Here is a 144,179-nt window from a genome sequence, read left to right as displayed (position 1 = left end):
TTGACAGGGAGTGCAAAATGGCTAAGAGGGGATGGCTACATGACAAATGTAAGGATTGGAGGCCTATATCACTAGGGGTAAGGTAGATACTGCCTACAGGAAAATTAAAGACACATTTGGAGAAAAGAGAACCACCTCTATGAATACCAAGAGCTCAGATGGAAAACCAGTTCTAAGTAAAGAAGGGAAGGCAGAAAGGTTGAAGTAGTATATAGAGGGTCTACATAAAGGTGATGTACTTCAGGGCAAATTTATTGAAATGAAAGAGGACATAGATGAAGGTGAGATGAGAGATACAATACTGCAAGAAGAATTAGTAGAGCACTGAAAGTATTAACTCAAAACAAGACCCTGGGAATAGACAACATTCCATTAGAGATATTGGTAGCCTTGGGAGAGCCAGCCCTGACAAAACTCTACTATCTGGTGAGCAAGATGTATGAAACAGCCAAAATACCCTCAGACTTCAAGAAGAATATAATAATTCCAATACCAAAGAAAGCAAGTGCTGACAGGTGTGAACTATCAGTTTAATCAGTCACAGTTGCAAAATACTAACATTAATTTTTTACAGACGAATGGAAAAACTCGTAGAAAATTACCTCGGGGTAGATAAGTTTGGATACCGTAGAAATGTTGAAACATGTAAGGCAATACTGACCCTACGACTTATCTTAGATGATAGAGTAAGGAAAGGCAAACCTACATTTCTAGCATTTGTAGACTTAGAGAAAGCTTATGACAGTTTGATTGGAATACTCTCTTTCAAATTCTGAAGGTGGCAGGGGTCAAATACAGGGAAAAATTGCTGTTTACAATTTGTGCAGAAACCAAATGCCAGCTATAAGAGTCAAGCGGCATGAAAGGGAAGCAGTGGTTGGGAAGGTAGTGACAAGGGATTGTAGCTTATCCCTGATGTTATTCAATCCGTACATTGAGCAGGCAGTAAAGGAAACAAAAGAAAGATTTTGAGTAGGAATTAAAATCCATAGAGAAGAAATAAAATTTTTGAGGTTTGCTGATGACTTTGTAATTCCGTCAGAGACAGCAAAGGATGTGGATGACCAGTTTAATGGACTGGACAGTGTCTTGAAACGAGAATATAAAATGAACATCAACAAAAGCAAAATGATGATAGTGGAATGTAGTCAAATTAAATCAAGTGATACAGAGGGAATCAGATTAGGAAATGAGAGACTAGGAACTGAGACATGTGAAGTAGTAAATGTGTTTTGCTATTTGGGGAGCAAAACAACAGGTGATGGTCAAAGTGGAGGGCATATAACATGTAGACTGGCAATGGCAAGGAAAGCATTTCTGATGAAGAGAAATTTGTTAACATTGAGTATAGATTTAAGTGTGAGGACATCTTTTCTGAAAGTATTTGTATGGAAGTGTAACATGGATGATAAACAGTTTAGACAAGAAGAGAATAGAAGCTTTCAAACTGGGGTGCTGCAGAAGAATTCTGAAGATTAGATGGGTATCATGTAACTAATGAGGAGGTACTGAAGAGAATTGGAGAGAAGATGAATTTGTGGCACAACTTGACTAGAAGAAGGGGTCGATTGGTAGGACACGTTCTGAGGCATCAAGGAATATTCAGTTTAGTATAGGAGGGAGATATGGACTCTGACCACAATTTATGGGTTATGAACTGTAGATTAAAGCTGAAGAAATTGCAAAAAGGTGGGAATTTAAGGAGATGGGATCTCGATAAACTGAAAGAAACTGAGGTTCTATGGAGTTTCCGGGAGAGCATAAGGGAACAATTGATAGGAATGGAGGAAAGAAATACAGTAGAAGAAGAATGGGTAGCTTTGAGGAATGAAATAGTGGAGGCAGCAGAGGACCAAATAGGTAAAAAGATGAGGGCTAGTAGGAACCCTTGGGTAACAGAAGAAATATTGAATTTAATTGATGAAAGGAGAAAATATAAAAATTCAGTAAATGAAGCAGGCAAAAAGGAATACAAACTTCTCAAAAATGAGATCGACAGGAAGTGCAAAATGGCTAAGCAGGGATGGCTAGAGGACAAATGTAAAGATGTCGAGGCTTATCTCACTAGGGGTAAGATAGATACTGCCTACAGGAAAATTAAAGAGACCTTTGGAGAAAGGAGAACCACTTGCATGAATATCAAGAGCTTTGATGGAAACCCAGTTCTAAGCAAAAAAGGGAAAGCAGAAAGGTGGAAGGAATATATAGAGGGTCTATACAAGGGCGATGTACTTGAGGACAATATTATGGAAATGGAAGAGGATGTAGATGAAAATGAAATGGGAGATATGATACTGCGTAAAGAGTTTGACAGAGCACTGAAAGACCTGAGTCGAAATTAGAATTACTGACAGCCTTGGGAGAGATAGGCCTCACAAAACTCTACCATCTGGTAAGCAAGATGTATGAGACAGGCAAAATACCCTCAAACTTCAAGAAGAATATAACAATTCCAATCCCAAAGATAGCAGGTGTTGGCAGATGTGAAAATTACCGAACTATCAGTTTAATAAGTCACAGCTGCAAAATACTAACGCGAATTCTTTACTGATGAATGGAAAAACTGGTAGAAGCCGACCTCGGGGAAGATCAGTTTGGATTCTGTGGAAATTTTGGAACACCTGAGACAACACTGACAATATGACTTATCTTAGAAGAAAGATTAAGGAAAGGCAAACATACGTTTCTAGCATTTGTAGACTTAGAGAAAGCTTTTGACAATGTTGACTGGAATACTCTCTTTCAAATTCTGAAGGTGGCAAGGGTAAAATAGAGGGAGCGAAAGGCTATTTACAATTTGTACAGAAACCAGATGGCAGTTATAAGAGTTGAGGGGTATGAAAGGGAAGCAGTGGTTGGGAAGGGAGTGAGACACGGTTGTAGCCTATCCCCAATGTCATTCAATCTGTATATTGAACAAGCAATAAAGGAAAAAAAAGAAAAGTTTGGAGTAGGTATTAAAATCCATGGAGAAGAAATAAAAACTTTGAGGTTTACCGATGACATTGTAATTCTGTCAGAGACAGCAAAGGACTTGGAAGAGCAGCTGAACGGAATGGACAGTGTCTTGAAAGGAGGATGTAAGATGAACATCAACAAAAGCAAAACAAGAATAATGGAATGTAGTCGAATTAAGCCTGGTGATGCTGGGGAAATTAGATTAGGAAATGAGACACTTAAAGTAGTAAAGGAGTTTTGCTATTTGGGGAGCAAAGTAACTGACGAAGGTTCAAGTAGAGAGGATATAAAATGTAGACTGGCAATGGCAAGGAAAGCGTTTATGAAGAAGAAAAATTTGTTAACATCGAGTATAGATTTAAATGTCAGGAAGTCGTTTCTGAAAGTATTGTATGGAGTGTAGCCATGTATGGAAGTGAAACATGGACAGTAAATAGTTTAGACAAGAAGAGAATAGAAGCTTTCGAAATGTGGTGCTACAGAAGAATGCTGAAGATTAGATGGGTAGATCACATAATTAATGAGGAGGTATTGAATAGAATTGGGGAGAAGAGAAGTTTGTGGCACAGCTTGACCAAAAGAAGGGATCGGTTGGTAGGACATGTTCTGAGGCATCAAGGGATCACATATTTAGTATTGGAGGGCAGTGTGGAGGGTAAAAATCGTAGAGGGAGACCAAGAGATGAATACACTAAGCAGATTCAGAAGGATGTAGGTTGCAGTAAGTACCGAGCGAGGTGGCGCAGTGTTTAGACTCTGGACTCGCATTCGGGAGGACGACGGTTCAATCCCACGTCCGGCCATCCCGATTTAGGTTTTCCGTGATTTCCCTAAATCGCTCCAGGCAAATGCCAGGATGGTTCCTTTCAAAGGGCACGGCCGACTTCCTTCCCCATCCTTCCCTCATCCGATGAGACCGATGACCTCTCTGTCTGGTCTCCTTCCCCCAAAAACCACCACCACCACCACCACCACCACCACCGCTGCAGTAAGTACTGGGAGATGAAGATGCTTGCACAGGATAGAGCAGCATGGAGAGCTGCATCAAACCAGTCTCTAGACTGAAGACCACAACAACAAGACTTCAATTCTGAAGATGTTTGAAGTTATTGTTGTCAAGTTAGTTTAACATCTCCAAAAACATTCCAAGTGACTTTTAGAAATTGATTAAGCACTCACTTCATCTTGCAAGGTTAAATAATGTCAGCCAGTCTTATGTATGAAGTGTGGGAGTATTTAACCTTACCTGCATAAACCCATGAAGTGCAAGGCTATATTGACTGAAGATGTGGGGAACACTCTTCTGCAGCTGTGGATTCTCCTCCTTGCTAGTATAAGATCAGTTGTATGTAAACTGCCAGTGACAGGGTCTGCTGCAAGTGCTCATCTGATTCTGGTCACAGTAAGTTTTGAAACAAAACACTGAGCAGCAATACTGCACCAAGTTTTGCTGAAACCTCAGCAACATACAAATACAAAGCAATCTGAAGCACTAATATGGTTCTGATGACAATGCCATGAGCAACTTTTGAAAAAGGTGTGGTACAACTGCTTCAAAGATGGCCAAAAATCACAGGACCAAACAACAGTATGTCAGACATTCGAGCTGAAATTAATGACACTGAGAAAGTGTGAGCTATGGTCATGGAAGACCATTGTATCGTTGTACTACATCTTGTCATCAAGATTGGAGTAAGCACTGGATTTGTACATTCAGTTCCTACTAACAGCAAAATCTTTATCTTGACAATAATGTGAGGAAATGATAAAGCTACATGTTTCCTATACATGTTTATTTCCTCAAGTTACACAACAGCGCAATTTTTTGCTTTAATCTATTTACGTGGTATTTCTCTCTCAGATGTGATAGGGATGAATTTTTCATTATGGTCAGGTAGGTCAAAAGGTAATCTGAAGTACTCAGTAAAGTTACTGGGAGCTTAAAATTAAAGGGTAGCTACTCACACAGGTCCAGTCTGGGCTTTATCACAGGGGCAACAAAACTTGGTAGATATGCAATTGTGTTAATGTGGAACCTATTTTCATTTGAAAAAGTTCCAATTTTGACCATCAGGTGTGGCACTACAGCATCTTGGCATTGCTGGCGCTCTTACAGAACAAACTGTGCAAGTGATAGTCCTCATTTGTTTGACTTTCTGCTTACATTGCATCCCTAATCCATTAAATATGTAAATCTATTACTGCTTGCTCAATGCACGGATTGAATAACATCAGGGATAAGCTACAATCCCGTGTCACTCCCTTCCCAACCACTGCTTCCCTTTCATGCCACTTGACTCTTATAGCTGGCATTTGGTTTCTGCACAAATTGTAAACAGCAATTTTTCCCTGTATTTGACCCCTGCCACCTTCAGAATTTGAAAGAGAGTATTCCAATCAAACTGTCATAAGCTTTCTCTAAGTCTACAAATGCTAGAAATGTAGGTTTGCCTTTACTTACTCTATCATCTAAGATAAGTCGTAGGGTCAGTATTGCCTTACATGTTTCAACATTTCTACGGTATCCAAACTTATCTTCCCCGAGGTAATTTTCTACGAGTTTTTCCATTCGTCTGTAAAAAATTAATGTTAGTATTTTGCAACTGTGACTGATTAAACTGATAGTTCACACCTGTCAGCACTTGCTTTCTTTGGTATTGGAATTATTATATTCTTCTTGAAGTCTGAGGGTATTTTGGCTGTTTCATACATCAAGGATTGTAGAATTTGGAAAGCAATGAATAAAGTATGACTATTTCCAATCTTATCAAAACATGTTCCAACACTTTATATGGGACAAACCTCATTTTGGCTGAAGATTTCATGAGCATGCTGACATATCAACTCTGTATCTTAATTTAATCATATAATTAGTCTTCTGCATTGGTTAATAACTCACATGTTTCAACTTACAAATATGTAACTCATTTGATGTTCATCTACTTATGAAAGCATCATTTTAGGAGTATTAAATGTGTTTCCATTAAGTGAAATTAGTGGCATATTTGACCTTTTTACTTTTCAGCATACACTGCTCTAAGGATGCCATATACTTCTATTTTATACTAATCTTTTCATAGATGTTGTAAAATTAAACCTGGTACACTGTTGTAGAAACATTTGTAATCACAACTACCTAACAAAGGCCTAAATGGACGAAAGCTTTAATTGTGTGAATCTTTTTGTTGTGCCTATCATGACTCAGCATCTCTGCTGTATGGTGAGTAGCAACTTGCCTTCCCTGGTATTGTTACATTCCATCCTGGATTTTCCATTGTTTGAGTTTTACCTTCTTTATATGTATTTGTACCAATTCAGAAAGACACACCATAAAGAAAACCCACAGGCGGGCCAGGGATTGTGAGTAAGAATTTCAATATTTTAAGCAGTTTCTGCGATGCCCAATTTAATTGCGAGTAAACACTGTTTGGCACTTTAGTGTAAGTTTACCAATTATGTTATCTTAGGGCATGCAGAATAAACTATCATTTTTGTCTTCAGTACAGAAATGAGAAGTGAATAGAAATAATTTTGAAGAGACTAAGCTGACCAAGACCAAGTTATTACTATCACCATTCTCACAGCATTACAAGATCCACAAAATTGGATAAGAATGACAAGGCTCATACTGAAGGCAATTCAGGGGCTTTTCACACATGTCACAAATCTGAAAGCATTAGATAACTTCCAGTTCATGTCATTCACATAAAATTGTGACAAGCTGCAGTACTAAATTCAATTATTGTTGCTACTGAAGTTTAGACTGCATGAAAATATTAAATTTTAAAATATGTGAATATAATAGAGGGAAACATTCCACGTGGGAAAAATATATCTAAAAACAAAGATGATGTGACTTACCAAATGAAAGTGCTGGCATGTTGATAGACACACAGACAAACACAAACATACACACAAAATTCAAGCTTTTGCAACCAACAGTTGCTTCGTCAGGAAAGAGGGAAAGAGAGGGAAAGATGAATGGATGTGGGTTTTAAGGGAGAGGGTAAGGAGTCATTCCAATCCCGGGAGCAGAAAGACTTACCTTAGGGGGAAAAAAGGACAGGTATACACTCACACACACACACGCACATATCCATCCGCACATACACTGACACAAGCAGACATTTGTAAAGGCTAAGAGTTTGGGCAGAGATGTCAGTTGAGGTGGAAGTACAGAGGCAAAGATGTTGTTGAATGACAGGTGAGGTATGAGCGGCGGCAACTTGAAATTAGCGGAGGTTGAGGGCTGGTGGTTAACAAGAAGAGAGGATATACTGAAGGGCAAGTTCCCATCTCCCGAGTTCTGACAGGTTGGTGTTAGTGGGAAGTATCCAGATAACCCGGACGGTGTAACACTGTGCCAAGATGTGCTGGCCGTGCACCAAGGCATGCTTAGCCACAGGGTGATCCCCATTACCAACAAACACTGTCTGCCTGTGTCCATTCATGCAAATGGACGGTTTGTTGCTGGTCATTCCCACATAGAAAGCTTCACAGTGTAGGCAGGTCAGTTGGTAAATCACGTGGGTGCTTTCACACGTGGCTCTGCCTTTGATCGTGTACACCTTCCGGGTTACAGAACTGGAGTAGGTGGTGGTGGGAGAGTGCATGGGACAGGTTTTACACTGGGGGCAGTTACAAGGGTAGGAGCCAGAGGGTAGGGAAGGTGGTTTGGGGATTTCATAGGGATGAACCAAGAGGTTATGAAGGTTAGGTGGATAGTGGAAAGACACTCTTGGTGGAGTGGGGAGGATTTCATGAAGGATGGATCTCATTTCAGGGCAGGATTTGAGGAAGTCGTATCCCTGCTGGAGAGCCACATTCAGAGTCTGATCCAGTCCCGGAAAGAATCCTGTCAAAAGTGGGGCACTTTTGGGGTTCTTCTGTGGGAGGTTCTGGGTTTGAGGGGATGAGGAAGTGGCTCTGGTTATTTGCTTCTGTACCAGGTCGGGAGGGTAGTTGCAGGATTTGAAAGCTGTTTTCAGGTTGTTGGTGTAATGGTTCAGGGATTCCGGACTGGAGCAGATTCGTTTGCCACGAAGACCTAGGCTGTAGGGAAGGGACCGTTTGATGTGGAATGGGTGGTAGCTGTCATAATGGAGGTACTGTTGCTTGTTGGTGGGTTTGATGCGGACGAACGTGTTAAGCTGGCCATTGGACAGATGGAGGTCAACGTCAAGGAAAGTGCCATGGGGTTTGGAGTAGGACCAGGTGAATCTGATGGAACCAAAGGAGTTGAGGTTGGAGAGGAAATTCTAGAGTCCTTCTTCACTGTGAGTCCAGATCATGAAGATGTCATCAATAAATCTGTACCAAACTTTGGGTTGGCAGGCCTGGGTAACCAAGAAGGCTTCCTCTAAGCGACCCATAAATAGGTTGGCATACGAGGGGGACATCCTGGTACCCATGGCTGTTCCCTTTAATTGTTGATATGTCTGGCCTTCGAAAGCGAAGAAGTTGTGAGTCAGGATGAAGTTGGCTAAGGTAATGAGGAAAGAGGTTTTAGGTAGGGTGGCAGGTGATCGGCGTGAAAGGATGTGCTCCATCACAGCGAGGCCCTGGATGTGCGGAATATTTGTGTATAAGGAATTGGCATCAATGGTTATAAGGATGGTTTCCGGGGGTAACAGATTGGGTAAGGATTCCAGGCATTCGAGAAGGTGGTTGGTTTCTTTGATGAAGGATGGGAGACTGCATGTAACAGGTTGAAGGGGTTGATCTATGTAGGCAGAGAAACCTTCTGTGCGGGCTTGGTAAACAGCTACAATGGGGCAGCCTGGATGATTGGGTTTGTGAGTTTTAGGAAGAAGGTAGAAGGTAGGGGTGCGGGGTGTCGGTGGGGTCAGGAGGTTGATGGAGTCAGGTGAAAGGTTTTGTAGGGGGCCTAAGGTTCTGAGGATTCCTTGAAGCTCTGCCTGGACATCAGGAATGGAATTACCTTGGCAAACTTTGTATGAAGTGTTGTCTGAAAGCTGACGCAGTCCCTCAGCCACATACTCCCGACGATCAAGTACCACGGTCGTGGAACCCTTGTCTGCTGGAGGAATGACGATGGATCGGTCAGCCTTCAGATCACGGATAGCCTGGGCTTCAGCAGTGGTGATGTTGGGAGTAGGATTAAGGTCTTTTAAGAAGGATTGAGAGGCAAGGCTGGAAGTGAGAAATTCCTGGAAGGTTTGGAGAGGGTGATTTTGAGGAAGAGGAGGTGGGTCCCACTGTGACAGAGGACAGAACTGTTCCAGGCAGGGTTCAATTTGGATAGTGTCTTGGGGAGTTGGATCATTAGGAGTAGGATTAGGATCACTTTTCTTCGTGGCAAAGTGATATTTCCAGCAGAGAGTACGAGTGTAGGACAGTAAATCTTTAATGAGGGCTGTTTGGTTGAATCTGGGAGTAGGGCTGAAGGTGAGGCCTTTGGATAGGACAGAGGTTTCGGATTGGGAGAGAGGTTTGGAGGAAAGGTTAACTACTGAATTAGGGTGTTGTGGTTCCAGATTGTGTTGATTAGAATTTTGAGGTTTTGGGTGGAATGGAGCTGGAAGTGGGAGATTGAGTAGATGGGAGAGACTGGGACTTGGGCAATTCCAGCAGGGCAGTGCGACACCCCACACATCCAGAATTGCTACAGAATGGCTCCAGAAACACTCTTCCGGGTTTAAACACTACCACTGGCCTCCAAACTCACCAGACATTAACATTACTGAGCATACCTGGGATGCCGTGCAACGTGCTATTCAGAAGAGATGTCCACTGCCTCTTACTGTTATAGATTTATGTAGAGCCCTGCAGGATTTAAGGTGTCATTTCCCTCCGACACTACTTTACACATTAGTCAAGTCCTTCTGCATACTCGCGGGGGCCCCTCACGATATTACTCAGGTGTGCCAGTTTCTTCGGCTCCTCGTTGTATATCTACTGTGAACACAAAGTTGCAGGCATACATCCTGTCACGTTCGGACTTTAGTGTGAGCATCCAAAGTGGCCGCATTCCTCTTTTAAGGATTTACCATTCCACAGTCAGTTGCTGCTGTTCCCGGATATGACGCAGCCGTCAGGTGCTGCTGTTGTAAACAACTTGCCGAGAAACAATTTTCTTTGCCAGCTGTTAACAGTTTGCTTGTATAAGAAATTATTCTTAACTGAAATTGTTATGTACAGGTCATCTCTGATGACCCAGTAATAGAAGGCTGTCAGATTTTTTTGCTGGCATGGTTGTATTTAAATTGTCAGATGTTGTAGAGTTCAGAAAAATGTGGGCGGGCTTAATTAAAGTTATATATGCCATTGGCCGTGCAGTGTTCTCTTGAAAATTGCATAGAGCGGCGTACCAACCCTCGCTCAATTAATGTCAAGTAATTCAGTAATACGTGACGATTACTTTTCTTACCAGTCAATTTTCGTGGGTCTTTTGCCCAATTCAAATTCCTTAATTAAACGAACTGCCTTTCCCTGTAACCATTTGTGGCCACCAGCCTTGCTAAAGTTGTTTAAGCAACTAGTGTTCCCTTCTCTTTTGAGTAAATGAGGTTTTAAGAGCCTCTCGCTGCTGCTCAAAATCCTCTTTTCTTAACCCCTCAACGTGTAAAAGCTGTCAGTCGTTGTTTAAAATGTGCCTTTATAGCTGGGATTTTGTTGGTGGTAAAATTTTAAAGGCCATCTCTATTCATCACCTATTACCCGCTATCCCTCTCCGCTTCCCCAATCTCACTGTTCAACTCTTTCACATTCCACTCTTTCTTTATCTCCTCGTCACGTCAGGTCAAATGTCAAAGCCATGCTGACAGCTTTGTTTGACTTTGAAGGATTAGTTCATCAGGAATTCGTACCACAGGGAAAAACTGCTAGTCGGGGTGTGTTGCGAAGCCTGAGAAAAATGTGGGAAGGAAATGAGCTGAAATGTCGTGAGACAATTCGTTCGCGATAACGACCCGCACGTCCATCCCTCTTGACGCGTGACTTCCGCACAAAGGCGAAATCGCTTTGCTGCATCATGCTCCGTCCAGTCCTGGACCCTGCGAACATTTTTTATTTCCAAATTTGAAAACCCCGTCGAAAGGAAGAAGAGTTGCAACGGTAGACGGGATAAAACAAAATTCGCGTACCGAGACTGCTCCCGGGAGTGGGAACGGCGTCGAGAGTGGTGTACTAGTTCTGGAGGAGAGTACTTCGAAGGAGACCATGCAGGGTAAGTAGAAGGTAAACTTAGGGAAATGTTGTAGAAAAAATTCCGGAATTTTTGGAACAGACTTCGTGAATGTAATGGATCGCTCCGAATAACATTCCGAAAGTTGATGAAATTAATCCCTAATGAAATGGTATCAAAATAATCTCCCCCACCTCCACGTTTAGAGATCGCCGAGGCAAGCCTAATGAGTGCACTGTTGTCTCCTGGGGAGGGAGGAATTCTCCGAGCCTCGGTTTAATTATCCGTAATAGTTCCCAACATGGCGACTAGACACAAAAGCTGGTCGAGCCGTCGTTCTGAACTGCTCGCCGCGGCTTCGTGGCGCCAGCCTCGTCCTCTGGCAGGACTGCCGCCCGTGCAGCAACGCCAGCCCCTGCAGAGTGCGGCTGGGCCGCGCTGCACACAGCAGACCCCGGCTGCAGCCCTGCCCACGTCGGCCACGGGAGCTCCACGGCGCCCCTCTGTGCTCAGTCGCCTGCAGCTCTTCACTGCAGTCGGTCCCTCATCTTGAGCGGCGCGGGTGCTGCCGCTGTTTGTTAAGTCCTCGGCCGTACTTACTGTTGTCAGCAGCAGCCACGGACCTCACAGTTCGGGTTAGTGCTGTTCCGCATTCATCATAACGCAGCGGCGATTATTTCTGTAGTGAAATCGAAGAAATGCAACAGTTTGCATCTAAACCACCGCGCGAGCTGACGCTAGCCTGAGCTACAATCCGCTCTAGGCTATTAACGGTTTTGACGAATCTCTCGGTGTGTTATTTCCTGATAGGAGACTGGATGAGCTATCAGAAAGCTCCTGTTGAAAGTACTAGTTTCTTTTGTCTCATCCAGCAGCAAGGCCTGCTCGACTAGGTCGATCAGCTCTGTATAGCCAAGTCGTAATTAAGTGGTAATACGCTATCTCGATTTTTCATTTTTTTTTTTTTTGGAGGAAATACTCAAGTCTCTTTATCAAATTTGTCGGATTCCGGTCTGTAGAATTCCCCTGTAGCCTCCTCGAACTATTTGCTTCAGCAACCACTAACCTCTCGCAGACGAGATGGTGGACGATGCTGTCCGCATTTGAGACATCGGTAAATTAGCAGGTAAGGCTACATGTACCTGTTAATTGGGAATCGGACTTCAGACTACCAGAGTGAGATTTTATCTCTGATGCGGAGTGTGCACCGATATAAAACTTCCTGGCAGATTAAAGCTGTATGCCGGACCGAGAGTCGAACTCTGGACCTTTGGCTTTCCCGGGCAAGTGCTCTCCTCGGAAGGTAGGAGGCGAGATACTGGCAGGACTGAAGCTTTGAGGACGAGTCGTGAATCGTACTCGGGTAGCTCAGTCGCTAGAGCACTTCCCCGCGAAAGGCAAAGATCCCGAGTTCGAGTCTCGTTGCAGCAGACATTTTTAATCTGCCAGGAAGTTTCAGAGGTCAGGCTGTTTTCATCAATCCTAGAATCAGTATCGCGACGTCCGTTCATCAGAACGCAGCAGCAGCTGCAACTATTTCGTGAAACGCTGTCCCTTCATGGATGAAGGAAGTAGTTTGTAACATAGCGACGATGCAGTTCTCAGCGTGAGGTCTGTGGTGGTGATCTTACCTGAGCACCGCACGCCACGTGCCAGAAACTGCCGTCACCCTGAGCTGTCCAGGGACGGTGGGTGGGTCTGGAGAGCCCGGCGTCAGTGGCAGTCTGAGAGGCTGTCCTGCAGCGCCGCGCTTCACGTCTTGCCAAGGCTTGCTTACTGGAGGCAGGAGTACCTAGGACTGTCTTCAACAATTCACAGCAACGTATGTAGCCCGATCGCTACTCACTGAATCTACACCTAGGTCCAAAACCCTGCAAGCGACTGCGAAGTGCACTGTGCGGATACGTTCCACTGTAGCAGTCGTTAGATGTCCTTCCCGTGCCGCTCATGTACTGAGTCTGTTTGGGGGCTGCTACGAGGGCTCCGTTTAGTCTGATACCGTCTTCACAGTCTGTATGGGGGTGGCAGGTAGCGCTTTGTAGTGTACTCCCAGAGTCATCACTTAACAGCTGCTCCTCGCACCTTTGTAGACAGATTACGTCTATATTCGGCCGTCTGTCGTCAGCATCTCTGTGATACCTGAGCCGTAGTGAAGTCAGCTTTGAAAAGCTCGCCGCAGCGCGTAGCGTGATGCAGTCGCCCTCCGTTTTCTGGCGGTGGCGCCGTTGTCGCAATTGAAGGCTTCGGTGTCGCCCTACAGCGGGAAAGGGCAAAAGTGGGCTGTTCGCGTGGGTTTGAGAAGTGGCTGTACGGGCTCTAGTGGAGAGTTGGCAGTGGGGGCATGAAGAAGAGACTTCTGTGCCGGTGCTAGAGGGACAGCACGCAGACCGCGGCATCAGCGAAAGCTTAAGCTCCGTGGTGCGGGGCGTTAACTGCTCGCCGCGAAAGGAATCTTCCTGAGTGTGCGTCCGTGAGGCGAATACTCTGCAGTTCGGCCGTATGCTGTCGACCGGCGAGGAGGTTCTGAAAATCGGCGCGGCTTCCTGCGTCCGTTGAAACGTCTGGCAGCGGGTGGCTCGGCAGAGCATTTGGAGGTGCTGCGTTGTTTAGTCCTGGGAGTCGAAACGCACCACAAGTTGACTATTGATTGTTAACAGATTTTATGAAGTTTAACTGAATTCAATTTACTTATTCTTGTTAATTATACCAGACGTATATTTTGGGGGTTTCCGACCATTCGTTCTCGTCTGCCCAGCCGCAGGAAGGTCAGTCAGAGTAAATTTGTGGTTCGGATTGCTTCTTTCCCCTCCCAGCTTACCTACGGGTTTACTCGACTGTTAGCCTCTGCCATGTCTGTGAAAGTCTAAGGCACCAACTGCTGTACTGTTTAAAATGCAAGGCTCTAAGACCTGATCCATTCTCTCGCCTGCCATAACTAGTATTACTAGACTCACGTGTAAAAGGTACTCTAAGAAAGAAGAAAAATTCCTTTTGCCTCATGGTAAGAACTAGTCAATTGCATAACGAATTCCTGCTCATCTGGATGCTCTAACTTACGTAAATTTGTATTTATGTATATTTGGCTGTAATCAAGCAAGGTTGTTAATGTACGCAGTAGTGTATTTTTTATATTTTTTCTAGTCAGCAAAAACTGTTGTGTGTTTTTTTTTCCAATTGAATACCTTTTAAAGTTTTTACTCAACGTGCTTATGTGTTTTATACAGGTAGTTGGTTGTTAGTGTGTTTCCTTCCCATGCAAAAGTTTTCCATTTCATTACAGGTAGCAATTGTTGCCTTGAATGTTGTAAAAGTTCGCAAGTCCTACCTTGCGAGCGTGTGTGTTTGCCATAAGTTCACTGGCAGAGATTTGTTAACTTTTAACTTTTTTTTATGTATTTTGGAAATGTTAATGTTATTAACTGTGATTGTCGTCCCCCCCCCCCCCCCCCCCGTCCCCCGTCGCCACCGGTGTTCATGACTCATGCGTTTTGGTTTTTCTATTTTGAGAACTTTTGTAAACAGGATTGCCTTTATATGATGCAGACAAGTTAGATTCTGCTTCTGCGCCATTTAATGAGACTGAGTGAGGAAGTTGTGGGCGGCCGTACCTACGGCTGTTGTAACCAAATGGGAAATTTGTCTGTCCAAAAGTGAAGTCATATACTCAAATTGTATTCATTTATTAATGGAGTGAAATTCAGCTGTAATTTAGCCGAGCTTAAAATGTTATACAGCGTCACTTTGTATACATTAAATTGCTTGCCTGACTTGCCTTTTACTGGCGTGAAATTTTTTTATAATAATTTAATAATTTAAATGTCCTTTCTTTCCTATCGTAAATTGTGAGTTATTCGTTAAATGATTGTTAGTATTTTTTAAAATATCGTAAAGTCTTGCAACAAATTTGAATAAAGAGTATTACTGAAAATTGTGTGTAATTTCACCAGTTATTCCTTGGCACCTACTTCCACTTTACATTTTGTGAATTAATTGTGATTAATAACCTTTACTGAACCATTAGTAATTTTACGGTTCAATACCCCGTTACGGGTCAGATAAACTTGTCATCATCGGTGCTGCCCTTCTCTGTATACGTTCCATATCCTCTATGGCTCCTACTTGGTACGGGTCCCACACATCACACAGTCGGCCAGTATTCTCCGATGCGCTGCACCAGTCTTACGTAAGCAGTGACTGCATTTTCCCAATACCCTACCTACAGTGCAAAGTCTACTTTGTCTACGACTGAGGGTACGGCATATCCCTACGAAGAGTTACAGCGAGGTATTTCTGTGAGCTGACTGATTCCTACTACTTACTAATATTTTTGTCACTGTATACTAAGATTTTCTCCCATCCTGGATTGTACACATTATGTACATTTAAACAAAGGAATCAATCGCTGCAAGTCACTGACATCTTCTGAAACAACAGGGAATAGAAAGCGAACAAGTGAAAGACAGAAGCGCTGAGCTTGTGAAGGCACTGCCGTAATCATTCCGCCTACTATTCAACTTGCATGTGAAAGTGTCAATTGAGTAAATACAAGGAAATATTTAGAAGCGGGAAATCACAGTGAAAATATGTCAGTGATAAGGATCTCTAATGGCACATTTTTTTTTTTTTTTTTTAATCTTACGGGACTTAACTGCTAAGGTCATCAGTCCCTAAGCTTACACACTACTTAACCTAAATTATCCTAAGGACATACACACACACCCATGCCCGAGGGAGGACTCGAACCTCCGCCGGGACCAGCCGTACAGTCCACGACTGCAGCGCCTGAGACCGCACGGCTAATCCCGTGCGGCTCTAATGGCACTGCGAAGAAGAATTTCGGGACGAAAATCGACGAGCAAAATTCCCATCCTTAGATCATCTACATACATAGGCCATAGTGCCGTTACACGCAATGCACCGCTATTTAGTCGTGGACACATCTGGGAATGACTCGCTGAAGAAAAGGCCCCAGTGAGATGGCACAGCGGTCACCCATGGACAAAGCATGGATCCCATGATCTTATAATTCAAGTTTCCTCATGAAATTTGAGTCTCATCTTTATCTTCAATAATAATCGAAGCAGAAGAAATGAATTAAAATCTACGCCACAGCCAGGACTTGAACTAAGGGCTCCTTGTTTACTAGACATTAATGGTAGCCATTAGACGACACTTAGCAGTAGTGCAATGGTGGTGTAATTGCTAGCATTCTTATCTAGTAAGGAAGGAGATCTGTGTTGAAGTCCTGGCTGTAGCATGAATTTTAATTCATTTTTTCAGCTTCCATCATCATCATAGATAAAGATGAGACTGAAATGTCTGGACGAAAATTTAATTACAAGATATGCAGATCACGTAACATCCAGTGCTGGGGTGCTATTCCAGTGCCAGAGAACCTTGGGGATAGTGATGACCTAAGAAGGGGAAAAACGAGCTGAGGACGTGAACTGAAGTTTGTGTTGGGGAGGGCAGACATTCGACTTGGGCAGTCCATGCAGCATGCGATAGCGAGCGCTCCTGCTTAGTAAGCACGGAGACTCTGGTTCATATCCTGACCATGGCATAAACTGTCATTCATTTCCTCAGTTTCCATTGTTATTGTAAATATCCTATGAGCCAAATATATTTGATCAGACACTTTTGCGCGTATCAGACTCTTTTCTGGGTAATATTCAATGAGTTATTCCCAATTGTGTCCATCACCAAATGACAGGGCTCTACAGAGAGTGGAACAATAGTCGATGTACTCGTATGTAGGTGATCTCAAGATGGCAATTTAATTTGCCGAAACTAGTTGTCTGCACACTGACATTAACCGTATCCGCCGGCCCGTTTACATTTTCGCACGCGACGACCTGAATGGCTAACTTCAATGCTAATTAACTCGGCAATGACGCAACGTACCGAATTTTTTACCAGTAATTATTTCTCTGCAACGCCCTAGAACGATTTTCAAACCGTTTTTGACCACGCCGCAGACATTTATTTCGATCTGAACAAATAAACATCTCCAGCAGGAAGGTTAAATGGTTCAAAAGGCTCTGAGCACTATGAGACTTAACATCTGAGATCATCAGTCCCATAAGAACTACTTAAACCTAACTAACCTAAGGACATCTCACACATCCAAGCCCGAGGCAGGATTCGAAACCTGCGAACGTAGCAGCAGCGCGGTTCCAAAGTGAAACGCCTAGAACCGCTCGGCCACAAAGGCCGGCTCAGGAAGATTATATTATTCATATTCAGAGATTGCTCTTCTGCTGACAGGGCAGGGAACCGTGAGATGATATGGATTGAGAGTAACTACGGAAACGGCTACGACAAGTAAGATTAGGACAAACCTGACATCAAACTTGGGGACGATGCAGAGGACAAAACGTGGGAATTCTACTACTTGGGAACAAAATAATCCATGACGGACGAAGCACGGAGGACAGAAAAAGTGCAGACAAAGAGGGCACTGGAAAGCAAAGGAAGCCTTCCAGTATGAAACATCGGCCTTAATATCAGGAAGAAATTTCAGCGTTGTTTGGTGTTGCACCATGGACCGCAGGAAAACCGGAAAAGATGAGAATCGAAGTGTTGGAGTTGGGGTGCTACTGAAGAATATTGAAAATTAGATGGAACGATAAGGTAGGGAATGAGACGAAGAGAGGAACATATGGAAAAACTGACAATGTGAAGGGACAGGCTGATGAGATGCATGGAAAGACATCAGGGAATACCTTTCTTGGTGGTAGAGGGAGCTGTGGAGGGTAAAACCTGTAGAGGAAGACAGAGACTGGATGGAATACATCCAACAAATAACTGAGGATGTACGGTGCTACTCCGAGATGGCGAGATGAAGAGTTTGGCACAAGAGAGAAATTCGTGGCGAACTAAGGAAAAAAGGGGGATATAGAAGGATGGTGATACATACGTCTGTGAATCGGATGGAAGATGGGAGGATAGATTCTGTGACTTATAAATGAAATTGTATGAAGCGTCGATAATGGAGAATGTTCATTGAGACGCTTAGGTGTGTTTTCGCAAGTCTCGAATGTTATCGGATATTATAATAGCGTAGGCTTCTGCGGCCACAGTCATCAACATAAAAGTTTTCTGGCTATGGTACTGCGTCATAGTGTATAAGACAACTTCTGCTGGAGAAAAGCAACGTTTCGGCCAAGACCCAGAAGAAGATCGCTGCGTCCGTGGCCGAAACGTTGGCTTTTCTCCAGGAGCAGTAGTTTTATACATTATGACCCCGTACCATACCCAGAAAACTTTTATGATGCTATCGGATATTGTTAGGAAACTGTTGTATCTACCTCTTTAGGGATTTCATTTAAATTGTCTGAATCGCTGCGTGGTTACTGCTCAGTGCAGTTTCAAGTATTCCTCGCACCTCTCGTGCATGCAATAGAATAAAGTGCCAACAGAAAAGCCGCTGTTGGTATGCTACCGGCCAGACTCGTCAGCTCGGCGGGTCTGCTGCATTTTCAGGCGTATGCCGCAGACAGGCAGCACGCTAAAAGCCATCCTAATGGGGAGGGCTGAGTACGAAAGCGACAATGGTAAACGAACAATATACGATTTAAATATTCCTTCAGATTGGTGGTTGGTATCGGTTTCACTATCTGTCTTAAGATTCAACCGTCTTTATCTATTGATAAAAGAATACGGACTGTTTCTGTTTAGTGGACGGGCAAAAGAAATCCTTTTTGCTTCTTTCTCACCTTTCTCATATTTTGTTCACTCTTCATCCATACTTATAAATGGGAAAGTGACTCCTTCTGTCACCGTTCCACATTCATCCCATGAACGAATTACGATGAAATTTGGTATGGAGGTAGCCTTAGCCACGAACAAGAACACAGCCAACTTTCAAAGCCGTTTACTGCGACGTATTTTTTCATTTGAAGAATATTACGTGAATTAGGCAAAATATTTACTCTCTGACAAAACTATTTACTCTTTGACTTTTGAACTATCGCATTTGTGGCAATGCATTTATTGGTTGGTATGTTCTATTTCATACGATTCAGTGTAATGAATGTAATGCTTATGTGGGTCTGCTGCATAAGCTCACAGTGCTTTCCATAAGTTAAATAAACAAACCAGATATGCATGAGAGATACTTCAGTGCTCGATTATATATTCCTCTTCAGTGTTTATAATTCTGCTAACTCTGGGGTAACTTTCATAACCCTCGACTAGGAGTTCCGTCGTTTAGAGTCGATGAACTCATCGAGCCATGGTCGGAGTGCATTTTCATCTGGAAGGCTCTACCTTAGAGAGCGGAAGAGGTGAAAGCTTGAGGGCGCAAGATCAAGTGAATATGGTGGGTCCAGAATGACTTCCCAACCCAACTCCTCTATAGTCTTCTTTTTTCAGTCGAGCACAATGTGGGCGGGCGTTATCCTGAAGTGGCATCACTTCATACTGTCTTCCTGGTAATTGTTTCTGGATTGCGTCTGCAAGACGTCTCAGTTGTTGACAATAAATTTCAACACTGATGGATACAGCTCGCCGAAGCAATTCGTAGTACACCACACTGTCGTTGTCCCACCAGATGTATGACATCATCTTTTGTCTTTGTACGGAGAGTTCCGAATTTTGCTTGGGTTCAACCATTCCTTTTTTTTTTTCTTCTGTTAGCATAAAGACTGGCAATGTAGACTGGGAATGGCAAGGGAAGCCTTTTTGAAACAGAGAAATTTTTTAACATTGATTATAGATTTAAGTGTCAGGAAGTCTTCTCTCAAAGTATTTGTCATGGAGTGTAGCCGTGTATGGATCTGAAATATGGACGATAGCTAGTGTAGGCAAGAAGAGGATAGAAGCTTTCCAAGATGTGATGCTACAGAAGAATGCTGAGTATTAGATGGGTAGATCTCGTAACTAATGAGGTGGCACTGAATAGAATTGGGGAGAAGAGGAAATTTGTGGCACAACTTGCCTAGAAGAAGGGATCGGTTGGTAGTACAAGTTCTGAGGCATCAAGGGATCACCAATTTAGCACTAGAGGTCAGAGTGGAGGGTAAAAATCGTAGAGGGAGAATAAGAGATGATAGACTAAGCAGATTCAGAAGGATGTAGGTTGCAATAGTTAGTTGGAGATGAAGGAGCTTGCTCAGGATAGAGTAGCATGGAGGACTGCGTCAAACCAGTCTCTGGACTGAAGACCACAACAACAACAGCATAAAGACACCATTACCCGTCACCAGTAACGTTACGGGATAGGAATGGTCGGTGTTGTTCACGAGCCAATTGATGACGAGCAAGCACAGATGCACATACGGTCATGTGCTGATTTTTGAGATTTTGGCTTAGAGTATGCCGTACGCATATATCCGATTTTTGTACCTTCCCTATTGCATGCAAATGTCGCACGATGGTGGAATCATCACAGTTCATCACACGTGCCAGTTCTGGAGTACAATGAAGCGAATCATGGTGAACTAATGCGTTTTAACGATTTTCATCAGACGCGAAAGTCTTCCTGCTCGTGGGGAGTCACTAATGACAAAACGGCCTTCCTTAAAACGATAAAACCATTTTCTTGCCGAGGTCTGCCCAGCTGCATTATCCTCACATACGATGCAAATGTTTCTGGCAGCCGCTGCTGGTGCCACCCCTCTACTGAACTCAAGCGGAAGATATCTCGGAAAGTTGGGATTTCTTCACTCGGTACACCATGGTTAACCCACCGTGTCTGCTCTGCACTGCTTCCTGGCGGGTACACCACCCTCCGCCCCGCGCCACGGAGTGGTTCCAGAGTAGCACGTGCCGATCCTGGAGAAGGGGCCGGAGCAGCTGGACAGTGGTCAGCGGGCTGGCGCGCTCCAGACCGGGTTACGCCGACTGGAATACGTCTCCAGTGACAACTGCCCCGTCTGGAGTGTGCCACAGACCGGACACTGCTCCCATTGGCTCTCCCCTGACTGGACGCTGGACGCTCCGAACTGGACAGTGGACGGCGTCCCGCCACGTTCCAGGCTGCACGCTCCAGACTGGACACTGGACAGTGCGGACGTAGTGGTTACGCCGCCACTCGCCAGAACTGACAGTGTGACATGTTTCTAGACGACCACTGCTGCCTGCACAGAACACGTTCCAGCTCTCACTGCTTAGGTCGAGGTCTGCGTCACCGCGACACACACGGGGGGCAGTGGCCTCTCGGCACTCAACCTGCTCTCACGGTAATTAAAATATTGCGGCCCTTTACGCCGTGGTCGAGTGAATACCAGGGAGCAATACTGTGTGTCGAAGCTTCACAGAAGTAACTACCATCTTTGAAGATGTACTCCACAGGTGGAGACCAAGTTCAATACACAACACAAGCTGGAGTTCTTGACTGTTGCGTACATGCTTCTACCGCCTGTATCCAACCGTTGGTTGGTGTTCTATGGGCATTAACCCTAAGTCTGATACATGTTTCTGAGTACTGAACGAAAAGAAATTACAGGAATCCTTACAGCCGCTGCAACGTTTTAAGAGTTGAAATATTAGACACAGTGTGAAGTCTATACGATTGGAATATTTAGAGAAGTGTGTCGTCTTGCGGCTGTAATAATTTACATTACTCTGACCCTTCATAAACGAAACAGTTTAGTTACAGTCCCAAACAATCGGATAATAACAACTCCGTGCAAATTTCCATCAGAATAAACTGAAGAGCCAAACGACGTGGCATGGACTCGACTAACGCCTGGAGTAGTGCTGGAGGGAACTCACACCACAAGTCCTGCACGGCTGTCCATAAATCCAAGAGAGTGTAAGACTACGAGGGGGTGGCATCCCAGGTATGCTCAATAATGTTCAAATCTGGGGAGTTTGGTGGACAGCGGAAGTGTTAACCTCAGAAGAGTGTTCCTGGAGCCACTCTGTAGCAGTTCTGGAAGTGTGGGGTGTCGCATTGTCCTGCCTGAATTGCCCGAGTTCGTCGCAATGCACAGTGGACACGAATGAGTGCGGGTGGTCAGACAGGATGCTTACGTACGCGTCTCCTGTCACAGTCGTACCTAGACGTATCAGGGGCCCCACATCGCTCCAGCTGCACACGCATCGCACCGTTGCAGTAGCTCCACCAGGTTGAACAGTCCCCTGCTGACAGGCAGGATCCATGGATTCACGAGGTTCTCTCCATACTCGTACACGTCCATCCGCTCCATGTAATTTGAAACGAGACTCATACGATCAGGAGTTTTGACGAATTAGGATGTAACAGTAGTTACGGTAAAAGGGAAATTATTAACGGAGTGTTGTGGTGCTCCACTGATTAGTATTTCGACTGCTTTGTGTTTTACCTTACACTGTTCGTTTCTTGGCGACTCCCCTACTACATCCAACATGCGAATAACTTGGTTCAAACATTGCAGATTTATTCTACACACACAACATTTGACTTTCTAGTGTCACTTTGAGCCCCAGAATTATTATTCGGAGGTAACATTGACATAGAGATATAGTCTCGTCTCTTCCGTGTAATACCTCTTCACATTACGTACAATAATGACTTGATACTTAATGTGTTTGTCCCGCGCGATTCTTCAAAACTTTTGATCTTGTTTTTACTTCAGTGTGCCTTACTCACACCTTACACCCATACTTCATTTACCGAGCGAGGTGGGGCAGTGGTTAGCACACTGGACTCGCATTCGGGATGACGATGGTTCAATCCTGTGGCCGGCCATCCTGATATGGGTTTTCCGTGATTTCCCTAAACCGGTTCAGGCAAATGCCGGGGTGGTACCCTTGAAAGGGCACGGCCGACTTCCTTCCCCATCCTTCCCTAATCCAATGAGACCGATGACCTCGCTGTCTGGTCTCTTCCCCAAACAACCCAACCCATACGTCATTTGAACACTTCCACTCTCTCTCAGACTCTACATCTGTTCTCGAAAATCTGCCTTACGGTGTTCGGTGAAGGGTATTTTATATATCATTACGACGCCATTTGGCAGCGTCTGCGAATGATACGGAGAAGACTTACGCCGCCGAAAGTAAGTACGAGCCTAGTCTCTCTGATTCTGTCGTCGCGGTGAATTCGTGAGACGTAAGTGTGAGTAAATAGCGAGTCGTCTGAATGTTCTTGCGACATAAGCTCTCCGAATTTCGCTATTGGTTTGAAGAACAATCTAGACAGTTTAGCAGACTCCTCGAAATGAGTCCGATCGAGCATTTAACGGACACAATCGGCGGGTCAGTTGGCGCACAAAACCCTGCATCGGGACCACTTCCACAACTATGCGCGGCTACAGAGGCGTCGCGGCCCAATATTTGTGCAGGTGGCTCGAGACGGCGCGCTGAGTCCGTGCCACGTCGAGGCGCCGCACTTGCTGCCAGCAGGGGAGCTCCGGCAGGACACCGCGAGGCGTCCCGAGCACAGGAAGCCGCCACGGACACTCTGACGTGCTCTGGAGGGCGGCTGGCAACAGAACGGCTGTCGTTGTGTTCTCACAAACTCTGGCGAATTTCAGCGCGAGGTGTGCCGTTAGCTGTTAAGTGTACGCACTTGAATGACATCTAGTCTTACAGCACATGCCATTCGCTAAACATTAGTTGTATAACACTTTTAGATCCATCAGTTGTGACGCTTCGTGAAAGTTGTTAACGTGAAATGTGCTCGTGGTTGGGGAATGGGACGGGACAGAGCGGTACAGTGTCCCGTCATGGCCAGTCAGTTTTTGATGCAGTTTCATTTCGGGCTATGTATTTTTTCCTATTGTTTCCCAGATGGTCTCACTTAATGAGTAAGACTGATACATATTGTACAAAGAAACTACCTGGGCAGGACTGGATTAAGGGATTTGTTACTCGGTGTAAGGTGGCACGGTTTTGCACCTTACATGAGTCCATTTAACGAGTGTTAGGAGTAACGGTAAATAGTTGGATCACGTGCAATTGCTGTTTCCACAGACAATTCACGGTATGTTGCGGTGTAGTGGTTCTTCGTATTTTACGTTTTGTGTCGATGTCAGTCGGTCAGCCAAGTTATAAGAGATCGCGTTTTGGACCGATTTCAACACAGTTCACTGCCAATGCCAGTTAGCAGGATAATTTGTAAATTGCTCATTGTGTTTTATTCAGCATTGATCTCAAGGTTACAACAAAATTATTGTCATTCAGTATAGCCTTTACTATCACTAGTTGATCCTGAATTCACCCTTTTGCTTTATTTTCTTTTGTGTATGTGTTTGATGTCATTGAACGCCCTAAGTGTTCGTGATCGTTCATGTTTGGAAGTAAGAATACGTGTGATTTATCGTCAACACTAGCACCGGAGATTAATTAGGGGTGACAGGGCGACATTTAAATCTAGCGTTATCCATTTCTGCTTACAGTTCCACTTCAAATTTCTCTGTAACTTGTTTGTCAGGGGCGAACACACGCAAAAATCGGACAATCAACGGTTGGGGTGTTACATCGGCATCTTTCGTTGTCTATTGGGCAAGTCAGAAAATACATCTGCTGCACGACTTCTCGGATTCAATAAAGTTGACAGTAATAGTAACTAAATATCAAGCATTAAAAATAAGTGTATGTTTTTCAAAATGATAGTAAAATGTTTTGTGATTATTAAGCATTTTTTCGAATAATACATTTTCTATATTCTAAATTGTGCATTAAACAACATCATGTGCTACCTTTAAGATGATATTCCTAATCAATTCAACGTTTTGCAACTGATTTCACAAAAAGTTACCTTACTGCATTCTGCTCAGTGCGAGGGCCAGAATGGCAGACATACAATCATTTCTTTGGAAAAACAAACAAAAAAACGTAACATACAGTATCAGTTAGGTTAAGCTACAAGGTAAGTTTTTATTCTCTTCAAAAATGCAAAAAAATACCTAACGCAATAGTTTCAAGTGGTTTTCAATGTGCCACCACTGCCCAGGTTGTCTTCGGCCCAGAATCTCGTCGGCTGGAGTGGAATTGTCTGGAGTGATGAGTCCCGCTTCGAACTGAGACCGGCAAAGGCGTGTCTGGAGACAGCCCGGACGGCGGCGGGGGACCAGCCTTACGGTCGCCCCCCGTATGACCCGACACCCAGCAGTCTGGGGGGCCACTGCGTGTGGCAGCAGGACCGCTTCGGTTCTCATCCGCAGCACCCTCACAGCACGGCGGTACCTCGGCGACATTCTGCGCCTCGTCTTGTCTCCCCTCGTGGCAGGCCATTCTGGGCTCACACTCCAGCAAGATAGCGCTCGTCCGCAGCCGGCGACAGTGCCTGCTGCTCGTCTCCGTGTTTGCCGAGCCCTACCCTGCCAGCAAGGTCGCCGGTCCTGTTCAGAATTGTGAATGTATGGAGCACTGTGGGCAGTCTCGAGATTTTGACAACCTGATGGACACAATTGGGAACGACATCCGTCAGTGAGACATTCAACAACTCTATCACCCAATGCCAAGCGGAATAACTGCTTGAATAAGGGTCAGAAGTGGGCCAAAGCGCCATCAGATATGTATATTGTGAATATTTAAATACGAAACAACTAATTATATATATATATATATATATATATATATATATATATATATGTGTGTGTGTGTGTGTGTGTGTGTGTGTGTGTGTGTATTAACAGAATTATTTATATCCAATTGGTATCGAAAGTTTCTTATTGCGTTATTGACTTGAATCGTAAGAAATCAATCATCAGCTGGTAAAATAAATATTGGAAAACATGGAGAGATAATCTCAGGGTACACTGAGGAGTAATGAAGGGATAGTAAGGAAGAAAGGAAAAAGAAGAAGACGACTTGATTGCATTAGCAAGTGCGCAAGAGGCAGCTGCAGGGGCTACGATGCAACCTGCAGAGCAAAGGTGTTCGGCGGGAAATCCAACCAGACAGTCTGGTCCGTGCACGCAGGCAAGCGACGTACCAAGTTGACGGGAAATTCACCAACTGGAATGAGATTCCGCATTGTACAGCCTAATGTACCATCCACAGGGAAGAATGAGATGAAGAATACCGAAGATTACCTTGTTAGAGGGGGGAAAAAAGTCATGAGAGAAACAGAAACTGAAGAAGACGAGACAGGAAGGGAAGGAAGGAAGGTTACGGCTTAACATCCTATCGACATCGAGGTCATTAGGAATGGAGCACAAGCTCGGAATTTTTCACGTATGCAGAAGGAAATCGGTTGCACCCTTTCAAAGAAAACATTTGCGTGGAGCGATTTAGGGAAAACAAAGAAACCTGAATATGGATGGCTCGACGGGGATTCGACCTGTCATCCTCTCGAATGCGAGTCCAGTGCACTGACCACTCCGCGCCTCGCTCCGTTCGAGAAATCCTGGGAAGACAGAAACCGATGGCAGCAGATTTGTGGGGTACGGTGACAGCGGTAGGAGCACCATAGGAGAGGGTGTGGAACACAAATATAGAGGCCCCTACAAGCCGAATTAGATTCGTTATAATTAAATTAAAGAAGAGCATGGCTGATAAGTTAATCAATGTAGAATGACATGGACGGAGAACGTAAAAGCTGCCACTTGTGATGAATGTACGTGAGATTAAATATCTTGAGCGATCTCAAAATTTGTTAACGCCACCACTCAAACCCGCAACTCCTGCTTGTCGATGGAAGCTGCCAAACCGTTGCGCCTTTACATACTCTACGAATATGTAATAAAAATGAGGGTTCCTGTTTAAATAAAGGCAGTTGATATCCATTTGCCCTATGGCAGCATCATCTAGCGGGCGAACCATAGCGCCTTCTGGTTTCCCCTTCCAAGCTAGACAAGTTTGGTTCTTTGTAGTTTTTGCGTTTGACGCTTATTTCGTGAGATACTTGGCCCGGTCACGATCCATGGACCCCCCCTGTATAGGCGTTGCGGACCGCAGCGCCGTGTTCTGCCTGTTTACATATCCTTGTATTTGAATACGTACGCCTGTACCAGTTTCTTTGGCGCTTCAGCGTATACAGAATAATAGCCATCCTGTCACACTTCCTTGGAACACACTTGTCGATTCTCTTGTCTCTGTTGAACTGGGGTCTGTCACTTAAGAAGTCTTGGAGCCAGTCACGTGTCTCGGTGAACAACCTGCAGAGGAGCCCCGTGGCAAACGCTTTCCGGAAATCTAAATATACAGAATCAGCCCGTCGTACCTCGTCCGTGGTTCGCCACATCTCGTGTCAGAAAAGGGCAGGCCGAGTCTGGCACGGGGGATGCTTTCTAGAACCGTGCTCATTTGTGGACAGAAGCTTTACTACTTCAAGGAATTTTTGTATTCTAATTGGGAAAAATGTTCGAAAATTCTGCAGCAAACCAATGTTAAATGTATTGAGGAGTAATTTTGCGACTCCTTTCGTTTGTCGTTATACGCAGGAGTCACCTGCTCTTTATTCTTTTTTGAATTCGCTCGGGACAATGCGCTGGGCGAAAGATTAATCAAAGTTTTAATATCTTCAAAGGATACGCTCAGATCCTCTGCAATTCCATGGTGTATGAAGCACCAAATGTCGTTTGTGGGCGAAACATCTACTTCATTGAAGAAAGGAACCTAAATGTCGGTGAACCATGTTCCTAAATTTTATTGATACTAAATTTTATTGTTCAGGACAGCCGATTCTGCACTTGCAGCAACTGCGTTAGAAGTTGCCATTTAAGAGAATATTTTTTTATAAATTTGTAAATATTATTAAAATTTTCAACTTCTTTTTTATGCATGGAGAAGTACACATGGATAAATTTGGTGTGATAGCGCCATTTCACCGCTATCGAAATTGTCGTAAGTCTGTAGGCGACTTTAAATTGTGTCAAAATTCCACTCCTGGGAATTTTCCACTGCTGGCTTTCCATACAAAAATGCTAGAATGTCGCTCGTGGTGAGAACATTCTTCTCTTCAAACAGAGACACCCGGCGCCAGCTGAAGCAGGCTTTGACTGCGTCATATGTCATTAAACCATGTTCCCAAGTCCAAACCATACTTCTTCTGTCGAATGAATTCCAAACTGCAGACAGGAAATCTTTCCAACCTGGACGTAGTCCAAGACTGCTTTAGCTGTCGCTGGTTCATTGATAAAAATAGCCGACTTTTCATTACCTCTTAAGGGTAACGCTTTGCTACCCTTAAGGAGGACTGGCGATCCCCCTTTAAATTTTCGTATACTTTTTTCCAAATATAACTGTACCGAACAGTACGAATGAGGAAACTGGCGTCATCGTGCTTCCTATCTGTATGTTATCCTGATGATGATGAAGATATAATCTTCGCATTCATAAATGAATCGGACATCGACTTTCGTCAAGATATAGCTATATGTGGAGGGGACATACCTTTGACCCCTGGAATTCCATAACGAATAAAACGTGAAACTCTTAATTTTGCAGGGTCTGGGAGCGCAGGCTCTGAATAAAGCACGAAATTCTTTTTAATTTTGTTAGGTGTACGAACATACAACCTGAAATTTCATAATGAATAAAGTGCGAAATGTCTTCTCAATTTTCCAGAGTCCATGAGCGCGGACTCTGAAATTCCATGGTGAATGAAGCATAAAATGTCGTTCAAGCAAAACACCCTTTTCAGCGGCTAAAAAGTTAACCTGTGGAAAACAAGAGTCTTCTAAATGCGGCCCGGACGCAGTCTGTTATTGCTGTTTGTGAAAATAGCAGCTGAAGCCGCCTTTCTGGGCTGCGCCAGGCTTCGGCCTGCAGCCAGGTGAGAAGAGCAGAGCAGTTGAGTATTTATCCCATTATGGATACTTGGACAGTCAGGGTGGACACGGCGTTACCCCTGCTTCAGCTGCCGCTGTGTTAAGAGAATCATTAATGTTATTCCAACAGTCTCGAGACAACTGGCGAGTTAAGTGAGTAAACATTAAATTTCATGAAGAAACCTAGATGCGGTGTAGAAGATTCATTTGGTAGTTGTAGAACTACTATGTATAAATGGAATAAGAAGAATATAAGGTGGTTCTATAAAGGAGCCACTAAGAAAGTGCTAGAAATAACAGAGAAAGCATTCCATGTATGGGAAAAATATGCTGATATTAAATTTCACCTCAGCAATAACAACAGCGATATTTCAACTTCAAATAAAAGACGGCTACATAAAAATGAAATATATGGTCATCATTGCCCAAAAGATCTGCACGGAAAAGGAAATGTGTTAGGCCATGAATTTTTTCCAAATAAGAAGAATGATCCGATAGAAATACACATGGACGATGATGAGTAATGGTACTCAGAAATTAACAAAAATACACCAAAGTATCTGACAAATTTATCTAAAGTCTTAGGTCACAAAATTGGCCACTCAAATCATTCAGGTGTTTATGAATCAATAATGTATCTGTACTATAATGGCTCACACATGTAATTATTTCAAGATGATGTTGATGCTATCCAAAGTTTGTACGGAATAACACAGCCAACGATACCAGCTCAGCCACCATCAAAACAGCCTTCTACACCAAATGAACGATTTGAGTCATTGTGTCAAATGAAAAAGTTCCATCACTTACTCTTTGTAAACGGGGTTCCATATATTTTTCACAAGAACTGGGTTTCAATAGGTGATAACAAGCCACAATTGGTAACCAGTTGGTTAACATTCTTACCCCAAAATATACAAAAAATTTACGTAGTATATCAAAGACCTAGTAGCGAAGCTGTGTTATTTGTTGGCAATACGACATATATGGTGAATTTACACACATTACAATTAATTCCAGGGTATCCAAAATCAATATCTAGTACAGGATTACGAACAAACTTTTTATTAAATGGTGTGGTCAACACTTATTCAGGAAGAACGTTTTTATTTTTTAATGAACTTTTCTACGCGGAATTAAATGAGTGTAGTTTTACACATAAATCGCCAGGAGTTATAGATAGAGAATTTCCTAGACTGCCGACTAAAATGACTTCTGCATACAGGAACATCAATGGGTTGCTGTATTTTTTTCCTGGATGATACTTTCTACGAATATAATCAATTCACAAAAAAAGTTGTCAGAGCTGGCGCAAGTCATCTGTTTTTGTTTGGCGTTGAATGCAGGGAATTGGTTCCTAAGGAAATAAATACTCTGAAAGATACAGTGCAGAAATTGGAAAATTTTACTTTCTTCTAATGAATTTTTTCCTACACAGATGGAAGCGCAGACACTCTGAATACAGTTCTAAGCCTGGACGCAGTCCTAAGAGTGGTGCCGCTGAAGAATGCTCTGACAGTCGCACCAAACTGTGTAAACACTGCAATACTGAGCAATAGACTGATAATTTTCGTACACACAAATACACGAAAGATGTGTAGACAGTGTTCAAACAAATTTCATCTACAAAATTACAATGAAAACCGAATTCCTTTTGTATGTGGAGAAAACATTGCTAGATATTTCTTTTAAGAGCATTTACGGCGAACTGCGAGTGCAGAACGTTCGAAAGTATTGCTGTGGATGGAAACAGATAAGGCATCTGCTGAAGCTCCTGCAGCGTGTATTGGTTGTCAAGAAATTAAAGATTTAAGTTGTTTCTGCAGAAATCTTTCACATAAAGATAAACATGATAGTAGACGTAAAAAAATGTATATTAGAAAATATGAAAAATAAAAGGCAAAATAAGAATTGAGTCTGCACGTCTCTTGTTTCTTGTTTCCTTTAAAGGACAGCCAAATGGAGACGCTGTCTGAAGACCACCGATGAAGAGTTGCTCAACTTTACGATTTTTGGAGAGGTCAAATGGAGAACCTCACAGTCGTTCAACTTCGCGATTACTGTAAGAGGAATAATTTAAGTGGGTATAGTAAATTAAAGAAAGCCGATCTAATTAGCTTTATTATTAAACATCGACGACAGCAGACGCGCCAGCCAGATCAATCTTTGGAAGCGATTACCTTTTTCTAAAATTGGAAGCGATGATGAGATTTTCGAGACTAACGTCTGTACTAATGAAGAAAAATTGTTCCCCTTCTATACGAATTTATTAGAGAAACCGAGAGACAGAAACACGGTTAGAGACTATGTCGTCGGTACGGCGTTTGCGAACAGGCTGCAAACCATAAATTTTGAGAACAACATCAACATAATTGAGCCTGGTCATTTCTTGGCCACAATTAAGTCGAAAATTATGCGAATTGTCAAGCATAATCTTAGAAAACATCGCGGATTGAAAGTTAATTTTAAACTTTTTTGTGAATACCAGATGCAAGCAGACGGAAATGTTATGGAATTTCAGTTCCAGACAGAAAACTACAGAGTTACGAATGAAGAAGAGCTAGCTAAAAACTTTAGGCTCGCTAGACGAAATATCTTGTCAGAAATGGATAATTTTCAAGTTCGCGGATCGGGATGGTCACTAAACAGAATTACTGGACTTCAGTTACGAATTAACAGATGTGTTCCATTGGGAGGATCATCCTACATCGAGTTACCAGATAAAATAAAAAAGCTTGCAGCAACGTAAAAAATAATGATCAGGAGTTTTCTGTGGGCTATAAAATCTGCGCTGTATCCTGTAGATAAAAATTCAGAAAGGGTAACCAAATATAAAAATGTTGGACTTCATCTACATCAGAAGCTTGAGGATGTTCAGTTTCCTGTACTGGTTGATCATATTCCGGAAATCGAGAGCAGAATCGACATATCCATCAAGGTCTATTCGTTTGATGACAACTATCAAGTGTACCCACTGAAAATTACGAAAGGTAGGAGAGAGAAACATGTAAATCTCCTCTATTTCAAGGAAGGAAATAATTCACACTACTGTTACATACAGAATTTCTCTCCGCTTGTCTCGAATCAAATCAATAAACATGAAGAAGCAAAATTTATTTGTGACATGTGCTTGTTTCACTTCAACAGCAAGCAGAGGTAGGATGAACACACATCAAATTGTTTAGTTAACAAGCCACTATAAGTGGAAATGCCGAAGAAAGGGTCACATGTTAGTTTTGAAAATTATCGAAATACACAGAAAGTCCCATTCTGCTACTACACCAGATACATGAATGGACACTATAAAGGCCAGCCGGTGTGGCCAAGCGGTTAAAGGCGTTACAGTCTAGAACCGCGTGACCGCCACGGTCGCAGGTTCGAATCCTGCCTCGGGCATGGATGTGTGTGATGTCCTTAGGTTAGTTAGGTTTAAGTAGTTCTAAGTTCTAGGGGACTGATGACCTTAGATGTTCAGTCCCATAGTGCTCAGAGCCATTTGACACTATAAAGACCCCGTCGTGTACAGAGGGCCGAACTGCCATAAAAAGTTTACGGAATGCATGAAGCAAAAGGTCGAAGAGATTGGAAGAATTTACTCTGAAGCTGAAGAAATGAGTACATTGACTGCTGAAGAACGAAGAGGACACAGTCACGTCGATTAAATATTTGGGCATAACATTACAGAGCGGTATGAAGTGGGACAAGCATGTAATGGCAGTTGTGGGGAAGGCGGATAGTCGTCTTCGGTTCATTGGTAGAATTTTGGGAAGATGTGGTTCATCTGTAAAGAAGACCGCTTATAAAACACAAATACGACCTATTCTTGAGTACTGCTCGAGCGTTTGGGATCCCTATCAGGTCGGATTGAGGAGGACATAGAAGCAATTCAGAGGCGGGCTGCTAGATTTATTACTGGTAGGTTTGATCCTCACGCGAGTGTTACGGAAATGCTTCGGGAACTCGGGTGGGAGTCTCTAGAGGAAAGCAGGCGTTCTTTTCGTGAATCGCTACTGAGGAAATTTAGAGAACCAGCATTTGAGGCTGACTGCAGTATAATTTTATTGCCGCCAACTTACATTTGGCGGAAAGACCACAAAGATAAGATAAGAGAGATTAGGGTTCGTACAGAGGCATATAGGCAGTCATTTTTCCGTCGTTCTGTTTGGGAGTGGAACAAGGAGAGAAGATGCTAGTTGTGGTGCAAGGTACCCTCCGCCACGCACGGTATGGTGGATTGCGGAGTATGTATGTAGATGTAGAACCTACAGCTTGTACACTGTGCGCATACCACTACACGAGAAAAAATAATAAAGGTCCGTCATCATGATCATGTGACTGGAAAATACGTCGGTCCATTGTGCAGCAGTCGCAATCTTCAGCTGACACATCCGAAGTTTGTACCGATTTATTTGGATAACTTGCCCGGGTACGATTCGCATCTCTTTGTGAAAGAAAATGGGTATAATAAGAAAAAGATAGATTTAATACCCAACAATGAGGACAGATACATAAGTTTTGGGTAGAGAACAGCTAATTTGAAGATGAGATTTACTGACACATTTAAATTTATGGCTTTGTCACTTCACAAACTTTCATCGAATTTGACCACACAACAGCTGAAAAACAGACAAATCCTTCCCAGAAGAACTCAGCGATCAGAAAAGGTGTATAGCCATACGATTATATGGACTCTTGGAAGAAATTTGAAGACATACAATTACCACCAAAAGAAGAGCTTTACAACAAATTGAACGACTGTGAAATATGTGATGAAGATTACAAACACGGAGAAATGGTCTGGGAAAAATTTGGCACGAAAAATCTTGGCGAATATCATGATCTGTATGTGAAAACTGATGTGCTGTTACTGGCTGATGTCTTGTAGAATTTCAGGAACCTTGTATGACAGCCTATGATTTGGATCCATCTTGGTATTTTACAGCTCCTGGTGTGTCGTGAGATACTATGTTGGAAACGACCCAGCAGCCGCTTGACTTGCTACATGACTATGACATGATTTTGATGGCCGAAAAGGGCATAAGAGGAGGAACATCACAGTGTTGCAAAAGATATGTCGAGGCGAACGACAAGTATATGAAGGACTTTGACGCTGACAAGACATCAAATTATCTGACATATTTGGATGCAAGTAGTCTGTGTGGTTGGGCTATGAGTCAATATCTGCCTTATGGGGAATTCGAGTGGGATGATCCAGAAAGCTTTGATTCTGTAAAAATAAGCGAGATGCATAAGAATAAGAGGGATGCATATTCCAAGTAGATCTTGAATATCCGAAGGAGTTGCACGATTTACATAAAGATTTACCACTCGCTCCTGAAAATAAAATTGTTCGAGGAACTAAAGAAAGCAAATTGTTGACTACACTGAATGACAAACAAAAATACGTGGCTCACTATAGAAATCTCAAACAGTGCCTCTCTCTGGGAATGAAACTCTCAAAAATACACAGAGTATGAAAATATGAGCAGTCTGACTAGTTAAAGTAATATATAAATACACAGATGAGGACCAAGGCTACTAACGACTTCGAGAAAGATTTCGAAAAGCAGATGAATAACTCGGGCTTTGGCAAGACGATGGAAAACATAAGAAACAGAGTAGACATAAAATTAGTACCAGATGGAGAAAAATGTGATAAACTTGTACCAAAGCTAAACTTTAAAGGAAGAGCTATATTTAATGAAAATCTTGCTTCTATCACATTTAATAAGCCTATGTTGGAATGACCATACTCGATCTGTCTAAAGAACTGATGTATGACTTTCACTACAGCACAATGAAGCCAAAGTGTGGGGAAAATATTGAGCTGTGCTACCAAGACATGGACAGCTACATATACAACATTCAGACTGAAGACTTCTACGAGGACATCAAATCGATGATTGATTACTTTGATACGAGTGATTATCCGGCAGATAACATTTATGGTATTCCACGAGGAAGCAAGAAAGTTTTAGGAAAAAGTAATGGAAGAGTTCTGTGGCGTAGGGGCGAAGATGTACGCTTATGATGATTATAAAATACAGAAAAAGTCTAAACGAGTCAAGAAATGTGTGGTCAAAAATAGAATCAGCTTGGAAGAGAAGGATTAACATGATTCGAAGTGAAAGACACGAAATCTACTCAGTTGAAATAAACAAGAATGCGCTGAGCCCACATGACAACAGAAGACATGTCCTGGAAAATGGAGCAGATACACTGACGTACGGACACTACGCGGTCTGAGACTGGACGCATTACTGTCAGCTTCTTCATGATCAGTATAGTCAACATATTCATTATCATCGAATTCATCTTCTGATCAAAAAGTTACTATAATTCAGGTCTGTTGCATATCATTTCTACGAACTCTTCAACAGTAAAAGTATTGTCATCTTCATGATCGACCTCTTCTTCAGGTCTGTTTTCTAGCTCTTCAACAGTGTCGTTCTTATTGTTGTTTTCTGAGTCCATTTATAACATACAAAAATATTCTATATTGAAAAATTTTCTGCGTAAAATGGAGACTCTCATCAAGAAGCTCAACAACGCAAGCAGCTCGAAAGAGATTAAAAAACTAAGTGAGCTACAGGTAGGCGTTCTGTATAACGTTACTGGATGTGAACATTTTAAACACTAGGTACAGAGAACGAACTTGTATACGGCTTAGTAATGACTTTAAAATTATTTTGCCAAATAGATATGCTAAATTAATTACTGCTTGGGACGTTGAATGTTTTGAAGCTGGACAGATGAAAATGAGATATAACAGTATGGAGGGTAAACAGAAATTAATCCCGACAGCAGGTGGCAGTGACGATATGAACAGTACTCAATATTCGCTGCGCTCACGTGCAACTTGCATGCGAGTGGAGGCGGAGGCTAACGCCGGTGATATGATTGACACAGACCAAACAACTCAAACGATTCCCGCGGGTAGAAACCCGACTGTGGATACGAATGCAATGCTCCTTCAGATCCACAATCGGATGACAAATAATGATAGGGAAAAGGAACAATTGCGGTTAGAAAGGGAACGAAAAGCAACAGAGAGAGCTGAACGAGAGGAGGAAAACAAAAAAGAACTAATGCGAGATTTTACCGATTTAAATAAACAATTTGATGTGGTTAATGAAAAATTTGAAGTGGTAAAAACTAAAATAACTACCGACTTGAAAACTGATCTGAATACCCAATTGGGCGAGGTCAAGTCGGAAATAAGTGGGCAAATCGAAGCAGTAAAAAATGGTTCAAATGGCCCTGAGCACTATGGGACTTAACATCTCAGGTCATCAGTCTCCTAGAACTTAGAACAACTTAAACCTAACTAACCTAAGGACATCACACACATCCATGCCCGAGGCACGATTCGAACATGCGACCGTAGCGGTCGCGCGGTTCCAGACTGAAGCGCCTAGAACCGCTCGGTCACACCGGCCGGCAGATAATGTTGTGTCCCTGTGTTTTATCACTGATACCTCCAGAGCTTCAAAGAGTGTCTTTCAGTTAATATTGTCGAAACCTTGCTCTGAATATGGAAATGCTATGAACACAGGTTTTCCTTTCTCCAGTCTGTCTACTTAGCTGAGTGGTAGGAAGTGTGTTGTCTCTCGTGTTCAGACATTTCACAGGAATCTAACTGTGTGGTCATGTTAGTTTGTATAGCCCCTCCCCCTCTCCTCTCTACATATCCCTTCCACCTTCTAGTCCTCTCTTATTTGCTTAGTTCTGGCTTGCCAAATGAGCACGACAGTTGCTTCTCCTTTGAGCAAGATTTTCCTTTTTGTTTCTTATTTAATGTCGACACTTCAGTTTTCCAAGTGCAAAATCGTTGTTCAATTTTGGACTCTCTGTCAACGTCATTTTTAGACATCTCTATTCCGCGTGGCCTACTTAATTTGCTGCGTTTTTATATTTTCTCCTGTCAGTTAAATTAAACATATCATGTTTCCAAGGATTTCTACTGTACCTTTTTCCGATTTACATCCTCTGCTGCATTCGTCACTTCTCCTCTCAAAGATAACCGTTCGTCCTGTAATGGATTCCTTCCTCTGTTTCAGTCAGCCGTTGCCTTGTGGTACCCTTAAGATTATCGACAAACTCTGCGTCTTAACTTATTCAGGTTCCACGTCCTTGATCTGCTACCGTTTACTGCCACTTTAGTCGCAAACTGCAGTTCGTATACAATAAATTATCATTACAGTTTAAAATCTGGTTTCGAAAACTCTGTTCCAAATATGTATTATTCTTTCATGATTCTTGAGCGAAGCGTTGGTGACGGTTAGGTTATGTTCTGTGCAAAATTCTATCAGGTGGCTTCGCCTTTATTCCCTTCCCCCAAGTCTACATTTTCTTACTACACTCCTGGAAATGGAAAAAAGAACACATTGACACCGGTGTGTCAGACCCACCATACTTGCTCCGGACACTGCGAGAGGGCTGTACAAGCAATGATCACACGCACGGCACAGCGGACACACCAGGAACCGCGGTGTTGGCCGTCGAATGGCGCTAGCTGCGCAGCATTTGTGCACCGCCGCCGTCAGTGTCAGCCAGTTTGCCGTGGCATACGGAGCTCCATCGCAGTCTTTAACACTGGTAGCGTGGACGTGAACCGTATGTGCAGTTGACGGACTTTGAGCGAGGGCGTATAGTGGGCATGCGGGAGGCCGGGTGGACGTACCGCCGAATTGCTCAACACGTGGGGCGTGAGGTCTCCACAGTACATCGATGTTGTCGCCAGTGGTCGGCGGAAGGTGCACGTGCCCGTCGACCTGGGACCGAACCGCAGCGACGCACGGATGCACGCCAAGACCGTAGGATCCTACGCAGTGCCGTAGGGGACCGCACCGCCACTTCCCAGCAAATTAGGGACACTGTTGCTCCTGCGGTATCGGCGAGGACCATTCGCAACCGTCTCCATGAAGCTGGGCTACGGTCCCGCACACCGTTAGGCCGTCTTCCGCTCACGCCCCAACATCGTGCAGCCCGCCTCCAGTGGTGTCGCGACAGGCGTGAATGGAGGGACGAATGGAGACGTGTCGTCTTCAGCGATGAGAGTCGCTTCTGCCTTGGAGCCAATGATGGTCGTATGCGTGTTTGGCGCCGTGAAAGTGAGCGCCACAATCAGGACTGCATACGACCGAGGCACACAGGGCCAACACCCGGCATCATGGTGTGGGGAGCGATCTCCTACACTGGCCGTACACCACTGGTGATCGTCGAGGGGACACTGAATAGTGCACGGTACATCCAAACCGTCATCGAACCCATCGTTCTACCATTCCTAGACCGGCAAGGGAACTTGCTGTTCCAACAGGACAATGCACGTCCGCATGTATCCCGTGCCACCCAACGTGCTCTAGAAGGTGTAAGTCAACTACCCTGGCCAGCAAGATCTCCGGATCTGTCCCCCATTGAGCATGTTTGGGACTGGATGAAGCGTCGTCTCACGCGGTCTGCACGTCCAGCACGAACGCTGGTCCAACTGAGGCGCCAGGTGGAAATGGCATGGCAAGCCGTTCCACAGGACTATATCCAGCATCTCTACGATCGTCTCCATGGGAGAATAGCAGCCTGCATTGCTGCGAAAGGTGGATATACACTGTACTAGTGCCGACATTGTGCATGCTCTGTTGCCTGTGTCTATGTGCCTGTGGTTCTGTCAGTGTGATCATGTGATGTATCTGACCCCAGGAATGTGTCAATAAAGTTTCCCCTTCCTGGGACAATGAAATCACGGTGTTCTTATTTCAATTTCCAGGAGTGTATTTTCTCTTCCTATACCAGCTACCGTATCCTACTGTCTCGTCACATTTTAAATCTTTGTCTCGCTTAACTATTTGAGTGGTCTCTTTTATCGTCCATTCTTTCAATCTGTCCATCACCTGTGGTGTAGGTACGCACGGAAACTTGTATCACTGTAGTGTTGGCTTTAACGTCGTGTCTCTCCTGGTAGTGATAATGTGAATGGCAGTTTAGTGATGGAGCTGAGTGATGTGACACTACTTCACTGGTAGTTTCAATAGCTGACACTCGCAGAGTGGTTGAAATATATGATCTCAACATAGCAAATATTGAGGATCAACTGTCAGGCATTTTTAATTATAAATAAATGACTATCAGATAAACACGTAATGTGCTATCATTACAGTAGACTGCGTTTAGGTATTGCAATTTCGAGTAAGGACAGCTGTTATGTTCTGGGGTGACCGCTTTTCTGAATGAGACAGCGGACAATCACGTACGGTGGTCATGGTGTCTCTTTTTAGTGGAATAAGAAAACACGAATAATCAAATGTGTGGAAGGGAACACTGTAGAGAAAATAAAAAATTGCCATGTCTTCATCGAAGTTCGTCTTTCCGTCGTGTAGGTTGGCGGCACAGTTAACGAGACGCGCCGGCCGCTTCCAGGTGGGAACGCCCGTCCCGGCAGCCGCGGAGAAGCTTGCCGCTGCCGCTGCCGCTGCCGCTGCCGCTGCCTCGAGCCGAGCTGTGGTGGCGACCGGCCTTCAAGCTGCCGACGTTTCGTCGCGCCTGCGGCAACAGTCAGTCGCTGGGGCGGTGAGAAAGCCCTGTCGGCCACAGGGGGCGGAGAATTCGCGGAGAAATAAATCCGGCTTATCTAGTTATAGTATTTACACTTGTGTTTCAGGCAGAAATATTTACAGCACTGTTATGAAAGGAAAACCGAACGATAAAGATTTCCTTGTATCATAAAACGGCTCTACGTTTTCTGTCATCAGATACGCCGCACAGATCAGATTTGGCAACAATAGTTTCAAACTGGACAGCGGCTGGTCTACACAGCAGATCGTGGAATCATTTACGCCCCGAAGTGTGGACGCGGCGTCGCAGACATCGACGTGTTTCCTGGCAGCACGACGACGGTGATACGGTCCCGAGGAAAAAAAAGGCGATGGCCATTTTCAAAATAATCTCGAACTGTTACTAAAGCTTAACTCGGCGAGAACACGGACAGCGTCTGCTGCAAGAATGGCGTCGCGAGCAACTCCGTTCCCAGTTATAACGGAATTTTCTGCCCACGGCTGTTTTCGCAGCAGTTTATAAACACCGCCTCATCGTAATTGTGCGTTTATGTGATACTGACTAATTGCGTTTACGATGGTGTGATGCAGCCCTTTTTGTAGCTGTAGCTCAATGAAAGAACGTAACATTTCTTATCGCGTTTTCTGTGGATTAAGGGAGACAACACAATGCAGTTTCAGTCTATTCTCCTAAGCAATCAAAGTAAAAACAGAAGATTTACCCCGCTTGGTCAAATCACTTCATCGCCTCGCTAATAATGGTGAGCTCATTTCATGGCTTCTCTGGTTTGGAAAAGGAGATTCAGCTGTGGGCAAAAGTTTGCTACCGTCACTAACTACCGACTCACTTCCCAAATAAAGCAGTTTTCTAGTATGGACTTTTCAGACAAGTCGCAGAGTGGACATCAAACTTTGTACGAGCACCTACAAATGATAAACTTCTTCTCTGTTGTCATCAAGGCAACTCTCATACCGATTTGATACGTGGCTTGAACGTGTAAGAAATCACAGCAGTACTTCGCAGAGGAGGACGCAAACTACAAAGAAAACTCTTTGACAACAAAGGTTCCACGATTCGATTCTCGATGCAGAAAACAAAGCGATGGAAATTTGTGTGTTTCGTAAATGTAACCGGCCGTGTTCGTAACGGTCGATTAAATGTACGCTCTTTGTACATCTTGAAAGTATATAACAGTGTAGCAGAACAAAAAGTACACCACTTGAATGCTAAAGCTTGATGTAGTGTTAGCAGTTAGCCAACACTACGCACACTACTTGGTTGAGGAGGCCGAATGCACGCGTTAAACTCACGCAGGCTAGAGAGGTCTGAAACAGGAGACGTAATGAATGCTATAAAGAAAAGTACGTAGCTGCTGGAATAAACTTTAATCCATCCTTGTTGTATATCGCTCTTGACGATACAAGTGAGACACTGTAGATACATGCAATGTAATGCTAATGGCGCCTTGCTAGGTCGTAGCCATTGACTTAGCTGAAGGCTATTCTAACTATCTGCTCTGCAAATGAGCGAGGCTTCGTCAGTGTAGTCGCTAGCAAAGTCGGCTGTACAACTGGGGCGAGTGCTAGTACGTCTCTCTAGACCTGCCGTGTGGTGGCGCGCGGTCTGCAATCACTGACAGTGGCGACACGCGGGTCCGACATGTACTAATGGACCGCGGCCGATTTAAAGCTACCACCTAGCAAGTGTGGTGTCTGGCGGTGAAACCACATTCCTCCCCCGCAAATCGGCGAACGGTCGTGTTATAAGGCTTCCGCCCGCCATGGGGAGGACCCCATGTTGCCGTATGCGATGAGGTGGGGAGCCTAACAACAGGCGAGGCTGTGCCACCCGCACCCTGCCATTCGGTCCGAGGGGAGCTAGGAAACGCCAGATTTTTTTTTTTTTTAGTAACACCAAATACGAGAGCCAAAGCTTCTTTCTCTATCTGTGAATAATTTCTTTGCGCAGACGAGAGCAATTTTGACGCAAAGGCAATAGGGCGATCCTGCGATCCATCTTTGTGCGCAAGCACAGCACCGATCCCGAAATCCGATGCATCTACCATCAACAACAGGGGTTTCTGGGGATCGAATGGCGTAAGGCAAGTATTAGAAAGCAACGCCGATTTCAACTGGCGAAAGGCGCGTTCGCATTCCGTCGTCCAGACGAACGGAACACCTTTACGGCGTAAGCGATGAAGCGGAGCTGAAATGGAAGAGGCATGCGGGATAAAGTTATGATAATAGTTAATTTTTCCCAACACACTCTGTAGCTGCTTCAAATTCTGCGGCGAAGGCAAGTCGTGTATGGCACGGAGGTGCTCTGGACTCGGATGTATGCCTTGTGCATTTATGACATGTCCCAGATATGGTAAGTCATGAGCAAAAAACACACATTTGTCCTTCCGCAAGCAAAGACCATTTTGTCGCAATACCTGAAATAATGTTCGGAGATTTGCTAAATGTTCTTCTGCTGTCTTTCCGGAGATCACAATATCGTCCAGATAGTTCGCAGCAGTAGGGACCGACGCACAAACAGTTTGTAAATATTGCTGAAACAATGCAGGGGCGGATGCACACCTGAATGGCAGTCTTTTGAATCGGTACAAACCAAGATGCGTGTTAACCACCAAGACGCGCTGGGATTCTTCGTCCACTGGTATTTGCAAGTACGCATCTGCGAGGTCCAACTTCGAAAAGTATTTACCCGGGCACAGTTTATCAAAAAGATCTTCCGGGCGGGGTAAAGGAAAAGTTGCAATCACTAGTTGTGGATTCACTGTTGCCTTGAAGTCCACACAAAGTCTCAGTTTTCCGGGAGGTTTGGGCAAAATTACTAAGGGTGAGGCCCAGAGAGAAGCTTGCACACGTTCAATGACACCTTGTGATTCCAAATCGTGTAATGTTCTTGTGACCTCATCACGCAATGCGTGGGGAACATCGCGCGCTCTGAAAAATTTCAGTTGCGCGTTGACTTTCAGTTCCAAATGTGCTTCATAGTTCTTAGCGCAACCAAGGCCCGGTGCAAAAATGTCTGCAAATTCTTCACACAGACGAGAAACACTGTCTGAAGGCACAGTCTGATTCACTGATAGGACCTGATTGACTATAGACAAGTTAAACAACTGAAATAAAGCTAAACCAAACAAGTTCACTGCAGTAGAAGAACGAAGAACGTAAAAGGACACAAGTTTTGTTTGTCCCTTGTATGTTGCAAGAAGGGTGCACTGTCCTAACACAGGGATATTCTGTCCTGAATAACTAGTGAGCTTAACATTTGCGGCATGCAACGGAGTTGCCCAGTTGCTTGTACGTGTTGTGATTGATCAAGGAAACTGCAGCTCCGGTATCGAGCTGGAATGGGATCACTTTGCCTTCAAGGTCCAAGTCTACAAAAAGTTTATTGTCCTGCTGACGACAAGAGCGACGTTCTCGCGCAATTTGAACTGATACTGGTACAGCATCACTTGCTAATTGACGTGATTTCCGTCGACGGCGACGCACACTATTGGTGGGACGAACACAGTCACTGTTAGAGGCAGTGGCACTGGACGGAGTGGAAGTAACTACATGAATGTCCATGGGCAAAGGTCCACGAGCCTGAGTATTCGTGGTTCGATTCCGGCGCGAAGCAAAGGGCCTGGAATGGTTGTGATTGTCTGATCGGAGCTTTTTCTGGCAAACACTTTGAACATGTCCTTTCTTATTACAGTAAAAGCAAATAGCTTGGTGTGACGGGTAATGTTCATCCGAATGTCTAGTCGCACACCGCGGGCATGATTTCACTGCATTTGCTCGCTTACGCGGCACACGTGGAGAGCTAGGCGGCAGCTGCGCAGACGGGCGCGAGGGCTGTTTATCGTTCCGTGCAGCGCGCCATGCGGGGCGGTTAATGTGACACACGGCTGGCGAAGTTTCAAATGATTCCTGAGCAAAGTCAAGTGTGTCTTGCCTATCCAATATGTCTGTCACTTGTTGAAGGGAGGGATTAACTAGTTTCAAAATCTGTTCCCGTATACGAACGTCAGAATCGTTCTGTGCTATTGCATCACGTACCATTGTATCTGAATAAGGGAGGCCACATTCACACTCAAACGCACAATCCCTTGTAAGGCCTTGCAAAGTTGCAACCCACTCCCTATTAGTCTGACCGGCCGTATGTTTTGTACGAAAGAACGTGTACCTTTTTGCAACATTGACTGTTTCTTTGAAATAGGCATCTAACGCCGACAAAATTTCTACGTAGGACAGAGTTGCTACGTCGCGTCGGGGAAACAATTTCACTATCACATGGTAGGTGGACACACCTACACAGGCCAATAAAAAAGGCTGCCGCTCGTTACCTTGAATTCTGTAGGCGCCGAGATGGAATCCAAATTGGCGTGACCACTCCGTCCAGGTTTCCATTGTCGGGTCAAATGGCCGGAACCGGGGTGCAACAGCATGTTGTGGCTGCGGTAGCGGTGAAGCGGCGGCTGCCGCATCGTTTTGCAGCGCACGTTGACCCTGAATGAGCTGTCCAAGGGCATCCAATAACGCCTGCGTCTGCTGATTCTGCAAGCGATAAAATTCGGACAGTACATCTGGAGATTGTGGCGAAGCCATGACACAAGCAAATTAATACAAACTCTATTGGCCCGTCGCCAAAATATGTAGTGTTAGCAGTTAGCCAACACTATGCACACTATTTGGTTGAGGAGGCCGAATGCACGCGTTAAACTCACACAGGCTAGAGAGGTCTGAAACAGGAGACGTAATGAATGCTATAAAGAAAAGTACGTAGCTGCTGGAATACTTAACTTTAATCCATCCTTGTTGTACATCGCTCTTGACGATACAAGTGAGACACTGTAGATACTTGCAATGTAATGCTAATGGCGCCGTGCTAGGTCGTAGCCATTGACTTAGCTGAAGGCTATTCTAACTATCTGCTCTGCAAATGAGCGAGGCTGCGTCAGTTTGCATCGCTAGCTAAGTCGTCCGTACAACTGGGGCGAGTGCTAGTCCGTCTCTCTAGACCTGCCGTGTGGTGGCGCTCGGTCTGCTATCACTGACAGTGGCGACACGCGGGTCCGACATGTACTAATGGACCGCGGCCGATTTAAAGCTACCACCTAGCAAGTGTGGTGTCTGGCGGTGACACCACACTTAATAAGAAAACAAATCTTTTGGAATACTAAACGTATCGTCTTAGTAAGAAGACAGTGAGTCCAAGCTGTGTCGATGGTAGGGGCTGCATTGCATGTGTGGCGCTGCAGAGTCGGTCGTAATAAACAGGGCGAGGGTCTCCATGTAGCGATGACACGGTCGTGTGTGTCGGATCGAGTCCTGACGCGATGGGTACGGAATATGCGTAAATTTAAAAAAGTACGCGTCTACATCTTGATACCTGTTTCCAGGGCTGGGTTGACGGAGGAGAATTGTCGGCGCTGCTTAAGATGCAAGTGCTTGCCGACCACCACAAGCACACGAGAAAGAAGTGTCTTTGCAGTTAGCCAGTAACAGAACAGTGAGGAATGTTTGTACACTTTCTTTCAAAAATGAGAGTTTTCAGCCAAATGACTGCACAAGCTATGCAGCGGAGCTGTTTCGAAATCCTTGGGTAGGTTGTGGAAGCGGCCAGCTAAACGAGCTCCAGTCCAACAAGAAGAGGAATTCATAGAATGAGTGTAATTCTGTCGTTCGAGGAAGTACGGAAGTGTCGGGACAGTGTTTAAACGTTTGCTGTCGTTCCACGTGGCCAGACGTAACAAGGATACTTATCGCAAGAGCAGTGCGAGCTTTGGGGAGATTAGGTTATCTGAATTATTACTACGTGTGTGACACTAATACAACAGGGAGACCAGTTGTTGAAACCAGAGCTTGGTTCCAGCTACAGATACTGTAACTGTCTAATCCACTCGGTTTCGAACCTTTACACGACAAGGGTAGAGGCCTGTGCCGTCTATGTGCGTATCGTTATGATGTAAGGTAAGTTTCACATACGCCAAAGAGCAGTGGACGCAGCAGTCCAGCACCGTAAAATAAAGCTTTGGTGGGCTTTGTTCTCGCGATCGGCCGTAGCCAGCTACGCGACGGAATAATATTGCCGACATTTTTTTTTTTTTTTGCTCTTATCGCCTTTTCAGTAAATTAGTTGTTAGCTGAATGCGGTCCTCCTCCTGACGTGTGCAGTGTCTGAAGGCCACCGGCAGATGTTTTTCCTTATCCGCTACCAGGTAGGAATGCCATCCGTAGGAGCCGAAGGACAACACCTGCACACACTGCCACGAAGTAAAACAGTTTCTCACCCTGCGATGATACTCCGTGTCGACGCAAAACACACGATGCAGTCAGCTTTTTTGTTACATTTTAACAATCGGTGGGTGGTGTCAGCACATCTGGTCATTCCATGTACGTGATTAAGATATCGCCTTGAGTGGAGAGGAATTTTTCTAGCCATTATACGTCTTCATCTACATCTGCACCTGCATCTACATTTACACTCCGCAAGGCACCCAACGGTGTGTGGCGGAGGGCACTTTACGTGCCACTGTGATTACCTTCCTTACCCGTTCCAGTCGCGTATGGTTCGCGGGAAGAACGACTGCCGGAAAGCCTCCGTGCGCGCTCGAATCTCTCTAATTTTACATTCGTGATCTCCTCGGGAGGTATAAGTAGGGGGAAGCAATATATTCGATACCTCATCCAGAAACGCACCCTCTCTAAACCTGGGCAGCAAGCTACACCGCGATGCAGAGCGCCTCTCTTGCAGAGTCCGCCACTCGAGTTTGCTAAACATCTCCGTAACGCTATCACGCTTACCAAATAACCCTGTGACGAAAAGCGCCGCTCTTCTTTGGATCTTCTCCATCTCCTCCGGCAACCTGACCTGATACGGATCCCACACCAACGAGCAATACTCTAGGTCGAATGAGTGTTTTGTAAGCCACCTCCTTTGTTGATGGACATTTTCTCCCAATGAATCTCAAACTGGCATCTGCCTTATCAACAATTAATGTTATATGATCGTTCCACTTTATATCGTTCCGTACGCATACTCCCAGATATTTTACAAAAATAACTGCTAGCAGTGTTTGTTCCGCTATCATGTAATCATACAATAAAGGATCCTTCTTTCTATGTATTCGCAGTACATTACATTTGTCTATGTTAAGAGTCAGTTGCCGCTCCCTGCACCAAGTGCCTATCCGCTGTTTTCCATTGCTGCAACTTCTCTGTATACTACAGCATCATCCCGAAAAAGCCGCATGGAAGTTCCGGCACTATCTACTAGGTCATTTATATATATTGTGAAAAGCAGTGGTCCCTTAACACTCCCCTGTGGCACGCCAGAGGTTACTTTAACGTCTGTAGACGTCTCTCCATTGAGAACAACATGCTGTGTTCTGTTTGCTAAAAACTCAGCTGGTCTGATATTCCGTAGGCTCTTACTTGGTTTATCATGGAGTGTAAATACATTCCACCTCCTACCAATACGGATATTACGCATAATGCGTGTCATCCAGGTGAACATAATTACACAGAATCTCGTGCGTTAACTGGCTCGGACAAGAACGTTTTGACCGTATGTTTTGACGTGTCTTCCGGAAGATTTTCTCCCACGGCCTCCCCCTTCTGAGGAGTGCAGGGTGACGCCTGCTGGAGGCTTGTGTGGCAGAAGGCCGTGCAGGGACGTGCCGAGTGCAGAACAGCTCTGTCCGGATGCATTAAAATGGCGCAACTGGACAGCGGCTGGGAGTGTGATCCACACGTGGGGGGGACACGCGGCTGGCATCTCGCGGGACACGCGACGTTCTGCTGTGGGTGGATTTTAAAAATTAAGCCGTCGCGTCAAGTGGGAATTCACTCTCATTGCGACGATCAACACTGGGGTGTAAATTTCATTCACCTCAGAAAACCGCCACGACTCGCGGGAGACTTCAAACTGCCAACGTTCCGCGGCGCTATACTCTGTTCGTCATAAGAATAAACCTGATGTAAACATTACGCCATGTATTCTCCCGCGTTTGCTCGAATCTCATTGGATTTCGTTTCACGTGGAGCGGAAGCCAAGCTGTGTCCAGTACAGTCAAGTCCGATCACAAGGACACGTTTTGTGCTGTGTTGCACAGACACACAGACTGAGCTATAACGCCGTACAACAGCTTCACCGGCGCATTAAACTCGGACAGCAGTGGCCAGCTAGCGGTCCAACTAACCTGCACAGCTGAGACCAGCTGCAGTTGAGACGCAGAAAGAGACGGGCAAAGAAACCATATAGCTTCAAATGTCACTTAATTTTGAAAACGAATGAAGTAATATTCGGCAAAAGTCCGGCACTGCCGCTCGCTTCTTAGGCGGCGAGACGCAAAGCATAAAATGCTCTCGTTCTTACCTTACATAGGTTTCCGATTACAAACTAGCGTGATGAAAATTCCCGACTTATGCGCAGGGTAATTTTTCTGAGCGAACTGTGTGTGATGCAAAAGCGTACTGCAGGGATTTCACCGTAATGCTGAATACTGAAGGTAATGAAGGTATTGATTGCAGTCAGTCGTCAGGTAGACTCTTAGCTCCTTCCTCACCCGTATCCGAGAAATTCACTACTCTGACGACGAGTCGATCAACAACAGAATCCACGAAGCCAACCAGGCGCCGCACTTCTCCTCTTCTTTTCTGCCGTCCTGGATCCCTCCAGCGTTCGGCACTGACATGTGAAAAAGCTGCGTTTGTTAGTTCCAGTACGTGTGGCACATTAACAGTGTTTTGTTATTTCTCGGGACAAATCCCTTAACTTGGCTCCAGACCAGCTCTGTTGGGTTCATACTGTAATGGTACAGTGGAAAATGTTAAAAGGCAGCATTTGTATGGTGTGCTCGATGCTGAGAAAGTGATTGTTTTCCATGTTCCTACGATACTTATCTACATCTGTGGTATAAAACAATGCGGATAGTCCAAATAAAGAGTATTTGGCGTTTCATTTTTGCCTTAAAAATTACATTGTTATCATTTATTAACATTTATTAACAATGCTTCATAGAATATCGATAATTAATAATATGTATTTGAAATGAAAACAGGAATTTCGTGTGTAATAATGTAATTAGAAAGAATAAGGCGTGCATCATTCATAAAATATGACAATGAATTTTACAATTACGAGATGTAGCTATTTCAAATTGAACGAGAAAAAAAAGTGACTTGGACGAGGCTTGAACCCGTGGACCATGATATACAGAGAATAATAATTACTAATCTGCTAGGTTACCGATATTTTTGATCTCATTTTGTTTGTTGTATTCGTTCGTGGCGGACGTTCCACGGCTCTTGTTCAAGTTCATCGTTTGTCCACTGACTCAGTTAATATTATTACAGACGGCAGATACGACGCTCACCGAACACACTTTTTTTTAAATCTCATTTTGTTCGTTTTTGTTCGTTGTATCTGCTCGGGGCGTACATCGCAAGACACCCGTTTCAGTTCGTCGTTGATCCATTGACTCAGTGTTTTTACTACAGGGGGCAGCTAACCCTTTGACCGAACACGCAGAGTTACCGTGCCGGCAACACACTCAGCAACCATGCCGACATAGACGTCGACAAGGAGTGTGACTTTGAAACTGAACTGTATGTGTCTAACAGAGTCCCTTGGAAAACTTGGAAGCCGATTGTTTCTGTAAATTTACGAAGATCATTGAGAACAGCCTATTCCACGGCACTTTTTAACTGTGTCCCACACGCGTGTTTCACCACGGAACAGGAAGCAGCCTCGGCCACTAACAGCGCGGCAACCAGGGCTCACCAGTACAGAGGCAGTGACTGTACACGGCTTGTGGAGTAAAAACTACGCAGCTAACACATTGATGGCCGGTTAATGCATCTGAATATCTTGAAAGTTTGATTTAACGTAACTTGGTAATAAGATACCTGATACATAAGTAGGAGCTACTTCCAAGAGCGTAACAACACCAGTGTATGGGTGCTACGGCTTCTGAACAGCCATCCCGTTTGTGTTTGTTTACATCAGGTTTATTCTTATGATGGGGTACAGCAGCAACAAAGCTCTGTGGGCTGCAGGAGAAGGAGAATTAACTGAAAGGAGTTCAGCTTCTACAACTATGTGCAAATGTGGTCAACGTCTAAATGTCCTCAAAATTAGTACAGTGCAATTATGCGAGTATGACGCTGGTTTCGTGATTTTGAGTGTCGCGTGCTGGCGTTCCTGTGACGTGGCAGAATATAGTCGGCCGACCGGGTTGGGAGCCATTCACTGACATACAGGATGAGTCAGGAGCAAAGGTACCTGCTTTGAGGGGTCATAGTATTAGTGATACTGAATACTACTCCGAATGGTTTCCGAGGTAGAACACAGTGTTATTTACTTTCTGTAGTACCATACATTCTCACTGTTCACAATGTACCACAGTAGTGTAGAGCAAGCTGAGACGAACAGTTTGGTACGGGACACTTGTGGCCTATCAAGTCGGGAAACTGCCTCAAATTCGTCTACAAAAACTACATAAACTACAGCGCATGCGCGTCGAGCGAGTTTTCCAACGTTCTGGCGCTCTCTTCGCACAAACCATTAGTTCTAGACAAAAAAAATGAATAGCACCTGTTTTGTAGGAAATTCAATATAGTTTAATTTTGTACTGCGACACGTTTTCACTGGAGGGTGCGGTTTTCGCGTTATTCAGGAAAAACGTATAAAAGTGATAATAAACGTGTTCTATCTCGGAAACCATTCGGAATAGAGAGAATTCAGAATCACTAATACTGTCACACCTCAAAGCATGAACCTTTCCTCCTGACTCACCCTGTCTGTGTAGCGTACGTAAAAAATGAGTAATTTAAGCACCACTGGTTGAAAGAGGTTTGCAATCCAGCTTCGTTATACAGGTTGCGGAAAAGCAATTTGACCAAAAGTGTAGGGTGAAAAGGCAGCGTGAAACATACGAATTTGAGTACGGCAACTGGGGGTCGCAACTGCGTATTTTCGGCGCTTCAGGGACGTAATTCAAGTCTCACATACGGACGTCTTTGCTCTAAATGATTGGTAATTTACAGAATGTGTGCGTAAACAGGCTGTTAGGACTGACCAACCGTCACGATGACAATATAAACTTACGGCATTATTTACACGTGTATCGTACTAAGCTGACGTAACATGCAGCAATTCTTTACAGACGAAGAGAATGAAATGTCCATGTTTCATGTTTGAACATGTCTTTAAGAGGTCAAAATGAGTGAAAAACGAGCCAACACTTAATTAACAGGTATGTGTAGCAAATGTTCAGTATGACCACCGTTTTCATGTTGGCATAGCGCCGTAAATATTCAGCTGCCACCTCAACTCGCAATGCCGAAACCCCTTTACTTGATGCTCTCTTTCTGCCCTGCACTTTTGGTCCAGTTCTTTTTCCTCTTCCTGTATCTACCAGACGTGACACGACAGACTAATCGTCGAATTCTCAGAGGTGCAATACACTTCGCCTGTGGTAGAAAGTGTCAAAAACAGCAAAATGACAAAATGTGTTGGTTGAGATTTATAACGTTGAGTTTCAGTAGACGGTAACTATGTAAAAGGAAATGCGATACATTTAACCAAGCCGCCACGAAGTAAGCTGTAAAATAGTTTGTTGGTTACAAAAAGTCCTCTAGTAAAGAAGTGAGTGTCGTGACAAGGGTGAAGGTCCCGCTACGATGCGGCGACATCTGAGAGCCTACAGCATCGGTGTTAATGAGAGGAAAGACTGCGCACCTTTGGTCAACTGTCTAAGCAGTGAAAATGAAGCGAAACTTTAGTTGGGTTGATCACATCGCTCTATAATCGGGAGTAAAGGTGAGATAATTTTATAGCGTCTGCGATGTGGAAGTGATGTCTGAGAGACTGACGGCTAGGCTGATATTAGCTGCTCTTTGTATCTCGTCATATACCTACGACACAGTAACCTGTGGAACCAAGTAGCCGTCATTTCTTCTCTCGGCCGCAACCAAACCATAGTCCACTTATTTACCTTTTGGCTGTAATGAAATAGTGACGCAAATTCCGGAAACCGTTTTTCTCTAGTCATCTTGTTACATGTTACACATTAATCGATTCCACTAGGATCAACAGACGTCCCGAGGTCCATGATTTTGACACGCATGGTCTCTGCAATGCAACTGTCTTGACGAAGTGAACTCGCCAGTCTGTATGTAATACGCAGAGGAGACATAGACAGATAATGCAGAGCACGAATTCCTTACGGACGCCAGAGAAATCTTGAGTTGGGGGAGTGTGGGGAGGAGGCTGGCCGTAGAGGGACGTTCAGAAGTCTCGCGCACGACCTTTGAGGCGTTCATAGCCGCTTTATTAAGCGACCGGGGTTACGTTGGTTGCGGAAAGAAATGCTGGAAGCATACTTCATAGAAAAACTTTAGGCGTTTCGGGTGGGCGACAAAACTTCTCATCGAGTAAAGACACATTCCCACCTGAGTGCAGAATTGCCACTGGCAGATCGGTTTGCAGAGACTGCCCCCTGTAGTCCCACTACTTGACCTTCACAGAAACTGACTGAGGGCCAGATACGCTTCCCTGTGTACGTATATCACCGTAATCGGAAATTCGAATACTAGAGAACAATTGTATCATAGCAAATGTCTCGCAGATGTCTTTCACTCATACTGAGAAATGATTTCGAGACAGTATGTAAACATACTTGTCGCGCCGAATTGTGGAACAAGTCTGCGAAGTATAGCACACTTTATAAGATGAAATAAAAATGGTTACTATCGTTTTTCGTGGTCATCAAATTTCGGGATTGTTTTATTATATATCAAGAATGTGAAACACACTACTGTGGAATTTCGAGATGGAAGACGCTACAGAAATGTTATTAGCATGTTGTGAAAAGAGCACACGTGATCCCTTTATCGAGGAGAAAACAAAGCGATAAAAAATCCAAGTTTCTCGTCTGATGCCCGGTCAGCTACACACGATCGCTTTTAAAGTGGATGAATAACTATACTCGAAAAAATGAGACGTATTAAATGGGCAAAAATTCTTCTCTTCAGAGAAGCACGGATCTTTTTAGGGTACTTATATTCTAATAAGAAGAACGTAAGGCCAGGCTTTTTCGATTACAGGGTGCTAGAGCCAAACAAAAGCGCGTCCTTGAAATTCGTAACTTCCTAAAACGAGGAAACTTTTCGGGTGCTGAATGTATTTTCTTAGTGAGGCCAATAACTGACCAAGCTCTGTCGGTTCTAAAATATACGTGAACTTTCGTAAGTAGCTTTCTACGTAAGCAAATTCGTCTCCGATGCTGGTTTGACGGCTGTTGTCTTAGCGTTAACGGTCTACAGTCATTTCCAAGACTTGTTTACATTTCAAGCATGGTGGAAGCAGTGTCGCAGACGTCGACACCTTCTTTCGCAGCACGGCTGCAGTCAGCTGGTCCAGAAAGAGACGGCTGAGAGTTTCGTCCGGATCTTGATTCGTTGTTCACGTTTAACGCGGCAAGAACGCCGAAAGCGTCCGTCACAAGAATGTCGCTGCGAAATATTCCTTTTACAGTTGTAACGGAATTTTGTGGCGCATTGCTGTTTTCACGGCGTTTTATAAATTGCACGTCTTATTAATTGTTCGCTTACGCACTGCTAAAGAACTGAAAACCCTTGAACTGAGGAAAAATGTAATTACAATGAAGAGCTGAGGAAACATTTAACTTTGCAGAGAGAAAAATTACTGCCGCTTACATCAGTAAGTATCATTTTCTAGATAGTTTCTGCTGGAATGAACGACGACTTTTGCGATACGCTTTCCACGTCTGCATACGAGCTCTAGCCGCTGTTTCACAATAGTAAATCATTATCACGGCATGTGAACAAACTGCTGGTCGACGCTCAAGTAACACGTTTGAATGCTGACGTGATAATTAAGAAGCCAGGAGATGACAAGTTTTTATATCCCGTCCATGGCTACTGCGAAAATAATGAACTGTTTTTATAGGCCGACAGATTGCGCAATAGAGCACACAACTCTTTGCTGTAGGAAGGTGGGAGTGTTATGCAAACATGACGCCACAAGTGGTTAGTGGAACTCAGTGTCGTTTGTCAGTAAAGTATACAATACGTAACCTCATTTGGGAAGAAAGATAACTTTTGCGAATTTGTCTGTGGAGCCATACCTCTAAATGTGTCCTTATGCAGCCTAATCACAATTTTATCTGCCCCACCGTCGTAATTTATCGTTTACAAGTTTACATGCTTATTACCGTGCTATACGTAAAGTCTCAGTGCTGTTTGTACATATATTAACATTTTTTCACGTGTTCATTTACTTCATAAAACGGCCATTGTTCCAGAGGAAGTTAAACTGCCGACATTCCGGAGCGCCAGCAGCAACAGTCAGTCGCTTGAGGCAGCGACAAAGCTCTGTGGGCTGCAGGGCACGGAGAATTCACGCAAAAATAAATTCGTCTTCTTCGTTACTACGATCCGCTAGTTCAGTTAAATGTGCTGGAATGCAAAACAATGTCATTACGTTTGTAAGTCATTCAGTGATGTACCTGCAACTTATATAACTTGAGCAGTGCTGGTTGAGCGAGGTTTTGTCATCCAGCACCGTTACACATGCCAGACGTGACGGGACAAAGGTGCTGACCGCATTCTCAGGAGTTCCATACTTAATCATTGATAAAACGAATGTGCTTAAACCGGTAAAATGATTGAATGCGGTTGTATTGTTTTTTACCTTAAAAACACTGTAAGAAATTCAGCATTGGTAGCCTCATTTCCAGAACAGATATGATAGTGTTTACAGGTCGAACCAGATGCGGTACCGGCAGATGGCTTTATGAAGAGTGTGTTTATTAGCTGTGTGTAGGACTGTTAAAGGAATGTTTCATATTTCCTTTTGAGCAGTTACAGTGAATATTAACACATCGTTCGTTTCCCAGAAATGGATGACACACAAAAAATATTTTTGCACTTCACATTTATTCTCTGTTCTATATTTATAATTTTATACAAAAAGCTATCAGAAGTCCTATCGCCATTATAATGTACTTCATCGTTGTGTGACACAATGGAGACGTATTACTCTGTTTATTCTTTTTAACGTCTCATTGTTACAGAAATTCCAGAGCCAGTACTGCGTGAGCAGACCACAGACCTGTGAGAGGCTGGCTGCAGTTGGTACCTGCCGCCAACTCAGCAGTTGGCAGCACTGCAGCGTGGCTGTCACTGCGCCTTCTGTTGTCTGACGCATTTGTAGCGAGCAGTTTCCAGTGTGTAGACGTGCGTCCGCATTTTGTGCTGCAGCTTCCGAGTTGATATCTACTTCTCCGTTAATAAGGTAAAGGTGACCATTTCCATTCGTTCCCGCTATGTTGGATTATTTTCTTTTTTGTTTTTGCAAAGCCGTGGTAGTTGTACGGTCTCAAGTGTTCTCCATCGAGGCTATTGCGTGTAAAGCAAACTATGAAGGTTACTATGCTCTCAAAATACTAGCGAATTTCGTATTAAAAATCTTATTTAAAAGCGCTATCGAAATTCCAGTTAAATCTGCTGTTTCACTGACTGTAGGCATGAATGAAAAGCACAGTCACGGACTAGATTTTTTTTGTCGCTTTCGCGCCATTTTGTTGAATTGTTTTCTCGAAATATTGGTTTGTACTCGTTACTTCTGTTGCATAAAACAACTACCATGCTTGTAGGTGGGGAATAATATAACGGAATGGGGGGACACAGATTTTGTCGTGGAATAAAAGGTTTTCCTTCTATCTTCAGCAGGTGCGATGCTAGGACAGAACTTAACCCACTCTTGAATTAAAGAACTACGTTCTGTCTGGTCGCTGCGTAGAACATGGGACAGTATGATACTATATTAGTCGCGCGACATCAAACTATGTGAGACGCCTTTTATTGACAATGCCTTCGTGCGGCAGTGAATCGGATATTTCGGAAGCCCTCAGCTTTACGAAAGCAGCCGAATACAGCACTTGAGCCTAACAATTATTTAGTCCAACGATTCTAATAGCTTGTTTTTCCCGGTCCTGTATTAGCAAACAGCTAGTTGATATTTTTACTTTTGTGGAGTCATGTTTTCGGCGACAATTCCGCCTGTTGCTCCATTTCGTCTTTAGTGTATTTGTGTAGATGCAGAAATCAATGAATTCTTACGTTGACCTCAAAATGTTCGCCGTTATGGGTTTAGTACAGCATTCACGTAGGCTAATAATCGTGTATCTTCAGATTGACTGTGGCATACACTTATCAAACAGTACTCCCTTTTCTAACAAATAAGTATTTGAATGAGGAAAACAATACTGCACATTAAGCACACATATTGAAAATATTTTTTGCTAAAACCAGTCGTCCTCAATGTATTTTCTGAAAAGTCTTCATCATTGGTCAGAGCGATATAGAAAGACGTGGTGTGACGATTACAGATGTTACTGCAGTACTCTATTATCCATATTCGTGATGGAGCAGAGCACAGGTGAACTTCTGGTTCACGGTGTGTCCGTTGGACTCAAGAACTGGCAGTTCGCTCGTGGACTGATCGACAACAAAATGTTGTGAAGTCTCTCTTCGGAAGGAGTCTTATTTATTTATATTTTTCTCATTTGTTCGGAGTCTTCAAAAAGACGCGTGAGTGTAATTGTGTGGTCCAAGATGCAAAAATTGTTGAATGTATTATTAGCCTCAGCGTATTTGTACTTGAAGAGCATTGACTCAAATATTGAAATTGTTGTGGACCCACGCAACACTTGAAGAATACGAGGTGCGGCTAGAAAAAAACCGGACTGATGCTGGAAAAAACATTTATTTACAATTATTTACAATTTCATGTTATCTCCTTCAATGTACTCTCCTCCTCGGTCTCTACACCGCTCCATACGAATTTTCCACTGTTCATAGCAATGCTGCAGATTATTTTCGGTAAGTCCATACATTACTTCCGTCGCTTTTTCTTTTACTGCTTCAACAGTCTCAAATCTAGTTCCTTTCAAAGCTGACTTGACTTTAGGGAAAAGAAAAAAGTCACAGGGGGCCAAATCAGGTGAGTAGGGTGGATGATCTAAGATGGGAATGTTGTGTTTTGCCAAAAACGTCTTCACTGACAACGCACTGTGAGCTGGGCCATTGTCTTGGTGAAGGATCCATGACTCTTTTCTCCACAGATCGTTCCGTTTTCTCCGTACTCGCTCACGTAGGGTAGCCAGGACGCTAATGTAGTAATGCTGATTCACTGTTTGTCCCTCTAGTACCCAATCAATGTGCACAATCCCTTTGATGTCAAAAAAAAAACAATCATCATTGCCTTGAATTTCGATTTTGACATTCGTGCTTTTTTTGTCGTGGAGAACCAGGAGTTTTCCAATGCATCGATTGGCGTTTAGTTTCGGGATCGTAAGTAAAAAACCACGATTCATCGCAAGTAATAACATTTTGTAAGAAGGTGGGATCACTTTCAATGTTTTCCAGGATGTCAGAACAAATCATTTTTCGGCGTTCCTTCTGTTCAATTGTGAGACACTTTGGAACCATTTTTGAACACACTTTGTTCATGTTGAAACTTTCATGAAGAATCTGCCTAACACTTTCCTTGTCAACTCCTGTTAACTCAGACACTGCTCTGATTGTTAAACGGCGATCTTGTCGAACAAGTTTACCGATTTTTTCAATGTTTGCATCAGTTTTTGCTGACAATGGTCTTCCAGTGCGAGTGTCATCACTGGTGACTTCGCGGCCATCTTTAAATCGTTTAAACCACTCAAACACTTGTGTTCGCGATAAACAATCATCGCCGTACACTTGTTGTAACATTACAAACGTTTCACTTGCAGATTTTCCTAGTTTGAAACAAAATTTGATGTTAACACGCTGTTCTTTCTGTACACTCAACGTTTTCCGACGCACAGACAAAACGTCAACTACTTAAAACAGACGCCACGGGCAGACTGAGTGCAGGAGGCAGATGAAACTCGAGCAGTAGGCGGAGCGAGAGTCACGTGACAGGCCACGCGACTTTCAGCCTTATTGCATTCGTTTCATTGTTTCACCAGTACTAGTCCGTTTTTTTTCTAGCCACACCTCTTACTCCTCTTACCATCATGTTCAGGCTGTTGTTGTTGTGGTCTTCAGTCCTGAGACTGGTTTGATGCAGCTCTCCATGCTACTCTATCCTGTGCAAGCTTCATCTCCCAGTACCTACTGCAACCTACATCCTTCTGAATCTGCTTGGTGTATTCATCTCTTGGTCTCCCTCTACGATTTTTACCCTCCACGCTGCCCTCCAGTGCTATATTGGTGATCCCTTGATGCCTCAGAACATGTCCTACCAATCGATCCCTTCTTCTAGTCAAGTTGTGCCACAAACTTCTCTTCTCCCCAGTCCTATTAAATACCTCCTCATTACTTATGTGATCTACCCGTCTAATCTTCAGCATTCTTCTGTAGCACCACATTTCGAAAGCTTCTATTCTCTTCTTGTCCAAACTATTTATCGTCCATGTTTCACTTCCATACATGGCTACACTCCATACAAATACTTTCAGAAATGACTTCCTGACACTTAAATCAATACTCGATGTTAACAAATTTCTCTTCTTGAGAAACGCTTTCCTTGCCATTGCCAGTCTACATTTTATATCCTCTCTACTTCGACCGTCGGTTATTTTGCTCCCCAAATAGCTAAACTCCTTTACTACTTTAAGTGTCTCATTTCCTAATCTAATACCCTCAGCATCTCCCGACTTAATCCGACTACCTTCCATTATCCTCGTTTTGCTTTTGTTGATGTTCACCTTATATCCCCCTTTCAAGACGCTATCCATTCCGTTCAACTGCTCTTCCAAGTCCTTTGCTGTCTCTGACAGAATTACAATGTCATTGGCGAACCTCAAGGTTTTTATTTCTTCTCCATGGATTTTAATACCTACTCCGAATTTTTGTTTTGTTTCCTTTACTGCTTGCTCAATATACAGAATGAATAACATCGGGGATAGGCTACAACCATGTCTCACTCCCTTCCCAACCACTGCTTCCCTTTCATGCCCCTCAACTCTTATAACTGCCATTTTGTTTCTGTAGAAATTGTAAATAGCCTTTCGTTGCCTGTATTTTACCCCTGCCACCTTCAGAATCTGAAAGAGTATTCCAGTCAACATTGTCAAAAGCTTTCTCTAAGTCTACAAACGCTAGAAACGTAGGTTTGGCTTTCCTTAATCTAGCTTCCAAGATAAGTCGTAGGGTCAGTATTGCCTCACGTGTTCGAATATTTCTACGGAATCCAAACTGATCTTCCCAGAGGTCGGCTTCTACTAGTTTTTCCATTCGTCTGTAAAGAATTCGTGTTAGTATTTTGCAGCCGTGACTTATTAAACTGATAGTTCGGTAATTTTCACATCTGTCAACACCTGCTTTCTTTGGGATTGGATATGGTAGTCGAATCCTGGCTCTTGGCGTAAGCTGGAAAGTAAAATCTCAAAACTAATGTTGCTCTCGTCTGCAGCTGACTGCTGTGAAAAAATGTCTTAAATGTTAAAGCGGGCGATCTGAGCTTCGGCTATCATTTTGCATTATAAGGCGATGCGCAATGGCGTCTCTTGAAGCAGAGGCCGCTAAAATTGTAGAGCTGTAAGCGTCTTAAGAAAAAATAATTCGATGCAGGGATCATGAGGGCTCACTGTACTTCGAAATAACGTACATTTAAATTTTAAGGTACTATATTAGCAACAACTAACGTACGTGGTACAGTATGTCTTCTACCTATTACTAGAAACAAGCGAAGAGAGGGAGAGAACAACAATCAAGGAGCGTTATTCTCCCGTATTAATTGCATAGAAGTTTACATTTAAGGAGTTTACTCCTTGATACGAAGATTAAATTTAATATTTACTATAAAATTTTACGCCGTCTTTGCGCTCGGTGATACACGAGGTTCGTGTACATTTACTTCGTCGCGAGATACATTTCTCGCTCCAAGTTTTTTAAATGTCTTTACGACACAATTGTCGCTTGGTAGAAACTGAGGATTCACATATATATTCTTGTTAAACAAAGGCACAGGAGTTGTTGAGTAACACTTAATTAGCTTAAATAAAGGATTAATCAACTGCTAGTGCGGATTTAACGAGAATACATTCTTATAGCTGTAGTCGCCTATAATGTAAAGTGTATTGTTATTACGTAGAGCAAGCAATACAGTTTATATCACAGCAAGCGGATCTCTTGATACTAATACGCAAAGAGTAATTTCAACGTCTTTCGTTGAAGTAAACGAAAAAATAGGAATGCGAACAGTAGACAAACGTTCAGGATCAAGGAGTGATATAACCTCCTCTCTACGTCCATGAAACCCTGGTTATGCTGATAGACAGGTCTGTAGCGTAAGGAGGTGGTCTAGGTTAGGTTGGAATAAGACTGTATGGTTGGAGACGGGTAATCCATTGGATGTGAATGGGCAACGGATTGCTATGCAGCAGCGGCTGATGCCCACATTTGCACTGTAATTAAGGCACTTTGCCATATACAGGGTGAGTGAGGAGGAAAGGTACATGCTTTCAGATGCGGTAGTATAAGTGATACTGAACAAACAACTTCAAGTGGACATATGGCATATTGCGAATGGTTCCCGAGATAGAATGTTTGTTATTACTTCTGTACGTTATTCTTTAATAACTCGAAAACCGCACATTCCAAGGAAAACGTGTCTTAGTACACAATTAAACTAGATTTGCTACTAAAAAGTCCTATTTATTTTTTGTCTAGAACTAACAGTTTGCGCAGAGACATCGCGAGAATATTGAAAATCTCGCGCGTGCGCTGTAGCGTACGCGCTTTTTGTAGGCCAGTTTGAGGCAGTTTTCCTTCCTGATAGACCGAAAGCGCCCAGTAACCAAAACGCTCGTCTCCACTTCATGTGTGTTACTGTGGTAGGTTGTAAAAAAACAATAATACAGAACGTAAATAGAAATGTACCTTAAGTGTTGTATCTGGGAAACCATTAGGAATAGGCCATACATCCACATCAAGTTTTTTGTTCAGAATCACTAACGCCATCACCCGTCAAAACACGTACCTTTCCTCCTGACTCACCCTGTGTATCGTACCTTCCAAATTAAAACCTAAAACTGCAAGGTAACTTCGCCAAACGTTAGAACGATGAAAGAATTCTCCCATGAGTGCCCTACCGATGTCAGATATTTACTTTGACCTGTGTCGTAATTTCACGGGACGTCCTGCGTGCACAGACAGAACACATTTATTTTCCTCCTACATTCTTGGCTTAGGCACAGTGTGCTGATACTTTTAAGTACCTTAGACTGAAAGGGAGCTTTACTTAACGAAGCATGTCTTATAAGGGGGAATAAATTAGTTTTTGTTGCTATAGGTATTTCACACATTCTGCATTCGGGAGTGGCTTATCCGGCGTTTTGGTGATCTGTCAAACTAGATGGGTAGTGGTATTAACAGGTACCACATTTCTGAATTGCTAGTGTAGACACACCTTGTAGAGTACCGTATGATCTTGCGACTGCAAATGTGTAGTGTTATATGGAGGCCAGAATTTAGATGAGAACGTTCACTGATCAGCATGTAAATGAATAGACGGTAATAAATTTGTCGTCGGGATGGAAATTTCATTGTTACCCACATAACGCACACGAAGCTGTACGGAGAATTTTCCCGTCATTAACAAATAGTGTGACGTCAGTGCCTCATCTCGTGGCAACAGTTGTCCTGTGCTGTGATTGGCCGAAAACAGCAGTCGGAACAGAAGCCAGATTATATTCAATTTTAGCGAAGTTTAGGTGGCTTGTTTCGGAGTCATTGCTTATTAAATTGTAATCTACGGAATTAAGTTCCTGTTACGTTTTAATGGGCATAGATACCGGAAAACGGTAACCACCTTCGCTTCCATGCACTCCAGGCACGCGGTACTAACACAAGGCATTGTTTCCAGTACGTGGAGCTGGAACAACGGTTCTGCTCACGTGGTCCGCTGTGTTGTGAAGACAAAAATAAATAAATAAATAAAGGAAACCGCAGTAGAGAAGACTTGTTGTGGCGTCAAGACTGTTAATTAGAACGACTCAGTGGCGTACCAACCATTTCTTTGGGGAACCCATTTGCTGATTTCGTCTTTCAGCCAAACCGTTAAGAATACATATATACCGACTGTGTTTGAAGGTGTGTTAGTTACGCAGCGCTGTTCTACAGAAACAACTCGTTAAATAATAATGTGGACCCAATTTTAAGGTTCGTCCTCTGTTAAATTGTCTCGTTGCTTTAATTTTTAAAAAGACATTGGTCCTACTTTGTTTTTAGACCATTTACGAAAAGGAATACCTATTTACTGTAGACTGTGGTTAACAGTCGGGTAGACAAACCTTTTATTATTATTTTATAAACACTGTGCATCACATCATAATGGAAAAACAAAAACGTGTTTTGAAATAAAGACATTTATTTTGTTTTTATTTAGACAAAAAAATTTTAGGTAATATTTCCAAATGTAGTTTTCTTTTCTACGGTTCGGGAAACAAATTTCTTCATGACATCCGCAAGATTAATTTTTCCAGTCCCGTCTTGATGAATATGGAAGAGGAGTAAAGGGGTGAGTCTCGATTGAGTCAGCGTTCATCTGAGGCAAGTTTTAAATCGTATCAAAGCGCTGAATGACCTCTGTGGATGGTGACGATCAGAACCAGAATGATGAGGCAAGCAACTTCCTGGAGGAGTTCTTTAACCCTAACAGGTTCAGCGGTAAGTTTTCTTCCAATAGAGGGTACGTTATATGGTTGTATACCAGTCGCAATGGTTCGCATCATTTCGAGCTGTGCAGAAAGCCTGTCCAGGTTGAAGTCTGTTGTATTTACTCGAAGCAATTCTTCCAAAGGTCTTGTAGATAGAGGACATATTTGGGAGAACGTAATAACCGCCGCTTCAAGATGGGATAGTCTCTTTAATTCCTCTTGGTTGCCCTTCGATACTTTTTTCAGAATGTGATCAAGAATTTGGAACGAATCCTTCCTAAATTTTCGTTCTGAATGCAATTTTTTATGAGAAAATGGTGTTTCTGTGTGTTGCAATTTCGCTGGAATTTTTCTTGGCTGTTAGAAATTTGTGTGTTTCATATTTAGGCTTTTAGAATAATTTTTGGATTTCTCTAACAGCATATCAAATGGTTCTGTAGTTAGATTTGGAGAAGCTAGTTTCAGAACCTCTACAAAATGTTTCACTCTGACTGCTTTAAAATTTGTATTCCGTGCGGATCTGACCGGCTCTCTCACAATCCAGAAGCTTTAGTTGCTACTGCTACACTATGCCATCAAAGGTACCTTGACACCTGACCGAAAATGACTTAAAAGTTCGTCGCGCCCTCCATCGGTAATGCTGGAATTAGTGTAGTGTTGGCCCACCCTTAACCTTGATGACAGCTTCCACTCCCGTAGCCATAAGTTCAGTCAGGTGCTGGAAGGTTTGCTGGGGAATGGCAGCCCATTCTTCACGGAGTGCTGCACTGAGGAGAGGTAACAATGTCGGTCGGTGAGGCCTGGCACGAAGTCGGCCTTCCAAAACGTCCCAAAGGTGTTCTGTAGGATTCAGGTCAGGACTCTGTGCAGGCCAGTCCATAACAGGGATGTTATTGTCGTGTAACCACTCCGCCACCGGCCGTGTTCGATCCTGTTGAAAGATGCAGTCGTCATCCCCGAATTGCCCTTCGATAGTGGGACGCAAGAAGGTGCTCAAACGACAATGTAGGGGTGTTCTGTGATAGTGCCACGCAAAACAAGGGGTGCCAGCCTCCTCCATGAGAAACACGACCACACCACAACACCGCCGCCTCCGAATTTCACTGTCGGCACTACACACGCTGGCAGATGACGTTCACCATACCCCGCTATCGGAACGCCTCATTGTGTACCGTGATTCGTCACTCCACACAACGTTTCCCCCTGTTCAATCGTCCAATGTTTACTCTCCTTAACACCAAGCGAGGCGTCGTTTAGCATTTACCGGTGTGTATGAGCAGCAGCTCGACCGTGAAATCAAAGTTTTCTCACCTCCCGCCTGTCATAGTACTTGCAGTGGATCCTGATGCAGTTCGGGATTCCTTTGTGATTGTCTGATAGATGTCTGCCTGTTACACATTATGACCCTCTGCAACTGTCGGCGGTCTGTCGGTCGACAGAAGAGGTCGGCCTGTACGCTTTTGTGCTGTCTGTGTCCCTTCACGTTTCCTCTTCACTATCACATCGGAAACAGTGGACCTAGGGAGTGTAGAAATCTCGCGTGCAGACGTATGAGACAAGTGATAACCAATCACCTGACCACGTTCGAAGTCCGTGAGCGCGAATTCTGCTCTCTCACAATGTCTGATGACGACTGAGGTCGCTGATACGGAGTACCTGGCGGTAGGTGGCAGCACAATGCACTTCACATGAGAAACGTATGTTTTGGGTGTGTCCGGATGCTTTTGACCATTGTGTATATAAAAATAGTCTCGAACTCTTCGGGGCGCTTCGCATAGCCCCGCAGGACTGATCTTTTGTCTGTTAAGTGAGCTCGGTACATTCAATATTTCGGTCACTGTCTTCTGGACTCGCTGATAGTTTTCCCTCAAATATGTGAAAAATGTCACTCTTACAGCCCACAGCATCTGCATACACGTCTTTCGGTTTTGCTAGAATTATACGTGAGGCGTCTTTCACAGTTACCAGTACATCGCACAATGGATCACAACTTCTTGAAACAATGAATGCTGCAGTGGATGTAACAACGCTTTGGCTGGTCTTTACGGGTTTTCTTCCCCCCTTGTTCCGCCCAGACATATTAGCTGCACAATCGTAGCAGTGGGCGCGTAAAAACTGTTTTAGTGACAGCCCTAGAAGGGTGTATTTCATCGTAGTTACCAGCGTTTTTGCCTTGGAGTCCGACGGACTGCATGACCCCAGGAAAAGTTTTTATTTCAAGCGTCTCAGGGTCAACACTATGTACACGAAGAGTGCCAGCCAATTTCGTCGTTTATTCTGTTCTAATTCTGTAGAAAGGCGAATTTTTTATTTGCTGCACATTTCCTCGCTGGATCGTGTGAGCGATAATTTCCACTACTTCGTTTTGTATCGCCGACGGCAACCAAGGGTTATGACGTTTTCAGAAATATCTTCAGTTCTGGGACATCATTCTTCTGATCAAGAAATGTCGTGAAGTTCCCAGAGACTGTTTCAAGACCTCTGTGTTTTTCCCATTCGACCCAGGAACCTGAGTGAACTGATAATTACTAGCAGAGCGGTTCTAGCTTCATCCTGATCGGTCAGCAGACATCTGACACGACCAGCAACAGGTGTCCTGTTTTCATGTTGCCGAGTAATTGCTCGAGACCCTCGTTGGAAAAGACTTTTCGTGTATCTTGAATTTTTCTCCGGTTTTTTCCAGTTACAGAAAACTTCTTTAAGAAAAGCTCTCCCTTTCTTTGGTCTTCTATTCTTCACTAAGTGGATGGACCGAATGCAGCATCGCCACTCTTTTCTCTGTAATGTAGCCACAGATAAGCCACAGACCATTCCGATTTACAATATCTTTTATTCCTTCGTGGAAAGTTACGCTTGTTTGCTGGATGAAATTTTGTTTCATGAACAGGTATACTTGAAGTAGAACCCACTGTTTCCATGTGAGAATGCGTGTTTGGCAGTCCTGCGCCACAACTTTTATGTCCATCGCCTCTACCTCATTGTATGTGTCGCAAGTAAGAGGGATCTTTGTAAACGTTATTGAACATCTTCACTGGTGTCCAATATCAAAGCAAGGAACGGAAATTTTTCAAGGTTGCGTTTATTTTGCCACAAAGCTGTGAAAAAAGATAGTAAAACAGTAACAATGCAAAGAACGCAGGACGTAATCAACTGCAACACGCATAATAGACAGAAATGATTTTCGTTTTTTCCAACTTGACGGATTTGCTCACATTCTGACAACTGGGTAACGTGCTCAGCAGGGCGTGTGACCTCCTGTGGCACAAATACGGGCCTGACAAAGACGGACCGCTGTGAATGACGTCACCAATCTCGTGTTGAGGCGACAACGCCCTTTCCGCCCGCAGAGCTGCTCCCAAGTCTCCCAGAGTGGCCAGTGGATGCAGCCTGTTTCCTTACTGCGTCCCAGACTCGAGTCGGGAGAGCGAACTGGCCGCGGCACGCGTGCAGTATCTTCAGTTTCCGTAAGAAACACCAGCCACGTGTGCTGAGAGAGGTCGGCCATCATCGCTCGTCGAGACAGTCTGGGCACACCGCAGCTCGCAGCAGCCTCGCCTGACATTCCGAGCTCTCCTCACAGCAGCTACGCCGTGCTGGTTCAGCCGTACGAGTTCCTGAAGAGGTGTTCGAATGGTCGACACAGTCCCTGCCCACACCACCAGGGATCTCTTTCCACAAGGTTTGGAGCCCAGCACCGTGTTCCACGTGCCCCCCACATGCGAATCCGCCGAGAATCTCTCTCCACCAAATCGGGACTCGTGTGTGAAAAGAACATTCGCCCACTGTTCTACGTCTAGGTGGCGTGTTGACGGCTCCACTCTAGACGTTCCCTTCTGTGAAGACGCGCAGGAGGAAACTCACGTGGTAAATAAAATGTTTTCTGTGTGTTCAATGAGGAACTGCCGAGTAAAGCACTGTATTTGTGTGTTTGGCATTCAGCTTTCAGTTGTTAAATCAATTCAAGATAAACTGAACAGTGTTCGTACCGTTAAATGTAACATTTGTCATGAAACGTGTATGAAATTACAGAGAACTCAAATCTCGTCTTTTATGTACGAATGCTTCTCAATGGCTGTTTAACGTGCAAGAATGAAGCCGCTTCGCAGTATGTTAGGACTTCTTGCCGGAAGCGACTGTATATTAATTGCTTCTGTTTTTGCGGCAAGTTTTATTCTAAACATTGACTTGCATTATAGCACTGTATTTTCCTTTCATAAGCTAACGATTGGCATTAATATACGGCGCATATCAAAAAGAATCGTCCGATTTAAAAAATCATAGCCATTATGTTATTTGAGATGTGTGTGTGAACAACGTACTGTTGCAGAGAGCAAACTCGTAGTTTTACATGGTTCCCGCCAGGTAGCAGCAGTGTGCGCCGACTTCAGTTCAAATATAAATGGTGTCCGGATAACAGAAAGCGTTTCGTGTTCAGCAATGTTGTGGATCCTCCTACAGCACAGAGCGTTAGACGATGGCGTGAACAATTCCGAGGAACAGGTTGCTTGTGTCGCAGCAAATCGCCGGATCGTCCCCGAATGTCTTTGACAAGGACGTCGAACGCATCCGCCATAGCTTCACAAAGAGTCCGCAGAAATCCGTTCGCCGTGCAGTTCGACAGCTAAACGTGGCCCCGATCTACGTCTGGCGTTTGTTGCGCCGAGGTCTACGCATGAAACCGCACAAAAGTCAGCTGCTGCAAGCTCTTCGTGGAGGTGATTTCTAAATCTGAGGTTCACTGACCGAGGGATTCGCTCCCACTGGACCACATGATTCAGCCTTGCTTTACTAGCCTCCAACGTCACCGAACCTGACGTCATGTGATAATTTCTTTTTTTTTTGGGGGGGGGGGGGGCTTTCAGTGCCTCCGTTACCAATAACAATGAAAGAAGTGAGACATTGCGTAACAGCAGCTGTGGAAGCGGCAACTCGACACATGGTCGCAGCAGTGTGGAAACAATTTGAATAGCGCATTGATGTATGACGTGCAGCTCAAAAAGGCATATTCAACACCTATGGAAAGGTATGGAAAAACTTTTAGAGTTTCCCGTTCACCAAGAAACTAAATTCATTGTATGTGTGCAACAGTTTCAGACATGGCAAATAGGATGATTGTTTTCAGTACACCCTGTAAACTTCGAGCCTGTGTACTTCCACATTATGGTAGATAAAAACATCTCAGTATTTTTTGTACAGAGAACTACTAATTTCTCTGCGCGCAATTTCCTGAGTGTTTGGGTAGTAATTTGTCACGCTCAACTCTGTTACCTATAATGCCTTAACGGGACCACACCCTGCCTATCTAACCCATGCTAATTTAGGCAAGTATTTGACTCATTTCTGAAAAAAAAATTATTTGATGCAGGACCGTAATATTTTTACTGTATGTTACGTGATGCTAATAGAGCCAACTGTACTAAAAACTACTTGATTAATTTAATAGTTTTTAAGAAATACTTTTTTAAATTTATTAACAATAAATATTAACTTTTTCTGCAGAAAATATTTTTGTGAACTTCCTAATGGAGTATTAATGAATGTAGTACCAGAGGTGGCCTTTTATGTTACGCAGAGTCTCTGGAAACGTCATTCATTTATCTATGATAGTTCGATATAATAAGGCATGTTTACTGAAAATTTTATTTTGAGGGAAATTGACTTTAAAGAAAAACCCTTTGAAATTTGTTACTTACAGTCAATTAAAACTTTGCTGCTGCATATGATGGCCCTTCTTTGGCCTCAAGCAGGTCTTCCAGCTTCTCTTTCACCTTCCTGCATGTTTGTCTTGCTTTCTTGGCCATTTTGGATGCAGACCTGTCTGCATCGGCTATCCTCGCTTTTTGCAATGTTGCAGCCCAGTGATCATACTTTCACCAGGGTTAATTCCCAGCTTTTTCAGTACGCAACACTTTCCAATATTACCACAATTGAATGTAATAACAGCATCATGGACTCGTAGTTTCATTGGATGCATGCCTACAAATACAGTTTTAGGAAGTTATGCTGTTGAAACATTCATTTGGGTTCTGTGTCTGCCCATGCAGACATTTCCGTATAAGTTCAGGATGAGCCAGTTCTCTGAAAATTGGTTTAATTTCTGTAATCAGAGCAGCAGGAAGAGAATGCTGGTGGGAATAAGATTCTCCAGTTGCCTAAACCCTATTGTATTTGCACCATGAAGTTTCTCCTGATGGACACGATCCATGACATGGCTTATTGTCAGTAGAGGACATCTCTCTTCATTGCCTCCAGATTTCCTTTATTTGTCCTAATTGCCTGCCGTAGTATACCTGCAAGTTTTCTATTTCAGTTTTAGTTAATCGACCCTGTCCGGTCTACAATTTTCCATCTTCTAATTTTTTCCACTTGTATCAACAGTTTTCTCAACCTTGTTCCCAAACGTTTTTGAACATGGCCTACACATTTTGCTAATAATGGCATCTCCATATGGCTTAGTTGACAGTGGGTGACAAAAGTGGGCGTGGCACATAAACACATGTGGTAGGAAAATGCTCTTTCAGGGTGTATACGACCTGGGACAACCCGGAGATTCGGGAATTTTTTGGAATTCCGGGAATTTTTCATTTTTCCAGTTTTCAGTTAAATTTTTGTAATTTTGACTGGTAAGAACCGACACTCTGACGAAGGATATTACTGTATCCGCTACTGCAGAATAATACAATAAAACATAAACGAGAGAAGGAAGACGAAAATGCAGCTAAGTTGCAAAGGACAAACCAGTGCTCATACAAGCGTCTGTCAACAGTAAAACGTGTCAAAGGCTTCAGGAAGACTATGCAATGTTTCAGAACGACAAATTGCCTCCGATGAGCGTGAAGTCTCAACTATTTACATTACATTAGTTGCAGCAATTACGAGCGGGCTCATGCGCATGCGCAGTGCAGTCGGGTTCGAGTTGTAGATTCTCCCGCTTCTGGCTACGGAAATGTGGCTGTTGGCTGTGCAGGCAGTCGCAGCAAGCAGCTAGATGCTACCGGGAAAAGGGGGCGCCAAATTCATACTCCTGGGCAAGAAAACGTTTCACGAAACGCCTAGCATCTAGCTCTCGTTGGTCTCTAGATTATTCATATGATTTTGAAACGCGTCCCTGTTGGTCTTTGAACATCTCTGAACACCTTTTAAATTGATTTATGAATGAGTCATAAGTTGATTTTTGAGTGTGTGCATAGTGTATGTGATGTGTCTCTCAGGAGAATCCTCGTCGCATCTAGAAATAAACTTTCCGCAGACAACAGGGGATGGGGCTATACGAGCTGAACGGAGTAAAGTGGAACGGATGAATGCCAATCGCTGTCTGATTATGTGGTTGATAGCGTTTGCGAATGACCAGCGTTGTCACAATTACTAGCGAAATCCATAGATTCAGAGTACCAGAATGGTAATAAACGACTGACAGGAATAACCGATGAGAAATATTACGTATTATCTTCTCGGTGTATCCAAGAAAATGAAATTTGGACAGAAAATTTTTGTCCAGATCGCTACACCATTAAGGACCGTTGTACAGTCCCCGGCTAGCAGCCGCTTAAGTTCTATTCTGGAAGTAACGCAGAAAACGTAAAACGCCTAACTGGAAAATAATCGCGGGATAACTAAATCTGTGATTCTAGCAGGTTGGTTGGTTGGTTTGGGGAAGGAGACCAGACAGCGTGGTCATCGGTCTCATCGGATTAGGGAAGGACGGGGAAGGAAGTCGGCCGTGCCCTTTCAGAGGAACCATCCCGGCATTTGCCTGGAGTGATTTAGGGAAATCACGGAAAACCTAAATCAGGATGGCCGGATTCTAGCAGGGTTAGTGAAGTTAATCGGCGAACAAATTTTGACAATGGCAGGAGTAGCTACAGAATTGGTGATGACAGGATTGTTTGTTAGAACGTGGAACGAGAAGAAACGGGGACATCACACAATTTTAGAAGAATAAGACGAATCCAGGTTTATATAAAAACTTAGTAATACTACTTTTCGATCTCGTGCTTGAGAACCTGGTGCGTATAAATAAAATTTGAAACTATTTCCTAACAAAATTTTTTGCTTGTAGTAGGTCTAATAGCCATGTGATATTGGTACTTTGTGAATTAATTCTGTCGTGTTATAAAAATGGCCATTTGTGCCAAAACAGTCACGTTTATTTGATGTGTGTCACAAAATTGCTGCAATATTAGAAAGGCCTATTTTATCTAGCAGACAATGACAAAATAGACGTAAACAGATCGAAAAGCCACACCAGTCTTGGATATTATTTGTGTTAAAAGCTTTTTCAGTATTAGCTAACGACATTTCGATTTTTCATGTAGCAAAACGTTTGACGAACTTTGAGGTAAGAGATTCTTCCGCAGAAAGGAAAGCACGCCACGTAAAGCTATAGCAAGATTAGAGAGAAAAAATGCTACGAGCTAAGGATTGAAGAAATGTGTAATTTCTTGCTATCTCTTGTTTATTCGTTTTATGTATCCTACATTTAATTTTATGTCACACAAAACAGCAAGTTATTAGCTAATAGGCAATAAAGAGTGCAAATTTTCTGGAGAGTTCTTGTTCTCCCTATTACAAATAATCCCATCCTCTATTAATTACGAGATTTTTTTAAATAGGGGCAGGCTGTCAAACCGACCGACTGGGAGCAGAAGAGGCACCAGAGGTTTCAGCTTCCACTGTCCTGAATATAGTTTGGTGGCATCCATTACAAAATGTACACGTTTCAATTCCACAGAGCGAAATACAGTGACGTGCGGTTGAAGAATGCTTTAGGAAGAGGCGTGGCACTGCACTTTGGCACACTTCAGTCCAAATAATATGTCTTACATTTCCTCGAACACATATGTTGTATGTTTCAGACTTTTCAGAAAGACGTGCGCTACTAGATGAACATATTTTTGGAAAATTGGATTTTTTTAGCATTATCGTAGATGCGGTGCTGATGCGCAGAGCAGTCTCAAGGTGGGCAGTCTCCACGTGACCCGTGTTTACATTTACTGATTTTGCTGTTTCCCCTGTGTTTACCCTCACGGAAAATGAAAACAAAACGGATGTCTATGGCCGGGAGCTCTCAAGTGAATTGAAATACATTCACATAATTACAGAAGGCAAAAATATGTCATCAGTTTCAGATTTTATTTTATTTCCATCTTTCTGACAGTCAAGCATTATTCGCCTTGCGGAACAATGAAGTTATTTTAGAACAAATAAGCCCTCGGTCACAAATATTAAGTCAAAATTGACCAGGTTTCGACGCTACTATGAGCGTCGACTTCAGAATTAAAGTGTTCTAAAACATAACAGGTATATAAGACATTAATAAACTAAAGTGTGCACTGACTGGAAAGAGATGCAGTACTTACAAGTCACATTCTAAAATAATCTAAGCCGGAAAGGCGACGTCATGAAAAGTTGTAAATACGATAAGATGGCGAGCCGCTAAGGGCTGCTCATACCTGAGTGAACACGGGTTGCAACCAAACTGAGGTGCCCACGTTAGAAAGTGTGGCCAAGTAAACTCGGGGTTGCTACGAGCGCCACCTAGTAGCCGCAGAAACAACTACGCTACTGTACATTCAAAATTAGACAAATGAAATTGTAATGAAGCTGATTCAGGCATAATGTAAGCACTAATAATAATAAGATGAAGTTACATATTTATCTGCTTTAAACAGATACATTTTGTAACGAAAATAAAAAACCGTCAGTTATGACATACAAGAAAACAGCAAAGACATAACAGGAAAATAACATTGGCAAACTGCATGAGGAAATTGAATCAAAGATCAAGCAACGGCTTTATACAGTGGAAAAAGTTTTTATTTCGCAGCTGCAGCTGTTCGCTGAGAATGAGGCCATCATGACGAGATAGATGTTTGAAAATCTCCAATTCCTCTAAAACATCTAACCTACGCCCCTTCTTTTCGGTATGCAGAATATTGTTATCGCCAATGGCTTTAGGCACGTGTCCGGTAATTAAGAGATGATCGGCAAAGGATGAATGTAGAGGACTGGTGCCGTTTTTTCTCAAAAGATGTTCTTTATATCTGATGGTGAAAGCACATCCAGTTTTCCCTATGTAATAGGAGGAGCAGGTATCACAAGTGATATTACAAACGCCAGAAGTTTCTGTAGGGGAGCGAATGGATTTCAAATTACGAATGAAGTTTCTCGGCAGATTTTTATTAGTAGAGAAGGCAACATTGCAGTTGTATTTGTTGCGAAGCATGCGCTGAATCTGATAGGAAATGGGTCCTACGAAAGGAATAGAAGAACGTTTAGTTGGGTTAACTTCAGCGCGTGAGGTGTTGAGCGTAGTAGTTCTGCAGTTTTCTTTTTGAGGATATCGTCCACTATGTTAGGCGTATATTCATTATTGACTGCTATGGCTTTAAGTAAATTTATGTCCTCATTGAACTTTTCTGTTTAAAGTGGTATAGAGGTGGCTCGGTGGACGGCAGAGTGAAAAAAGGAAGCAGGCACGATTTGGTCAGGATACGTTTCTTTTCGAAAAATATTGAAAGTGATGTTATTGTCTTCTGTTGTAAGGGGCAAGTCTAAATAATGTAATTGGCGGTTTTCGTTTTCGAGTTGAATAGTGAAAGAAATTTTTTCATGGAGGTCGTTAAAAAGTTTAAATATATGATCAGTGCTATCGGCGGGTCGGTTATAGACGACTAGAATATCATCAAGGTATCTTGTGTAAGAAAGGATACCTAGGGAAGCGGCTGAGAAACGGTTAAACATCTTTTTTCCCAAGGAATTGATAAAGATGTGGGCAAGGATGCCGGCTAAAGGGTTGCCCATAGCGAGCCCATCAGACTGCTGCTACAGTTGTCCGTTGAATCCCAAGTAGTTGTACTTGGCAACGACATTAACGAGACTCATGAAATCGGTAATCTGTTCATCTGATAGGTCTTTATTAAAATGACGTATGGCAGACAGACAGACAGACACTAACTGCCTAACAAATGCGGACGGGAGACAAGCTGGGGACGAGAGACTGACCAAGAAAAGAAGTGGAATTTAACAAGTAAATGAAACAACGTATCACGAATCAGTTAACTTCTAATAACTGCGATTTCTGGCGAAGACCTGGCGCAGCACCTCCAAAACGCTACCCCGACCCGTCCGCTGCCAGCCGCTTCAACGGACGCAGGAAGGCGCGCCGTTCTCCCGTCTCACGGCGTCGCAGCTCGCACCGGCCAGACCGACGTCGTGGGTTGACTCCTGTTGCTCTCGTGTCGGCCGCGAAGCCACTACCCCTCGCTATACGGCGCGGCCCACTGGACTCACGTGGCGACCTCACATGCGCCGACGCTCAAGGCGGACAAGTCGTCTCGTGTCTCAGTGCGCGACCGACCAACCGATCTATCGATCCTACCGCCAACGACCATTGCCTGAGCAGACGGGCGGCCTGACACACACTGGCACTCCGGACGACAGACAGACACTGACTGCCCCACACTGACCCGGCTGACCAACTGACCGACTGGCGAGCTCATAGCGCCCCTTAAACGCACGTGAACAGGCAACCTTTCTGCTTTCCCACCATAGGGAGACACAAAAGCTTGCGACTGCCACAGCGGCGCCACCGCCAGAAGCGGAGGGCGACTGCTTCACACTACGCGCTGCGGCGCGCCCTTCGAAACAGAAAATTTTACCACGGCTCACTGCCGCTAAGTTTACATGCGACACATCTTCCGAAAGGCGCAAACCGAATTTCGTAATCAGTTTTTCGCCGTCGTGTTTACATGTTAAGGTCTGAAGCGGATTTGCCATCCCAGTTACCCAGATACGATGATAGGAAAACAACTGTTAGTTTCCGATTTACTCAGCACAGTCGCTATTTCTCTGCAGTTAGAGCATGTGTAAATAGCTTTTGTCTAATATTTCTACTTTTCCTTCACTGTACAGAATGCCACTCCGTCCATATTAGTCTAAAACTTTTAAGAACGAGATCAAACCTGGCAGCCCAAGCATTTTTAAAACAGATTGCGTTTACGTGGGAGTGAGAACTGATTGCGCAGTTCGGAAAATCGGCAACTGGAGGCGGATTTCCAGAATAGATTTACGTGACTACCCAGAAGCGGTATTCGGAAATGTGATTACGAAATCCTGTGTTTGGAGTCCCGTGTAAACGGGGACGGGGTTCGTGCTGCCAGCTGTATACGGCAGTGCGAGACAATCCGGTGTGGGTGGAGGCTGGCGGTCCGGTCCGGCAGTGCGGACACCGACGTAGACGCCTCGCCGGCTCTGCCGCAGCCGCTCCCTCGCCAGCCGAGGGCCGACCTGGCAACGCCGCACTCGTGACGTCAGCCGCGCGGTTTGCGCGGGTCAGCCGTTGAGTGGGGGAGGGGCCAGGCGGCCAGTGTCAGCAGGTCATCAGGGCATCTCTTCTGCGCGGGAGTACAGGGGGAGGCGGGAAGCTGGCCCCGACTGCAGTTTCCGGGAGCCGCGGCTGTTACGCCGTTTTGGTCGCTTTTGTGTCGTCCGTCGCCAAACTCACGAGAGAGCAACGTCAGAAAACTTCTCCTCTCTAGTACATTGTCTTACTTCGAAAACAGAAAATAGCGTCGCTACGAATGGCGAATAGTCTGTTAAATTACAGTGCCCAGTGTTTGATAATTTTTTGCTCGTCACTTCCTGTCTTTCTAGTCATTTAATCGCTGTCAGTCTAGATTCCCTCATAATTCTCTTACCACACACACTTCAAGTGAAAACGACGTTTAATTATGTCACAGTGCATCGAAATAAGACACGCTAGTAAGACAGAAGTTTGCGAAAACTATCAAGTGCAGCACTTAGGACTAAGAGTTAGTCCGGCACGGCGTCTTCTGCGTCAGATTCCTCCAGCCGTAGCCCTCCCTGTTACGGAACCTCCAGCAGAAATTTAATTTTCAATGTTTCGTGTAAATTGACCGAATTTAAACATGTAAAATGCTGTCGTAATCTGGTCATTTAGAAGCATAAGCGTCTGTCTCGAGGAAACCTAACTCAAGGCGCTGAAATACCCGGACACGCGTCACCCAGTATTTGAGAATGACAGCTTAGCCGTTTGTGATAAACTCTGCAAACTTTCAAAGCCGCAGTTACTCTTCTCGCTAACATTTCCCCCCCGGCGCTACAAACAACACCCGACGCGAACTTCGACACTTTCCATCATTTTCGTCTGCATCTCCTTGTATTGGCCGTGTTGGCAGTTAAAACTTTTTGGATGTGAGGTCCGCCAGTTAAGCAAAACACCGTTTTTCTCGGTACCCAAACATGTTTCGGCACAACTGGGCCATTATTAGTGGCTTTTGGTTTTTATTTATTCTGCAACGTGAACATTTTTGTTTAATGATTATAAAATTATGTGCATTTTTAGTCCAAACAACAGATCATTTCTTTTTGTAGATACCTTTGCGTTTGGTGTGCACGAATTATCTGTATCACATTTGTGTTAATTACTACATTACATCTGCAACCAAACGATGTTGACGAGAAAGGTTAACTCTCAGCAAAAAACTTTCTCATCAACTACTTTGCCTCTCGTTATATTGTTACATTCAATCCTGCATTTTCCATTGTTTGACTGAATAAAACTGTGACTGTTTAAGGGGGGAGGGGGGGGGGGACAGGACGTCAAACGGGCCGATTTGGAATACGAGAGGCACCGCAGGACATTTTAATTTCCACTGCCTTTACTTTTACAAATTTATGAAACTTTCTCAGCATCGTTCTAGGCGCGCAGTCCGGAACCGCGCGACTGCTACGGTCGCAGGTTCGAATCCTGCCTCGGGCATGGATGTGTGTGATGTACTTAGGTTAGTTAGGTTTAAGTAGTTCTAAGTTCTAGGGGACTGATGACCTCAGCTGTTAAGTCCCATAGTGCTCAGAGCGATCTGAACCATTTTCTCAGCATCACCAGGAAGGATTCAGGATTCACACTTATAGCAGTGGAAGTTCAAAAACATAACAAAACAATTTTTATATGTGAAATTTTATCGTTTTTTCACTTACTATTGATTGCGTTTGTTGCTATAGGTAAACTCTGCTTCATAAGACACATTCTTTGATGAATTTTGCACAGCATACAAACCATACTCAATGGTGTATGAAACTATAGAATTTTCCAGATCTACCAAAAACTGTGGTAAAAATTGAGGTAATGAACTATACTGCAGCAATGTGTGAATGCTCACAATCTTGATAACCCACTGAATGTGCTATTCCAACTTTAGCCAAAGATTCAAATCCCGCTGGAAAAGTATACTTCAACTGAGATGGTCTTTTTCCTCCTCCTACTGTCATTGAAAACGATGACAACGAAATTAAGTACAGGAATCCAACGAAACCCTCGAGTTCATGCTGCGGTGCTGTGCAAATGAAAAAATTAGTTTTCCACAATTATCAGATGCCAGATGGAGCTTGTCGAATTCCAGTAATTATGACTGGTTCACAGGCGCTTTTCTGATGCTTACTGTAACAATTTTTTGAATGTAAGCGCTGGAGGAATAGAAAAATCAGATTTTCGCCGTTCGGAATATTCGAATTCACCTCGAGTCTTCACGTTTGGAGCAACGGCAGAATATCCGTGTAAGGAGAGGTGGCGACTCAGAAGCCACGTCGCGCCTGCCTTATGGCGGCTTCGGTAACAGTGTTGTACAGCGAAGACACGTTGCCAACTGAACCGCTGCAGAAGCTCCAAAGTTGTGAATCGCGTCTGGTGAACACGCGTTCAAGGTTTCGGTCCGATTAAGGCAGTAAAACACAAATAATTGTCGCAGTTATTAATCTAAGACGTTTCCTTCGCACTCGGTGCGTCGATGTATTGCAAGTAATTACACTCCAGCTCCTAAACCTAGCTTGAGAAGTGCGAATAAGGCATCTAATGAGGATATTCCGGCCCTTGCCACCCACAACTTCGAGACGAAGCTGTAGTCACTTCACTCCCAGAACACGTCAGCTGGTATCCTTCCTGGAACTTGGCAACAACGCAGAATGGTTGGCAACTCTGTGACCGGCGAGTTACTTCCTTGACGCCACAGAACTATGCTGCCACATTCACTCCATGTATTCGTGTCGTGTTTCAGTTGAATAATGCTAGTGATTTTCTCTTGAGGTGTGATATAAGGATATCAGTTAATGCTTTGGAGTCCACGAGAGTCGTTCCACACGGGAGATAACGCCTACCCACGCCTCTTAACGCAGCGATTTCCTGTCACAGCGGCCACTGGGCCGTTAAGTAAGGCACACACGCTGCAGCTCTGAGGTAGCGTGCGCGCCTGCCAGGTGCAAAGCCGCATTCGTTAGCCACTCGAGAATCGCTGAAAGCCACATTTGTAATTCTTTGGTGGCGGAGCTGCAAGCAGGCAGTCGGAAACTCAATAAGGCAATCTTAAGACAACGCTCGACCAAAATTCGTTTCGCTACTTTCCGTACCCCACAGTGCCAGAGCGAAAACCTTAACGGTACTGAGAAATTCATAACGCCACTTTTCTGCCGACGTATTCTTTGTTGTGCATACATAATTTCGTCTATGAACTGCCACATTCTCGTAATACTCGAGTATGATACAGGACATGAAGTAAATACAGAGTAATTCGCGTTAAAATAGGCGTAATCGTCTTACAGACACTTGATGCTTCATTAAGATAGACTACAGTCGTGATGTTTCTGGTAGCAATTTCAACTTAATTTGTATTAGTACAGTCAGTATTTTAATTGCGTTTTCCATTCGTTTATTGAACACAAGACTAATCGGTAAGAGAAATTAATCAGCAACAGTATATTCTTTCACAATATCTAAAACAATCTGACGATGCTAAAGTAGTTTACAAATTGTACGCCTGCAGAAATCTACTGGTCCTAACGATGTCATTAAACCAGTGTAGGTTGAAGAGCATTTTCGTCCAGAAATGAATTACGTTGACGGTTGATCGATCAAGAGCGGGAAACGGTAAAAGTTTACGCGTATACTATGAGGGACAGGCGCCTGAGAGATGACTTCCCTATCAATCTAAAAATGGTTCAAATGGCTCTGAGCCCTATGGGACTCAACTGCTGTGGTCATTAGTCCCCTAGAACTTAGAACTACTTAAACCTAACTAACCTAAGGACATCACAAACATCCATGCCCGAGGCAGGATTCGAACCTGCGACCGTAGCAGTCGCACAGTTCCGGACTGCGCGCCTAGAACCGCGAGACCACCGCGGCCGGCCCCTATCAATCTCCTGGATAGTTTTGTTCCTCACATCAACAGAATGCGTTATCATGTAGCAGCACGCGTGATGTAGTTTTGTCGGTCGACTTTCTTACACGGCGACCGAAAGGTGTCTCAATTCTTGGCAACAAATTCCAGCTGTGATGGACACACCCTTGGGGGAAGAATTCGTAGTGCAAAACACACTGTTGGAGCTATCAGATGGAAAATATTATGTTCACACTACCCTTTGCTCGAGTTTACGCCGTTTGGTAGGGCTCAGGCCTTCATTTCTTCATAGGAAGTTAACGTTAAAGGAATCGTAACTCGTTACCAGGAGTATTGCTTAGGAATGCTCATTGAACGACCTGATGATGTTGAAGCAAAACTGCAATAATAGTCACTGTGTTGATTTTTGTTGTTTTTCGAATTAGAGCATGCAGCACCCCTACACGAGAGTTGTGAACTTTGCCTGTTGAATGGAAACGTCGAATGACGGTTAAATAGTAATCAGTCACATCAGTATTCGAGACTTGCTTGATTTGGAAAATCATTCATGTCAGAACGATCTTTGTTGTAACAAGAAAATATTATTCTGCCGTATTTTGCCGGCCGGGGTGGCCGTGCGGTTCTAGGCGCTACAGTCTGGAGCCCAGCGAACGCTACGGTCGCAGGTTCGAATCCTGTCTCGGGCATGGATGTGTGTGATGTCCTTAGGTTAGTTAGGTTTAAGTAGTTCTAAGTTCTAGGCGACTGATGACCTCAGACGTTAAGTCCCATTGTGATCAGGGCCATATGAACCATTTTTTTCTGGCGTATTTTCCCTCAAAAACACTCTCTCCACATACAGTTCAAATCTTTCGAGTTGCCTCCTCTGCATTCACCCATCTATTATACCAAAAGTAAACATCTTTTTCCACTTCCGACCCAATTGTACAATGGACGCGAACACGGCCCTGTAAGTTCAGAATACACGACGATTACACCTAGCCCACGGGCTCACACAACACACGGAAGCAGACAACACTTCCTGCTGAGACAGTGTTAACAGATTGTGCAGATCGCTAAACTTCGCGTTCTTAGGGACGGTCGGTTTTATTGGTCACCTTAAGTGAGAGAGACTGACTTCGTCTTAGATTTTATGTCCAAGACTGTGTACGTACATGTAACCGAACGCAATTTCGCATCTGATTGTCGTATACATAGACTAAGACACACGCGCCCTTAATAGGTTGCAGGCAAGTGTTCGAATTGTGAAATTAGGCTAAATCTAGAAGTTCATTCTGTGGAGACTCCAGTACTACTAAAAGCCAATAATGACTTTATTCTTCCTGCAAAATAATGCTGAAAAACTGATCGATGTCATTGTCCAGTATCGTCGTCGTCGTTGTTGTCTTCAGTCCAGAGACTTGTTTTATGCAGCTCTCCATGCTACTCTATCCTGTGCAAGCTTCATCTGCAGTGCCTACTGCAACCTACATCCTTCTGAATCTACTTAATGTATTCATCTCTTGGTCTCCCTCTACGATTTTTACCCTCCACGCCGCCCTCCAGTAGTAAATTACTGATACATTGATGTCTCTGAACGTATCCTACCAACCGATCCCTTCTACTAGTCACGTTGTGCCACAAATTCCTCATCTTCCCAATTCTGTTCAATACCTCCTCATTAGTTATGTGATCTACCCATCTATTCTTAACCATTATTCTGTAGCACTACATATCGAAAGCTTTTGTTCTATTCTTGTCTAAACTATTTATTGTCAGTTTCACTTCCATACATGGCTAAACTCCGTACAAATACTTCCAGAACAGACTTCCTGACCCATATATTCTCGATGTTAACGAATTTCTCTTCTCCAGAAACGTTTTCCTTGCCATTGCCAGTCTACATTTTATATCCTCTCTACTTCGACCATCAGTTATTTTGCTCCCCAGATAGCAAAACTCCTTCACTACTTTAAGTGTCTCATTTCCTGATCTGTAATTCCCTCAGCACCACCTGATTTAATTCGACTACATTCCATTATCTTCTTTTTGCTTTTGTTGATGTTCATCTTATATTCTCCTTTCAAGACACTGTCCATTCCATTCAACTGCTCTTCCAGGTCCTTTGCTGTCTCTGACAGAATTACAATGTCATCAGCAAACCTCAAAGTTTTCATTTTTGCTCCATGGATTTTAATCCCTACACCAAATTTTTCTTTTGTTTCCTTTTCTGTAAGCTCAGTATACAGATTAACATAACCCTGTCTCACTCCTTTCACAACGACTGCTTCCCTTTCATGACGCTCAACTCTTACAACTGCCATCTGGTTTCTGTACAAATTGTGAATTGCCTTTCGCTCCCTGCATTTGACTCCTGCCACATTGAGAATTTGAGAAGGAGTATGCCAGTCAACATTGTGAAAAGCTTTCTCTAAGTCTACAAATGCTAGAAACATAGGTTTGCCTTTCCTTAATCTAAGATAATTCGTAGGGTCAGTATTGCCTCACGTGTTCCAGCATTTCTACGGAAACTAAACGGGTCTTTCCCAAGGTCGGCATGTACCAGTTTTTTCTTTCGTCTGTAAAGAATTCGTGTCAGGATATTGCAGCTGTGACTTAGCTAATAATTCCGTAATTTTCGCACCTGTCAACACCTGCTTTCTTTGGGATTGGAATTATTATATTCTTCTTGAAGTCTTGGGGGTATTTAGCCCGTCTCTTAAATCTTGCTCACTAGATAGTTTTCTCAGGGCTGGTTCTCCCAAGGTTATCAGTAGTTCTAATGGAATGTTATCTGCTGCCCCGGCCTTGTTTCGAAGTAGGCGTTTCAGTGCTCTGTTAAACTCTTCATGCAGTATCGCATCTCCCATTTCGTCTTCACCTGCGTCCTCTTCCAGTTCTATAATATTGCTCTCGAGTACGTCGTCCTTGTATAGACCCTCTACATACTCCTGCCACCTTTCTGCTTTCCCTTCTTTGTTTAGAACTTGTTTTCGACCTGAGCTCTTAATATTCCTACAAGTGGTTCTGTTTCCGCCAAAGATCTCTCTTAATTTTCCTGTAGGCAGTATCTTACCCCTAGTGAAATATGCCTCCTTACTTTTTTCTCCTCTAGTGATCCCTGGTTAGCCATTTGGACTTCCTGTCAATCTCATTTTTGAGACGTTGGTATTCCTTTTTGCCTGCTTCATTTATTGCATTTTTATATTTTCTCTCATCAATTAAATTCAATATCTGTTCTGTTACCCAAGGATTTCTCAGCATATTACTAATAATGTTAATGCTCTGAAAACTCAAATACCCTGCAGTCTAATTTTTTTCTGTTGGCTATACACTACTGGCCATTAAAATTGCTACACCACGAAGATGACGTGCTTCAGACGCGAAATTTGACAGGAAGCAGATGCTGTAATATGCAAATGATTAGCTTTTCAGAGCATACACGCAAGGTTGGCGCCGGTAGCGGCGCCTACAACGTGCTGACATGAGGAAAGTTTCCAACGGATTTCTCATACGCAAATAGCAGTTGACCGGCGTTGCCTGGTGAAACGTTGTTGTGATGCCTCGTGTAAGGAGGGGAAATACGTACTATCACGTTTCTGACTTTGATAAAGGGCGGATTGTAGCCTATCGCGATTGCGGTTTATCGTATCGCGACATTGCTGCTCGTGTTGGTCGAGATCCAATGACTGTTGGCAGAATATGGAATCAGTGGGTTCAGGAGGGTAATACGGAACGCCGTGCTGGTCCCAACGGCCTCGTATCACTAGGGGTCGAGATGACAGGCATCTTATCCGCATGGCTGTAACGGATCGTGCAGCCACATCTCGATCCCTGAGTCAACAGATGGGGACGTTTGCAAGACGACAACCATCTGCACGAACAGTTAGACGACGTTTGCAGCAGCATGGACTATCAGCTCGGAGACCGTGGCTGTGGTTACCCTTGGCGCTGCATCAAAGACAGAAGCGCCTGCTGTGGTGTACTCAACGACTAATCTGGGTGCACGAATGGCAAAACGTCATTTTTTTTTTTCCAGATGAATCTAGGTTCTGTTTACAGCATCGTGATGGTCGCATCCGTGTTTGGTGACATCGCGGTGAACGCACATTGGAAGCGTGTATTCGTCATCGCCATATTGGCGTATCACCAATTGAAAACGCCTGGTCAATGGTGGCCGAGCAACTGGCTCGTCACAATACGCCAGTCACTACTCTTGACGAACTGTGGTATCGTGTTGAAGCTGCATGGGCAGCTGTACCTGTACACGCCAACCTAGCTCTCTTTGACTCAATGCCCAGGCATATCAAGGGCGTTATTACGGCCAGAGGTGGTTGTTCTGGGTACTGACTTCTCAGGATCTGTGCACCCAAATTGCGTGAGAACGTAATCAGATGTCAGTTCTAGTATAATGTATTTGCCCAATGAATACCCGTTTATCATCTGCATTTCTTCTTGGTGTAGCAATTTTAATGGCCGGTACTGTTTTTTATCATGTAATAAGACATTAAAAACTTTATTAAACATTAAAAAACTACACTACTAATTGTCAGGTTTTAATTTTCTTCTCAGAGGTTTCCTGTGCACTAGCTGGAATTTTTTCGGAGAAATCTAGCTAGATTGACTTCTTGCAGCAATGGCAAAGATAAGAAGTCTTTCTCTTCTTTTTTGGGTGACAGATGGAGCGTGTTTTGCTTTTCTCCAATCGTTGTACCACTGCTTGTACGTCCGGTTCTGGTAGGCGCAATACAAGATGAATCGACACACGAAGTTCGCGGTCTATGCGGTAATGGTTGACTCGCTCTTTATTGTGCCGTGAGCAACGAGTTTGCAGGATTCATCAGAAAATCAAAGCGGCTCATCTGAGTATAGTTTCTGCAGGAATTGTGAAGGAGAAACGCGTTCACACCACTTACGACCAACACGCGGAAAAGTATTATCGTCTGCCATCGCTGGAAGAGGCTTCGGTCACCTCCGACATTTGTTTCAATGAAACGTATATCTAGCAGGACCTTAAGCTAAAGATGGGGCTCTACAATTGTCTTTACCACTTCGATAACTGTCATCATTTAAGGATGTCCCAGGTGGCGAAACAAATTCGCCTGCGCTGTTCCTGTAGCGAAATATATCTTCCCTTCCAATTTCGTTGTGACTATCTAATCAAACACGATAGAACAGTATTCTCAAAGTGAAGGAGCGTAACACGGACAGCAGAGGGAGACTCGGCCACTGAATCCGTAGCGCAGAGTCCACAGAGGGGGGCCTCGGAGAGCGCTGGCACGAAAGCAGCATTGGTGGTGTAGCTTCAGGCCAGACTGCAGAGAACAGCCCCGCCCGTACGCATCAGCAGCAGAGTGGCAGCAAACGCTGGGTCGTTACGGCGTTGCTGTCAAAATGGCGCTGAGAGGGGCTGAGCGGACGTACAGGGAGTTGGTTTATTCGGAATGCAGTGTTCTGTCGCGGGAAGCGTGGAGACTGCTCCGTTCTTGGAGAGAGAGAGAGAGAATAATAGTGCACGAGGCGCGGACGTGACGGCTCGCTGCGTCAGCTGCTGGTGTTGGGGGGGGGGGGGGGAAGGGGTCACGTGACGTCGCAGCCGCCGCCCCTCCTCTTCTAGAACAGTCTCTTGCGAGGCTGCGCTCAGTCGCTTTCGTACAGCAGGGCAGGCGTGTTCGTGGACGCAACAGGTAGGACTAGTTACGTAAACGTCGATAAACTAACGATCAATTATTAGCCTCTGCACTATCGTCATTATCGGGTCGTTTATAATGAAATCGTCTTCTATAGACTCGTGAATGTTTTGGGATGTTGTTTTACTGGATTCCTGATATTCACGGTACACTCGTGAAATTGTCGTTCGGGGAAAACCCCACTTGATCGCTACCTCGGAGATGTTTTGCCCCATGGCTAGTCCGCCGACTGTCACACCACGTTCCAACTTACTTCACTGTTGTTAACCTGCCGTTGTAGCAGCAGTAACCGCTGTGAGGCTAAGCGCAAATTGACTTCCTTTTTTTCACTCCAGTCACTAATTTTTTAAGAGTTATCGACAGCCATAGTGCGCGTCATTTATGACGACGGCCGGGTTTAGGTTCGTTCTGCGCATCTGACGTCACAAAACACAGTCAGCCAATGAACAGAGAACGACGTTGCCGGAGGTCGACTGCCGTGCAGAGCACGGACGAGTGTCTTCAGTTTTACAAACGTTCAGTTATAAATAAAGTAACTGAACAAAAGCAATGTCATGATAGCAGACTTTTATAGAATGTTTGCAAAAAGCATTCTTTATACCAATTGCTTCATATTCTATTAATTAAACCAAACAAGCAATAATTCTACTAATTCAGGCGATATCAAGGAAAGGCGTTTGTATCATTATCGCGAACCGCTTTTTTCGCAATAAAGAACAGCGGTAATTGTCTATTTCCTATTGTACTTCGACGAAACGTGAGTAATTCATAGTCATACCAACAGCGTTTGTCGGTATTTTGCGTCCTTTTTAGAATCCTCCAGGTCTGTTCACCGACGAGCTGCGTTGGCATAATGGTTAAGGTGCATAGGGGCTGGCAACGTCATATTCAATGTTTTCGTCGACTGATCTATGTTTTGGCAAGTATTTGCTATCCGTTGTGACAAACACAAATTGTTTGTGCACTGTGCCTCACTGACAATATATTTTAGTTTCTATGTTTTATTACGTCCAGAATTCAGTTTTGTGTTGTTCGCCAACTTTGTTTTAATCAGAACGTTTTGGAAAAAAGCGAAATGACTGTGGTAGAAATAAAAGTTTTATCACAGTCGCGAAAGACGGAATATTTCTCAATATTACATACGTCACCTATCAGGTACTTAAATGAGATATTGTTATACAGTAAATTTTATATGAAATTTAGATATCTTGTCCACATTTCATTCTCAACTTTGTGGCAACTAAAATCGACCATACGGAAAGTATACGCTAAGTTTGCGAACTATACTATACTATGGCGCTGCTTCTCTTACATCTACATCTACATGATCACTCTGCAATTCACATTTAAGTGCTTGGCAGAGGGTTCATCGAACCACAATTATACTCTCCACCATTCCACTCCCGAACAGCGCGCAGGAAAATCGAACACCTAAACCATTCTGTTCGAGCTCTGATTATTTTATTTTGATGATCATTCCTACCTATGTAGGTTGGGCTACACAAAATATTTTCGCATTCGGAAGAGAAAGTTGGTGACTGAAATTTCGTAAATAGATCTCGCATCGACGAAAAACGCCTTTGCTTTAATGACTTCCATCCCAACTCGCGTATCATATCTGCCACACTCTCTCCCCTATTACGTGATAATACAAAACGAGCTGCCCCTTTTTGCACCCTTTCGATGACCTCCGTCAATCCCACCTGGGCCGCCGCGGTGGCCGTGCGGTTCTAGGCGCTACAGTCTGGAACCGCGCGACTGCTACGGTCGCAGGTTCGAATCCTGCCTCAGGCATGGATGTGTGGGGTGTCCTTAGGTTAGTTAGGTTTAAGTAGTTGTAAGTTCTAGGGGACTGATGACCTCAGATGTTAAGTCCCATAGTGCTCACAGCCATTTGAACCAATCCCACCTGGTAAGGATCCCACACCGCGCAGCAATATTCTAACAGAGGACGAACGAGTGTAGTGTAAGCTGTTTCTTTAGACAGCTTGTTGCATCTTCTAAGTGTCCTGCCAATGAAACGCAACCTTTGGCTCGCCTTCCTCACAATATTATCTGTGTGTTCTTTCGAACTGAAGTTGTTCGTAATTTTAACACCAAGGTACTTAGTTGAATTGACAACGTTGAGAATTGTACTATTTATCGAGTAATCGAATTCCAACGGATTTCTTTTGAAACTCGTGTGGATCACCTCACACTTTTCGTTATTTAGCGTCAACTGCCACCTGCCACACCATACAGCAATCTTTTCTGAATCGCTTTGCAACTGATACTGGTCTTCGGATGACCTTACTAGACGGTAAATTGCCGCATCATCTGCGAACAACCTAAGAGAACTGCTCAGATTGTCACCCAGGTCATTTATATAGATCAGGAACAGCAGAGGTCCCAGGACGCTTCCCTGGGGAACACCTCATACCACTTCAGTTTTACTCGACGATTTGCCGTCTATTACTACGAACTGCGACCTTCCTGACGGGAAGTCACGAATCCAGTAGCACAACTGATTACGTATCAATAGATCGTTCCGTTCGAGGTTATTCATAATGTTTGAGTACAGTATATGCTCCAAAACCCTACTGCAAACCGACGTCAATGATATAGGTCTGTAGTTCGATGGATTACTCCTACTACCCTTGTTACACACTGGTGCGACCTGCGCAATTTTCCACCTGTAGGTACAGATCTGTCGGTGAGCGAGCGGTTGTATATGATTTATAAGTAGGGAGCTATTGTATCAGCGTAATCTGAAAGGAACCTAATCGGTATACAATCTGGACCTGAAGACTTGCCCGTATCAAGCGATTTGAGTTGCTTCGCAACCCCTAAGGTATCTACTTCTAAGAAACTCATGCTAGCAGCTGTTCGTGTTTCGAATTGTGGAATATTCCATTCGTCTTCCCTGGTGAAGGAATTTCGGAAAACTGCGTTCAATAACTCCGCTTTAGCGGCACAGTTGTCGGTAACAGTACCATCGGCACTGCGCAGCGAAGGTATTGACTGCGTCTTGCTGCTTGTGTACTTTCCATACGACCAGAAGTTCTTCGGATTTCCTAGCGCGTGTGTCGTTTGCAACTGGCAACGCAGCAATCTCCCGCGTTTGGGCGGGCATGCGCGAGCCGCCGAGATAAAAGAATTGATATAGTGAAACAAGGGTTCCCTAGTATAAAAATAAACATCAAATTTCTTCTCTTATGTTACTCCAAAGTTTCGTAAGCTATTGAGGTCTTTGTTGCCAATTGCTTGTTGAATGAGGGACTCTGTTTCAGAATTCTGTCGCAGTAGCTGCTGAATGAGTTTGTGCTAATTACGCTGTGTTTTGACAATGGAAGTACTATTAAACCTGTCAACAAGAGAAATGTGGACGTTACTCATAAATGGTGATGTTTCTTCGAATCAGAAAACTTCAACAACTCACACAAAGACTGCCAATTCTGTTGGAATTTTGGTTGAATCCCCATAACCCATCGGTATTTTTGACACTGAGCGACAGGAATGGAAACTTGCCCAAGGATTTTATTCCTTCTCTTGATCTGAGCATGATTTAAATTAATGACGAGCGCTCTTTCAGGCGGAATGATAGGAACACGCCAGATGCTGGTTACTCACATACGGCTTGCAAAACTCACAATGTGCAGTTCGCGAATAAAATAGTTCTTACTGAGAAAAATAAAAAAAATGATCTGTCGCACAACACAGTGGTCAGTGCATTGTCAGCAGCTGAGCATAATGCGCACGAAAGTAATGCGGGAGGTAGCCATTTGTGCCTCGTGAGCGATAGTTCGAAAAACATTGTCATGAAAGTAGAGGTGTCTTTGTCAGCAACACATTTCAACAAATTAAATGTATTTAATTACCACACTCTTTCAGGAAACTCCTACTTTCGTAATAATACCGACATTTTTTTTATTTGTGTAGCCTGCTGCATAATTCGTTTATTAATGCTCACACTGTGTATGCAACAATTGAAATCGTTTCTCTCAACATGGCGAGCCAATTAAAAGATGATTATTTGTGACTGTTTTTCGACTGTTTCTAGCTTGCCGTGGAAATATGATGTCCACATGTACATAGTATAATGTCTCTTATTACATCAATATCCAAATAACGATAGTGGAACATGCGTACTACATTCCTTTGGACGATTTTTTCCAGATGCACAAAGGGGTCATATCTGTGGAAATTACACGTTTTCGACTTTTTGCAACAGATCGTAGAGATACGTCAGCGTAACAGGCAACAAGTAGATAACCGTGTTTTACTTTCCTGCCTTGCCTCTAAATCACGTGATTTTATAATATTCCTTACTTCCTTAATCACTTCCTTCACGTCTGTCCGTTCTTCCGATCTGAAAACATTCTGGAGGCAGAAAATATAATCCGCGTTGCTAATGGCTCACCAGTTATTGAACCGTGCATTGTTCTTGACAAAAGAATAAACAAAACGAAAGAACTGTACAGATGTATGTAACTGAAAACTATTATGTACTAACGAAAATAGATGGAGCGCTTAAACGGCGCAAAACGAAACATTACTCAGTGACAGTAAAATACAGTATACAGCAAGGCCGTATTTTTCGGATGGGCAGTACATTCACTAGCCATATGCGCCATGCCAAGTGGACATACGGCAGGACTGCCTCCCCCCTCCATCCCTGCCTCAGTGCTCGCGCGGCGCGAGAAACTGTGCCGCAACCGGAGCGCCGCGCGACCTGGCGCAGACGCGCGTCGCGTCCCAGTCGCGTTGCGTCGCAGTTTGAGCGGTCCCATTTGAACCTGTGATGTTGCAAAAACGCGCGCTGGACTGGGTCGCGCTATACGCGTCTTAATTTGCGTCTAGCTTAACAACTGCGCCACTTTTGTGTTACACAGGCGTTGCCGACCGCAGCGCCATATTCTGCATGTTTATATCTGTGTTTGAATACGTATACCTATACCAGTTTCTTTGGCGCGTATCAATAGTTTTGAAGAACACCGTCAATAGTGTGTCGGCTATCGATGCTTAAGTAACACTAAGTAGTGGCCTTCCTCTGTTGCGGGGGCGTGAGGCCGTGGGGCGGCACGCGGGGGCAGCGGCTGTGGCCGGCCCGCCTCCCCCACTTCCGCCCCCGCCGCCCACACAGCTGCAGGGCGGCGCGCCTCCCACGCTGGCCTTCTGCCCTAGTGTGAACCAGTGCAGACGTGACCGCGTGCGTGAATTACGTCACCCGGTCGCGACTGACGTGAGGTGGCCATTCTGTGCCGCCACAGAGGCGAGGACGACTTTTCCGCTACTGGAGACCTGCCAGTTTAGCAGTGCGGAAGTACACTTCTCGGCCAGTTGCTCTGACGAATTCTTCCGAGAAAGGTTGCCAGAAGACGTCGTACAAGTGTTGCCGGAACATCGCTCCGAGACGAACGCATTACTCGGGGGCTTCGACGTCGAGAAACCGTGAGTGTCTGTTCCTTAGTTTAGCTGTTAAGTCCCACAGTGCTCAAAGCCATTTGTTCCTTAGTTTCTGTCGCCTAGTGTAAAGTACCTTTTCGGCTCGCTAGATGGCGGTGCCATAGGTCCAACGGATATCAACTGCGTTTTTTTAAATAGGAACACTCATTTAGCCAGATGGCGCTACGGTTGGCCCACTAGATGGCACTGCCATAGGTCAAAGGGATATCGACTGCGTTTTTTTTTAAAAAATAGGAACCCCCCTTTTTTATTACATATTCGTGTAGTACGTAGAGAAATTTGAATGTTTTAGGTGGGCCACTTTTTCCGCTTTGTGATTCATGGCGCTATAATGGTCACAAACGTATAAGTGGTATCACGTAACATTCCGCCAGTGCGGACGGTATTTGCTTCGTGATACATTGCCCGTGTTAAAATGGACCGTTTACTAATTGCGGAAAAGGTCGATGTTGTGTTGTATGGATACTGTGATCAAAATGCCCAACGGGCGTGTCTTAAGTATGCTGCTCGGTATCCTGGACATCATCCAAGTGTCCGGACCGTTCGCCGGATAGTTACGTTATTTAAGGAAACTGGAAGTGTTGAGCCACATGTGAAACGTCAACCACGACCTCCAACAAATGATGATGCCCAAGTAGGCGTTTTAGCTGGTGTCGCGGCTAATCCGCACATCAGTAGCAGACAAATTGCGCGAGAATCGGGAACCTCAAAAACGTCGGTGTTGAGAATGCTACATCAACATCGATTGCACCCGTACCATAGTTCTGCGCACCGGGAATTGCATGGCGACGGCTTTGAACGTCGTGTACAGTTCTGCCACTGGGCACAAGAGAAATTACGGGACGATGACAGATTTTTTGCACGCGTTCTACTTAGCGTCATTCACCGACAGCGGTAACGTAAACCGGCATAATATGCACTACTGGGCAACGGAAAATCCACGATGGCTGCGACAAGTGGAACATGAGCGACCTTGGCGGGTTAATGTACGGTGCGGCATTATGGGAGGAAGGATAATTGGCCCCCATTTTATCGATGTTAATCTAAATGGTGCAATCAATGTATGCTGATTTCCTACGTGATATGCTACCGATGTTACTACAAGATATTTCACTGCATGACAGAATGGCGATGTACTTCCAACACGATGGATGTCCGGCACATAGCTCGGCGTGCGGTTGAAGCGGTATTGAATAGCATATTTCATGACAGTTGGATTGGTCGTCGAAGCACCATACCGTGGCCCGCACGTTCACCGGATCTGACGTCACCGGATTTATTTCTGTTGGGAAAGTTGAAGGATATTTGCTATCGTGATCCACCGACAACGCCTGACAACATGCGTCAGCGTACGGTCATTACATGTGCGAACATTACGGAAGGCGAACTACTCGCTGTTGAGAGGAATGTCGTTACACGTATTGCCAAATGCATTGAGGTTGACGGACATGATTTTGAGCATTAATTGCATTCATGTAGTATTTACAGGTAATCACACTGTACCAGCATGCATTCTCAGAAATAAGATCACAAAGGTAGATGTATCACATTAGAACAACCGAAATAAAATGTTCAAACGTACCTACGTTCTGTATTTTAATTTAAAAATCCTACCTGTTACCAACTGTTCGCCTCAAATTGTGAGCCATATGTTTGTCGCTATTACAGCGCCATCTATCACAGAGCGAGAAAAGTGGTACAACTGAAACATTCATCTCTCTTTACGTACTACACGAATATGTAATAAGAATGGGGGTTCCTATTTTTAAAAAAAGCAGTAGATATCCGTTTGACCTATGGCAGCGCCATCTGTTTTCCTCCTTAAAGGTAGACAAGTTTCGTTTTTTTGTCGTTTTTTCCTTTGTCTCTTATTTCGTGTGATATTTGGCGCGGTCACTATCAGTGGACCTCTCTCTGTCTCTCTCTCTCTCTCTCTCTCTCTCTCTGTGTGTGTGTGTGTGTGTGTGTGTGTGTCACAATCTCAGTTACCTTTTAATTATTTTCCTTAGTTGTTCTTCACATTTTCGTAGTACATGCAACGTAATTCGTGGAATTTGGGTCTAGGAATGTAGGCGCCGTCTGACGTACGCCATGCACACCTTAGGCCGTAAAATGCTGCGTAATGTGCCGCCGAGGTGTCGAAATCTTTCTTAAAGCTGGAGATACCGTCGTGTTGTATTTACAGTCTAGTCTACACGTGCTCGGAGCTGCAGACACGGAATGTCGGCTATCCGGTGACACAGTGACTCCGCAAAGTGTTCGTCTAATACGTGATCGTATGTTTAAGGGTGTATGAAGGGCCGAAAACTGGCGGATGGAAACGAAGCAGGTACAAGCACGTTATTGATCAGTGAAAATGAGAATGCAATAAAGAAACACAGGTTTGCTCCGTGAATAAACACGTTTGAGCATTCAGAAGTACAGATAGGCAATGTAAGACGCAAAATCAGTATTCGTCTGCAGTACTGTAAATCACACTTTGAACATAGAACGTTGTTAGTAGGGCCTCCTTTCCTCCTATAATCGCTGGCATTCTTTCTTGGAGTGGATTTCACCAGAGATTGTGTTGTTTGCACTGTAATTTTACGGCATTCCTCTTGGAGAGCGGTCTGTCGATCAATTCTATTGGATGTCTGACGTGATGTTTTGGTCGAGCAAATGCCACAAATTGTCGATAGGATTAGTGCCTGGGGTGTCTGCATCCAGTGGGGCCTGTTATACAACAGCCACAGTTAGAGCAGTACGTTTTGACTGAATGTCTTGTGTGAAAATATAATACCCATATGATTCACAGTACTGTTTTTAGGGTATTTATGGTGCATATTGTGGTCCATAATGCCATCAATGAGCAGCCTCACACATGTACTGAAACCATGTGTAACTGGGGCTGTTAAATTTCTCTGTTCAAATTCAGAATTCTTTTTTCTCCACCCTGTTACGCGCCCTTTACACGTAAACAGCTCAAATCCATTCTCGTCAGTAAATACAACCTTCCTGCAGAAACCAAACGCACCTGATTTATGTTCCCTTTGAAATGCAACTCGCTTTCTTCTATTCACTTTACTGACGTACGGTTTTCTGCGGGCTGTTCGTGCAGAAACAGGCCTTCCTGTACGCACACGAAAACCAGTAGCGAGGTGTGGGGCGCTCTGTTTCGAATTTTTGATGACTTCTTCTCGAAGTAGCTGTCGTTTCTCCATCTCGGACAGAACTGCAGCACGACCGCTTCGCGATTTGTTTTCGTAGTTTCTGCTCCGATTGAACCTGTGTGTAATACTCGTAGCTGTACTGCTGTGTGTACCGGCGGTTTCTCCAAAACATTTTCCTCGTCGAAACAACCTGAGGCACGTATCTCTTCGTTTATAGTTTCGCAACGCTCTCGACGTAGATGGCGTGAGTATGAGTGAACGGCTTCCAGACCGGAGAGGCAGCTGTTCGGTGGGCTGGGTGGAACACGCACGAACGCGAGAGGCCGTGTGTCGGCGCGGCTGTTGCCCAGTGGGGCAGGACCCGTTTGGCGGTCTTACGTAGCGTGTGTTTGGTCACAAATATAGGTGAAGACCGGTTTATTGCCAAGTGTCGAAATCAACCGATGTAAGGAAATAGTTGCTATTCGTTTCGCAGCGATATTTGTATGACTGTGTTATAGTCTATGCGCCACGGCCGGTCGAACAGTTTGTGGAGTGACTGTACTTGTGGTCACAACACGTTCCAAGAACGACGCCCTGTTCTCCGAACTGTCGTAGCTTTGTTTACAAAAAAGTACTGGAACTTTTGCCGGTAGCAATACGTCAAATTCAGTGTAAAGAGCGGCGAAGTGCATGCTGTTCTAATTACCAATAATGTGCTCAGTTTACTCTGAAAAAAAGTTGCTCTAGTGACCCGAAGAGGCGGCAACGTGTATCTCACACTGTTACTCGGGCTATGCAGGCAGAATAGATCCAGCTTGCTACTAAATGGCCGAATAGAAATGAAAGAAAATTAAGAGTTCGCTCAGAAATGCTCAGTTACGAAACAAATGTTACTCCTGTTTAGAAGTGAAACCGTGAAAGAAAGTACACCCGAAGAAGTAGGTGGTATACTTCGGACTTGGTCTTCTTCTCAATAAAATTGCCTCGTGTTCAATGTACGGAGCCCTGGAATGCAACCGATGTGATACTGTCGTAATTGCCGACGGATAGTACCACGGAGTACATTAGTATCAACTAAAATACTATTATGCTCAACACGATGTTTCGGCTCTTATGCAGTTTATATTGTCCATGCGCTGATCACGAGAAAAGTGCCTTTTTTTGAAGGGAACGCGTATTTCTGAAGATATAAGCATATATATGCACGGAATACCAAAAAAGTACTTATTTTCATATGGATGCAAAAAAAGATCAATTAACTGTCTGCTTCGACCAACTTGCCAATATGCTGCAGACTCTTTAATATATTTCTTCAGTCTTTACCCGTAGGTAAAGCTTACAGTTTCATACATCCTAACCATGATAGCTATAGTTGACTTTGCATATTGTTGCATATGGTATATGTCCCTGTTGCTCACAGTTATATATCTTGATCAGTGCGCCCAACAACCTATATTTTTCTGTTGAGGCTGTCTGTTTTGAAGTATCGTATATTACTGTGTGTGCCAAAATGGCGAGAAGTTTTCGAGATGTGAGTGACTTTCTAATGGAAGATTTACACCATGTCACGGAGAACACCCAAAGTTCGATACAATGGGCTAGGCAACAAGGTCCTTTGAAGAACGATATGGTGTGTGAAAATGGGAATTGTGTTGGATACACAGGAGAAAACTACAGGGAAAGATGGCGAAATTTGGCGCTGCTCCGTTGGCAGGGCCTGCAGAATGAAATGTTCAGTCAGGAAAATGTCATTTTTTTGCTGGCAGTCATTCGGACATTTCTACAATTTTGCGACTGTCTTAGGTGTGGGCTTTCGAACTGAATAAGCAAAAGTTTTTAATGAGGGAGCTCAAAATTGGCAGTGAGCAGACTGTGGTCGATTGGTGCCAATTTTGTAGGGATATCTGCCATGAATATTTCGTAATTGAGCCAATAGTTTTGGGCGGCCCTGGCCATACTGTTGAAATAGACGAGAGCTGCTTCTTCAGGAGAAAGTAAAGGTCATAGTGTGCGGCAGCAATGGGTCCTGACGTTGAGACAAAGCAAAGCTTCATGGTTGCTGTGCCACGTCGTGATGCTACGCATTTGCTGCAGCAGTATGTTTTGCCTGGAACCACAGTAGTTTCCGATTTGTGGCAAGCTTACAACACCATAGGTAACATGGGCTGCAATCATCTGTCAGTCATTCGCTTTATTTTGTCGATCCCTTTACAAACGATACCACAAATCACGTGGAGTCAGTCTGGCAAAAAGCTAAAGAAAAAAATAAAAGGCGTTTCGGAACTCACCGTGCTGTGCTGAATAAGTACCCGGCGGAATTTCTCTGGCGTCAACGTTTTGGGGAAAATCCATTCCACAGTGTCATTGAGCGTGTTCGAAAAATCCATCGCAATGCCGCAAATTAACTTGAGGTAGCTGTTTTTATCTAATCTGTGATTCGAGCTTTAATGTATATCTGTGCAAAATAAACAAATACGATTTTTTGAGAAAATTTTGTTATTAATTCCATCTTTTTTGCAAAAAAAAATGGTTTTGAAATTCCGTGCATACATATGCAATACGTCATTTCTGATAAAAAAAATTTTTTGAGGCAGTTAATTGATCTATTTTTTTTTTTCATCCGTACGAAACTCATCAGATATGATTGTAACACACAATTTTTGAAATAAAAAATGTTTTGGTATTCCGTGCATATATGTGCTTATATCTTCAGAAATACGCGTTTCCTCGAAAGATAGGTACTTTCCTCGTGATCAGCGCATGTACCCCCTAAACTGCAGAAGTGCCGATTGTTCTTCATAATACTACCCGCTTATGCCTGTTCCGCTCGCGAATGGCGAGTGGGTCTGTAAGCGTCTGTATTGGCTGCAGTTTCCGGATTTCGCCCTCGTGCCCATTTCGCTGCAAGCCCGTGAGTCTGGAGGAGGCGCGCTGGCGCTGCCAAACAGCAGTCTGGCCGCAGGAAGCGGGCGTCCGCGCACCGCAGGTCAGATAACTGCGTGTCGGCAGCTCAGGGTCGGCCGGTGACGTCAGCGGCCTCGCCGGCAGGGAAGTGCGCAGCGGCGAGGCCGAGAGTGCGCACAGTACCCTCCTCCACATACCGCAACGTGATGCAGGCGGTTACTCAGTCTTACTGCACTCCGCATCACAGTATTAATTCGGTACTACTTCCCGTTTAGATTTGGTTGTTACACGAGACATGTGTTGCAATAGAGCAATTAACGAATTACGATTGCGCGGATCAGAGCATACTGTTGAATTCACAATGGTAGATTAAGTACGCTTCATATCTTCGAGAGCGATGTTTCACACTGGTGCGGAAAACACCGGGCCATAAAAAATGTGTAGGCCACATGAAGTTTTCAGGTGGAAGAATGTTTCCTTCAGCTTATATGAAAGATGTGATTGTTCGTATGTTGGCATAGTTTGACAACACAAATTGTATCGTTTATCGTTCCGGTTATAAAAGTGGTTGGTCGACTGTGAGTCAGCCTCTCCTCTCCTCTCCTCTCCTCTCCTCTCCCTCTCCCTCTCCCTCTCCCTCGTCACTGAGTTCACGACGCTGCCAGTAGAGTCCCCCAGCCACCAGGAAGAGCTGCCTCAGCAGTCGGGCAGAGGTGAAGATGAGCTGCGGTGACGGGCGCCAGCCGAGAGACTCGGCCGGGAATCGAACCCGGCTACGCTGACCGCGAGAGCACGGGCTGGTGCGCGCTGCTCACTGCTGGTCCCTGCGCTCCGCCCCCCCCCCCCCCCCCCCCCCTGCTGCACGTACTCACCCTCCCGGGATTCTTCAGTTCGTTGCTCATGCAGCGATGTCTGGACGAACGCCGGACATTTGCCACGCCGGACATTTGCCACGCCTGCCCCTTCGCCAGGTAGCGACCCCTCAGGTAAGGGACGCCCTTCCTCGTACTTATTCTGTCCGCTTTCAAACCGCCGTCTCCACATTTTACTCGATTCACCCAGTACGTAACGGACCTTCTTCCTCGACATCTTGGCCAAATACTGAGCTTCTTTTCCGAAATCGAAATATTTATAACTTTTGGGAAACGAAAGCAATACCGACGCTTATGTTAGTATGAAATTAGTTCTGCCAAGTATAAATACAGATTCCTGTGTCTGTACGGTAGCTTCCTTTCACGCTTAGCGATTGCGATGGAAACAGTGCGTCGCGATGGGAGCAACAAGAAAGGAACGACGTAATGTAAGGTGAGTATTGCCTCACGTGTTCCAATATTTCTACGGAAATACTACTAGACACGTAGTAACTAAAGCTATAACAAACTTCCCGCAGTTCAGCTGCCTATCTATCTCCTCAACGCAATGTTCGGCCAAGAACTTGAGAAGGAGGTGAAACGAATGCCCCGCTGTCGGACAGCAGTTTCGACCCCGCGGCTGTGCGCCCTGTACACGCCGCAGTCAGGTCTGGCCGCCCGTCGGCAGCTCAGCGTTACACTACGTGGCGTGCGACGGACTCCTGGGAAACTCACCTGACGTAGCCGCTGCCAAGAACGGACGACGGGTCCGGTCAGCGGTCTGGAATGGCGATTTGGTAACTGGCGTTTCTGTCCGGGAACACCTCGACACGTGTACATCAGTATACTTTCACAGGAGAACATGTAATACACAGCCTTTACGTGATGAAATCGCGCAGTGCTTATAACTTGCTGAAACACTTCATTACAGTGCCAAGTACAGCTTTTGTCTGGCGAAATCACTGGTCCAGGTGTAAAAGAACATCCCCTCATTTCCTCCCAGTTGATCGTTTTGTGCGGCAACCGCATCTCGAACACCGTGTGGTTGGTGGCAGCTGCAAAAGCTAAGCTCCAAAGTTTGCCAGCAGTAACTTCCAGAGGTAACGCTCTCGTATGCCGCCATGACATTTTGCGCCATTACATTACAGCAAATCGAACAGAAAAGAGCGACTTTTTGACGAATGTTTCAAATCCGACACAGCTTGTTCAGGAAGGTGAGATTAAACGCCGTCCACTCCTGTGTTTCCTCTCTGTTAAGCCAGCCGAGCTGACTGCCACTTGGCAGAAACCATTACAGGTTCGTGCCATTGAGGAACGAGACCTGTGGTAAAGCCGCGACAGAGCAGCTGTTTCGACCCCCTCGGCACGGCTGGAAACCCGCAGCGCTGGCCGCGCCACGAGGGAACCGACCCAGAATTCAGAGCGCTGTCAGCAGCGGGCAGCAGGCGCTCCGACCCACCGCTACTTAGGGATCCATTTCGGTACTCAGCTGCATAGTTGTTTGCAAGGTTTTAATTCGAGTTAAAAGTACTTGTGGAAGGAAATCCAAATCCTTTAACGATACCTTCTAACACGAAGATGTTATCGAACACGACAGCCCTATTCCGTCTTCGTGTGTGATGTTAGACAGAAATTTTTACATGGAAGAAAAAGGAGAGGTAAATATTACATCCTTCCCCTTGAAGTGCAAGGCGGCTGTCAAGAATTGCGGTAAGCGATTCGCGACGTGGCTTTCTTGCCGGGAGGGGGGGGGGGGGGGTCAAAGTGCTGGGAGGAGGAGGATCGCGTGACGTCAGAGCCGCGTCCGGTTCTGGAACAGTGGCTGGATCATGGAGGCGGAATGAGGGGAGACGGGCGGCGCTATAGAGTGACGCTGTAAATTGTTCGAAGTCAGTGGGCGGGGCTCCCGCCATCTTGGATCCCACGAAACACTAGCAGACGAGTGTTCACAATTGCTTCTTGTTCGTCATTTCTGTCTTGTACACGCGATATTTATTTTGTGCAGTAAATGTTATACTGTTTTAGTGAACGACACAGCATAAGAAACGCAACTTCAAACGTTTTTTGGTCTTAAATGCGTATTCGATACAGTAATACGACACGAAAATATTACGCTTCTGGCCCCAGTACTGTAATTCTTTTTTGTTTATACACTTCGAATTACCGAGAAGACAAGTATGTGCTCTGAAAAGCGTGCTTTCGTAATCCATTTCTCTTCACTTTGATTGTGTTCGTGTCGATAACTGATAAAACCAGAACTCCGAAAGCAATGATTGATAGTTTAGAGGCACCGATTTGTATTCGTTGCATTTTCAAGTCAAATGCAAATTTTAAATGTTCAAGTTTGCAAGAAACTTACTTTATTTCCTTTGGTGTCCCATAGCTGTATGCAAGGATGATTTAAACAAGCCAGCTGTCGTGTCAACAGAGTGAAAGATTCGTTAAATTGCGAAGGAAGTGAACGGAATTCAAGATTGTCAGGCCCATTGTAATTTACACGTCTGCTTTGTTCTTAAATTGTACACACCAAGTGACATGCAGTGTGGCGAATAACAGCAGTTTACAGGGTAACACGACAGCACAGTGCTTAATGTAATGACCTAAGTAGCCTGGACTCGGATGGGGAACTTTGCTGTAACAAATATCCAACCCTTTAAACACTTATAATTCAACCACTGTTAACAGGTGTTCCACACATTTCACTGAAGATTCAATTAACTACTTGTAGTTACATTACTTTTGTATTAAACTGTCGCATTTAAAACATTGGTCTCCATTTCCAGGATATTTCCTGCCAGCACTTTCCAGTTACTTGGGAATAAGCAAACACTGAAGACCAAGTGCATTGCTCACTTCCACAGAGCTGTTCGCGTTGGATTGACAGGAAGTCTAAAGTCAAATCACAGAAATAAAACCATACTGTAAAACTTTACAGTTCGTCAGAATTTCAAGTATGTATAAGAAAATAGCGCTTAAATAAGTCCACTTACGAATGAAATGTGATTTGTTTAGACTTTAGACTACAATCAGAACGATGCAAGCCGGCATTTTTCCTCTTATTTTTACCTCCATGAGCAGAGGCGTGTGCCCTCTCCACAGCAGAGCAGGCTGTGTGTGTGTGTGTGTGTGTGTGTGTGTGTGTGTGTGTGTGAGCGCACGCAGCAGCAAGGAACGTACCTCTGTTGTGGACACAGATTTTTGTAAGACGCGAAATTATTAACCTGCTACAATAGGTTTTAAAATCTTGTAATACGTATCTATTTCAGATGATGGTTTCCAGCCTGAGATCAGTTTGAAACTGTAATGTTTGGAAGATACAGGTTGGCTGGTTGGTTTGCGGGAGGGACCAGACGAGGTCATCGCTCCCATCGGATTTGCGGAGGAAGGGCAACGAAGTCGGCCGCGCCCTTTCAAAGGAACCGTCCCGACATTTGCCTGAAGCGATTTAGGGAAATGGCGGAAAACCTCAGTCAGGATGGCCGTGCGCGGGTTTGAACCGTCGTCCTTCCGAATACGAGAACATACAGGGCGTCCGGAAGTGCGCAGCTTAATAAACTATTTCTCTCTTCTGAAGCATAACAAACAGTCGTTGAAACGTAGACAATGAAAGAAACGTAAACTCGATGCTTGAAGAAACTGGCGTCCAAATTTTCTATTTACCCTTCGATTTAATAACTGAGTAATACATTTTTGCCAGCGACGAAAAGTTTCACAAAAAGTAATGAAAACATAGCACAAATGTAGGTTACGGTATATTTAAAACCGTCGAGAAACTGTCTTCAATCGTAGAGTACACTGTCGTTTTCAGATGAGACTTTTCCCTTGCACACAGAAGCACTTATTCAGAATTTCTCTTGCACAGATGGTAACCATAGCTTTCACACGATAAGTCGCTTTCTGTGGTCTTTATCTCTGGCTCTCTGCTTACCTGCGTTCTTGAAGCGTGTGTGGCATCTGGCTTTCTCCTAGTTGGTTCTTCATTTGGAACAGGAGTAACTTAAATAACCTCTAGCTTCTTTGCGGGTGTGCCTCTTACAGCGTAAATGATCGGCAAATGCAGTCCTTTCAAGTCCTCGAATCGTTCTTCGAAAGTTACAATCCTGATTCGCGCGTCTGCAGTTTTCTGCCGTTCGTTGCGCCGAGGTACACCCACCCTGGACGTTGTGTAAGAGCTGACCGCAGCTGCGGGAAGCAGACTGCACAACACACGCCTCCCGTCCCTGGCGTTTGGTCTGCAGCACCCACTCCTCCCTAAGGTTCTTCTGGGTTTTCTTCTTCCGTGCGTCAAGTTGTCATTCCTGGCAGCAAATTTTTCTTCACTTTCTCCTTTGTGATTCAAGTATAACTCTTACTGGTCGGTAAATCTGCGAATGCAAACCTGGAGGAATACACCTCTTTGCCTGCTGCCGTCTTAGCTCTTTCGGTGTGCGTTTCGTGTTGCATTAGGAAGTCCCAGCTGAGATAAGCCTGTAGTCCTGTGACAGAGACGGTGGGTTGTGGTGTCGCAGCCTGTATTCCTTTCCTTAGCGGCTCCATCGGTGCCTCCAAACTCTCTCTCAGCACGGCGTCCACAGGCGCGCCTGCTCTCCCTTCGTTTCTGTTGTGTATCACTCAGCTGCACTACCGAACGTGCTAACGTGTACGCCAGGTTTCCCTTTGGGGAAAGCGTTAAATGGCAAGACACAACATCCCGTCAATTGTATTGTGACGTCAACCTTGCGAATATACAGTTCACTTCTTCGAATACTGTGGCAAATATCCAGGTAAGTTCTCATTTTAATTAAAATTCAGAACAAAGCGTCTATTTCAGAATCGGTAACGGGAGATTCATTTCCTCATTCAGATTCTTCTGTTGTAGGACCGCAGTTTTCCTAACAATTTCGAGAGTGAAAATTTTTTGAATGGTTCACACACACATTCCTCTCGCAGCTGTAGTTACTCGCTGGGGTTCGTGGACCAAGTTGGCAAACTCACTTTTTACAGACCCCGGGATGCTTCTTCGGGATGCGCTCTACCAGAGCTTGTAGCGTATTTGGAGTGTTACCTGTGTGGATTGTTTCTTCGTTGCCCTCCATTTCTTTTTCATTTGCATTCTCTCCAACTTGTATGTAATCCGACTTGTAATCTCGTAACGCTCATAATTTTTCGACTGCTGAAAAGTTAAGCGTGAATTTCTGCCTCGTCCAGGCAAATCTATCTTAGAAAAAACACATTTGGTTTATTGTGACAAACTGCTGCTATTAATGGTCAGTTATAAATCAGCTACGAAAATGAAAGTAAACAATTACATGTTCAAAAAGGCGTTGCAAAACTTTGATTTTAGGTTGCCGAATGAAATTAAGACCTAATTGGAGTTGTCACAGGTGATGCCAACACTGTGCAAAATACGTCCTTGAGCACAACTTAGGTTTTTGTCGTTCTTATTCGACATACCGACACCATCTGGCTGGTCTCTTACTGGCAGTCTGCAACGCCCGTTGTTCAGAAGTCTCCATGAATAAGTTAGCTGCAGCAGGACTGAGAGGACTGCCCATAGCCACCCCGTCAATCTGAACAGATTTTATGAACATAAAAGTCATTATTGTATTGAAAGTAGGTTGTGGTGAGGCATTGTCGGAATAATGCCACAGTATCGGTTTCGGAACATTGACCAACCATCGACAGATCTAAAATGCAGAAAATAGCATAAGAGGTGAAGAGTAACACACACATTTTATGTTTAAACTTCCACTGTTTCATACGTACAAAAAAAAATTGCTGCTTAATTATGTCAGGCATGAGGCATTAGACATCGTCAGGATTGGTTGTGCTGACTCGCTGACTTGTTAAAACGTTATTTTAACGCCGTTCTGCTCATTTTTCGTCAGACATAGCGGTAGCGAGTGCGTATGCGTACCGTCGCAAGTCGAGTAGTGACGTAGCCGAAAGTCGGTCGCTATGGTTACAGAACGTACGACGTCAGCCACGCAGGTCTCCGGTAGTCACAGTGTGTGAGCGCAGTGTGACGTCAGTGGTGACCACAACGCAGTGCGTGTGTCGACCTAAAGGCCTGGCCACACACAATCCGTCAGCGGCCAGGGGCGTTAGTCGGCTGCTACAGGGTGGAAGGGGCCGAACGCCATTATTAAGCCTGCATGCGTAGCGCGATTGTCTTGGCGTTCAGACGGTTTGGAATCTTCACGCGGGACACGTTATCTCCGTGCGAGGAAATGAGTAGCTCGCGCTAGCGATACGAAATGGCACCGAGAAGACGAGATGTTGAGTGCTCGACATTCTTAGCGAGAGAGAAAGCTTAGGAGAATAGCATCGTCTGTGCATTGATGTAGTGTCTGACGAAGATAGGTTCTTCAAATATTTTCGTACGTCGCGAGGATGTTTCGAGGAAATGCATCGCCTGATAAAAAGGTAGCACCGAGATGTGCACAACGAACTGGAGAAAGCCAATTGATACAAGGCACAGACTAGCCATTTCTTTGAGGTAAGTTTTACCATTTGTGACCTCTTTGTGCTTCAAACAGAAGTCATATAATTTATTCCGTTTCAGTTTTGCTGTATGATACGAAATGTTCGGCGGAAGAAAGTGCTGTCCCACTACGTAGTTACGAGTGGAGTGATAAATTTATCTGCAGTGTTTACGAATACAGCAAACGATAGTAACATCTGGTTCCGTATGTTCCGCTAGAGAGAACTTTCTACTTAATAAATTGCTTTGTTTCATTGTATTCATAACATTGTCATTGAATTTAAAGAAACGTATCTTTGGTCGTTAACTCATCTATTCGTTCTATCGGCATAAGATACTTGACTACAGGCGACAGTCACCAGACTGTAGCTTTTTCTTCTCGGTTAGGACGTTCGACAGTCTCAGAAATTGTGAAACAAGTGAGCCAGGCAATATGGACTGTTCTACAACCCAAGTATTTACCTACTCCTACAACAGAGATGTGGAAGAAATCTGAAGAAGGATTTCTAGAACTTTGAGGGTTTCCGAACTGCCTCGGAAGCGTAGGCGGAAAGCGTATAAGGTTAAAATGCCCGAAGGACAGTGGATCCCAGTTCTCCTGTTACAAACAATTCTTTTCGTTGCTTCTCCTGGCGATCGTTGATCCATACTACGGGTTCACGGTAGTTGATATTGGAAATTATGGACGCCACAGTGACAACAGTATTTCTGAGAATTCAGCTCTCTGTCAAGAGTATATCGAGGGCAAAAGTATTCTACCACCAAATCAGGATCGCGTGTATCGTACAAAAAGTTGTACTGCCTCACCTCCTCTGTAAGTCTTTCCGTGTCCACGATGCGTGCACCACGAGCTGCGAGACAAAAACCGCCCCACGCCGCTGCTTCCAGTGTGACCGCAGAGCAGCTGAGTGCGCAGGCAGCCGCTCCGGCTTGCGGCGAGTCTGTGGCCTGTGGCAACCCGAGGCGCGCTCTGTTGAGAGACGGCCGCCATACGACGACGGGCGACTCCGCAGTGCGCGGCCCAAGGCCACACACAGGCCGCCTTCTGTCTGGCGGCGCATCGCTGGCAACGCCGCACACGTCTCGCCTCGTGTGCAGAGGTGGGCCAAACGGTTACTCTGGAGCAACCGTTACCACAGTTCCAGTTACTCGTTGATAACCGTTATGTTTAACGGTTATTAATAACTGCCAAGTTAATTTTCGCTAGCGAGTACCGAATACTCAGAGGGGCTACAGTTAAATACCGACATTGTTGCAATCCTTCAGTTTAGTTATCAGTATAACTGCGAGTAGTGTGGAATGGCTGGAATGTCGCATGAATCGTGTCATAACCTTAGCTTATTAACTCCGGGTACATTTTAGAACGATTATTAGTGTTTCATATTATATGTTTGTAGGTTATCAGTCGCTATTAGAAATATTATCTTCGCAGCTGCGACAGAAAGTACGCGTAACTTCGCCACAGCACTGTTCAAGTAAAATGTTAACAACGTGCGTTTTTAAGTATGAAGTGATATGTAAACTCAATACTCTAGGTTAAATTCGAAGCTTAATTTCCTGTGCTGCTCACTTAATAGAATAAGTGTACAGCCTTGTAATACAACAAAAAATATACGCAATGTGACAGATTCGTTTACTCCTGTCATGTAAAAGATAATCCTATTGGGGAAAGTGTGAGTGCGCTAATCCAAGTTGTATGTGAGATTTGGAAACTGCTCGATTTCTCCAGCTACAACATGTTTATAACATATGAAGACACGCAGATCGAAAGCGTTGACAGTGTTACATTTCTTGCACTACAACTCGATAATAAATTCAGTTTGGAAGGGCATACCACATTTTTTCACTCTATTATTTCATAAGGAAGCATATTCTGCGGTAACTCATCAAACGTAGCAAAAGTTTTTCGCATGTAAAAGCGTGTAATAAAAATCATTTGTGGTATAAATTGGAGAACATCATGTAGGAACCTGTTCAAGGCACTTTGTAATCTAACCACTTGTTCCTAGTATAATTATTCCTTAATGAAATTTGTTACAGGTATTTCCAAGCAATAACTCAATACATAATATCAGTACTATAAATAGGAACAGCAATCTACATAAAGACCTAAAATCACTTACCTTGGTCCAAAAATGGTACAATATTCAGGAACATGCATTTTCAATAAACTGCCAGCAAGTCAGCAACCATTAAAAACTCGGTTTCAGATAAAGCACGGTTTACAGCGTGTTTGAAAGACTTTTCGATACGGAAGTGTCTGATTCCACCCGTCTGCTTTGGCCCAGGACCTCGTCAATATGCCGGAAATGGCTATTTTAAGTGTGTCTATGACGTCACTACATACACATGGCAACAAACACGAAGATACATATAAATAATACAATAACATCTCCCACCAAATATACAATCAAACCAACTGGACAACTGCGGGAAGTTGGGGGTTTTAGGGTGAGGACAAGCTAGTAAAAAAAACACACCATGACCCCAAAACACAAAATCAAGAACAAAAATAAAAGAAAAATACAGCATTCCGCTACACCAACAAAAATCTGCAGGAATCTGACACTTCCCTTGAACAATATAGGTGAACCGTAGGTGACCATACCAAAACACCAATACCCACAACTAAAAGTACGAAAATTGGAATGGGACATTTCCCTTGACCTACATTGGTCAACCTCAGATGACGATACCAAAACATGAACACCTACAACTATGAAAATGGGAATTGGTCATTTCCGGTGACTTATAAAGGTCCACCACAACTACTGATGCCAAAAAGCCAACACCTACAACTGCGAAAAATAAAACCACAATCCCAAAAATCCACAAATCAAACATTCCTACATAAATTAAATCACATTCAGTACTCCATAAATACACAAAACATGACAACTAGAAAAAAAGAAATTAATTACCACCAGCAAATTGCGGCACTGCCCCCCCCCCCCCCCCACACACACACAAAAACCAAGTCAACACCGTGCCGTAATGACATTCACACACAACACCCTTACGTCGAAGCAGACGGGTGGAATCGGACGCTTCCATTGACCCCTCCTTCTACTCTGTAGATGAATATCGTAACAGAGACTGATAGACCAGCTTAGGTAAAAATTCTGCTATATTTCAGTTTTGACAGCACTTGGTTGCAACAGTTCAAGATCGGGTATTCTGTGTATGATAAATTTATTCTGACAGTGTATCAATTCTGTAAATATTAGCAGTTACTGTAATATATTCACATATTTTGGCAATCTCCTGACAAATGATGGGGATAATAATTATTATATTTGACTGTATTATGTTGTACTTTCTGACATGTTATTTGTCATTCGCGATGGCCAGCGGCTATTTCCGAAGAAGTACCTAACGTAAATATTTGTTAGCTCCAGTAACTATCGTCTCTGAAATGTCACCGGTGTCTAAGACTGGAGTCACTGTGCCAGGAACACAGGCACACAGTTATTTTCCGTTACCAACTTCCAGGTTACCTGTAGTGGTAGCCCGATAACTGCCAGAGGAGAATACCGATCTCTGACAGATATTTCCATAGTCGCTCGAATTCCTTATGGTAACTCTCCTTGTACTACCCGAACTAAATTAACACATAAGGCGGTGGCTCAAGGGATCGACTGTGCTTGTTGATGCCTGTACTGCAGCTCCTGTCAGCCGCCGCTCGGACATTAACGTTGTTTGTGCTAAAAGTAACGAAGGCCCACGAAATAGTACACAGTTCTTATCAACAGATGGCGCGCAGTCTCACAGTTATTCCCGTGGCCTATAGAACGCCTTCCAAATGGTCTACCCTCTCCTTAGTTCCTAGCCAGATCTCCGATGAGTTGATGCGAAGGCGTAGTATGATCTTCGGTCAACAGATGGCGCGATGCACTGTTGACACTAGACAGTTATTGAAATAACTGCCAGAATCTGAGGAACGGTTATCGCAGTATCCGTTACTTCTATCAGTTACGTTATTTTCTGCCACCTCTATGCAGTGAAAGGCGGCGCTGGTGGGCAACCGAGCCGTGGCTCTGTAGGAACACAAAGGACTGCAACGTAACCAACTGCCTACCAGGTCTGCCTTACAAGGGGCGCGAGAAGCTGGCCGGTTTCCACAATCTGTAGTAACCAATTCACCTAAGCTGTTTGTAAATTTGTACAAAACAAGGACATTATACAAAAGGAAATTAATACGGTCACAGTGGAAAGCAGTGAAATATTTTAAGATACAGGAAAAGTACGAGGGCTATCGGCAAAGCACATTACGTTTTGGAATAAAAAATAAATGATGTATTGGAAATTTTTTTTATTATATACATATGAAAGCCACACTGAAATACTACTTTTCTACAAAGTTGCCATTTAAATTAAGGCACTTACCGTAGCGATGGACGAGCTTGGAAATTCCTGCCGGCCGGTGTGGCCGTGCGGTTAAAGGCGCTTCAGTCTGGAACCGCGTGACCGCTACGGTCGCAGGTTCGAATCCTGCCTCGGGCATGGATGTGTGTGATGTCCTTAGGTTTAATTAGTTCTAAGTTCTAGGCGACTGATGACCTCAGAAGTTAAGTCGCATAGTGCTCAGAGCCATTTGGAAATTCCTTCGTCGTAAAATTCGGCCGCCTGGGCCTTCAACCACGTGGTCACCTCTTCTCGAAGCTGTGCGTCGTCATCAAAACGCTGCGTAGCCAACCACTCCTTCATTGCTGGGAATAAGTGGAATGCGCTCGGTGCCAGGTCGGGACTGTACGGCGGATGAGGAAACAACTCCCACTTAAAAGATTCGAGAACTTCACGAGTGGCATTTGCCGTGTGGGCCCGGGCGTTGTCGTGAATCGGCAAGATCTTTGAGCCCAACTTTCCCCTGCGCTTGTTTTGTATCGCTCTTCTGAGGTTGTGCAGAGTTTGGCAATACCTTTGAGAGTTTATTGTAGTGCCTCCTTCCAGGAAATCCACAAAAATTACACCTTTTCTGTCCCAAAAGAAGAGGTAACCACGTGGTTGAAGGCAAGGCGGCCGAATTTTACGACGAAGGAATTTCCGAGCTCGTCCATCGCTACGATAAGTGCCTTAATTTAAATGGCAACTATGCAGAAAAGTAGTATTTAAGTGTGGCTTTCATCTGTATATAATAAAAAAAATTCCAATACTTTATTTATTTTTAATTCCAAAACGTAATGTACTTTGTGGCTAGCCCTCGTATATGCAATACTACTGATAAAAAATTTTAATCCACAACATTGAGTATTAAAGCGAGTATTAACGTAACCTGAAGTTCAGATGCCAGTTACAATCTGAGTTGTAAATGGCTTCAATCAGAAGCGAGTAAACAGATGGATAAAGCCTCATGGCTAAAATTGAGACATTATACGATGCATTTATGACGGTTACCACTTCATGAATGTAATCATGCTACCTCACATCTAGGTATTTGCTATAAATTATACACCAAAACCGAGACATACATAGCGTGTCAAAACACTAGTCAACTGATAAACTTTAAGCATTTTCTGTTGGTCATACAGAGGACGAACGCGTGTGTATATCCCAAATGAGTCTTAAGGTCCAGGTGTTGAGTCCACAGTACTTACATGTCGAGTAGGACAACTGAGTTTCAGCGGTCCACACACAAACGAACAGCTTGAGTTGGGTGGTGTTGTGAGCTGAGGTGCAGCAGCCGTGTGCTTTGTATGCTGCGGCTGACGTCACGAAGCCCGACACACGTCGCCCCCTGCCAGCCAGTGATGGGATGGCCAGGCGTGGTGATTCGAGCGCACCGAGAATATCTCGAGCCTCTAGTTCTCGAGCAGTTCTCGAGAATCTCACGAGAAACGGCTCGGCGGCGTGCGCCGCTGCGCGCGAGTTGGCTGCGACGACATACGCCGCGCCGCTGTTTTATGAATTGAATGCCGCCGCTAGACTTCGTTTCTTTGGCAACGTGTAGATATACAAACCAAATTAGAAGAGACAAATTGAACACACAACAGTTACGACTCTAGATCACTTTTTACCAAAATGTGCGTAGCTGTTGACACAAGAATAATTGTGCTGTACACCAATTAGCGCAAAGAACATTAAAATTGTGAAGTAAAAAGTTTCTAACGTGAAAATGTGCTTATGTCTTGCGATTTTATAGTGCGGTCTGCAGCCCGCTACCAAGTCAGAGGAAACGCAAATGCCAGCCGAACATTCGAATAATTAAGTGGCCACTGGTTCAGGCAAAAAAAGATGATGATCTGTTTCATAAGCTACAATTCTGAGTCCTCTGGGAGTGCCTTAAACTAAAAGGCGAAAAGCGTCTTAGACAAATAAAATAAATCACACAAATAAAATGGCATTTGTTATTTACAAAATGAATATTTCTGTGCTTGCTGCAGGTGATGGCCATGTTAACAAACTACTTGTTAATTATTTCGTTTTGCCTTAAGACATTTTATTTGCAACGTTTAGTATTTATAATTACCTATAATATCACCAGATTGCCAATCACTCTTTCCAGCATCGCTAAAATTGTCTTCACAGGCAGGCTGTATACGTCGATTTCTTTTACCGAAAGATTTTACATCCCTGATCGAATCTTTGTGTCAAACACCTTGGGACAAAGTACCAAATAGACTACTGGCCATTAAAAGTGCTACACCAAGAAGAAATGCAGATGATAAAAATGGATATTCGTTGGACAAATATAATATGCTAGAACTGACATGTGAGTATATTTTCACGCAGTTTGGGTGCATAGATCCTGAGAGATCAGTACCCAGAACAACCTCCTCTGGCCGTAGTAGCGGCCTTCATACGCCTGAGCATTGAGTCAAACAGAGCTTGGATGGCGTGTACAGGTACAGCTGCCCATGCAGCTTCAACACGATACCACAGTTCATCAAGAGTAGTGACCGGCGTATTGTGACGAGCCAGTTGGTCGGCCACCATCGACCAGACGTTTCCAGTTGGTGAGAGATCTGGAGAATGTGCTGGCCAGGGCAGCAGTCGAACATTTTCTGTATCCAGAAAGGCCCGTACAGACACGCAACATGCGGTCGTCCATTATCCTGCTGAAATGTGGGATTTCACAGGGATCGAATGAAGGGTAGGGCCACCGGTCGTAACACATCTGAAATGCAACGTCCACTGTCCAAAGTGCCGTCAAAGCGAACAAGAGGTGGCAGAGACGTGTAACCAATGGCACCCCAGACTGTCACGCCGGGTGATACGCCACTATGGCGATGACGAATACACGCTTTCAATGTGCGTTCACCGCGATGTCGCCAAACACGGATGCGACCATCACGATGCTGTAAACAAAACCTGGATTCATCCGTAAAAATGAGCTGTTCACCAGTGGCTGGTATCTCGGTGTCGTAATTGACACGCACGGACAGGTTTCGCAAACTGTCGACCGACGCAGGTACACTCGTCGACGGTGCTGCGTAACGATAAAGAGCTGCCCCGTAACGCCGTGTTTCAGAATCGACTACGATGGCGGCCGGCAACGAAGCTCAGCACAGCACACCGGTGTACCTAGGTGCCCTGCTGGATGACGGGGAGGGCGCCACCGTGACTCTGGCGGCGGGGGAGACGCGGCTGGTGGTGCACAGGGCGGTCCTCGTGGCCGGGAGCCCCGTGTTCGAAGCAATGTTCCGCCACGACACGGCGGAGTCGCGCGGCGGCCTCGTCGACGTCGCAGACGTGGACGGGCCGGTGCTGAGGGAGCTGCTGACGTACCTGTACACCCTCCGCGCCCCGCAGCTGGCGAGCCTGGCCCCCCGCCTGCTCGTCGCCGCCGACAAGTACGGCGTGGCGAGCCTGAAGGCCCAGTGTGAGCAGCAGCTGGCCGCTGGGCTGACGGTGGACAACGCGGCGGCCACAGCTGTTCTCGCGGTGCGACACTGCTGCCCCGGCCTCCGGCAGACGGCCGTCTCCTACATAAAGGGCCACACACACCGAGTGATGGCGACGCAGGGCTGGGCTGACGCAGTGCGCACCCAGCCAGAAGACGTCGTCGAACTCAGCAGGTTGCTGGCGGAGACGCCACCGGAATCCAGGTGAGCACGGGGTGATCACCGTTGATCCACTGTGTGTGAAACTTCCTGGCAGATTAAAACTGTGTGTCGGACTGAGACTCGAAATCGGGACTTTTGCAGAGGTCCCGAGTTTGAGTGTCGGTCCGGCACGCAGTTTTAATCAGCCAGGAAGTTTCGTATCAGCGCACACTCTGCCGCAGAGTGAAAGTCTCGTTCTGGAAACCCGTGTGTGTGTGTGTGTGTGTGTGTGTGTGTGTGTGTGTGTGTGTGTGTGTGTGTGTGTGCAGATATTACTTTATTATAATTTGAAGAAGATGAAATACTTTACTTTGCAGAGCAATGAATTTATTGTTGTCAGTTTGCTAAAGATATTTGGCTTCATTAATCTTTCCCACTGAGGCAGTCAATTTATTTGAAACAAAGGTTTCATTCCACAGTTGTTTGTTGAATGTAAACTGCATGTTTCCATCTTCTGCCATGTGTGAGATTATGTGATAATGAAGAACCAGACATGAGATAGTACAGTACAGTACTGATACTCCAGGAAAATTTACGCCCCAAAAACCGTACTGAAAATCTTAATGTCAGGTGGGACATACTTAACTGTAAATCTGCACAAACCAATGTGCACTTGAGACCAAATTATGCATTTTAGTATAGTTTACGAAATTCCTATGCTCACGGAGTATCCTCTCGTGTCCTGTTTCTTTTATGTCGTAATCTAAGCTCTCTTTATGCTTTATACACACAAACATGCGGCCTTCCTACATCACTGGAGCTGTGCACGCACAGTAATGCCTGTTTTATGGCGCTCTGGCTACTGCTAAGCCGAAGATATTTCTGACAGTCTCAGGGTAGTACTGCGAATGGTGGTTTGAAAAGTGTTACTTTCAAAGTAAATTTGCTTCTACGCAAGATTAATTGTTACGTGTGAGAAAGTGGATTGAATTTCTTAAATAACAGAGTGTTTGACTTTCGTTTAAAAGTGAACACTTTCAGGACCAGCCACATAGAATAATTTCTAGCCCAGAAAACGAGACATTCACGTCAATATTTTAAATTTACTGGCACATTTGTGTGAAGTACCTTAAGTGTAACACACGCAAAAAAGATCAATATTAGATGTGAAAGCTTAGCTTCCCTTGTATGTTATTAATTTCAGGGACCAATATTATATGTGAAAGGTTAGCTTTTTTTTTTGTTGCGAGGCTATGCATATTAATGTAAACCATTAACTTTTCCTCTTTGTGTCCGTGCGCTATGTAAGTAATGTTGCTATTGGTTTACCACATCACATGTCCTATGCTCTGAATATCTGCTGCCATCGGCTGGCGAGATCACGTGACATGAGATAAGATTGGCTGACAAAAGGGCATCGCAATCTCGATTTCAAAGCTCCGGAAACTGAGGTGTTGTGTGTGTTTGGTGCAATTTGAATTTACACTTTCGTAATATGAAAATATGCAGTGTATATGTTGCTGACATCAAAGGTCTTTCCAAAACTTCTCTCCCTTGTTCCCTTTTTTTCCACGAACTTCTGCGCCAGTGTACAAAACGTTAACCGTTCAAAGCATTGATAAGTTTTACACTTGGGAAGGAAAATCTATGGATGTCACTTAGCACGGAAAAAGTGTATTTTCGCCCAGGTAAGAGTGCATTTTTTAAGGGGGATATCTGGGAAAAATCCGGGAATTTTTTCCTTGTCTGTATATACACCCTGATTTCAGGAATTGCGACTGCCTCACTGCAAGTACATTGTGCAATGTGGCGTTTTGCAGACATTTTATTTATTCTAGTTCACTTTGGGATTCGGAAAGTAATTTATGTATTAGCTGTGTTGCTGTGAGACATGTGACTGACTCCACACTTGTCGTACATTTATGGTATTACTAAGAAGCCAAAAGTTTGTTTTATTGGTACTACTTTACATTTATGTAAGGGTTGTGCCATCTGCAATGGTTCACTTGGGTTGCAGTCATTAAAGATGTTCAGTGACACATCCTGCACGTGGCATGTACTGTTGTGTAATTGGTGTACAACTACGTACAAACAGCGTGTATCTCTCTGTGCGGCCCTTTGACAGCCATTAATTTTGTTTATTCTGGCCGGTGGTCATCGGCATTTCGTCGCCGTTATGTGCACTGTAGTACTCAAAAACTCAATGAAGCACACACGAATAAACCGTATCTCTGTTTACATTGCGGGTGACTGGACATCTGGATGTTTCCCAGGCCGCGTACTAACACTGTACACAGCAGTACGTAAATTCAGCGTTTGTTGTATCGTAGTAAGTCAATCACATTGCAATTTTGAGCAGCGTGCAGGTCAGTCTTGTATCGCAAAAAGTACAATAATGTCGTGTTCCACCCATTTCACGTGCCAAATTCGTGTACGAATTTCTCGGGATGTAACTGACATATTGCAATGCAATCAGTCCCATTACTATGAGTATTATGATTTCTCATGTTACTGTGTATGGAATAATATGGTGTGTCCATTTTGAAAAAACTTAAGATCGTGCTGAAACCAGTATTTACACACGGTTCAGAATGTCTCGCAGTACTGGCTTCTGTGAGCCCCTGCCGTACATTCGTACCCGTGAAAGCTGTAATTTAGTATCTGTTGGTGGTTCCAGAGATTTTGACGGTGAAAAGTTGTAGGTGGGACACCCGTTATCAGTAGAATTCTGCAAGTCGTCAACATTTTGACAGTTCACTTGTATACTTCGACACACAAAAATGTTGTTAGAAATAATTTACAGAATCTGCAGTTTTCCAGATAAAAGTTTTTAAGTCATTTTACGTTCTTTTCAACACGTGAAAACCCTCCCGAGGCCATTTTTGCCTCTATAGTACCACTTCGCTTGTATTTGTATACACGTGAAGCGCCCGTTATACAAAGGTAGCGTCTCATAGAGTTTTATTCATGGAAAAATGCTGGCTAAAAGCGACGTTTGGTGATTTCAGAACCTATGCAATGGCCCGAAAACCCTTGGCATGATTTCATTACGTCAGTTAAAACTATATTAACACTTTGCCTGCATATACAGGGTGTAAATTTCAAGTTGACAAAGCAGCATAACTCTAAACATAAGCTTCACATGAAATAATGTGTAAAATGCAAAGTTGATTATTTTTGAGGGGGATATCTGATGGTGCTAAAATTAGCCCGCCACCCCAGCCCCCCACGGGTGGGGCGTAAGGCAACTTTAAAATTTCAAACGGGAACCATTTTTTACTGCAGAACCAGATTCTACATAAAAAACTACGTACATTTTGTCTTAAACATGTGTTTTGATTCTTGGTAGTGGGCACTGCAATTCAAGAAAATCCATGTTCTCATGTTTGCATGGAAAATGGTTATGGATAAATAAAAAGTAGGATGTTTGGTTGGTTAGTTAGTTAGATAGTCAGATGATTTGTTTGATAATTAAAAGTTGTGTGGCCTCATGACCACGAAACAAACAGAACTTACCAGAATCTGCAGAAGAAATTAATACAGTATTTGGGTCAACATTTCCTCTCTCAAACCCCACCCTATGGGTAGAGAGGGAGGTGTTTTTTATTCATCCGTAACCATTATCCATGCAAAAATGAGAATATGGAATTTCTTGATTTACTGGGACAACTAATAAGAATCAAAACAAATGTTCAAGAAAAATGTACATAGTTATTATGTAGAATCTGAAGCTTATTTTTCGAGTTATTCTGGTTTGCCAACTAAAAAGTTACACCCTGTATATGCCAAACGTGAACTTTCGGCTATCATGACTGAGAATGATATCGAAAAAAGAAAAACAAAATTCAGAATTACGCAAGAATGTAGTCTTAAGAAGACATAGCAAAGACGATGTCATGACTAGAAATGACCATCCGCATTTGGGCTACCTAAAAATCGTCTTTGTCCTTGGCTTTCACAGGAACTGCCCATGAACAAATAGTGCTTTTATAAGCCGCGTAAGGTGCTGCGTTGGCCACACCTTACGCGAAAGAACCAGCTGATTTGCTCAGTTTGCCTGGGCTGTAGGAAGTGTGAGGTGTTCAAGCTTTGACCGTGTACTGAAGGATAGCTACAGTATGGCATCTCTCGCGACAGGTGTACAGAGGGTCTTGAGGCTAAGGGCAATCCGAGGCACTAGACGCCTTGTCTCTGCCACCAGCAGAACGCAGTTTGTGACCCCCCTGAAAAACTGCATTTGTGGGCGCAGCGTAACGGTATCTTGCAGTGGGGTGCACGGGCCAACTGAAACACAGTGTCCTACAAGCGTAAGTCGCTCGCTCAGAAGTGTGATACGTCAGTGAGTGTAAAGACCAGCTGGCATTCCATACGCTCTTGCCACCGAATGCTTCTGCCGCAGTGCAGACAGTACCGGGTGATCAAAAAGTCAGTATAAATTTGAAAACTTAATAAACAACGGAATAATGTAGATAGAGAGGTAAAAATTGACACACGTGCTTGGAATGACATGGGGTTTTATTAGAACCACCCCATATTCCTAGAGGCTTGAAAGATCTCTTGCGCGCGTCGTTTGATGATGATCGTGTGCTCAGACGCCACTTTCGTCGTGCTTGGCCTCCCGGGTCCCCAGACCTCAGTCCGTGCGATTATTGGCTTTGGGGTTACCTGAAGTCGCAAATGTATTGTGATCGACCAACATCTGTAGGGATGCTGAAAGACAACATCCGACACCAATGCCTCACCATAACTCCGGACATGCTTTACAGTGCTGTTCACAGCGTTACTCCTCAACTACAGCTATGATATGAATGATGGTGGACATATTGAGCATTTCCTGTAAAGAACATCATCTTTGCTTTGTCTTACTTTGTTATGCTAATTATTGCTATTCCTATCAGATGAAGCGCCATCTGTCGGACATTTTTTGAACGCTTGTATTTTTTTGGTTCTGATAAAACCCCATGTCATTCCAAACATGTGTGTCAATTTGTACCTCTGTCTGCATTATTCCGTGATTTATTTAGTTCTCAAATTTATACTGACTTTTTGATCACCTGGTACTTTGTGTAACTTGCTTTAATTTCCTTGGCACTTGTATCCATTATGCCAGCAGTTTCTGTAGCCAACGTATTTTATTACCCCCAAGCCATGGGGGGGGGGGGGGGGAGGGAGGAGAATGTGGTGTAATTTTATATGATATGGCACATCAAATAAAAAATAGTTTCTTGTACTATGTATAATTAAATATAATAATTAAAGTTTGAAACAGCAGCACAATAAATCTCGTTACTCTGATATTCCGTACATGTAAATATAGTTCTGATTGCCGTTCAGCAATTAGCTTCCTAAACTCCTCAATGCCAGAAGTCACAGCCAGCTGATGTTACAACTAGTTCCTTCTTTATTTTAGGTAAGATTTTTGGAAATCAGCGATATTTCAGTTAAGAAAATTTGCAAAAAACAGTGTCGATCACTCATGTGTATATTAAAGATATGACCATTTTCCACCTCTAGAAGTAGGCCATTTCCACATAATGCTGTGTAGAGGTAAGTACTAAAAATTCTCATTTGCGCAGGAAAGTTGGCAAACATTGAGCAGAGTGTGCATTCAAACCATGTATCGTTAACCACGGGGCTGGCAGGGAGGTCGCTGGCGACAGCTGTGCTCGCCCCAGCTGAGGAACTACAGCTGCGCATCAGACAGCGTGCAAGAGGGCGCGTCACGCCCGTGTTAAGTCAGTGGCAAGCGATTCACGTTTACAGACCTGAAACTCTGTGTTTAAAAATGAACAAAAGTTTAACCCAAAACAGGGCTTCCTACACCCTATGCATATCGTGTATCTGAAAAACAGTTTTGTAAAACAAATAGTAAGCGAATGTGATAGGTGGAACTGTAACCCAGAACCCTATTTTTAGTCAATCATTAGGAATGCGAAGACGCCTTTCCCGCAGCAACTAACTTATCTCTCACATTTGTAATAGCCCAGCGGCCTGGAGACTCAGGGGGCCACCGGCGATGAAGTTCATCCCCCCTCCCAACCCAGCACCTCAGGCCGGAAACTTTGACTCTCGTGTCTGTGTGGTTACGTGAAATGTGGTGCTCGTACCCCACCTGTGCCTGACACTCTTCAAAGTCTGCGACACCGCGCTATTGAAGCTGCGAATTCTGTAACGAGACACCAGCTGCTTTGTGTGTGGCAGGAAATGAGCCAGTGGTTTGGCACTTTTCGTGTAACACATGGTGCTCACACTGAATGCACAAAAATTACTGTTTAAACCATCACATTGGCTTGTTATTGTTTTATAAACTTTTTTTTTTGTTTACGGTGTAATTTTTGTACATTTGTAAAAATGGACATTCAGATTTTGATATACGACACGTAAATCGCTTCCCGGTGGCTGACAGTGGTGTGACGTGCCCTGTTCCACGCTGACTGACGCGCAGCTGACGCGAGCGTCCTCCCTGCCAGCCCCGTGGTTAAAGATACGTGGTTTCAACGCACACTCTACTTAATGTTAGCTGACTTCCCTGTGCAAATGAGAATTTTTAGCGTTTACCTCTACACAGCATTATGTCAAAATTATCAAACACCACAGGCAGAAACCATTCGTATCTTCAATAAACAAACGTGCACTTGAGGCCGTTGTTTACTAATTTTGCTTCCACCGTGCAATCGTTATTCCTCGAGCCGTCACAGAAATCCATTTTCTTAGATTCTATTTAAAGTGAATACAATCATAAATTCAAACTTTTAATTCTGATACAGTGGCAGCCTCTTAACGTATGTCAGGCAGTAACATATCTACGTTGTCATTGTGTACACCAATTCGGCTTTGTAGTTGGATCGTGTTTAGCATTGGCCTACCTGAGTCGAGTGTGTCGTTAACTCGTGTGTGTCGACCCTATTTAGTGGACAACATTTAGATGTTATGATATTTCCAATGAGTGTAAAAGTTTCCACTGGCCTAGCTCCATTGTCTCATGTCTTGCAGTATTTCTGCACTGCTGCCTTCTCTGAGGTACCTTCCCTGCAAAGTTAAGTATCTGGTGTCTTAATGTTTATTTCCTGTGCCTGTTACAGTCAAGTCCCTGGTAAACGAGCTAGTGGTTTATTTGCAATGTCCTGTTCAACAACCCTCCCATCTGTCCAGCTGTGCTGAGCCCTTAGATTCATCTTCGGTTTGGTACACTCAGTTGCTGTTATGGAGAAACTTGGGAGAACCGACCTGTAAACTGATGGAACGGTGAGTCGTCGAACTCGGGAGACCCACCAGCATGACAGGCAGTGTGTGTTGCGTAAGCGGCCCCCCACCCCCAGCACTGTGCACACGCCCACCCACGCAGCGCCTCTTGCTTGCAGCGCCTCTTGCTTGCAGCGCCTCTTGTTTGCAGCGCCTCTTGCTTGCAGCGCCTCTTGTTTGCAGCTCGCCCGCCAGCCCCGGCCCCAGCGCCGCCAGTCAGCCTCCCACCGGCGTGGCTGCCCGCCACACTCCGCCGCCTCCTGACGACGCGGCCGTCTCTCGCCTGCGGTGAGTGCTGCCGCTGCACACACGCGACTTGCTCTCCCACAGTAATGCTCAGCGCCTTGCCGCATCAACCGTGTGTCACGCTAAAAAGATCTAATTTGAATTTTTCTGAAATTTTCGATAAAGCTGAGCTTACAGCTATCAGGAAAAATTATTTCTACATTTAATTGGTGTGTTCAATGTAACTGCTGCTCTAGATGTTCCTTGCGAATATTAGAAATTAGTTCTGAAGGAAGTGGGTATAAAGCCAGACTGCCGGTGCACTGTCATTCGACGAAACCTACGTGTCACGGCAATGAATGTAGAACTGTTCGGAAGTACTCACGAGGAACCTCTTAGAGTGCGAGATCACAAATTCAGTCTTTTCCTCATTTGAAACTGTTAACGTTTTTAATGGGGAAAATATCAGCTGCTAATGACTCACCATCTCGATCAGGAGGGCGACAGAAAATGAGTGTCCGGAAGGTACAGAGACCAATCTCCTATGGGACACACATAATACACTTAACAAAATAGACATCGTCGACATTAGAGAAATGTTCAGGACAGATCATTAACTTGAACCGCAAGCACCAGATGCAAAACGGTGAGTCACAGTGGTCGCAAATGTTCGCACCCTCGAGATCGAAGCAAAGACCTTGAATGCGAAACCGTCTGTCGTGGTGTTCGTCGTGAAACTGGCTCTCCTTCAAGGCGTATGTGCAGTTAGTGTGATAGTACGTTTTATAGGCACGGAACAAACAAATATTTTCCAGTGATAAAAGTCGCAACATCAGACACCTTTCAGGAGGTACAGTTCACTCTGAGACAGTATGGTTTTTATACGCAGACCAGGAATGGAGCGAAAGAAAGTTATTTTAACCAGCTATCGATCAAAAGTGGTGCTCGTACCGCACTTCCTCTCACGCCCATTTCCCTGCTCTTCCTCGGTTTGGCGTAACTACTCCCTACTCTCCTTGCAAGATCACGCACACGACAAGGAATCATAGGGGGAGCAGCAACCCCAACTTCTCACAGCACAGTAAGTAACTTTTGCAGCCAGTTTACCATCCAGATTAACAGTCGGCACAATTGTATATGGCTGCATTAAGGCATTGATATTAGTTAATCTTGACAGAACTTTCACAGTACGTCTAATCCACTGTTACGTGCATTTTCTCTTGAGGTCCCGAATGGCCAAAGTTGAAAAAAAGTTCCGTACTAAATGATGCGACAAGTTTATCTCATCTACGAATTTTCATGTGGCTTCTGCAGTTGGCTGTGCATTGTCGACTTCACACCTTATTTGAAATTTCGTTACCTGGTTTCTTTCAGTTCTGTAGCACTTTCCGAAGCTATGCCCATTCACTGCTTCCCCAAAAATGACTGTAACCTATATCACACACAGTTTGATGTGTGTAATGTAGTAGGTAGCTATCATGCAACCCTGTAAACTGTGTCGAGCATCCCTGAAATGCACAAATACCAATTTTTGTAACGAGTGTATCTCGTCCTCCCTTGGGGACGGACGACATGGTCATATTGCTGTGGTCTTATTGAAAGCCCGTTAACAATTTTTTTACTGTGCTTCTTGGCCAAAGATAGTCCTTCACTGTATTTCAGTGGAGGCGGGATTTGTCGATCCCTGTCTGACAAGAACGATGAACTACATGGCTCGACAAGGTAATTCCACTTGTTAAGCACATATCGCCATCATTGTGTTCCTCATGTACATTGTCTGCACTATCAAACACATGACACTGGGCATTCTGCTGACTCACTCTCTAAAAACACTAATATTTCATCTGCCATTCCTTTCTCACTACACGGAATTCTTTGGTTTACTTTCTGACAATGTCAACTTCGATAACTGTTGTAGAGATAATGCAATATCTGTTGTTTATCGTCATTACTCTGCCTTGTATCAACAGCACTAGAGTGTAGCTTTGTTGTGAATTACTTGTCAACTGATCAGTTAAACTATGGTCTACAGCCACATGCTGTGCTCACCATTGTATATGTCTAGTGTCGACCACTGTTGCCATTAACAGGCCGTATTGTGGGGAACAAAATGTCGTAAACGTCATTGGCCTTTTGTGACCTCGCAAGCAAGTGGTTCCTTGTCGGGGGGGGGGGGGGGGGGTGTAATGAAGGAAGAGAAAGTAGAATTAGAAGTAGGACAGTCAACTAACTGCAAAAATGTGAATACGTCTTGTTTAGTCTGTCTGAGTGTTCTTAGAATTTCCTTTAATTGACATTTATTGGCACTTTCATTTGTAGCGACCATTGAATACTTTAATACAAAGGATGTATATGAGAACCTTTGTGTGTATAAAGGTCAGGGTGAAAACATCAGCCATAATGAAAGTTGAATTCAGGTGTGAAGGCACGCTCATGTGGCGTAATAGCTGTGGTGCTTGTTCACAATAAGTGGGAAATAAGGTCAGCTCTGTTGCTGGTGTGGCAGGGTTGTGGCGTATGTAGCACTGCATTCCCCACCAGTGTTAAACCACGCCCTGCAGCTGATTGGATTCAGCACGTGTCTTCAGTTCAGGTTTTTCTTTCACCGTGGAGCAGTTTCTCCTTAATACCTTTCTAATACTCACTTTGCTTATTGCATATCAGCGACCGATGGTAGCCGACATGGACAGTTAGCTTTATGAAAACAAAAATTTATATCTGACACTGAATTGAAAGGTTTAGGAGATGGCTTCATTGAGACTGCATTGACTTTGCTTAATGTCCTAGAATAGTACTTGCACAGGCCTCAGACTAGCAACAGTGCGACTATTCAGCATGAAACTGATCAGAGCAGAATGCAGCAAGACGTTATAGATAGAAGTGTCCTAAGTTTCAGGTGGGAAAGTGGGTGCGGAACATACATTGTACCTTACACTGGACAGGATATGTATGAACTGATTTTAGAAAACACATTACTCCTCCCTATACAGAGATTCATGGCTCGATTACCCATGGTGGTCAGCCATACAAGTGTGGAATGTGTGGATCTATCTGTGATGGGTCCCATGGCTTCCTATTGTTACAATCCAATTTCGTTATTCTGTCCACTGAAACTGTCTGTGCTAGTCTCGGTGTTCCACCGCCCAGAACCCTACCAGACTGCCTTACTGATTTGGTTATTTTCTCCTAGTTCAGTATATTATAGCGACCATTTATTTTCATACATTGACATGTTTGTCGCATCTATCGCGATTACCAGCTGCCATTGATGGAAACACAGCCTGACTATGCCACTCCCATCTGCATAGCTCCATAAATGTGCGAACTTCCCATACATTAACTTCTCGCACAGGAAACACCCTCTTCACACTTTACACAGTATCACCGTGGGCAACTGGGAAAATAGCAATGCCAGAATAACAACCCTCACCCCATAGGAATGAAGCCCAGCGTACACACTTAACAGTGAAAGCTACTCACAGCTGCTACTGGATTTTATACTACTGTAAACAGTGAGGGTAAAATTAATGAGAGTAATTAGGGGCTCTATCGGAAACTGTGTCGTCCCAGTGGCAGGGCGTGGCCAGGGTTTAACGCGGCGTGAGCGGCCATTTGCATTTTATAGGCTGGTGGGTGCAGCTGTCAGTGCGGCGACATCGGGCCGTGTCCTGCCTGCCCCTGACTGGTGCCATACGCAAACATACTTGAGAAAATATTAGCTCTTTCACTGCTCCGGATGTAAATATACGCTAATCGTTTCAGTGCTCCAGATGTATATATAGTATTTGCCATAAAAATATTTACACTGGTTCCCTGCTACAGTCGTATAGTTACGTATAACGCCGACAATCTGGCTAGCGAGTATGCAGTTTAATTGTTCTAATACTACGAAATACCTGAACAACTATTGAATGCTGAATTCTCTTTCTGCTGAGTTCATTCGTATCGCTATATTACCTAGTTTGTGTGCAGCGGTTTCTGCATTATTGAATAAAATGACGCGACGTTACCGTTCGTTTACAGATGATGACCTGCTGCGTATTCTAAACCAAAGTGACGACGAGGACATCATCTTGCCCAATCCAGCTGACTGTGGGTGGACAGATAATGACGACGATGAGTTTTTTGATAAATCTGTGACCACAAATATAAAAAATATTTGTGAACCAACAAATGTTGAACCAGTAAATGCAGATCCAGTTTTTGATGTTATCGTCGATTCTTTCTCCGATTCCGAAGAAGAGCCTGAGCGTATGCCTGAAAAATCTCCTAAGAGACACAAAACAGTTGATTTTAGATGGAAAGGCTCTGATTGGGACACTAAAGTGTATAATTTCGATAACAGTGGTTCCGGTTGCAAAATCGTCAATTTAGATGATTTATGTACTGTATACGAGCGCCTCCAAGTTTTTAAGCCAAGAAATTATGAGCTACATAGCTGAGCAATGTAATTTATATTATGAACACCTTTGCAATGATGCCAGTGAAAAATCAAGAATGCGACGTTGGAAAAACACATTCAATGACAAAGTCGATAGTTTCCTTGCTGTAAATTTTCTGTTGGTTCGAGTGAGAAAAAATGAAATAAACAGTTATTGTACCAATGATCAGTTACTGTCTACTCCAGTGTTTGCGCAAATCATGCCGAGAGATAGATGTCTTCTGTTACTTGCAATGTTACATTTTGCTGATAACAGTAAGGACCCTGGAGATGACAAAATCTGGAAATTACATCGAATTGTGGATCACTTAAGAAAACTATTTCCAGGTGCTTTCTATCCTTTTAAAAAGTTTTGCATTGACGAAAGTTAGTTCTCTTCAAAGGTCGTGTCTTCTTCAAGCAGTACATTCCTTCCAAACGCCGAAGATTTGGTGTAAAAATTTTTGTGTTATGTGAATGTGAAACTGGTTATATTCTTGACTTTATATTATTTATGTGGGTGCAGCAACAGACGTAAAAAAAGAAACTGACTTTAGTGTAAATATTGGAATACCTGGAAGCATTGTTCTCACTTTACTTGAATGTTACCTTGGTAAAGGTCACACATTATATGCTGACAATTGGTACACTAGCCCAATGTTATTTTCTTATTTGCATGACAGAGTGACTAATGCCTGTGGAACTGTGAGAACAAACAGCAAAGGCATGCCTTCTTTTTCAGAAAAACTTAGTAAAGGCGAGATCGAGTTTGTGTCAACAGATAAACTTCTTGCTCTGAAGTGGCAGGACAAGCGGGAAGTGAGGATGCTTTCAACTCTTCATACAAACGAAGTTACAGCGACTGACAAAATTGACAGAACCACGAATGAACCAAAAACAAAACCAGCTTGCATCTTAAGCTACACTGAAAATATTGGGGGCCGTCGACAGGAGCGACATGATGCTAAGTTCAGTAGAATGTGTACAAAAAACTGTAAAATGATATAAAGTTTTTTTTTTTCATTTGGTGGATATGTCTCTGCTCAATGCGAAGTGCATTATATAAAACTCAAACAGGACGAAATATTTCAGTATCTGATTTTCAACAGAAACTTATCAAGGAACTCCTAGAGATTCACCACCGACCCCAAACAGAGGGACGTCGTGGAAGGAGATCGGCTGATGGTGACAATCCCTTACACCTAACCGAGCGCCAATTTATCTCGCTAATCCCAGGAGCTTCAAAGAAGGAGGCCGCCCAGGGAAGGTGTATTGTATGTGCAAAACATGATAAACGTATTGATACAAGATAAATTTGTGTAAAATGTAATGTGCCTTTATGTTTGAATTTTTATTTCAAGAGATAGCACACTTTGAAGTATTACAAATGTAATATGTTTTGTATTTCTTTCTCCTAATGAAGTACCATTTTTGAACAAAGTAAGACTTTCTGAACAAAGATTAAAAAAAAAAGGAAACGATTTACACCGACAATACCGGCTTTTGCGTCTCATTTTTATCTCAATAATAACGGTAGACTGCTACAGTCGTAAATATATGCACCGGGTGAAAATAACGTGCACAGGGTGGGAGCCACTGAGAGTAAATGCGCAGTGAAAGGGTTAACACTCGGAGGTCGGAATATTTGGTGCTTCAGTGAAATAAGACAGCAAATCCAGTGAGCAACTGCAAACACTATATTCCCCATTAACCGACAAAACAATTCTGAACCAGTGTGGTACACTGCTTCTGGCCACTATGGTTGACGTTCCAGTAAGTCTCTGCATTTAGTCCTCTCCCCCAGTCACCAACCCCTGACATCTTCATGGATTAGACTGCTCCCTGGACAGCATATATGCCAAGAGCCGATTTCTGTAGTTCTTCTGGCTCCAGCCTCCCAACCTCTTAAGAATAATGACGTAAAGGTCCTTTGCACACGAACACATGTCCAAAGGAAGGGGCATTGCGACAACAGCTGCTGTTACGATGTTACAATCAACAACACAGGCATGGAATTATCGTATTTATCCTCCAGTACCTGGCAATGACTTTCAATCAAAGTATCATCCCCTGTATGGTAATTAATCTGTGTATGAGTACACACTGTGATGGAGTAACAATGACATTTGGAAGTTTATATCTGGCCATGAGCCGTGCACGGATAGCCGAAGTGGGTAAGGCGAGCGCTCGCGCAAAGAGAGAAATCGGGGCTGAGTCCTTGTCCAGCACAAATCTTCATTGCCTTCCATCCCTCACACAGCTGACGGTTGTCCGTATTCGCATCTGTGAATACATTTCATGCTGCTTTTCACAATGGCTGCAGCCACTACAGTGCCTTTTTCCACAGACATGCATGCGTGTCTTGAAGGAACATTGCGTCATTCGTCTTAAAAGCACAGGTACGTCAATATCGTCAATGACAACACACTGATGTGACAAACGTCATGGGATACCTCCTGGTAACGTGGCGGGAATCCCTTTGCTCGACGTAGCGTAGCAGCTGGACACGGCGCGGGCGCAGCAAGTCGCCAGAGGTCGCCCGCACAGATACTGAGACGTGCTGCCTCTACAGTGAAAGTGTAGCCCGTGCAGGATTTTGTGCACTAACAGATCTCTCACTTATGTCCATAAATAGTCGGTGAGGTTCGTATCAGGTGATTTGGGTGGCTAAATCATTCGCTCTAGTTGTCCGGATCGTTACTCAAACCAGTCGCAAATACTTGTTGCCCGGTGACATGGTGCATTGCCATCCACAAACATTCCATCGTTGTTTGGGAAAATGAAGTATATGAATCGCTCAAAGTGGCCGACCTTAACAATTCCCAGTCAACGTTCGGTTCAAGTTCGACCAGAGGACCCAGTCCATTCCATATAAATACATCCCTCGCCACTGTCGAGCCACCACCGGCTTGCACAGTGCCTCGTTGACAACTCGCCTCCGTGGCTTCGCAGGGCCTGCGTCACAGCCGAACCCCACCGCCAGCTCTCACCACCTGAACTCTGGACTCACCTGAACTCTGGACTCGCCTGACCGGGCCACAGTTTTCCTGGCACCTAGTCTCCAGCTGATACGGCCACAGACCCCAGTGAGGCGATGCAGGCGATGTCGAGCTGTTGGCAAAGGCGCTCACGTCGGTCCTCTGTTGCCATAACGCATTAGCGCCAAATTTCGCCACATACTCCTAAGATATACGTTCGCCGTAATGTCCGACGTTGATTTCTGTGGTTATTTCATGCAGTGTTGCTTGTCTGTTAGCACTGACGAATCTTTGCAAACGCCGCTGCACTCGGTCGTTAAGTGAAGGCAGTCGGCCACTGCGTTCTCTGTGCTGACAGACAATACCTGAAATTTGGTATTTTTATCGTACTCACATCGCTGTGGACGTGGTAATATTGGAATCCATAGCAATTTCCAAAATGGAGCGTCACATGCGTCCAGCTTAAGAATGTTGATGAAATGTAGGCATATCGGTATCTTCTCCAAAGATTATTGATATATATCGGCCATATATTTTCCGTCGGTATATCAATAAATCGATATCAAAACGGCAATATCGAATGTGATATTTTTATTTTATATTATATTTTTTCACAATTTTCGATAAATAGTTGAAGTTTATTTTTTCATATTGTAGTGGGACATGATTTTTACCTTCAGGTGCTAAATAATCTTACTACTTTTTGAGCTTTCATCACTTCCAATCTGTCTCTTTGACTGTCTAAAAGAGTATATGTGGCAGAGAACAACACCGATTTCACCGTGGTTAGTTGGGGGGGAGGGGGGGTTCAATGGAATGACAACACAAGATTTACGATGTAAAGAAACAGAGCACTAATTTCCTTAAAAACTAATTTTTAACGCAAGTAGTGTGCTATTTCTGCACATCGAAATTCTTTAAAAACCGTTGCTGGAAATGAAGAACAAAAATCTAAATGACAAGACTGATGGTTGCAGTGTGCTCAGAGGTGTGAGCGGAAATGCTGATGTAATCGGTGACCAGCGCTACCAATGGAAACTGCAGGGTTTAACTTCACCACAGAATTTCGACTCTGCAGCTGCTAGGTTGCTGGTGTTTGCAGAAATGAAGAAACAGGGAGGTCAACATGAAGTGTTCCTGGCAAACCCGATGTGTGACAAAACCGGACGATGGACCCACCATGCGACCTGTATGCAGTTACCGTTTTTAGCAAAGTGTTTATCGGTATGCCAGAACGTCCAACTTTTTACTTTAAACTCTCGCTCAAAAGGAGATAGGCAGGCTACTAGCTCAGAATATGTACTACCCGTGACAACCGGGAGAACCGGGATAATTCCGGGAATTTTTGCATCTGGGAGAAATCCGGGGAATTGTTTAGAATTGCGGGAACTTTTCACTGTTTTAGTTTTCAGTTAAATTTTCGTGATTTTGATTCGTAAGAACGAATATTCTAACACAGGATGTTACTGTACCATGCTCTGCAGAATAATACTGCAGCAACAAAACATCAACGACAGAAAAGAAATGAAAACAAAACTTCAGTTGTGAAGGAAATGCGCCACATAGAACAACAAAACACAGTACTCACATAAGCGTCTGCCAACAGCAAAGTATGTCAAATGCTTCATAACAACAAATTGCCTCCGACGAGCGTGACGTGACAACTGTTTGAATTGGATTCCTTTGAGGAGTTGAGGGCTGGCCCTTGCGCACGCGCAGTTGTCGCGTATGTGTAGTGCCTCCTCCCGCTTCTGGGTACAGAAGTGTGGCTGGGAGCCAGCATCTGATGTCGTCCCCCTTGGGAAATGTAGTGATCCGGGGCTGGTGCACAGAGCAGTCTGAGCTGTGGTGGGCAGGTGGGTCGCCTCCACGTGACCTGTGTATACGTTCAGCGATTTTATTGTTTCCCCTTCGTTCATTTGTTCATGAAAACAAAATGGATTTTTTGAGTGGGAGCTGTCAAATGAATTAAAATACATTCACATAAGTATGGAGGGCTAAAGTATGTTACTAGTTTCATATTTTATTTCAACCTTTCTGACAGTCAAGCATTAATCGCCTTGCAGAAGAATGAAGTAATTTTTGAAGGTTTGCCAAAGAGATTCGACTTTTATTAACCTTTTCTGCTGAGGCAGTCTAATTTATTTGAAACGAAGTGTTTTAATTTCACACTATTGGCTAGTTTCAACTGTTCGCTGCATTTCAAGTGCACTTATGGCATTATGCCATAGTAAAAAACCAAACATGATGTAATACAGTACTGGTGCGCCAAGAAAATTTACATCCGAATCTGGACATACGAATGTGCACTGTAAGCCGAATTATGCATTTTAGTGTGGTGCACGAAATCCCTATGCTCTTGGAGTATTCTCTGATGTCTTGTTTCTTTCATGACATAATCTTTCAGTGTTTTACACGTACGAACGTAAGGGCTTCCAGCGTCATCGTAGCTGCAGAAGCCTGTGACTCATTTCATCTGGCGCTCTCTGGCAACTGCTGAAACGAACAAATTTCTCACAGGTCGTGGGAAAATATTGCAAATGGTGGTTTGAAAAGTGTTACATTCAATGCAAATTTCCTTTCACGCAAGATGAACTATGTTCGAGAATGTATGATGAATTTATTAAATCACAAAGCGTTTGACTCTCATTTAAAAATCAACTCCTTGAGGAGGACCCTTTACAAGAATTTCGAACCCAGAAGATCAGACATTTAGGTCGTTATTAAAAATTTTTGTGGCACGTTTTTGTGATGTGTCTTAAAGTGTAACGCGCGCAAAGAAGATCAACATTATGTGTGCAGGCTTAGGTTCTGTCGCAGTTTATTGATCTTAGAGTCCAATATTATATGTGAATGCTATGATATTAATTAAAACCATCAACTTTTCTTATTTGTGTGTTGTCCCTACTTAAGAGTGACTTTGCTATTGGCTGACTACATCACGTGTCGTTGGCTGACTACATCACTTGTCGTGTGCTGTTATCACCTGGCGAGATCACGTGACATGAGCTGTGACTGGCTTACAAAATCTGATCACAATCTCGATTTCAATGCTTCGGAAGATAACATGCGGTGTTTGGTGGAATCCGAATTTATACCTTCGTAATACGAACATAGGCCCGTGGTCTAGGGGTAGCGTCTTTGATTCATAATCAGGACGTCTTCGGTCCCGGTTTCGATCCCCACCACTGCCTAAATTTAGATAAGTAATCAGCATTGGCGGCCGAAGACTTCCGGCATAAGAAGTCAGCCTCATTCTGCCAACGGCCTTGTCAAAGAGGGCGGAGGAGCGGATAGAGGTTCAGGGCACTCTCTTGTCCTAGGGGTGGGAAATTGCCCCTAAAGGCGGAAGAATCAGCAATGATCAACGACATGAGGATGCAGAAGGCAATGGAAACCACTACATTAGAGACACGTAACTTGTATCCACAGGACATGTGGCCTGTAATTGAAGAAGTGTCATGATGATCTTTCCATTGGCAAAAGATTCCGCAATAGTCCCCCATTCGGATCTCCGGGAGGGGACTGCCAAGGGGGAGGTTACCATGAGAAAAAGATTGAATAATCTACGGAAGGATAACGTTCTACGAGTCGGGACGTGGAATGTCAGAAGCTTGAGCGTGGTAGGGAAACTAGAAAATCTGAAAAGAGAAATGCAAAGGCTCAACCTAGATATAGTAGGGGTCAGTGAAGTGAAGTGAAGTGGAAGGAAGACAAGGATTTCTGGTCAGATGAGTATCGGGTAATATCAACAGCAGCAGAAAATGGTATAACAGGTGTAGGATTCGTTATGAATAGGAAGGTAGGGCAGAGGGTGTGTTACTGTGAACAGTTCAGTGATCGGGTTGTTCTAATCAGAATCGACAGCAGACCAACACCGACAACGATAGTTCATGTATACATGCCGACGTCGCAGGCTGAAGATGAACAGATAGAGAAAGTGTATGAGGATATTGAAAGGGTAATGCATTATGTAAAGGGGGACGAAAATCTAATAGTCATGGGCGACTGGAATGCAGTTGTAGGGGAAGGAGTAGAAGAAAAGGTTACAGGAGAATATGGGCTTGGGACAAGGAATGAAAGAGGAGAAAGACTAATTGAGTTCTGTAACAAGTTTCAGATAGTAATAGCGTATACCCTGTTCAAGAATCACAAGAGGAGGAGGTATACTTGGAAAAGGCCAGGAGATACGGGAAGATTTCAATTAGATTACATCATGGTCAGACAGAGATTCCGAAATCAGATACTGGATTGTAAGGCGTACCCAGGAGCAGATATAGACTCGGATCACAATATAGTAGTGATGAAGAGTACGCTGAAGTTCAAGACATTAGCCAGGAAGAATCAATACGCAAAGAAGTGGGATACGGAAGTACTAAGGAATGACGAGATACGTTTGAAGTTCTCCAACGCTATAGATACAGCAATAAGGAATAGCGCGGTAGGCAGTACAGTAGAAGAGGAATGGACATCTCTAAAAAGTGCCATCATGGAAGTTGGGAGGGAAAACATAGGTACAAAGAAGGTAGCTGCGAAAAAAACCATGGGTAACAGAAGAAATACTTCAGTTGATTGATGAAAGGAGGAGGTACAAACATGTATTTCTGTATTCCTGATTTTCCCAGAACATGTCGCTGAGGAATGAAATAAATTGGAAGTGCAGAGAAGCTAAGATGAAATGGCTGCAGGAAAAATGTGAAGACATTGAAAAAGATATGATTGTCGGAAGGACAGACTCAGCATACAGGAAAGTCAAAACAACCTTTGGTGACATTAAAAGCAACGGTAGTAACATTAAGAGTGCAACGGGAGTTCCACTGTTAAATGCAGAGGAGAGAGCAGATAGGTGGAAAGAATACATTGAAAGTCTCTATGAAGGTGAAGATTTGTCTGATGTGATGGAAGAAGAAACAGGAGTCGATTTAGAAGAGATAGGGGATCCAGTATTAGAATCGGAATTTAAAAGAGCTTTGCAGGACTTACGGTCAAATAAGGCAGAAGGGATAGATAACATTCCATTAGAATTTCTAAAATCATTGGAGGAAGTGGCAACAAAACGACTATTCACGTTGGTGTGTAGAATATATGAGTCTGGCGATATACCATCTGACTTTCCGAAAAGCATCATCCACACAATTCCGAAGACGGCAAGAGCTGACAAGTGTGAGAATTATCACACAATCAGCTTAACAGATAATGCATCAAAGCTGCTTACAAGAATAATATCCAGAAGAATGGAAACTTGAGAATGCGCTAGGTGACGATCAGTTTGGCTTTAGGAAAAGTAAAGGGACGAGAGAGGCAATTCTATAATGGAAGCAAGGCTAAAGAAAAATCAAGACACTTTCATACGATTTGTCGACCTGGAAAAAGTGTTCGACAATATAAAATGGTGCAAGCTGTTCGAGATTCTGAAAAAAGTAGGGGTAAGCTATAGGGAGAGACGGGTCATATACAATATGTACAACAACCAAGAGGGAATAATAAGAGTGGACGATCAAGAACGAAGTGCTCGTATTAAGAAGGGTGTAAGACAAGGCTGTAGCCTTTCGCCCCTACTCTTCAATCTGTACATCGAGGAAGCAATGATGGAAATAAAAGAAAGGTTCAGGAGTGGAATTAAAATACAAGGGGAAAGGATATCAATGATACGATTCGCTGATGACATTGCTATCCTGAGTGAAAGTGAAGAAGAATTAAATGATCTGCTGAACGGAATGAACAGTCTAATGAGTACACAGAATGGTTTGAGAGTAAATCGGAGAAAGACGAAGGTAATAAGAAGTAGTAGAAATGAGAACAGCGAGAACCTTAACATCAGGATTGATGGTCACGAAGTCAATGAAGTTAAGGAATTCTGCTACCTAGGCAGTAAAATAACCAATGACGGACAAAGCAAGGAGGACATGAAAAGCAGACTCGCTATGGCAAAAAAGGCATTTCTGGCCAAGAGAAGTCTACTAATATCAAATACCGACCCTAGTTTGAGGAAGAAATTTCTGAGGATGTACGTCTGGAGTACATCATTGTATGGTAGTGAAACATGGACTGTGGAAATACCGGAACAGAAGAGAATCGAAGCATTTGAGATGTGGTGCTATAGACGAATGTTGAAAATTAGGTGGACTGATAAGGTAAGGAATGAGGAGGTTCTACGCAGAATCGGAGAGGAAAGGAATATGTGGAAAACACTGATAAGGAGAAGGGACAGGATGATAGGACATCTGCTAAGACATGAGGGAATGACTTTCATGGTACTAGAGGGAGCTGTAGAGGGCAAAAACAGTAGAGGAAGACAGAGATTGGAATACGTCAAGCAAATAATTGAGGACGTAGGTTGCAAGTGCTACTCTGAGATGAAGAGGTTACCACAGGAAAGGAATTCGTGGCGGGCCGCATCAAACCAGTCAGTAGACTGATGACAAAAAAAAATAAATAAAAATAATACGAACATATGCAGCGTACATCTTGCTGCACATCAAAGGTCTTTCAGAACTTTCCCCCCCCCCCCCCCTTCTGAGTTTCGTTTCCTAATGTACCGGGAAATTCTACGTCGGTAGGTAAAACCATAAACAATCAAAGGATTGATGAGTTTTACAGTGGCAAGGAAGAGTATAGTGTCACTTAACACGGAAAAAGTGTATTTTGACCTGAGAGAAAGTGTATTTTGAACCAGGGAATCCAGGAAAAATTCGAGAATATTTTTTTCCTTGTCCACGTGTACATGCTGTACAGCTTGTTGATGTGCAGAGCACGTAATAATAAATCGATACTTCTAAAGCTCTAAAACCAGCAGTATGTTTACAACGTGCAGCCGATATTTTTATAGGCAGGAGTGTCCCGTTATTTTGCCCGCCGATACACTCCCTTTTCAAGATATCTATAGTCGATATGGACATTTTAATAAATATCAATGTATTGTATACTCCATATTTTTAAAAATATCAACAGTCCTGGTCTAGCGCCGACTACTGTTTCGCAGTCGAAGTTGGTTAATTCCCGTCATGCGGCCATTAAAATGCTGGCAACCCTTCCAGACGAGTACAGTTGACAGCCCCGCCAACGCATGGCGCTTCCTGCACCTTGCGTGCGCCACACCGCAGCCACCTGTGTGTGTGGACATGGCTATCGCACGACTTTCGTCAGCTCAGTGTAATAAGCTAGTACTCGACCTGATCTCTGCTTGAAGGCACGCGGTTGCTTCTTAATGCTGAAACATCTGGTCTTAGGTCGAAATTAAAAATACTCGCAATTGTACGTACACGGAATACACTTTAAATACATTAAACATTTTATTCAAAATAACTGATGACTCGTTATCCGCGAGCAAAATAATTTTCTTAAGCATGTGTAGTTTTACACTTAAGTATGCTCAAATTGTGTAGCATCGACTGCAGGGCATATTTGCAGTTGCTGTTTGAGAGATGGATGAACAGGAGGAAGTGCGTTGGATGATGAGCCATTGCATGGTATGGCAGTTTGCTGGAGCATATCATCTGACATAGTTGGGGTTCACGACAGACCATGTCTCTCAGTGCTGCTCATAGAAACGAAATCGAGAGTAGTGGAATCAGGGTAGCTGTCTGGTCGTCATGCTGCAGCATTCCGTCCTGTCCAGTTGTCGGCAAACTTTTCATTCAGGCGTTTCTCTACAGCAGGGGAAGCATTTGGGCAGCAGTCTGTTATCCAGTGGTACTTGTTCTGGAGGAACAGGCAGTGAGAGGCACCAACTTGAAGCACCGACTTGAACCTGGAAAGTATGACATGACATGATAAGAAGTTCAAGAGACCCTGCTTATATAGGGTAATGAGAATGTGATGACACCATGTGGTGTCATAAATCCTTTGCAAGTCAAAGATGAAAACAGTGATAAGGTGTTATCAGTAGGCAAAAGCCATCCGGATAGCACACTCTGTAGAGACCAAATTGTCAGTCGTTGAACAGTCTTGGCAGAAATTACCCTGGGATGCAGCCAAAAGGTCCCAAGATTCATGGTATCAACAGAACTGTGGGCTCACCAATATTCAAGCAACTTGTAGAGAACATTAGGCTACATAGTTAACTGAGCGATACCTTTCTCAGGTGGTGTTAGCACACTGCCAGTACCTGGACTATCACTCTTTCTTGACACTGAGATGGGAACTTGCCCTCACTCCTGATGTGGTTGAAAATGGCTAGAACGTGACACTGGCAATCAGGTTAAGGAAGCACATCACCTGCTGCCAGAGTTGCAAGGATACAGTATCAATACATATCGATTCTAAATCAGGTTTGTTTGTGTGTGTGTGGAGGGGAGGGGGGATCTGGTGCCACAGAGGCCACCGGGAACTCCACCTTTATATCAGAGGTGGAGTGTGCTGAGTCCAGTGGCATGGCAGCCCCTGGTATCTCCTCCTTGGGAACTACAACTTGTCGATTTTCTTAGCCAATTTCAATTTCTGCTAGGGCTTTTCTGTCTTAGTTTCAGGGACAGAGGAGAAACAAAGTCCTATGACCAGCAGCATGCAGCTCCTTTAACCACAAGCTCATATCCACATGCAGATCAACAGGAAGCTGGGAGTGCCCCAAGGGATGGAGGAGTGTGACATGTCTCCGGCTGGGGACTGGGGACTGACATCCCCAACAGGTGGGAAGTTGCAGCTCCCAAAGTGGGTGCGGGGGAAGCAGTAGGAGAAGAGGCCCCAACCACCAGGGAGTGGGTGTAAGCACCCCAAGGGCCCAATGCAGAAGGCACAAAGGGTGAGTGAGGGTACTGCTGGTACAGAAGATGTCACTGTAACCGTAGCCATGACAGACATATAGTCCTTGGCATTTGTGAGGAATTTGCAGCAAAGGCGCAAGTAGTGTTATCCCGGTGTATTCAGGGCGCTAGCATGGTGCAGATACTTGACGACCCCCTCTACCCGCAATGGGATGGCTACCTTGTTGGGCTTTGGGTGTGTTACCATTTCCAGAAAGAAAGGGTGCAGAGATGGACCTACACAAATGGGAACATGACCACATTGGGCAAGTGTCCCTGCATGATATGCACTTCTGTAAAATCTGGAAGAGGAGTGGTTAGTCAAACGCAACACTGGTAGCACATAGTTTTGGATGAAAATGTGTTCAGTACCAGTAGAGGAAAAATTGATAATGTCCAAAATCAGAAACGTAATCCAAGCATGGTCAGTACCATGAAGACCATCCAATGATTGGTTGGTGTGCGAGGTGCTCAACTGCGTGGTCATCAATGCCCATACACCAGATTTTTTTTTTTTTTTTGGCACAGTCAAATTTTATTTGACACGGTCCAATCTGGCCACTGCAATGAATGCTGATGACATGATGTGGACAAGACGAACACCCAGTCTCCAAGCAGAGAAAATCCCCAACCCAGCCAGGACTCAAACCTGGGGCCCTGTGATCAAGAGGCAGCAACACTAGACCACGAGCTGCGGACAGATCATCCAATGAAAAGGCAGAAGGGACATGTAATAGTAGAAGAATGGGCTTGCAGCACGGAAAGGGAAGTAGTACTGCAATGGCTGAGACTCGTGTCAGCCAAGCATGTACTGACAAAAAGACTGAAGAGCCCGTGAGGGGTGGGAGGGGGGTGTAACCTTACCCTGAAGGAAGTTTAAAATGATGTATCTGAGAATTAAAATTCCGTCTGTGACGGTTTCTTTCATTTGGTGTGTGTGTGAGTGTGTGTGTGTGTGCGTGTGTGTGTGTGTGTGTGTAGTAGAGTGTGAGTGTGTCGATGTTCTGTGCAGGACCCTCTCTGAAGAGGAGAAAGGGAGGAGGCTGATTGAGGCGGCCAAGCAGGGGGCGGCGGACCAACTGCACGAGTTACTGGTGGCAGGGGCGGACGTGAGGGTGAGGGAGGACAGCTGGACCGCCCTGCACTTCGCAGCCCAAGAGGGTCACGTGGCGGCGGCCAGCTGCCTCATCAGTGCCGGCGCGGAGGTCGACGCCACGGCTGGCCGTAATGTTTGGACGCCCCTGCACTTGGCTGCATTGTGTGGCCGCGCTGGTGTGGTGCAGCTGCTGCTCGGCGCCTCTGCTGACCCCAATGCCAGGGATGTTCGGGGGCAGACGCCGCTGCACAGGGCGGCAGTGGGGGGCCACGCAGGTGCAGCGGATGAGCTCCTGCGGGCGGGATCCGACAGGGGGGCCACGGATGTGTATGGCAGGACCCCCCTGGACCTCGCCAGGGACTACAGAAACCACGTGCTGGTGGATATGCTGAGTCAACGTTGACATAAGGAAACACAATTGATTACATCATATGTGTTGGTCTTTCAAATATAGAATACAAAAATCAATCCTTTGTTCATTTATTTGTACATATCATCTTGTGCTGCGTATGACTACTCTGGTAACACTGTGACAACTGCAACAAGATGAGATACCTGTAAACTAACATGAGGAGCCCTTCTTTTGAGGATTAAGTCTGTAAAATACTTATTGAACAGTTTTTGCAAAAACTTAGGATCAACTGAAAAACAGTCCATTATTAACGAAGACCACTTGTCTCTTTCAACTTTGTGTTTCTCATGGTGTACAACATATTTAAGCACCTTAGAAGAACACAGATGACTTCTATCACGACCGTGTGCATTTGAAAATGTGAGCACTCAATCTCTTTGAAGATACTAATGGCGCAATATTGTTGTTTTTGTCTACCACATCATGCAGCTGCATTAATGTTCGTTGTTCGAACCTGTCCCCTACATCAACTCATAACTGGAAACTATATGCTGGCAGCATGCGTAGTGGTATGTTACACCAGCATAAGCTGCACCATACTCAAATTACTGGCTCACAAGTTTTTCAGTTAGAATCTATCTTCAGTTGTGATCTCACGGCTAGTATACTTGCCTATCAGCAGTAGGCAAATACTTGCTCTCTTTAATTACAACCTCACATCGGTAGCAAGAGTTACACCACATAATTGACAACACTGCACACGGAATGTGTCACACACCAGACGGATTTATAGAGGTGACGCTATCACGAAAAGTAAAATAAATAAAATTCTCTACTTTGGCCCATGAATCGAGTAATTACTTCCAACTACTAGTGTGAGTCTAATGAGCAACTTCAAATGTAGATGTGGTGCTCGATGTAAATTACACACTTTGCCTTTATTTTCATCGAGTGTTAAGCTGGAATAATTGGCATCAGGCATTGCGCACTGAAGCAGACGACCCCCTCAGCAGGCGGCGAGCCTTCCGCACTCCGGACGACGTCCCACCCCCAGTGGAGGTGCTCGCATCGCCCGTCTGCTGCCACAGCCCATCGACGCCAATCGTCACCACTCTGCCCTCACTGATGTGTCCGCTGCTCACCCCATGTTGACTGCTGCGGTCACTCCAGGCAGTGTTGCTCGTCTGTCAGCACTGACAACTACACGCAGATGGCGTTGTCCCCTGTCGTCCAGTGCAGGCCATTGGCCACTGCCTGGAATTCTGTGTTCGTCTCCACACTGCGGATCTCAGAACACGGAATTCCCTAACGTCGCATGCGTGTAGGTATGACTAGCATTCTATGTTGAAATTCGGAATTGTCGTCGTGTGGCCACAATCACGTTGGACATGAATCGCCTGAGTACAAGGGACAGCTTTGCCAAGCCGCTGCCCCTTCACACCGTGTTATGTCATATTGTCGCCATTTGTATATGTGCGTATTGTTATTTCGTAACTTCGTCACTTGAGTGTGTAAAACTAAATGCACTAAGACAAAAAAGTTTTCAAAGGCTTTTCCTCTGACAGCAGTGCTAAACTGAAGCGATTCGCTGGTGGTTACAGAGAGGGAAGAGATACGTGTCCAGTGTGCACAGAAGAGGTTCTTATATAGTGTCAAGCAATGTAAAAGACTCATAAAATGTTAATGTCTGAAATGAAATGGCCGAATTAAGCATGGGAGGTTTTCCGGATTTTACATTGCTATGTGACGCTGTATGTAAGGGAACAGTGCAGAATACAGCAGAGCTGGCGACCGAGAAGGCGTTCCCTGCGCATGCGCCGGCAGCAGATTCACCATGCGGCATGATGGTGAGTGGCTGGGGTGAGGGCTCGTGAGCCAGCCATGGGGCCGCCAGAGAGACTCGCGCCCGCCAGCCTCCAGTATTTGGATGCGAGACAGACCTGGAACCTGCCTTCAGTAAGCATCAGTCAGCAGAGTCCACCTGTGGCACAGTAAGTGGTCATTTGTATAACCACTACACGACGAAATACACAACTTACACCCAAATATTCACACCACATTACAAACAGAAACAGACTACACACTACATTTTCTCGATCTCGCCATATGAAAAAGGAACAACACCCATAGCTTCACAATATTCGGGAAACTGACAACCACAAAATTGCCGTTCACAATGTGTCAAATCACCCGGTGGCCCACAAGCTTCAGATTCGTGCTCCACACACTGAACATAATATCTGTAAGGAAACAGCATCACACACAGGAGCTAGACACAATAACACATATAGGACAGGAAAATAGTGGTAAGTCCTATATGATGGAGAAATTAAACCAACAAATTAGTAGACAGGAAAGGAAAAAAAACACGCACGCGCGCACACACACACACACACAGGGGGGGGCGGGGGAGAGAGAGAGAGAGAGAGAGAGAAAACAAAATTCAAATTCATCTCCAAATACTCTACAACAAATGAACGCCAACAGCTTTAGGAAACACAACACAGCGCTCACCGCGTTTTCCGAAGTGAAAAGCCATTTGTAAGAAAGAAGTTACACAAACTACATCTGATGTGGGGTTACCAACACAAGTACAAGGATAGCATAGCAATAGGGACAAGAAAGGAGACATGAAGAGCGCTAAAAAGAGAAATGACACTCCTTCATTTACTGCAATATTACACACGCACATCATGATATACGAGACATTATAATTGCTATACTCAAATCTATTATGACAAACAATATGTATCACGAATGGCACACACAATGGAGTTTAAGAAATTACAATGGCACATCAACTCCGCTATCACAAACTGTGCATAATGAAGACCACACAATTTTACCAATGTAAGAAATTAAAATAATACTAACACTAAATTAACTAAAGTGCCTCGAAGGAAATGTTTGAGAAGAACACGATGGGGCCGCAAGAGAGGAGCCCCCCCCCCCCCCCCCCCAGAGGGTTCACAAATCTTTTGTGGATACATGCATAGCGAGCACAGTTTCCCGAGCTAATGTGGCCCTCCTTCCTTTCCAGGATGCGTACCTTCCTTTTCCGCATCCTTCCATCCTTCCCCATCCCCCATCTTCGCCCCCCCCCTCACCTCCGCCTCTTTCCTTCCCTTTTCCCCCTCTGGGAGTATGTTTAGTGCCTATGTCCAGAGACGGACACTCGAAACTGTACAACAGTCTCTCTTCTTCGCTTTCTCTGCTGGCAAGTCTTTGTCCTTCCTTTGTCCTTCTCTTTTCCTTACCTCTTCTCTTTACCCTTTTCTCCACTGCCTCATTTGAGACCTCTCTTCTTTCCTTTCCCTTTCTTTATTTCTGCCTTACTCTTTTTTTCCTCCCTGTGCGTGTCTGAATGTCGACCCATGCATTCCCATGTGTAGCCGGTGATGGGGTAACGCGTAATTCCCCGCCCTGGGTAGACAGGTAGGACACGTGTGTACCCCCTGGTAACGGCCAGGCCCAGGGAGGGGTGATTACCCGAGCTGATACCTTCCGAAAGTGCCGATTGGTCCCTCTGTCCGTTTCTCGGGAGGTGTGAACTGAGGTGTGAACAATCACCTAAGGTGGGAGTGCCCTCAGAGAGGGCCCCCACAAGGGAGGACCACGCCATCGGAGACACCGGTAATCATGGGGGATACTTCCGCAATGGTTTCCTCATCATCTACTATGCACACAAGCGTAAGTTTAATGAGTCTCAGCCATGGACAGTTCTTCCATTGTTGCCACAGTTTCTCGTTTCTCGGTCTGACAAAGGCCAAGACTTCTCCACGGTCAACCCTCTCATTATTCAGAAAGGTGTTGACGCAATTGCAGGTCCTATAGTCTTGTTCCCGATTACGAAATGGCACCTTGTTGTTAGAAACAGTGCCCTCCAGGCACAAAAATTGTTGCCTACTTCACTGCTACACACCTTCCCTGTCCGGGTGGAAGTGCACCGCACTTTAAATTCATCACATGGGGTCGTTTATACACGCTCCCTCGACGGATTGTCCAACGAGGAAATTCAAAACTACCTGTCTGACCAAGGCGTAACGACTGTTCATCTAGTCATGAAAAGGGTTGACACGAACATCGTTCCAACCTGTAATGTCTTTTTGACATTTGACAGAGTTCAACTCCCATCGAACATAAAAGCGGGCTATGAGATAATTTCTGTTCACCCTTACATCCCAAACCCTACAGGGTGTCAGCAGTTCAATAAAAGTGGGCTATGAGATAATTTCTGTTCGCACTTATATCCCAAACCCTACGCGGTGTCAGCAGTTCAATCATACCTGCCAGTCCTGTTCCAATCCGGCCAAATGCGTTGTGTGGCAAGGATGGCCACGAGGGTGCTTGTCCACCTCCATCCCCTCGTTGCATCAACTGTATGGGTGACCACGCTGCTTCCTCTAGAGAGTGCCCCATTTTTAAAGCCGAACGGCTCATTCAGGGAATCAGAGTGAAAGAAAAGGTGTCGACCAGTCGAAAGCCCACTGTGCCTCAGACAGGTAAATACAGCACTGTCCTAGCCTCTCATCGGCCAACAAAGGAGGCCGCCACACAGACTTGTGGTCTCACCTTTAGTGCCACGATTGTCAGATCGGCCAGCGCAAAGATCACCCATTCAACCTACCCACTCTCGCCTGCTCACTCTATGGCTTACCCGTCATCGGGTTCTGTTAAATCTCGAGCCCCAAAGTCAGAGACCTGGACTTCTAAAAAAGAGCCTAGTCGTGAAGATTTTTTACGTACCCCAACTTCACAATCATCGGTTCCTCCTCCATCTCAACGTCCTGTTTCCAAGAAGGCTAATAAGAAACCCAGTTTGTCTCCTTCTCCGCCATGGCGTGTCCCATCTACAGCATCACCTGGCAGTAACCACCTTCTGTGTCGCTGAGGCGCACTGCTGGCGGCCGATCAACCGGTCGATCGCTGGTGGCAGGAGCTTCTCCCGAACAACCTATGGATCAGGATCTTCTGTCGTTCCACGCTGTCGGTCGCAAGCTCTGAGCAGTCGTTAAGGGCAACCTTGGTCACATTCTTTCATTTTCTATCCACCCTATGTCCATTATCCATTGGAATATCCGCGGCATTCGAGCCAATTGGGATGAATTGTCGATCCTCTTACGATCCTACTCGCCAGTCATCTTTTGTCTTCAGGAAACAAAGCTGCATCCCCATGATCGCTTTGTTTTCCCCCATTTTCAGTCAGTCCGATTTGATCTCCCATCTGTTGAAGGCACTCCAGTACATGGCGGACACATGATTCTTCTCCATGATACTCTCCATTATCACCCAATCCCCCTAAACACTTCCTTCCAAGCTGTCGCTGTCTGTCTTTCCCTTTCTGGATACACCTTCTCTCTTTGTACTGTATACATTCCATCGATCACACAAATGGCACGAGCTGATCTCCTTCATCTTCTTGGTCAGCTTCGGCCCCCCTAGTTGTTGGTTGGGGGATCTCTGCATCCTTGTCCGCGCGGCTCACTATTGATAGACGTCTTCCACCAAGCGGATGTTGTTTGCCTCAACACTGGGGACCCTACATTTTTGTCTGCCTCCACGACAAATTTCTCTCATTTGGAACTTTCGGTTGGTACTGTTCCGCTAGATCGGCGCTTCGAATGGTTCACTCTTGCTGATACACACTCGAGTGACCACTTTCCATGTGTCCTTCGATTGCAGTCACAACTGCCATATATGCGCCTGAGACGCTGGAAGTTTGCGCAAGCCGATTGGACATTTTTTTCGTCTCTAGCGACATTCGATGACCGTTATTTTCCTAGCGTCGACAGTGAGGTCACTCATATTACAGAAGTTATTCTTACAGCTGCGGAACGTTCAATACCACGCAACCTCCGAATTGCCCCGGCGCCCCTCAGTTCCTTGGTGGAACGAGGCATGCCGTGACGCTATACGTGAGTGGCGAGATGCTCTTCGCGTTTTCAGACACCATTCTACTTTGGCCAACTGTATCCACTATAAGCAGTTCCGTGCGCAATGGCGTCGCATTATCCGCGATAGCAAGAAGGCAAGCTGGGACTTCTTTACTAGCTCATTTAACACCTTCACTCCCTCCTCGGAAGTTTGGAGTCAGATTCGATGGTTATCAGGCGCGCCTAGTTTCTTCCCGGTCTCTGGGCTCACTGTCGCACATGATACATTAGTGGACTCCGTCGCAATTTCTAACTCATTGGGTCAACACTTTGCTGAGATTTCGAGCTCTTCCTATTACCCGCCAGCGTTTCTTCCGAAGAAACGTGCAGCGGAAGTGCAACCTCTTGCTTTCTCCTCAAAATCGCGAAAACTATAATACTGTTTGCTCCATGTAGGAACTCCAACATGTACACTCTTCTTCTCGCTCTTCTGCCCCAGGGCCGGATGGTATCCACATCTAAATATTGCTGCATTTATCATACCATAGTCTGTGTTACCTCCTTTGCCTTTATAATCGAATTTGGACCGACAGTACTTTTCCCAGACGATGGCGGGAAGCTGTCGTCGTTCCTGTTCCGAAACCTGGAAAGGACAAACATCTCCCCTCTAGCTATCGCCCCATTTCTCTCACGAGTAGTGTATGTAAGGTTTTGGAGCGTATGGTGAATTGCCGTTTAGCCTGGTGGCTGGAGTCCCACAGTCTTTTAACACCTGCCCAATGCAGTTTCCGAAAGCATCGTTCTGCAGTTGACCATCTCGTTGCTCTCTCCACTTATATCATGAACAATTTTCTCCAGAAACGCCAAACAGTAGCAGTATTTTTTGATCTGGAGAGAGCATACAATAGGCCGGCCAGAGTGGCCGTGCATTTCTAGGCGCTACACTCTGGAGCCGAGCGACTGCTATGGTCGCAGGTTCGAATCCTGCCTTGGGCATGGATGTGTGTGATGTCCTTAGGTCAGTTAGATTTAATTAGTTCTGAGTTCTAGGCGACTGATGACCTCAGAAGTTAAGTCGCATAGTGCTCAGAGCCATTTTAGAGCATACAATACCTGTTGGAGGACGTGCATCCTCTGCACACTGTTCTCTTTAGGCTTTCGAGGTCGGCTGCCCATTTTTCTTCTTGAATTTATGGCAGAGCGCACATTTAAAGTGCGGGTGAACACTACCCTCTCCCGTACTTTCTCCGAAGAAAATGGGGTACCCCAGGGCTCCTTGCTAAGTGTTGTACTGTTTGCCATCGCCATTAATCCAATTATGGAGTGTCTCCTTCCTGATGTCTCGGGCTCCCTCTTTGTGGACGATTTTGCGATCTACTACAGCTCTCAATGGACCAGCCTTCTTGAACGATGTCTTCAAGGATGTCTTGATTGCCTCCACTCTTGGAGCATCCAAACCGGCTTCCGCTTTTCTCCCACTAAGACCGTTTGTGTTAATTTTTGGCGTCGTACGGAGTTTCTTCTGCCTTCCTTACATCTAGGACCTGTCAACCTTCCTTTCGGAAAGTCACTAAATTTTTGGGTCTTATGTTTGACAGAAAACTGTGCTGCTCCTCCCACGTTTCCTATCTTTCGGCTCTCTGTCTGCGATCCCTCAACACCCTCCGTGTCCTGAATGGTACCTCCTGGGGAGCGGACTGAGTCGTCCTCCTCCGCCTCTGTTGCGCCTTAGTGCGCTCGGAATTTGGCTATGGAAGCATAGTTTACTCTTCTGCTTGGCCATCTTTTCTTCGGTGTCTCGACTCTATCCACCATCGTGGATTACGTTTAGTGTCTGGAGCTTTTTACATCAGCCCTGTGGAAAGCCTTTATGCTGAGACTGCTGAACCTCCGCTGTCCAATCGGCGAGCTGTCCTTCTGAGTCGTTATGCTAGCCATCTGTTTTCCGTGCCTGCTAATCCGGCCCATGACATTTTTTTCGACGCCTCCTTCGATATAGGGTATGCAGGCCCCCCTTCCTACCTACTACCACCGGGAGTCCGCTTCCGTCAACTGCTCCATTCTCTTTCCTTCCACTTTCCTAAAACTTTCTTGACAACTTGGGGTACAGCACCGCCTTGGCTCTGGCCCCGGACCTGCCTGCTCCGCGACCTTTGTCAGTTTTCCATGATGGTACCCCTTCTCTTGTTTATCATAGGGCATTTGCTGCTCTATGTGCACAAATGAAGGACGACACATTTATTTACGCTGATGGCTCAAAAACATCGTTTGGTGTTGGGAGTGCCTATATTGTTGGCGACACCCCAAATTGGTTTCGGCTTCGCAACCAGTGTTCGGTTTATACTGTGGAGCTTTACGCTGTTCTCCAGGCTGTCCAATACATCCGTCGCCATCAGCGGGTACAGTATGTTATCTGCTCTCTACCCTGTCCACGCTCTGGTCCACCGCATTCAGGACTGCCTATGCTTGCTCCACCATCTCGGTGGTGTTCCTCTGGATCCCAGGACATGTTCATATCTGTGGAAATGAGGCGGCCAATATAGCAGCTAAGGCTGCAGTCTCTCTTCTTCAGCCAGCTATTC

The 144,179-nt window shown here is 44.3% G+C and overlaps 1 protein-coding gene across 1 annotated transcript; it reads left to right on the top strand.

Annotated features, from left to right (window-relative positions):
* The first annotated feature begins 83,823 nt into the window (after positions 1-83,823).
* On the top strand, positions 83,824-135,840 carry LOC126442980 (histone-lysine N-methyltransferase EHMT1-like). Its single transcript, XM_050090829.1, has 4 exons — positions 83,824-83,891; positions 110,157-110,733; positions 118,096-118,200; positions 135,289-135,840. The coding sequence occupies exons 2-4, from the start codon at positions 110,168-110,170 to the stop codon at positions 135,773-135,775; spliced, it is 1,158 nt and encodes a 385-aa protein (XP_049946786.1). The 5' UTR covers positions 83,824-83,891; positions 110,157-110,167; the 3' UTR covers positions 135,776-135,840.
* Positions 135,841-144,179: the final 8,339 nt, after the last annotated feature.

This window comes from Schistocerca serialis, unplaced genomic scaffold (assembly GCF_023864345.2).
Source record: "Schistocerca serialis cubense isolate TAMUIC-IGC-003099 unplaced genomic scaffold, iqSchSeri2.2 HiC_scaffold_1416, whole genome shotgun sequence".
Classification (NCBI taxonomy): Eukaryota; Metazoa; Arthropoda; class Insecta; order Orthoptera; family Acrididae; genus Schistocerca; species Schistocerca serialis.
The sequence above is the reverse complement of the archived record's forward strand: the minus strand, read 5'-3'. Positions and strand labels throughout refer to the sequence as shown.

Excerpts from the sequence above, each read along its gene's own strand:
- LOC126442980 (XM_050090829.1), top strand. The coding sequence starts at position 110,168 with ATGGCGGCCGGCAACGAAGCTCAGCACAGCACACCGGTGTACCTAGGT. Across the intron at positions 110,734-118,095 it reads GAGACGCCACCGGAATCCAG|CTCGCCCGCCAGCCCCGGCC; the intron begins GTGAGCACGGGG and ends TCTTGTTTGCAG. Across the intron at positions 118,201-135,288 it reads GCGGCCGTCTCTCGCCTGCG|GACCCTCTCTGAAGAGGAGA; the intron begins GTGAGTGCTGCC and ends TGTTCTGTGCAG.